This window comes from Netta rufina (assembly GCF_964035555.1).
Source record: "Netta rufina genome assembly, chromosome: 10".
Taxonomy (NCBI): domain Eukaryota; kingdom Metazoa; phylum Chordata; class Aves; order Anseriformes; family Anatidae; genus Netta; species Netta rufina.
In genome coordinates this window covers 4,458,185-4,602,363 of record NC_140133.1, presented here as the reverse complement: position 1 = coordinate 4,602,363, position 144,179 = coordinate 4,458,185, and the positions used below count along the sequence as shown (strand labels likewise).

Here is a 144,179-nt window from a genome sequence, read left to right as displayed (position 1 = left end):
GCTTGCTGACATCCTCAAACCAAAATCCTGATGCTTAATGGCCACTCTCTTCCCAATTCAGTTGTGAAACAAACTTGCTTTTTTTTTGATGATAAATGTCTCTTATAGGGAGGATAGATAGGCTTTGGTTAAACACCACCTCCAAGTACAAGTCTGCTGAAGCCACCTCAAAGGAGTCATTTTAATTTGGATCTTATCTCCCTCATCTCAGCGATCTCTGCCAACCTCTTCTTTCAGTCCTTGCAAAAATTGCTGTTTTGGCTCTGAACTTGCTAATAATTGAGAGAATCTGAGATATGATGGAAACATTGCCCACATTCAAGGTATTATCTTAGCTGTTGTGAAGATGATGAATCCCTAGCCTGTGCCCAGGAAGAGGAAAGCGAGCACAGGCAGCAGAGGAGAGCTGCCCTCTGAATTATTCACAGCTCTTCAGTGCCCACCTGAGGCCTCAGGATAAGATAGATCCTTGTGTACATTTACCTTTTCTGTTTGGTTTTGGCTTTTATCCGAGGAGAAGACTGAACTATTCAAACAGAAACGTGGGCTTAATGACGTCATAAGAGTTTATCAAATACAGGGTAATGCCCGCAGCTGATTATTTGTCCCTCCTGGATTGATTTCTTTTGCTGTTGTTATTCATGATTAAGGGACTGAATTTACAGATATGCTTGTCTTTGAGGAATGGCTGAAATTCAGAAACACGTTTGTTGCTTGTGTCCTACAAAGGGTGGTGTGTGTTTGGGCAAGAGCAGTCACTGGGCCCTGTGTCCCTTCGTTATTTCTTTGCCTCATGCCCAGCCTGGTCTGGCCTCAGCTGGGCCTCATGTTAGTAGGCCGATGTGGGGAGGTGAGGGCAGGCTAGGGCTGGACACTAGAGAAGAAGACAGAGATCTCAGCCTCCTCCTGGGGGTCATGGAGGAGCCCTGCTGCTGGGGCTGCCATGGGCGGCATGTCCCCATGTCCCCCAACACCTGCACTGTGTTGCTCGCCCCTGTGGGATAATCCTGCAGGCTACTCTCGCAGTCTCAGGTGACAGAGACCTGCACAGTGCAGAAAGAAGATAAAGTTCATCTGGAGGCTTTGTGGAATGGAGACTTCTACTTTTTTTTTGCCTTTTTTGTTTGTTTGTTTGTTTGTTTTTGTTTTACATAATTTTACCTCAAATTGGTTCAAGGAGCGGTTCTAATATGAGTGGTTCTTGAAAGGATTACTTAAAATGGAGTCATAGACCAGATCTAAAGGGCTTTACTAGTACCTTTATTAGTTAGAAAAATGAATCAAATGCAACTGCAGAGAAACAGTTTTTTAAAAAAAAGAGAAAAGAAGAAAAAAATAGGGGGTTGTGGGTTTGATAAGAAAAACAAAACAACAATCCACCAACAAACCCTCAAGGTGGAAGCATTTAGTTACAATCCATGCAAGAGAAATGCTGGGAGATGTCTTCTGATGTTTCCATCTGGTCTTGCAACTGAAAAGCTCCAAACCCCCGCATGTGGCTTCCAGCAGAGCTGTGCACTCGCTGCCATGCAGCTACTGGGACAGGGCTTCATGCCTGATCCTGGGGCTTGTGCGTGCCCCTTGTCTGCATGTGCTTGTGGTAGGAATCAGTGCCTGTAAACTATCTCCTTGTGGTGATGATGATCTAGGTACAATTCTGTATGTGCAAGACTCTTTTTCAGCTCAGCACCTACATGTTGAGCTGTGTACATATTTTACTTTTGTATTCCTGGCTTGAATTTTGCTTTCTGTGGTGTTTTCTGAGACCTGATGCTGCAGACCTTGCTCAAACTGATAATTTTGAGTAGGACGCATGATGGGTATGGATATGGGACTTGTAAATAGAATTTTCTGTATGGCAGGGCAATCGTTTTAAATGTTTATTTAAAAAAAAAAAAAAAAAGTTGTCTGTGGTGTGCATTAAAAATGCAAGGATTTAAAGGGTTTTAGCACATCACATCACAATTTGATCTAGGTAGCAGGCATTTTTGTATCGTACTGCTTCTGGAAACCACATTGAACATCATTTGTTTGTGGTAAATACATCCATGTTGGACACGCGGAGCTGAGCCATGCTGGTGCAGCCCCTTTGCTGCAGGCACAGCCTCCTGTTCCCGGGGAACTGGCTTTGTTTGTGTTACATAGGTAGCATTTCTTATGCTTCATGTTGATAGAGTTGTCTTGGTCTCCCACCACACAAGGTCCTGAGCATCCTCCTCTGCCTTTTCCAGGTCTCCTCTAGGGCTTAGCCAAGGGGAAAGCGACTTGTTGGAGTAACAGCAGGGAAATGCAATACAGGGAATGTTGCAGCTCCGGGAGGGAAGAGCTGAGCGTGCTCCCAGAGCCACAGCAGCCCCCCTCTGCAGCCATCAATGAGGGGGTAATTTAATCAGTTTTCTGAGGGGCATTAAGCTTTAGCTCAGAGTTTCAGGTTTTTTCAAGGAAATCTCTCTCCCTGTGAGAGTGACCCTGAGGTCAGCTTCCTGTTAGCACAAAGAGTAATAGGAAAATGACTTCCAGTGTTCACCTTCTATGGTTATGATAAATTAAGTGATGAAATCCAAGAAAAGCACCTATAAAAGATGTTGTCCTGCACTTTGAGAAAGAAATGCTGAAACAAATTCCTGAACTTATTAATTGGTTGTAGGGCTGAGGGAGGAGACGTGTGGATGGATGTGGAGGATGTGCATGCAAGTGGAGGAGACATCAAGGTATCTTTAGAATGACCGGGAATAAATGTTACTTCTATGAAAAACTTTCTTTATACTGAAATTAGATATATTAATATCCCCAACGGTTTGAAGCAAGTAAATGACTCACTGCATTGGAGGGTATTTACTCACTAAGTTTCTTTAGATAAATCCCTCTGATGCCTACGTTATCTGACACTTTTTATTTTTCTATATTTAACAGGAACCAAAGTACAAGCCTTTACTCTGGGAACCATTGCCAAGGAGATGATTATTCATTAACTATGGGTAAGGAAAAATGGGCTTATAAACATTTCAGATCTCTGGGGGGAGTCTCTATGTTAATTTCCTGTCAAATTCCTCTTGGTATTCTGTGTAAGCGTTACTCCAAATTAATAATGCAAAATAACTAGAAAGTAGCAGAAACCCCAAGGAGAACATTGCATTATTTTAAGCCAGAATGGGTTTAATTGATATTGTTTGATGCATCCATTGCCCCTGAAATCTTCTGAACAATTCCTGGCGCAGGTACCTGAGAAATTGTTTCACTGCAATTTATATAGAAACTATAACTAAAGGACATTTTATCTCTCAATTAGAATTGGTAGAATAGTAATTGCTAATAGGGTGTTTGATTAATTTTCACCATCATCATTGAATATGTTTCTTATGAATAAATGCCTTCATTAATAAATCAGTTTTGTAGAAAATAAATTATTTGGGATCCTTCCCTCCATCAGTCACGGAATTAATTGTTCTTAAATATTGCTATTCATTAAGCCAGCTGCATTCTATTAAGAAAAAGATATGAACCATAGTTCAGGGAAAGACTCTATTTATTGTTTTTATTTTTTTTTAATCCACAGGGAAGGCTTCTCTATATCAAAGTGGTTTTTTATTATTATTATTTTTTTTTTTTTAATAGATGTCTTTCAACCTGGAAGCCCTGCACTATGAGTGCAGTTTGTGGAAACCAGCAGGGCTCTGGGGATGAACAAGTGTGTGTGTCTGGAGCCCAGCACTGCAGCGCGCTGGGTCTCGTCCCCAGTGGGAGGGAGGTGAGGGATGTTGACACCAGCCAGGGCTTTGCATTGGCTTAGTGGTCTAAAATAAGCGCTTTGCTCTACGGGGACATTTTAAAGTGCCTTCAAGAGCAGCAGAACTTGGACACATCCTTTTCTGTGGGAGGATCGTGGGAACTTGGGCTATTCAGAAATATGGGAGGGCTGATGCTGTGTCCTTGTCCATCCTGGGGCTAGATTTCATCTTCCTCTTATATTTCAAATTCCTGATAGTAACTGTACAAATTAGTGACTATTTAGCAATAAGGGTCAAAAGCAATTCCCCCTCATTGCTTAAAATCTTGGAAGAATGACTCGTACTAGCAGTAGGTTGACAGTATCTGCCAAGGACTGAGACGCATTGTAATTTTTTTTCCCCACAGTTAAGCAGGTTCACATTTGAATATTTCACAGTCTCCTCTAAATTTTGCACCTAACCTCTTAAAAAGAAGTCAATGTCATTTTTTTTAACTGTAGTAATTCTCTTTTCATTTCAAGAATCTGTTCCTTCATTTTTATTCCTGTGACTAATTGTTCATCCATTTCTTGTTAATAAATGCCAGTTAGTGTGGTTGGTGGGAGGAATTAATGGAAACTATGAATTGTGTCACATCTGTTGATTCTTCACTTTGCAGTCCATCTGGTAGACAAAATTCCTTGGTGCAATGTTTCAAGAGATGGGAATGTCCCCATTCCAGACAGCACCATGACCACTTCAAAGGTATGCAAAGGGTGAGCAGGACTTACTGCCCTGAGCTGCTGCAATACACCGCGGGAGAGCACCAGGGCTCACCAGCAGTGTAGGCAGGATGTGGTGATGAGGTCAGGTAAGAAAAGGGACAGATACCATTCATGAAGGCAAATGCTTTTGGTTTACTGCAATCTACATTCAGTTCAGTTAGGTAACTTAGGCAGAGGTGATTGAAAAGAAGTAATAGCCTAACTAAAGAACAAAACCTTGTATCTTATACCTAGGATGGTCCCTTAATTAGCAGGGGTGGGGATGAGTTGAGCTTCGTCCCTGAGTTGTGTTTCTGTGTGCACTGACTGGTTGCTGCAGCAGTTCCCTGGCAGCTCCGAGTGTCCCTGCAGCCAAAACAGGGAATCCTGTCTTGGTCTTCTAATGTTCATTAAAATGCTGCTACAGCTCCCTGGGCACTGGCAAAATAAGTTCTTGCTGATGCCCCCTGTTTCTGTGGGAGCTGCTGGGAATGAACCTTGCCTTCCAGTCTGTCTTCATAAGCCTAACTGACAGTTAGAAACAATCTGGCTGTGGATTAGTTTTTTAAGACGGGTGGTTGTTCAGGCTCTAAACGCTTTCCCTTGTGCTCCCTTGCAAAAGTAGGGAGTGCTGCTGCAGCTGAGGAGCAGCACCCAGCAGTCAGGTCTCTGGAGGGTGCAGGGTTGTGTGGCTGGAGGAGGTAAAAGAAATTAAAAGTAAAGAAAGGCCCAAACGACTCTTGTCTATGAAAAGCTGTCTTGGGATCTCTAACACCACTCACAGCTATACGGGATGCTGGCTGCATGGACTTCCAGCTTTGTAGCACAAAATTGAAGTAGAGGCCTTGAGGGCATTTCATGAACTACTAACTCAAAAGGAAGTATATAACTTTTTTTAATCATCAAGGTTTTTCCCTTACATGTTTCTCATCCCCTAGGTACAATATGTTTAATATAAAACTAGACAGGAACATGGAGTGTTGCCCAAAGGTGGTAGTTAGTGATGACCACGGTCCTGTGCTCTGGCAGGTGTCTTTTTGTCCCCAGGGATTTGGAGGTTAGGCTGGTACACGTGTACACAATAGGCTCTTACAAACTGTCCTGCTGTGGTATTAGAACATGAAGTATCACTAGCCGTGCGTTAAATTTTTAATGTACTTTCTACACAATTACATTCTATGAAGTATTTTTGTTATCTCTCATTTGGATTGCTGTAATCATTCAATGAACATACTGAGGAAATTCTATTTATAATGCCCTTAAAAATTTAGGGAGACTACACTTTCTAGTGGATCCTAACATAACATTACATATGAGAGACATGAATCCCATCATTATGTCACTGTTACTGATCAGTAACAAAATCAACGGGACTATTTTTTTTATTAAAAAAAAAAGAAAAAAGTCTATGTTGCATCTGTGTCTCAGGAATATCATTTCATAATACATTCAAATAACATTTCATAAACAGACAGTTTTATTTATGTGTTTATCTTATGTTTATCACTGCTGTTTTGTGACCTTTATTTGAATTGACATATCAGTGGAAAGAGCAATCAGCCATGCTGAAAGAGCTGATAGTTCTCTTTACCTGCCTACCTTAGAGAGGACACAGTTATTAGGTGCTTCATGAGGAGCTTAGGATATGTGATTATTATTTTCTTCACTCAGTTTTTTATAAGTGAAAAGGGGAGTGTTTCTCCCAAGTTTAACAAATCAGAATCAAAATTTTGATGCTGGGAGAAAGGAAGGAAACCCCATTCTGTCATCTCTGAAGGTGTTCGCTGTGCAAAGAGCGCTGTAATCCAGGGACAACTTGTGAATGTGGGAGAGAAAGCAACCACCCAACTATGAATATGTAGTTGGCTGGCATGAAATTTCTTTGAGGACTGGAAGATGTTAAGAAAAAAGTATCTGCTGAATAAAAAGAAATCAATTAAAAACAAAGCCCTTCAGTTGTATAGAATGCAGTGAAACTGCATTGCCCTCACTTTTTGAGGGTAGGGAGGTTTAGGAGGCATCGCTTCTGCGGCATCCAAACTGTACAGCATGCTTCGATTTGTGTCTTCTAGAAGAAGATGTGGGAGGAAAAGAAAGAAGTCTGCAAGATACTGTGGGTTATGCTGTCCTGAGAACTGCTGTAACAATAGTGTGACACAGACCTTCACCACCACTCCTGCTTCCCTCCTCTGCAAGTGAACACATCCGTTCCCTTGTGGACTCGGCATGACCTCTGCTCCTTAGAAGCTGGGAGGCTGAATTTCAGACAAGTGCTGTCGGTCTGCTGCAGTCTTCTTTTTTGGGTAATGCCTAAAAAAGGACCTTGCTGACATGTTAATTTGATGAAAACTCTTAGACGAGTTTCCCAGGCAACAAGGAAATGGTTGTGCTGATTTCCAGTCACTGAAGACAAACCAGATATTTAATGGATGACTAAAACCGAACAAATATTTAAAATTCGTAAATACCACCGAGAAGAAAATAATTATGTAAAGTAAAAAGGCAAATTAGCATAAAATTAAGGAAAGAGGAAATTTACATTTCGTATCAGAAACATATTCACAGACTGACATATTGGGCTGTGACTAAAACTGATCAAAAGTCAGCACTTCCACTGCAGGGGAGGCAGCACAGCTCGAAATTCTTTTTTAGCGCAATTAACAGTTTTTTTTCTATTTCTGCATAGGCAGGAAAATACCAGAGACACCCAAAACATTCCATTTTGAAAACTGTGAAGGAAGACAGTACTTGTTGGGACCAGGACAGAGCTCTCATTGAAATACAGTACTGATGCTTCTCAGTCGAGGGTTCCTGCTTGCCCTGACCTGTCCGTGGGAATTAGGGCTCAGAAGTGATGGAGGACTGAAGCTGGCGGTGCAGGAGGCTGCAGCAGCCACAGCTCAGGATCAGTCCATAACACACGGCTGCCCCACAGCCCAGGGAGCTGGGAAGTCACAGATGCAAATGCGTCTGTGTAGCAAAGCTGTCTTGAGGAGCGAGAAAAGCCTGAGGTCCCTCCCACCCAGCTTCATAGGTGAACTGATGGCAGAATGGATTTCTGGCTGCAGTTTATCCAGACAGGTAATTTTTTTACAAAGTGGATTGGTTTGGACAGAGAAGTCACTTTTGGACTAAAAAAGAAAAACGAGATAAAGAATTTGTTGGGGAATCTCTGTCAGGTCCTTGCCCATGGTCCTGCCGAAGACAACAGGGGAGGCTGAGGGTTCAGATCAGCAGCACAGGGAGCGTGCTGACTGAGGAGAGAACTGTGGACTCATACCGAGATACTGCAGCAATCCTTCAGAGGCAGAGGCATACGCCTTTCACTGAGCCCTGCTCTGAGGGGACTTCAGGAAGCTGGCTATTTGAATTGCCCACGTGGCTGAGCACCAAGAGCTGCTTTCCTGCAGGAAGAAGATGGGTTTGATGGCTTTTCCTCACCAAACTTTGTCACACCTGGGTGTGCAGCTCTCTTTGAGGCTTGCTGCTGGTTTTGACTGACGGCTAAGCTTTGTTGAAACAGCATCTTAAAAATATAGCTGTCTCAGATTTCAAGTAGATGATATGCTGGATTAGTTGTTACGTGCCAACATTTGATAGCTGCTAGTATGGGAACTTGGAAGAGAAGCTAGAGATATACCCTCAGCCCCATTGTAGTGTTGCATTAAATGGACTCTTGATAATTTTTTCAGAGTGAATAAAAGTGGGAGGAAAACTGGCTTGCCAAGAGGAATAGTTGGCAATTAATGAAAAATAGCTTTGCTCTTTGTAGACTTCACAGATGCGGGGATGGGACAAACATTTTTTTGGTCCTGATTCAGCAGGTTCATGGGGGTCACGCAATTCACAGCGCACAGCATCAGCCTGACCTGCAGAGCACCATCCACTTGAGAGCCACGGAGCCGCAGGAAAGCCTTTGATCTCTGTGTGCTCCTGCCAGTTGGCCACTGCTGTGTCAGAAATGCCTCTGTTGTTAGTGGGGAATGGGAATGTGAGGGAGAATTTCAGAGTATGCTGAATGCAAAGCCTCAGCTGTCTCCTGCCTCCAGAAGCCGATGTGGCTCCAGAACCAGCTGTATGGTAAAATCTTTTTGTAGCCACCTCGTTCCCCCAGACGTCACCCTCCTCCTAGATCCTCTTTCCAATATACCACATGAAAAAATAAGCAGAAACAAACCCAAAGACCTCAGTCAAGTTGTGTTAAACCTTTTGCAGCCACAAAACATTTCCTCTGGCTGCCTGAACCCCAAGGGGACACTTGTAATTTGTATGGCTGGGCTGGTGGCTTCACCACCAGCAGTGACAGTGGCGAGTGTGTCCTCCTAGTGCTGCCCAGGATGGAGGCTGGCTTGCAAGGATGGCCCTCAAGCAATCAACCTGCAACAAGAAAAACACAAGAAGGTGCCTGAGATTTGCCAGGAGGTGTAGGGCCAAGCGCCACATGTGCCCAAAGCACGTCTGAGAGGGGCTTGCTCGCAGTATTTCTGACGGGGGCCCCTCAGAAAGCCAGGAGCACTGCTGGCAGCTGAGCACTGTCCCATGGCGTGCCAGGGAAGGTCTGGTCCCAAGAGAGCGGTGAGGAAAGGGAAGTGCAAAGCACAGCTCATGAGGCTGCAGATCTGATGAGGTCCCAGCACCCCACGCGGGATGGAAGCCTGAAGGCAAAAGAAGGAGCTCAAAGGGACCGGCTGTGCTGCAGAGAGCTGGTTGCTTCGAAATGGGAGCTAGATCTGCTGGCCCTGGCCTTTTCTGAAGCTGTGAGTATTCTGGTCAAATGCAACTGCTAATAAATACCTTTAATAAGGAGGAATGGCAAATGTCTTTTTTTTTAATCTGAGTTGTTATTTGCTAAACCAACTTCAATGCTAAATTGGTCTTTTGACGCTCTGTGACTGGCTGGACAAAAGGGTTGACAAGAGAGCCACTGCTGCCACTTGTGAAAATAACATTGGTATTTACAGTAACGTAGAAAATATTCTTACAGTAGTGTGGGTGAGAGGGGGGTTGTGCCTTTGAACCTCACCCCAGCAGGAGCTGCACAGCCCTGCAGGTGCAGGAGATTTCCACACTGACACCAGAAGAAGATGTGAATGGCTGGATGGGCTTACCTGCAAAGTGGAGCACCCATGGCTAAAATTTTTGCCTATGGAGAGCAGCTTTGTAGCACAGCCACCCGTGTCTCCATGCTGAGTTCCTGCTTAACAAATCTCCTGGTGTCCAAGCAAAAGGTGTGTGTCTTGGGTGATGCAACAAGTACCACATCTTTCATCTTTCCTATGCAAAGGTCTTTAGCCTGTCAAGCCATCAGGGTTTTGGGTACCAGCAAAGACTTTTTTTTTTTTTTTTTTTTTTTTCAATAAGGTTGGCATTAACCATGAAGCCTAAAGAAAAAAAATATATATATATATCCAATTCTAGGTTTACGGTTGACTGAAATTTCTTTCTATTGCACAGTAGTATGGTGAGCTGCACTGGGATAGAGATGGAGCAATTTTTCATTTAGCTCTCTAGGAGCAGAATAAGCAACATATATTTTTCACATCACATAAGGTTTTATGTGAAATGTTGATGTGGTTATGTCTGTCTGTCAAGATTACAACAGCAGCTTCAGCATTTTTTGGACACACCAACTTAAAATACAACTGTTTACTGATTTGTCATTTTTGCCTTAGCACAAGGGATGGGTAATTTTGTTTCCCACATCAGGAATCTATGCAACTAATCTCCCCGTTTATGAATACACTGAGGTATGATTTTCATACATATATACTCAAAACCACCATCATATCAAGTGGTCATCATCTTATGGGAGCAATATCATCAGCTGATATACTGAATTCATATTTTTATGTTTTTTATAGTAATTTTTATTCTGTACAAGGTACAAAAAACCTGAACTTACTTTCCTGTATACTTTCTATTGTGTTACAGAAAGGAACTTATTGCTCTGGACTTTAAATTCAGTTTACAAAACTCTTCCTATTTCAGCCAGCACTGCCAAGCAAAATATTTGCTGATGTACTGCTCTGACAGCCTGGCAGTTGGAGCAGAGTAGGTGCTAGCAGAGCTGCAGCATTTACCTTTGTAAAGGGTAAAGGGTTTGGCACAGGATTGCATGTACAAAATGTCTTGCAGTCAGGTGGAGGCAGACCAGAGGGTCGAGAAGAGAGGGCTGAAGATCAGGGCAGTAAATGGCCAAGAGACTTGCTGCAGTTAACTTGGTTAGTAATAGAGAAAGGAAAAATCAAAATGCAGGTCAGCATGCCACAGATACAATCCCAGGGGAGTGGGGCAAAGGCTGTATGGCTGGGACCAAAGCAGGGACACAAGGGAACTGAATGAAGCCTCTGGTTTTGCTCTGTTAAAACTTCTCCCTTTTACCCAGTTCAAATAACAGCGGAGAATCTAACAGTGACTCGGCAAATCTACTAATATCATCTGAACTGTGCCTAGAAACAGTTGATAGTTCTTCCTTGCTGAAAAACCCGTGTTAAAAAATATTTAGGATTACTTAAAACGCTGCCTAGTTTTCAAAGGTGGAAATTGAGCGAAGGCCCAGGTTCAGTCAGTGCTGCTTGCCCTGCCCTCTCCTCTCGTCCCTCCGAGCTGTTGAGCACAAAGAGCTTCAGGAGGCAGAGCTCTGCATGGTTTTCATTAGGCAGAAGGGTTAAGTGAGTTTTTTCTGCAATTTTTACTGCTAGAGTTTGACAAGGAAGGAGTCCAGCTTGCCTTTCAGATCCCAGATTTGGTTTTGTAGTCTTAGCAATAAATTTAAAAGAAAAAAAAAAAAAAAAAAAGAAAAAAAAATCACCCTGTGAACTGTGCACACATTATCATTTCCCATGGATTTCCAGATCATTATGAAACCCCACCAGGCCAGCCTCCCACCATCAAGCTGCAGAGTGGAATTACACTGGAAAAATGAGGTCGGGCAGGCGAGCACCGCACTGCGGAGCAGCACTGAGGGCTGGTGGCTGGTCCTGCCCCAACCTGGGGCTCCTCAGCCAGCTTGTGTGGCCATCACCACCAGTTCTGCCACTGAGCAGTGTCAGATAGACCAGCCTAAAGAACTGCAAGAAAAAAAAATACATAGAACATTGCTAATACCTTTCAAAAGGCCCAAATCTGTCCATTCTTCTTGAAAATATGCGTGCAAGTTCATGCAGACACTGCTGCTGTCCTCACCGCAAAATTTAGCAACTGTCAGTGATGGCTGTGAGGGGAAAGAGGCTTGCAGCTGAACTGGAGGGTGATCGGTTAGTGGCTGTCTCTGCGGTAAATTGTGCTAAGTAATATTTCTCTTTTTTTCCTGGTTTCTACAACAAAGAAAACATGTCAGGCTTCTGAAGCATCTTCTGCTGTTCTCTTGGTAAGAGACTTCAGGTTTTACAGAATTTGCATGTGTTGTTACCACAACCACATTAATGTTCTGGTGAGAGGCACTGCACAGCTGACAAACTCTATTGAGTGAGGCAGCCTAATGAAAATTATCTTAAAAAAATCAACCAGCAGAAGCAAGACAAAACATGCAATTCATTAAGTAACACCATATGATCGTCTGAGTTCCAAAAGCTCTCCAACTCCAAAAAAGTGCAGATTAGGAGGAGGCTGTTAGTTAAAAGAAATCCTGTGGCTGACAAGACAAGAAAGCAGGGCTGCAAGCTGTCAGGCAGCGCGGGGAGAGCCTGGAGGCACCGCTGCAGAAGTGGTGCGAGCAGGCTGGCGCGCACCTTCCCGTTGGGCTGTGTGGGGAAAAGCTCCTATGCAAATTCAGAATTAATGCAAAGGGCTTGTTCAAGTGTGTTTCAGAAACCCCACAACCTCTAGCAAGGTGCCTGTTATGGGTGCGTCCTCCACGTTGCCTCCCCTGCACCTCCGGAGAGGCCGGGAGGGCTGGGGGTGGCCGCTGCTTCCAGGCGGGCAGCTGCCTCCAAGGGCTACCAGTCGCTTCCAGCACTCTGTGGGTAGTTAGGGAAATTAGGTGCTTGGAAAAACTCGATAATATGAAAGTATACTGGAACATTTCTTGGATCGGCCTGCTGCATTACTCATGCATCATTAATTCTCAAAATATTAAGGGAACATTTCTTAGTATTGGGCCCTAGTCCGTTAAAGAGACACCAAGCAGCTTGGGCTAAGCCACGATGCCGCGTGTGCCCACGGGAGGGCAGGTAGGAAACCAAGGCTGGGGTAGGCAAGACTTGTTGGACTTGAACTCAGGGAGAGCTTTGGGTTTTCTGGTATGCGCTGTGGCGTGTACATGTTTTATTAGTCCAGGACTGCAAGATCTCATTGTTAATGCTCGTATTGCTTAACTTTTATGTAGCCTTTTCTGTTGTCACAGCAGACCCATTTCAGCTCTGTTCGGCATTCCTTGAATAACTAAAACCACTGCTAACTTTGCCTGCGAGTCTGAGTTTGAAGAGAATGCAGCCTCAGTGCTCGTGGTATTGGGACTGCAGCTGCATTCATTAGCTCCATTTTTTAGTTTCTGCCATTCCAGCAGATCCTCCTCTTTTCCAGGCTTAAAGCTGCCCTGGCATTTTCTCTGCATTCATTACCGCCGTGCCAGCAGCACAAACAACGTTTTGAGCGAGCCTTGTTTCCCCTCTGCTCTCCGCTGGCATACAATTGCCGTACCTGCTGCCTGACACTATCCCCCATGCTTTAAGGTCACCTGTTCAGATGGAGCATGCAGGTGGCAGGAAGGATGATGGGCGCAGGCAGCGGCTGCTCTGAGCTCAGTGAGGCTGCCGAGGCGGCAGCACCCCGTGCCCAGCAGCTCTTGGTGTTTCAGCACAGTCCAAGCTGTGGGAATACCAACTGGAGGCTGCAGCTTCCCTTCTAGTGCTTTCCAACCCTCCATTCTGCTACTCCTGAGCTCCACGGGGTGACTTGGCTGTCAGGGTGACACTTGTGCCACAAACTGACTTACTGCAGCTAGCTCCCACAGCATTTCTGTGTATGAGCAGTGTACTGTTCGTGGCTTTCTCCAGGAATGACTCTTACGGATGGTTTGTGGGTAGCGAGACCCCATTTGAAACTACAGCTCAAGATGTACGCGGAAGGCTACAAGAATGGCAAGGGCTATATCCAGCTAGAGGATACGGATGGTGCCGAACAACGCAATGCCCAGGATGGAGGAGACCTGCGGTGTGTGTCCTGCTGCGCCCCTGTGAAGGGTGGGTCGCTTCTGCCCCTTTGGATGTGACCATTGATTTATGCAAACCCCAAAGCCCTCTAAAGAAATGCTCAGATTTCTGCTTTATCTTCCAGAGCTAAATAGAAATTGCTCTCTCAGCATCCCCCTAATTTCCATGGGACTGCTCAGCAGGGGTCGGACACAAACTTCTAACGCAAACTCCCCGAGCTCTGATGGGGCCTCTGCGTTGGAAGAGGCAGAAGCAGGAGGGAGCATGGAGCAGGATGGATAAACCAGGCAATCCCTGGGCCCCAGGGACATTCATTCTGCTGCAGAGTGAATTTCCCTCTAAGAGTTTATCAGCTTCACTTTCTCTTGCATACAGAGGGGTTTATCTTGGAAAGGTTGTTTTTTGTTTATTTATTTATTTATTTATTTTTGGGTGGAATTATTATAAATATTCATGCTGGCTATACCCAGAGATTTGAAATGAGACGTATTTGCTTTTGGAAGCTGATTATTCTTTGTCACGGATCTGACTTCTTGAAACAAAAACATTTTCCTATTTAATCCTTCTCATATTATTTCTCTTTCTGCAGCATGCAAAGTAGTTCTGCACAGAAATTAGGCTCTTGTGTACAATGCAAAAGGTAGATTTTAAATAAGAATATATTTTTTGCGTGGCCATGAGATGGAATTTGGTAAGGCGAGCTGTGGGATGTGTTGGGAAGCACAATGAGCACAGGTGAAGAGGGTGGCTGATGTTCAGCAAGCCCTAACATCAGGGGCCTTACGGGAGCTTCAGAACAAGCCCCCTGTCCCCACAACCTCCTCGGTCTTTAAGGCTTGTCAATCTTGATGGAGCAATGGAAAGATAAAGCGAGGGACTTTTAAATGAAATTTGAAGAGGGGAACGCTGTTCCATAACACTTGACAAGCTGGAAATTCAATTGCGGTCTTTTTCAACAATTTTCTCATCTCTGGCATGCCAGGTGGGTGTTAATACTTTCATGTTGCTACCACCGCTGGGAGTCGGGATGAAGAAAAACCTCAGCATGGCGCCGGGCTCTGCCAGCAGCCCGCAGGTGTGAGGGACTGCAGGCACCGTGCGGTGCAGGACCCTGGCTGGCAGGGATCCCGTGGTCCCACACCAGCGCATGTCAGTCAGTCACCCCTGGTGGGAGAACACAGGGAAGAGAAACACGAACAGCACGGGAAGCACTAATGTAAGTGTTTTACAAGGGAGGTAAAAAACTGCTTCGTTATTTTTATCAATTAGATGGGAGTGAAAAATAAGATGTACTCAGGGTGTTTTTGCAAGAATCTAGCAGGTCTGAGGTTGTGAACTGCTGGGCTTGATACTGCACTAATACATGGAAAGTGATAAATTTCCTAGACGTGTGATCTCAGCTAGGAGTGTTAACTAGCTGCTGTACTATTTCCTTAGCACAGACAGCTACTCCCTTTTTCTAGGTAGCTTTTCCATGCAGCGCTCCATTTCCCACCTTCTCTCTGAGGGGCTCAGAGGCTGTTGAACATCTCCAAGCACATGTTTCTTTTCAGTGTCCCAGGAGTTGGGCCTCAGTTCTTTAATAATTTTAAATAAATATATATAAATTATATATATGTATATATTTTTCCTTCAGAGATGAGAAAAGGTAAAAGATGTCATATTTTGACACTGTACAGGGTTAGAGGGAAGTTCCCAATGAACTCAGCCAGGGGATTAAGAGACTTGCACAGATTTCTAAGGAAAATTGTGAGGGATCTGAAATGCAAGCTAGAGGTGGCCATCGGTCCTACATAACTGCCCCAGCTGTCAGGCTAAGGACTCCCAGCACTGATGGTGGGTGCTTCTCCCCTCTGGCATTTTGCCTGGTCACTCAAGCAGGGCACATGGTCTCACTGTCCGGTTGCAGAAAGAATTCTTCATATGCTTGTAACTGTGTGGGTCTGTATGGACCCAAGACAGCCCACGTGAACCACAGATGCTTGGAGACTACGAGTTCCTCAGTCAGTCTCATGAAATATTTCCAGCTGTCCCTGTTGGCCTTCCCTCTCCAAAGCCTCTGCTTAGCAGAAAGATACCACCACACCTTACCTGAAAAGGGAAAAGTCAAGGTGAATGTCATTCATGAAGGTATTTAGCTAGGATCAGGGAATTAGTAATCAGGTTAGCCATGACATGGAAAAATTTGAATATAAACATAGTTCACCTAGCCCCCTGCTGCAGTTAAAAGCTAAAAAAGTGCCAGCAAGTGGATGAAGAATAAATAAGCTCACCATTAAGCTAATGAGACCCATATGCTTTTATAGTCAAATAAAAATGAGCTAAATGTACTGAAGAGCCAAGAAGCAGATGAATGAACCACAACAGACATCCTAAAATCATATTTAAAATGCAAATATTGATATTTCTCACACACTTCTTTCGTTTATGTAAATCACACCTAAATAAGGCATCTGATAGAAGAAAACATATTTTTGCCTTTGAGCTCGTACTTGAATGAATGCAGGAAGCTCAATTTGAGAGAATACCTACAGGCTGCTACAGTTACTGAAGACTGCAGACAGTTGGGAGTCACAAATGAGATTTGCCATCTTGTTGGAAGCTGAGCCTGAAAGTAATTTATATCCAAATCTACACAAATTCATCTGAGAATCTTTTCCTTAAAAATGCAAACCACACACTTTTTTTTTTTTTTTTTTTCCTGGTATGAAACTGCAAATGAAGGGTTTGAGGAATCCAGAAATAGTTTTAGTCAGAAAGCACTTTAACACCAGAGAAATTATCCTCTTCCTTTTCTTTTGTTTCCAGGCACTTACACAGAAGAAGAAAAAATAAAAGAAAAGAGAAGTCAAACCCCAGTTTTATGAGCTTGATGTTACTTCTACTGAAAAGCTGTATCTCCAGGGAAAATTGTGGTTCCCTTGCTAAAGGTTTGGGCTGCTTACTGCTGCACTGTTGCTGGTCTAGCTGCTGCTGTCACCAGCAGTTATTGCTTTGCAGGTCTGACAGATTAGCACATCTTTCTCCATCAGTGATGTCATTTAATTGGGCACGTTACATCTTATAAATACTGCTGGCTGAAGGCTATGTGTTTCAGGCTTCTCTCCAGGGAAAATGGTGCCCAAATTCCTCTCCTCCCTTTTGAAGGTGCCGCTTTGAATCAATGAAGATACCAACTTGATTTGTGAGGGATAGACCAGCCTTCCTGCCTCTTACCCCAGATCAGACTTCTCACCTTACCACAACAGGCTGTTCTGGCTGAGATGTGAGGACAGAGCTCGTGGTTATGCTGAGTTTGGTTATTATAGCCTGTGCTCCTGCGTGACAGTGGTTACTATTTGGAGCAAAATGACTGAATGGTGAATTTGGGTCCATTCCAAAAGGAGACAGGGGAAGAAGCTCTGTGTGGTGGTGGCTGTGTGGGCTGAGGGAAAGGGCTCTTGGTGAATGCGATAGTCATGGACTTGTGTAATGGATGTCATCTTCCCTAGTGATACTGCTGATTGGTCTGGGAATTAGCATTAATCTAGTGTCAGATAGTTTTCTTGTGACACCCACAGATACCATGATGGACATGTAATGCACCAGGCACGTATCGCATGCCTGGGTCATACACACAAGTATGTGACACTAAATAATTCTTGGCTGAATGACTGTCAGATGTACTTTCTTATCTGCTTTTCTTTTCATATATATTTCTTGCCTTTTTCTGATACTCTTATTATTCTGACATCTCTTTTAGGGAAGAGAAAGAAAAAATACACATTTCCTGTGTTTACCTGCCTTCTCTGATTTTCCCCTCCTTGGATAGTATGGATTTCAATAACTAATCAGGATAATGCTCTGTTTTGCATGTCTGGGTTAGCGCAAATATTCCTTACCCAGCTGCAGCAAAGCATTGAGCTGCAGCACTGAGTCAATATGTTGAAACTGCCCATGCAGTTTCATGTAAGGCACTTAAAAATGCCTAAGAATTGCCTTGGAAAATGTTCTGTCGCAAGAACTTCACTTTCCTTATCACTGTCACGGTAATTCTCATTAGGCTGACTTCCTTTTAAACTGTCTTCCCAAAAGCCAGAAAGCTATGTATGTTCATCACTTTTACTTTAATTAATATTGAACCCTGAAGTGGAAGGCTTAAATAACCAGCAGGTGCCTTCCCATCAGAAACATACACTATACCAGTCCAAGCAGTGTGTCCATATTTGATGCACAGAGGCAAAAGATGACACTTGAGGGTTCTAACCAAGGATAGATTTTCACAAAACACAGTTTTAAACTTGTAGCTCAAAATTTTCAGTCTTTTTTTTCTGTACCTTGAAGTATGAACCTTTGAACTATGAACATTGAACTATGAAATAACAAGAACTAAGCCCAGAAAAGAGATAGTGAGTGGTGATGTACTGAGCTAGACTAGTTAATGCCAGCTGAGGATTTGGCTTTCAGCTTCTATGTATTATCTGCTTACACAAGTGGTTGTTGTTTTATAGCTGGTCTGGGTTATTTTTGTTTGTTTGTTTCTTAACATTTGTTACAGGATGAAACTGCATGGCAACATCTTCAACTAGAAGCCTGTCAGAGCCTGTTGACAAAGGTTTGGTTGTGGTCCACGTTACGCCTATAACATCACTGAAACATAACCTAACATTTGTGACGGGGGAGAGTGCCCTGAGTGTAACACAAGGGCTGATTACGTGACACTCCTCCTCTAGCTGAAGCATGGCACTGTCATGTGCTGACATCAGCTGCCAGACTGTTACAAGCCACTAATGACAACTTCCCTTATACCTGACTGTAAATGCATCAGTAGATCCAAACTCTAGCTCTTGTCTTGCTCACCAGATGAAAGGAAGTCATTCTCCTCCAGATTGACGGAGTTAAAATGGGAATGCCATTCCTGATTCACCATGACTAAAGCAAAGCCTTATTTTATGATTCAACCTCAAGGAGAATATCTGTATTTTCCTGTTTCTTTGCAGTAACCAAAAAGGTTCAGTTTGGGAGATCACACTAGCCATCCTCATGAGGTGTACCATATGCTTTAGTCTTTTTTAATTACTGTAGCCTTTACGATCTCAGATAAATGTCCTACTTAGTGCTTTGCTTTACAATTAAGTCTTTCCTGCAGGGAGATCTAAAAAATCTCTTTCTCTCGTCATATGTGAAGTGTAAAGGAGAATTGCAAATTTACATTATTATGGGCAAACAACAGCTCTGTTTAGAAAACAAACTCTAAACTACTATTATATCAAGATGCTTTTCAGTAACGCTGTGTTGACGCCACATAACAACAAATGCAGGAGATAAGACATTCTTTTTATAGCAGTGCCTCACGAAGAAAAAGCACTGGTTTATTTCTTGAAGGTAGAGGTCTACTTAAATTAAAAACAAAGACAACATAAACTCAGGTCTCCATGCATTTTTAAGATATCTGTATTAAGGTCTAAACATGAATTTACATCTCAGGCAGACTTTCGGTAACCAGTGAAGAACTTGAATCTATTCACAGTTTTCTCCCACTTCTCAAACCCACACGCACTTTGCACAGAGTGCTTTGCGCACAGATCTCTTGCATTAAAATAAATAATAAAAAAAAAAAGTAAATAACATCTTGCAAGCTTAAATTTAGCCCTGCCAAGCTGCTTGCGGAGACAGTTGAAGTTCTGCTGGAAAACTTCTAATTGCGAGGCAGCACCTCGGTGCAGGGACAGAAGCGTGACCTCCTGCACCACAGGGCCTGGTGCTGAAGGGTCTCCAAGCGGTTCCCAGGCCCTAGTGAAACATCGCAGCTCCCTGTGAGAAGCAGAAGGGATCATCACCTCGGGGTGAAATTCAACAGCAGTGTGCTGAGAGGCAAGCTGCAAGCGCCTGTGGCTGGAGGCTCATGGCTGCCTCGCAGCAGGCCGTGCTCCCGCTGCTCCGGTTATTTTACAGAGCTGGAGCTGTAAGTGCAGCTCATTTATCTTGGGAGACATCATCTTCCCAGTCATCTTCCCAGTCTGAAACTTCCCCCCGTACCTGGAGGCTGGCAGCTTCTGGCAGATGCTCCTCTCCTCAGGCAGCCCTACGATGCCTTCCCTTCCTTCATTTTCTTTTCATTAATTAGTTCCCTGTTCTCCTACTCCAACTTGAGGTACTTCACAGTGGGCACCTCGCTCCCGTCACCCCACAGAAACCAGAGTGAATCTCAGGTTCCCATCTTTGCCTGGGGCAGCCACCCAGGGTCACGTCTCCTCATCCACAGCATTGAAACTGGGGGAGAACCAGATCCTTCTCCTTGCGCTGGTGGCAGAAGCTGACACAGGCTGGGCTCCAAGGTGGACTCCAGGTTTTTCGCTCTCCTCTCCAATTGACAGATCTCATCTTAAACTTACATATACACACATATGAGTGTATACATATACATATATTCCCTCCGTGATCTTTTCCCATTCCTGTGAAGGTGCATGGCTTACTCTGGAGACCACCGGAGCAGGTTCTGCGGACAGCTGGGGATCTGCCTGCTGCTGCCTGAAAACTTCTTCAGAGCAGCACTTCCCAGAAACCACAGTATGCTGAGGAGACAGACCCGTCTGGTGCAGGTCACAACATCACCGTAGGTTTTTTCTTTTTTTTTTTTTTTTCCCAATGGCTGTAAAACTAACGGGCCGCATTTCATTCTCTCTGGCATTGTTAAGGAGAAACAGGGATATCCCTAAATAGTTTACATCTGTGTTCTGAATCCTGAAGAAAGCACACAGCCAAATTTCAGGAGAAAAACTGGAGACAGCTGTGAAGGGGGCGTTGCTGCTGTCTGTTTTATGGGGTCATCTATTCCCTTCCGTGGTAACAGAAGAACCATGTCCAGAGCAATCATGAGTTGGTCTTTGGGTACAAATTAACCAGGGCCTCATAGTATTAGGGCCTTGTTACTTCCCTACCCAACAGTATTCATAAATTCAGGAAAGAAATATGTTCTGTAAAAGGAATGCATGTTGTATGGACCCAGCTCCAAAGCTGCAGTTTCAGCTAAGGTGGAAAAAAAAAAAAGGAAAGAGCTCAGCTGGATTTTCCAGAGCAGGTAACATTGGGACTACTTTTTAACTTTTAACTGAGATGATTTTGTTTGAACTAGGTGTATTTGTGCAGGATGACATCTCCAAATAGTCCCCATGGGTCTCATGAGATCGTTTTGCTAAGAACTTGGCTAGCTGTGTGTCTGCGCTGCCCAACAACAGGGATGTTTTGCCTCAGTAGATGATAACTTTCACATGTTGTTAGAGATCCATCATGGTAGAAGTCAGTACTAACCGGCTCACATGGCCCTCAGCTTTCCAAGATTTAATCATCGGGTCTCTAGGCTGATTCAAGTTTTTATTAGCTCCACACCTTATCCAATTTGGGAAGCCTCTAATACAAGGCCTTGTTCCTGGCTGGAGGAGGAGAGTGGTCTGCCAGCACTCGGTGACAGTTGCCTGTGTCCACACAGAAGTCACAACATGATTTTACTTGTTGCTTTGGATCATTTGCATATTAAAACAAGGGAGAAAAGCAGAAGTTACAATTGTATGCTTAAATAACAGCAGGTTAGTTCCTAACCCAAATAGTTGATTTTAATATAACACTAATTTTCTGAGGAGAAGGTGTCGAAAACCAGAGGCTGATGGTTTTTCTAGAGAATAGCCTTGGGGGAAAAAAAAAAAAAAAAAAAAAAAAAAAAAAGGAAAAAAAAAAACAGACGAGTACTCTGGTGATGCCTACAGCAGCCTGGCGGGGTCATGAGGCAGCAGTAAAACCAGCAGGCTATGCCACATCTGCTGCTGTATTTGTGTGCTGCCGGCGGGCAGAGCCAGGTGCTGTGGCACGGCTCTGCCAGCGTCATGGCTGTACTCACACCTGAGCTAGGGCGGTCTCTCAGCTGCTTTAATGGTAATGGCTTGAAATAGCCACTGAAACGTGTTATAGCAAGGAATTGTCTATCATGCTCCTTCAGGATAGCAGTGCAAACAGCAAGTGGTGCCCAGGGTAATGCTGAGGGAACAGCCATCTGGGCAGTTTATTTGTATAGCAAGTATACAAGTCCTTAGGAATCCAGGATGGTATTAACGTGAAGAGCCTGGTTTCTTCATCAGCATACAAATGTTTGTATTGGATTTAGACACCAGAGGAAAACCATGATCTTTGTGAACTTATAAGGATTTACATGCTTCTTTATCAGAGAGGACCATGGAGTCTCTCACAATCGCAGAGGCTCCTCCTGCTCACACAGGCAGTAGCCTTGGCCTGTGTGAGCAGGAGGAGCCTCTGCGATTGTGATTACGATCACAGGCAGTAGCCTTGGCCTGTGTGGGCTGAGCTGCGGCCCCTGTGAGGTGTGGGGTCTCTGCCTTGTCCTGGTGGGCCTCTGTAACTGGGGTTATGCCAAAATCCTCACAAAAACTCGGGTGCTGGTTAGGACAGGCTCCTGTGTGCAACTCGTATGGGAGGGCTGAGCAAGGCCTGCTGTGTGGAGCAGCTGAGACAAAGCAACAGCTCCAGTTAACAATGTGAAGTGACGCAAAGTGCTGCTGGGATTTGAGATCGTAATGGAGGCTTGAACAGCATTTGCTTCTTTATTTGTGAGCGCTAAAGATGAGACAGAGGTACTTTTGTCTGTGATTCTGCCTGGTTTTGAAGGCCTGTGTGTTTCTGAAAGTTTTCTGATAGCTCAGGGCGAGGAAAAAGTTGGGGGGCAACTCCAAATAGCAAAGCAGAAAGTTGTGAAACAATAAAATGGTACTTCACGTGCAGTGAAACACAGAAATATCAGATGGAAGTACTGCCTTGTCTCAGGGATGAGGACACAATCTTCCCATGGTTGTTAATGGAGAGAGTGATTGGGACCTAGCTGGCAATGTTCAGGCATACAATTAAATATCAACAAAATTCATTTATAATTTGGAAAGGAAAGAAGGGGATCCTGCATAGGCTGGTGCATATAAAAACCATGCAGATAACTAATGTTGTGGAGATGGGAGTGAACCCCAAATTTTACAAGAGCAGAAATACGAATGTATGAGAACATGCCTGCAGGGCTGTGTGTGCCATAGCATATGCTGGTTTTGGAAAAATTTTGTCTTGTGGGCATTGTACATATGGGCAAAGACACTTGACTCCAGCAGCAGCAGCTCCTTCTGATGGTGGCAGGAGATAGATATGTGCCCACCTTGGCAAATGGAAGAACTGTTAATTTGAAGGTGGTTGTGCAAATGTCAGTCAGCAAGCTGCTGGGAGCAGAAATATTAGTGTGAAGGGAAAAGCTCCTGGTAGTAGAAGATGAACAGGTAAAATTCAACAATTGGGAAGTAAGTAAACTAAACATGTAAGTAAAGGAATGACAGAAGATGCAATTTACTAAAAGCCTGGCAAGTCCTCACTTGCACTAAAGGGCAGGGGATTGGAAAAAAGCTCACACAGTGTTGAGGGAGAGCTAAAAGCTAGCTGCGCTGTCTGCCTGGGGCTGACTGCGTGCCCCTGCAGCCTCTCCAATTTCATCCCTTCTCCTCCGCTGGAAGGTGGGGGTGCATCCCCCCAGCTCGGGCTGTTGCCCTTCCTCCTGGCTTCACAGTGGCTGCTGAGGGCACGGAGATGGGGCAGACTCCTCCCTCAGGAGAGCTCTGCCCTGAGCTCAGGTCTTGGCTGGACCACGAGAGGCGATGGTCCCAGGCAGCCCAACGGGCACTTTGCTGCCTGTGTTTCCTTTGCCCTCAGTCCCTCATCTGGGGTTACTGCCTGCCAGTTGCTCATTTGGTGCTTTTTGGAAGTTACCTGATGTTTAATTCCTCCTGTGCTCTGAATTGCTCTTGACTGTGCGACCTATTTGCCCTGTTAGTAAGTGCTCCCAAGTAAATGACCATCTTGCAATATTAATTTGTTCCGCACACCAACATGGGACAAAACTATAAGGGGACTCCTGGCTTTGAAAAACGAAGTGGCTCTACAAGAAAAGCAATTCAGAGCATGTACAGCCTCAGAGGGTATTTTGGCCCTGCTCACTATTCAGCTGCTGGACTTCTCCACAGTTGCTTTCTTCTTCCAACCTGTAGCCACCCGGGCTTTCACACTGGCTGCCCTCCTGCATCCTACCTAGTGCTATATCCAGCAAGGCTGGGTGCAGTGCTGACAGATCTCTGCACCCACGGAGAGACCCGCTGACGCTAGCAGAGTTGGATGTGGGTGCAGAAACCCACATAAAAGGAGCCCACACAGAAAGAGCCCACAGGCTCTGGGTCCTAGTTGGCAACCTTCAATATTTGTAATGTTCTGCTGACATTTCAGTGCTGTTATCCCTTCTAAATTAAGAGCATGCTGCAGAATCCAAATACGAAGCACCACTCGGAGGGTAACATCACACAATGCAACATGCTGGTGGTCATTCTTATCATGGGTTTTGTTTAGTTTACAGCCTGCATGTAATTTGCTGCAGCAAATCCGAAGTAGATCTTAACAGTCTGCATTAGTCAGTTCATCCACCACCAAAAGAGATAAAGCTGCATCTGTTTTCCACAAACTTTCAAGGTCATTACTGACACACTTTCAAAAAAGAAAACAGCAAAGAGGAGTTCATTGTTTCAATTGCATCCTCGACTTCCTCACTGTCAAAATGTTCAGGTACAGAAAACCCTATGAGAGGAACTGGGATTGCCAGAAGGAAATGGGAGAGGCCAGCATGAGTGAGCAGGGAAAATGAAACTCTGCCTGCTCTCTGCACACATGTATGAGTGTCAGATTTGAGCCAGTACTGCATAATCAGAAATCAGTCCAAACTGACCTGTGTTGGACATGCTGAGCTGGGGCTTCTCAGGAACTTTATCACACGTGATGACAATGAAGGTAACAACCCCTGGAAGGGGCCATGCCATTCCTGCCTATGGAATGAAGGAAGAGGCTGACCTTGGCAGAGGATTTGTCCCGGTAACATCCGTGGTCCAAAAGCTAATTAATTAGGTGACATTTGCTGGTGTCAGAGTGCTGACTTTGGACAGGGGCTCTGCACCCTGCGGAGCAGTAACTGCAGACATGCTTTCTTCTGAAAGGGTGCTAGCAGGACAAGCAGTCATGTCTGCCATGAGATCCATGCTTTCTTTTATTTATTTATTGATGGTGAAGTCTGAGAACAAGGAGTAGTTTCAAGACAGGTTCCAAGATAAAGATTGTTTTCCTACCATTTGTCTTGAAGAGCCTTTTTTTATTTGGTTTGGGTACAACTCTCAGATACTTGCATTAATCTGAAAGAATGCCTCATTGAATGCTGCTTATAAGTGCTCGTGGTTTGTCAGTACATTAAATTAACAGCAAGTCACTGTAGGGCACAGTTGCTCTTCATTTGAAGAATTATGCTCTACAGTTTCACATGTGCAACTTTATTTCCTCCAAGGGCACTGAATGGGTATAGCAGAGTAGTGAATTTGGCCAAATACCTGCAGAAAAACTGGCTGATGATAAAGAAAGGGGGATGCTGTTTTCCTCTTTGGGTAGCTTATGCTCACATCACATCTTCTAGTAAACTGTTTCTTCAGCATTCCCCTGCTAGGAGTTCAACCATACAACCATGGAGAATCTTTGTGAGCCCTGGCGATCAGAAATCCCCAGAACAGCATGAGCTTTTCTCCTCTGGGATGGTAGAGCAGAAGCACATTGTAATTGATTTGTTTGGATTGTGATGGTTTTAAATTGTGCAATTTTCCTCTCCTTTGAAATGTGTTAGAATATTGACACTCTGGTATTTCAAAGCAGCCACGTCCATTAAAAGCTATTTCTTTGTGACCTGCATGTTTCGTGTGCTTCCCAGCTGTACACTGCAATAACAGGCATGCTGCTGGATGGCCTTACTTTGGTCAAGAAGGCATTGTTTTCTGTTGCTTTGTGACATCTTCCCAAATTCTGAAAAAAACGTGGTTGGATGAGAACATGTGAGAAAATATTTCAGTCTGGGTCTGCCCACACTTGACAATTGTTCAGCTCTGTTCTGTGGTTATTCAGCCAAAGTAGTAATGCTTTAAAGTGGGAATGCTACAGCCACGTGGAAGAGATAGTCACGGAGCAGATGTGGGGAAAACAGTTCCTACAATCTGCAGTGGCAGGAAGAAAGGGGCAGAGGATGCTGGTGATGTGGTTCCCACCGGTCTGTAATTAGGAAATCATTGCTTAGGCCTTTTTTTTTTTTTTTGTCTGGGATTCAGTAATGCCACACCTTCTTTCCCCTGATTTGATTCCTCTTCTCTGGGGCTTTCATTTGGGAAAGCTCCCGCTGCTTGTTAGCGGGTCAAGCTCTGTAGGCTCAGCGACAGCATACAGAGAGACTTCCCTGGGGGCCTGGGTTTCCTGCCCGTCTCGTGGAGGAGAGACTGCAACACCAGCTCTCTGCCCTGCGGTGCCCCGTGCAGGGCTCAGAGTTAGAGGATTGCTGAAGATGTGAAAAATGGGTGAATGCAAGTCCAAAAGGACATTTTTCCGCCCTGAGTCAGACTTCCAAAGCGTGAGTTTAGCTTTCCAAAGCTAGTCCCTGGGTGGGTATGTGCAAATCCCCCCAATGAGGGCCGCTCTGTATCCTGTGTGGATTCACACGGCCTGCCTTACCCTTTCAGTCCCCTAACAATGTTTTTTGTCAGCTTTGTTTCATTCAGAAATGATGGATATTTCCTTTTAGCTTCACTTTATAAACTCCTGGATGCATTATTTCTTCACTGTCACTTGGAGTCAAAGCAAAACATTTTAAGTGATCTTACAACATTAGAAAAAAAAATTGCTCTGTTTCTGAGCCACGACTTGGGAAGACAAAGTGAAGGCACTGCCTGAGGACAGGCCACCAACATAGGACTCCATCTTTCAGTTTGGGTTTAAGACTTCCCAACTTTATCCAGGTGAGTGGTGTTGTGGCAAGGCATAGCAGAGCTGAGCTGATGGGTTCATAGTGACCATTTCGCTCTGCTCTGCTGAGGAGATTCTGCCCTCCCTCTGGGGCTACGGGGCATCTGTTATTGCTGGTTTACACCCATGTGTACAGGGATGAAGTGACTTGACCCAGAACTATGCCCTGCTCTGCCTGTGATTTCCTGACAGAGTCTGGTCCTTCTGTCGTGGTTCTCTGCCCTGACAGTGGGTGTAAACTTCTGGCTACAAGCCTGAGACCTTGTGCACAGCTTCCATGCACCCTTCCTTGCCTGAAGGTGCACCAGTGAACGCTGTGTCCGTGCAACCCCTGCAGCTACTCACTCATCTCTGGACACAGTGAGGGCACTGGGAATGCTGTTGTACAGGTGTTAAGGAAGACATTTAGCTTCCATCTAAATGGGTTTGGCCATTGGGATCTCCTGGTGCTGCTGCCTGTGTTGGCAGAGCACAAGTGGAGGTAATGGTCCTTGGGTATTTTGGGGAGGGGAAATCTGAAAGATTTGACAGAGCCAGGGGTGCCCCTCTTAGACATGACAGACGATCTCTGCTCCTGGCTGCTTGTTGAGTGTCCTCCATGGGCGTGAATCACTCTGATGGAAGACATTAGCCCTACAGACCTGCTGAAGCTATCACAGCTGTTAACAGCAAAAACTGCTGCTGTGATTTCGGGAGTCCCCTGTACCTCCTGTTTCAAATTATCCCAGCTGTAGGGTGGACTCCAGCGGACTCTCCTGGTGTTTCCCAAAGCAGTGCGATGCAGGGCCTGGGGCGCAGAGCCAGCAGATGGGCGCTTGCGCCCAGCTCAGCCGCAAACTGAATGTGCAAAGCCCCGATGAAACGCTGCTGCTGGCTCTGCTGCTTCCCATCTGCTCGTGGCGCAGCTGGGTGGCAGCAAGTGGCACTCATGGACTGTCACCAGATGATTTAAGGGGGCAGTAAATGCCACCATCAGAGCAGCAGTGCTCACATCACATCTTTGCTGAGGTGGAGAGAGATCCAAGTCCCCCGGCCTGTTATTCCCCTATTCTTTCTGTGCTTTCCTTTCTCCTTGGGATGAAATTCAGGACTGTGTAAGATCATTTTTGGAGGGTTGATTGTTTCCTCACAAAGTAAATAGCATTTTTTCCTCTTTGGCTAGAGTTACACAATAATTTTGTATAGTTGCAATCGCTTGAGGGTGTCCAGCAGCGACTGGCAGCGCCCCCGTCCCCACGCACGTTGCCACATTGCACAATAAGACAGTCCCACTTTCCCAAGCTTTGGCCGTGTCAGAGACAGGATACCACATTATTCAGAAATGGAAATTCTTACACTGCTACTTTTCCGTAATTGTGCACACATTTTGCCTGTGCAGATTTCAAACTTGCCTGTGAATGGGAGCTGCTGAGGGCCGGAGGCAGCGCGCAGTTTCTGCGGGTGCCAGGTAATGCTGCGTTCTTCCTCTCACAGGCTGCGGGCTGGGCGGCGACTGCAGGGAGGAGGAGAGGAGAGGGCAGGAGGAGGAGAAGGAGGGCGCAGAGGGACCTCTCCCCTGCCATGGCAGCGATGGGAGGAGGTGACCAGGTGCTGCTGGGAGCCACCAGCTCTGAGCACGCAGTAGCTGCTGCTTCATCTCTTGGTCCCTGGGAAGGCGAAGCCAGCAGCCAGGCGGTGGATGCTCAGCCCTCTGCGCTGGGTGGCTGTCCCCACTGCCTGTGCCTGGGCATGGTTTGTGCCACCCCGGGGGCAGCTGGGCCCAGTGTCCCCATCAGGGTGGGATGGGTGCCCAGGTGTGGGAGACAGCTGTGCCTGAGAGCCTGCCGAGGGGGAAGGCACCTGGGGTTATTCTTACAGCCCTCTGAGGGGTGTTTTCCCGATGACACAGTGCTGTGCGGAATGTGTTCTTCCCAAAGACTTCTTCCCAAATAATTCTTCCCAAATCAGAGACTTCCCAAAGTCTCCGATTTATACCAGGACGGGTGTCAGTAAACAGTCCGTGTGGTCACGTAAATACGCCAGCTGGGCCCTGCTGATGTAAAGAGTGGGACTGCAGCCCCCGGGGCTGCCGCCAGGTAAGCGTGGGGCAGCTTCCACCCGGCAAGCAGCCGCGGGACAAAGGGAATCCCAAACCCTCCTTCGCCCGCCGTCGAAGCCCCTTCGGCTGGCCTGAGCGGGCTTCACCGGGGCAAACCGGGGGGGCTGGGTTAGCAGCGGGGGCTGTACCCCCGCTCTTTGCTCACCGTTTCAGCTGGGCGCCGAGCCTGCCCCCGCAGGTGAGCGCCGCGCACGGGGCGCTGCCCGCCTCCCGGCCCGGCCCGGTGCCGGTGCTCGGCGGCCCCCCCGGGCAGCCCCACCGCAGCTTTCCGGCCCCTCCCTCTGCCTCCCGGGGTCCCCTCGCCCCTTCCCGAGCGGAGCGGAGCCGTGCGGTAAGTGCGGAGCCCCGGGCGCGGAGTCCCTGTCGCGACAGAGCAGCGCGGCGACAGCTCGCGGGGAGCCCGGCGGTGCCGGGCGGCGGGGAGTCCCCCAGCCCCTCGGAGCGGGGGACGCGCTCCAGAGCCGTTTCCAGGCTACCGGGATAAATAGGCAAATATTTCCTTCCACTGCTTCTCTTCTCTCTGCCTCTCTTTGTTGTTGTTGTTGTTCTGAAAGTGGCAAATTGTCAAGGAAAAAAAAAAAAAAGCAAGAAAAAAGTTGCTGTAGATGTTTCGGGGCTGTTGCTTTATTGAAAACAACTCCCTGGGTGGAGGCGAGAGCAGCCTGCGGTTCGGTGGGAGTGTTTGCAAATCAAATGTCACTTGGAGGTGGGGGAAATCTGGCAGAACCGTTCCGTAAGAGCCTTCTCCAAGTTGTGCAGGCTCTCTGGCCTCATGTGAGCTTAACGAAAACCAACGGGAAGTTTGAAAGGAAAGGGAGAAGATGGATGGGAAAGCAAAGGAAAGTGCTTGCTGCCTGCTTCTGCCGGCGTGCTTGGGTTCCTGGAAAGAGCGGTGCTGGGCATGAACTGGCTGCCCCCTTGGGACAGCGGGGCAGGGTCCGTGATGGGGACATTCGGGGGACCAGGCTGGGAGGTGGGCACAGCAATGCAGCCCCCAGCAGCAGAATTGCTCATGGCATGGGCAGGGCTTGAGTGAGCCCCAGCCTGATCCGTGCCCCTGTGCCTCCCCTCACCGCATCGCTTTCTCTCATCAATCCAAGCCCGTCGGTCTCCGGAGCCCAGGCACCCGCGGGAGTGAGCACGGAGGTGGCTGGGTTGGGCACACGGTCTGTGCCCCTCCACAAGGCCCTGGGGGCTTACGGGTGTCATGCAGCGCTGGATTTCTCTTGGGACTTTTGGTACCACAGGAAAAGGTGCTGTCATTGCAGAGCTGTAGCAGTGCTGAGCCTCGCTGTTGCTTTGCACCCAGAGGTGATGAGCGGAGAGGTGGTGCTTGGGAGTGTGTCTGGTCTTCTGACTGTCTAATGGACCCCCTGCAGCCACATCCTCCCCTTCACTGCTCTTCCGCATAGAAGTCTGTGTTTTGGGCATCCTTGCCCTTCTGCTAGCAGCACAGGCTGTGGGCACAGCCCACGTGCAGCCACACACAGCTTTACGGGTAGTTTGGTCAGGATGTGTTTTAATGACAACAACAACTGGTATATGGCTAATAGGTACCCAGTTATTTGAGAAAGATGCAGCTCTGTAGTTAGAAAATACTAACTACAGTAGTGGAGTGGATGAAACTATTTTTAAAATGAAAGATTTTTCCCCGAGTGGCAGAATGGGGCCTATAGAGGCCAAAAAAGTGTTGTTTTTTTTTTTTGTTTGTTTGTTTTTGTTTTTTAAAAAACATGACTGCTTAGGTTCCCAAGGTGTATCAGCTGGACCTGTGGAATTGCTTTGAAGACACAGCTAAACCAGCATTAATAGGGCTGGTGTTGGCATAAAAATGTCATACAAAAATCACACCCTTAATTGGCATTAGTGTGTTGGCAAACCTTTTCCAGTGCTGCTTTGTCTTTCAACAGCCATATTATTGTAACCGTTTCATGTATTTTGTCTCGTGGCAAAGGCTCAGAGCAGGATTTGTTGAATTCAGTGCGGCGGCTGGAATCACAGAATGGCTTGGGTTGGGGGACCTTAAAGACCATCTAGTGCTAACCTTTTACCTTCTCCAGTGAAGACAAGAAACCAGTGGCAAAGCAGTTGAGGCTTTCAGTCCTGGTGCCACCTCTGTGATTCCTTGTCTGTGGGCCCACTGCAGTAAGCTGCTTCGCAGGCTATGCTGGGACAAGGAGGAGGTAAATGCTTGCTTTAAATTAATCTTTTAATTCAAATCAGTTTCCATGATTGTAAAGATCCTTTACTCTTCTCCTTCCTTCTGTCCATTGACCTCTCTGTCCACTTTAAAACATTTTCAGTTGCATCAGGTCATTGTGTGGCATTATAGACTTCTAAATTCATCTGACCTACGTGCAGCTGGAAGAAGCTCCCTTTACTTGGATTTGTGCACTGAGTGGTAGGTAGCCTTCCAAGGGTGATGGTGGGCAGTGGGACGGACATTTCAGTGTCATCAATACCCTCTGTCCCACTCAGCTGTGCAGCATGGAAGAGCACATTTAGTTTTGCTGGACAGTTCCCCAACAAGAGAAGGGCCCCACTGGGGCATTTCCATGTGGCCAGAACTGCCCAAGCCCTTGTTTTACATCCCTTGTGAAGCAAACCAAGCTTTCTTTTCACAGCTGCCTTCTCTCCTTTATTCTGGGAGGTGACAAATATTTACCATGTCAGTCTCTTTAAAAGTGCTCTTTGGGAATTTTCTCATGCCTTGGAGTTTCTTCACCTGGTCTGTGGGTAAGAGCTGGCGTTTATCTGCTCCTGGCAAAACCAGAAGTGTCCCTTAAAATATTCAGAGACTTTTTGGTTGGTGAAAGGCTTGAATGGGTATGTGCTTTCCTACAGCTGCCTTCAGGCTTTCCAGTGTCATACCCTGAAGAAACCAGAGTGCCACTAGCTGGCCCATCAGTGCCTTGGGACTGCTTTCCTCCTTCCTGAGTCAGCAGCCCTCAGTCCCTGGCCGTGCTGTGTTTGTTCTGGAGGCAGCCCTTGTTTCAGGGCTGTAAGCTGCCCCAGGAGATGGCAGTGCCGTGCCTGCTGGGGCTCCCCTTCCTCCTCTGTCCTGAGGCTGGGCTCCATTGATGTGTTACTGGTCTGTATGCAGATCCCAAGTGGCACAAAGAACCTTGACCCTTAATGACTCTGCCTCTTATCTCTTCTTAGAGGCACCGACAGCCCCTGTGTTTAGGATAAGGCTCTGATATAGTGATACGGTCCCATGCATTCACTTTTGTGTGGCTTTTCCCCTTATTCACTTGCATTAGAAATTTGGATTTCCTGCCAGCTCATTGGCATAATATTAACCTTTCTTTGCTGGATGTGACATGTTGCCTTTAATAACAGGGGCTTGGGTTTAATATCCCAGGAGGTCTTTCTCAGTTCTATGTTCGTGTAGTTCAGGAGCTAAAAGAAAGAGTCTTCTGAAAGGGGCTTTCCAAAGGCTGGTTTGTTTTCTCCTGGTTACATTGCTGTGGTCTTCTCTTAAGAAATAAAACAGTTGAAACAAACACATATCCCACCTAGATATGAAGAAATTGCAGCTTATTTGTGGCCTGGATCAGCTCCTTCTTCTGAACATGATTAGAGCAAGATCAGACCCTTTGTGTTACCCTTTCATTCTGGCATGTTACAAACCTAATATATTGTTCATGAAAATTAAGTTGTGCTAATTACATCTCCTGGTCTGCTTTAAGAGTCATACATTCCTGTCTGACTTGCTTGCTAATGAACTCTGTGGATCGAATCCAAACTCGAGGAGAATCTAAAGCACCGTCAATGATCTGAGCACGCAGCTCACCCGGGCTTAGTTGTCCAGATGTGACCCCCAGCCCAGGGGCAGCTGCAGAAACAAATGTTAGACCGGGAGATGCTGCTGACATTCACTGCTGGGTGCTCTAGATCCTGTGGCTCTCATCAGCACTGTCTCCTTTCTGTGAATGAAGGCAGGCAGCGACAGCCGGGCTGGCCGAGCTGGTGCTTGAGGGCAAGTCATGAAGGAGGGTAAGCCATGCTCCTCATCAAAGTGAAGCTTTAAAAGTTGTCCCTCCTCACTCCAGAGGCTTCTGTCCTGCCAGTTTCGGTGGGAGTTTCTTTGTTAGAATTAAACTTTGGTTCAGTTCTTTTTTTTACTTGCCTCTGTTTGGTGAACAAACCTTGGAGACAAGGAGCTCATTTCTTCCTGTATCAGCAAAATGTTTTAGTGACTGCTAACCCCTTACACCTGTACATGGCTAGTCAAAGAAGGGTCCTAACCTGGTTTTGTCTAGACTGGCGATGCAGAGAGAGAGAGAGAAAGCAATTCCTGGGGCTCAGATACATGACTTTTTGGAAACAGAAACTGTAACCAGCAAAGGCTGTATCCCCAACAGAGCTGCAGAAGGGGTCTTGTGGGTGTTCTTAATCTACCTCACTGCAAAGCCAGCCAGGTTAGCTCAAACCACCTTTGTTTTGACTTAAATTAGCTGAGTCTGCAGTACGGCAGTGAATGTTCGCTCTGTCCCTCCTGCCAGACGTGCGGCGGGGGACTACCAGCTGGCTGCTGGTCCTCAGCCAGCTCCTGCTGCAGCCTCTCCAGGAGAGGCTGTCTGGGCGTCCCCTGGGCTTCTCTGAAACGAGAGCCGAGCCCTTTGTCCAGCATCAATTTAAACGTGTTTGTCAGACGGGATCGGTTTAAGATGTGCCCCACACACTTGTGTTTGTGCTGTCCTTAATTTCAGCTTGACTCCTATTCCCCCTGCTCCTGGTTCGGGTCCTGTTAACAGTTCCTTCTGGGAAATTTCACAAGTCACCGGTGCCCTGCAGCAGCCACCAGGTCTGGGACCAGCTGGGCTCCTTAAGGGTGTCTCTGTGGTGCAGACAGAATAGCTCAGACTTTAATTTGCTATTATACCCATGAAAGGACAGGCCTGCTTAGTTACCTGAGGGTTTGTGAACCGTTTAAGATGATACTGGATATGCATGCATAGGAAGAGATTTTGACGATGCCTATGAGGTTTTTATTCCCTTTTAAATTAAAATGCAATTTGTTGTCCATGTTTCTGTGACAGTCCCATCCTAAGTGTTTTATAGAAACAACTTCCAGGACTTTTGCTTTTCTTTACTATGCACTGGACTTTGGAGACCAGATTACTTACCAGAAGAAGAGATGGGAGCTGGAAAAATACTGTTTTGTTGGTGTCATAAATACTCTAGATACAAAGAAGACAGAATACCTTTAAAACTCTGCAGTGTTGCAGAGCCTGAAACCTTTTCATGGGAGAATGCTACTTTAAATATATGTCTGGAGAAAAAAAAGAAAAAAGAAAAAAAAAATCAACAAAAAAACAAACGCACAACTTCTGCAAACGATGTGTTTTCTTAAGGAATTAAAAACAACTGTTTGGAAATGATTAATTATTGTAACATGTGAGCACTGTAACGTTCCGTCCGTTCGCAGTAGTATTTCAAATGATTTAAAGTTGTTTGCTCAAGGTTTGCTTTTACCATGTCATTAAACATTGTGGATTTTTTCCAGCTGTCCTCCACAAATGTATCACCCGTGATGGATTTTGCATGAGAACGGGCTGCCAGATTTTAATTTTGATACCAATTTTGTTTTACTTTTGATACAGTTTTGCTTTGCAGAACATACTGCTGGCTGGGATGATGCTAGCAGCAATGGTCGGGCTGAGCTTCGGGGCCTTGTTTGCACCTTCTGAAAGCCCCGAGGATGAGGTCAGGCATGGGCAATTACCTGTCCCCTCTGACTGCCGCCAGATCTCCCCTGGCAGTGGTTGTGGCCTCCAGCAGGAGGTGGCAGCTCTCCTATCTGCTGCCTGCATACTCTGAGCACTTCCTAAATTGCTTTGGGCAAAATCGAGTGGATTATCTCAAGCCACTGCTTAGACTATTGAAGATAATCCTACTGGCTTTGGGCTTTGTCTTTTTCCTTCTTGAGGTGAGTTAGGGAGGACAGGAGGAACTGCTGTGGGGTGCAAGGCTGCTGGCAGGGGTCTGCTCTGCAGCACAGCTGGGAGGCAGGAGAGGCACGGCGGGTTTGCTAGTGGCTTGATGAAGTCATTCATCAGAAGAGATCTTTCTTGTTGAGCTGCTGAGGCTTGCCAGGGACTCTTCCAGGCCCGTTGAGTTTTTTTGTTTTGTTTTGTTTTTTTAACCCCCATACTCAGTTTTTGTTGCCAGAACATTTACGTTTGGTCACGTTTTTCCAATTCTAAACTAATCCGCCTCAAGTGTGGAGCTCCATCAAATAATCAATGTAATCTAACATCCGATTATCTTGAAAGACTGGGTATGATTAGTGCATAAACCTTGGACGGCCACTCGGAAAAGATATAACCTGATACTGCAGAGAGCAGATTGATTTGGGGGATTACCTCTCAGCCCTGAATGGGTAAATAGCATAAATGGAGCCACTCGCTAAGAGGAACTGCTGCGTGCCCTGAAACATCACAGCGTGCCTTCAGAGCAAACCAGAGCTGCAGCCTGCTCCCTGACGTGCTGTTTGGTTTCTGGCACAGCTGCTTGCTTTGAGCCAGAAGGGTATGCCCTGTGGAAAGTGTCTGAAATCATTCGTGGGCCTTGGTAAAATGCAGACGTTAACAGCAAGAGTGTGAATAAGCAATCTCTCTCTCTCTCTCTCTCTCTCTCTCTCTCTCTTTTTATTAAGACTTTTGCATTCTTTTCAAAGTGTTGACATAGTACACTATGCCCTGGGGTGTTGCAAGTGTCTGAATATTTAGGATGTGTAAAAGACCATGATCATGCAGTAACATCTCTTCAGTCTGGGCAAACAGGTTCATTTGAGTGCTTCACTTTTGTTCTTAAACTTAAACAAAATGAACTAAGATGCTAGTAAGCAAAAAGGAAACTCACTGGTATATACTTACTTTATTAACATCTATCCTGTTAACAGTGGAAAAAAAAAATGAGCACTTTATGATGATAATCCTGAAGCTGAAGCATACCTCTAGACTAGACAGTGTCACATTTGATTATAATTCTTGGTTACACTGCTCTAGTCCCTGTCTGTCTGTCTCTGAGGCCAGAAATGCCTTTTTGTTACGTGACTGTGCAGGGCTGGGCACTGAGATACCCACTGTGCAGCTAGGCTCCAGGTGCTGCCGTGGGTGAGGTATGTCTCTGCACTGGAAAAAGGATTTTAATAGGCAGCGAAGTGTGTGTCAGGCAAGCATGTGTGTGTTTTAAATAAAGCAGTCTCCACTGGGTTTAAAATGAAATGTTTCCATTTCTTTTTAAGCCTGCTTTTCTAAAACTCATTTAAAGAGACTCAATAACATCTGCCATCAGTGACATCCTTATGTTTGGGCTCTAGCCCTGCGAGCACCAAGCCCATTTGTATAAGTCACTGGGATGGGACACGTGGTTAGGTGTTCGCAGGCAAGCGTTCGGGCAGCAGTAGAGCCCGTAATTGTGCAACAAGGCCAGTAACTTCTTCGAGCTGTTGTTCAATGGCATTTTTCCTGATGGGCAAGTTAAGTAGGTCTTGTTTCCTCACGAAAAGAAAAACTAAGTTAAAGGAGAGAAATGCTCTCTGCAAATCACATCCTGTTTCTATCCTTCAATTAGCACAGATTTGGGGTTGCAGCCTGACTGCAGTCCATCTGACCTGCTTCCCCTCCCCTCCTTATTGACACTGATATTAGAACTATGGGAAAACTTAGACTGCTGGCAAAATGGGTGGAAAATCAAATGTTTAATGTTTTGCTTGAACATTTTGTGGTTTCTCCTGAAATTCTTTGTCTGAAACAAAGGATGTTCTTTGTTCTTTTTCGGGGGGTTGTTTTTTTATTTGAAAAAATCTGCAGTGTCATTGTAGATTGCTGAAGTTTCTACAGAAATGGTATCAGTTCTCCACATCTTATTTTTCTTTTATTTTTGTTTTAAATACCTGAAACAAGGAAGGACAGTTAGAAAAGATGAAAAAAAAAATTGTCTGATTTGACAATGAAAGATTGTTCGTTGGCAGATTCTTACAAATGCATTCAGAATCAAAATGTTAGTGATTTGGAAAAATCTTGAAATACAGTAATTTCACATGACCTCCCTCTTGGAAGCTTCTATGGTTTTGCATTCTTTGCTCCAGCACTATTCCCACTGAAGAAATGCTTTAAAAAATAAAGAAAAAAAATAAGAAAAAAAAATGTATTCTTTAAAAACCATCATTCCTTGCTTCTTTGGTACCGCATTAAGTTGTGTTTATATAGCTTAATCTTATCCTGATTTATATGATCAGAATTAAGCTTTTATGGATTTGTTTGGAGTCTGGAGAAGATATGAACTGAAGCACAAGACAGTCACAGTCCCACGGAGCCGGCGGGCAGTGGCTGCCTGGGGACACGCTGACCCCTGGCCATGCAGCACTGCAAGCGCTCCCAGCTCCTCCTTGCCGCTTGCAGGCCTGAGGAGCAGCGATGGGCACAGGGACAGGCTGGAGGCAGCAGCTGGAGCCCTCTTCAGAGCTGCAGCTGGGATGGGGATGTCTGCAGCCCCAGGGTGCAGTGAAAAAGAGCGAAGCCCTGGGTGCCAGCAGGGGCAGGGCTGCGGGGGCTGCCCTGCCCCTATGCCTGGTACGCTCCATGCCTGCACAGTGCTCAGAACAGGGTTTTGTAGCCCTAAGGGGCTCTCTGAGGCAGGAGAAAAATGGTGGCTTGGTGACAATGTGGGTGAAGGGACCTCCTGGTCGCATCTTCTGCCCTTTCAGTCAGACTTGATTTTACCATGACGCTAGTCGGAGCTGTTAAGTAGCTATTAGTTATCACTCAGGCAGCATCCTTTTGTTATTTCAGAATTACTGAGGTACTTAATTAGCTGTTCATTAACTGGCTTAGACAAAAATAAGATCTGATTAATCATCATTTCAGCAAATTATAGCCTGTTCTGCAGGCTACTGAAATTAAGCACTGAAGGGCTGGCTTCCTGCAGCGAGCTGTGACCTGCCCCGGCTGCGCAGCCCTCGCTGCCTGTCACTGACCCAGAGGGCTTGAGGTCCATGGAAATCGGTGGGGTCACCACCTGGGGGGCATGGATCCATGTGTGAATGGGGTGAGGACCATGGAGCACTGCCTGTGACACAGCGGAGATGGTGCCAGTGCTTGGCAGAGGGCCGTGCTCTGAGTGCACGCCCAGCCAGCCAGCAAGAGAGATGTCTGGTGGCCACCATTCCTAACCTTTGGGATCACTTCCTTTTGCTTACTTTTTTTGTAAGCAATATCCATTGTAACTGATCAAGATCAAACTTCCAAGCTGATTGAGATCTTGAATGCATAATCGAAGACTATAGTTTTCTTTAAAGTAGTCCTATAGGGTATGTTATTTCTTGTTTTATCTCACATGCATTCTGATTTCAAACATAACTGATTTTAGTTAATTATTCACCAGGGAAGATGGAACTGGCACCTTTTGTTTAGAATAAACTTGCTTATCCAATGGCCTAGAGTTTGAAGAAAGGAAAATTTCAGAAGCATCATGGGATCATTAAAATCCCACACAAGGTATTTGCAGGTATTACAAAGCCAAGCCTATAAAAAGCAGGTTCCTTACAAGAAATTGCTTTGCATTCTTCTGGACAAGAATTAAAGCTCCCCCAGAACTTTCCTGTTATTGGCCATCTTTGTGTCTTAGATTCTTCCTTTTCCAAGATCCCTGACTGTTGCTCCCCTTTAATCTCTCCTAAGGGCTCCTTCTCAGCCTTTTGAAAGCAGCTCTAGCTGTTCCCTCCCGCTGCCCAGGCTTGTCCAAGACCGTAAATAGAAATCACCCATTTCTTTAGTAAGCCCTTGCCAAGTGGGGCTGGATGCCCCTTCAGCCTTCCTGTGTAATTTGATTTAGGAGCATTTGAAACACTGACAGTATTGACACTGGGATTACATGTAGATTGCATTCAAGGAAGTTGGGAAATAACACAACCATTGACTGCTTGGGCTTTTCCCTTTCCAAGGCCTAAAAATTGAGGAGAAAGTTGCGCCAGGTCAGTACTGGTTGTAAATCACCCGGGTTTTGGTGTGCTGTACTCAGGACCTGATGGTGTGGTTGGGACTGGATGAGCGGGAGTGACAGGGCTCAAAGACTGCTCTGTCTTCTGTGACCATGCTGCTCTATGTGTGTTTGGCAGCTTCACTGCTGGTTTAACTCTTCCCAGTGCAGACTTTGGGAAGGAGAGGCATTTCCTCCCCCTCTGCAGTGCAGACTTCTCATCATTAAGCATGGAGTGCCCATTTCTGGGCTCTTCTCTACAAGATGGACATGGAGCTCCTGAAACGAGTCCAGCAGAAGGCTATGAGGATGATGAGGGGACAGGGGCATATCCTATGAGGAGAGGCTGAGAGAGCTGGGCCTGGTTAGCCTGGAGAAGAGACGGCTGGGCAGGGATCTTATCAGTGTATATTGAACTGGGTGGTCCCCAGAGGTCCCTTCCAACCTCAGTCACTGTGATTCTGTGATATGACTGCAAATACCAAACAAAAGTAGACCGGTGAAAATAGAAGAATCTTAACAGAATAATTAACAGAAATAAGTTTTGTGGCTGTGTGTGGAGAGCTTTCTTTTGTTAACAGAAGAAGCTGAGAGGGTTTCTCACTGAGCTGATGGCAGCACCGGAGAGGAGTGGTTGGGAGTCTTGCAGCATGCCCCATTTAACGTCTTCATTGCCAGAGGTCCCAGACCCAGATGCCCGAGCTTCACTGGGGCTCACTGGGCCTTGCCAGAGTTGTCTCTATGAAGGGCCCTGTATTGGTCCCGGGGACAGTGGTGCCCCCAGCACAGTGGTGGTGGCCCTGGGCAATGGGACTGGCTCCCTTCAATGTGGGGCATTGTGCCCCACTGTGTGCCAAGCACCCCAGGAAGGGGAACCATGGTCATCAGTGGCTGGGTGCAGCCCCTGTCCTGGGATTTGCAATTTGGGAATGAGCTCTTTAACAGCCCCATGCATGTGCAGGAGGCAGCCCCGGTGCTGCCCCGGCCATACCTGGGTCAGACGGTCGCAGGCAGAGCTTTGAAATGCGAGGCAGCTTCCTTAGGCATCGCGGGGGGGTAAAAAGTGAATTAACCATATCATAGGCACATGGTACTTCCCTGCTCAGATTACACTACAAAATCTGGGCAGTTCCTAAGATAGAGCTGGAAAAGGGGATTTGGGAGTGTGAGCAGCACTTGGAGCAGAGCACAGCTGACATGGCTGGGAACAAAAGGTGATAGGAAAACTCACTGCATCTACAGTGCTGCACATCCACAGGTCAGCAGAAATCTTTCCTAACTGGACATTTGTTGCAAATTTGTTGGGAGAAGTGTAAAATAACTTTGTTTGAGTGCTGGCTTTGCTTTGTGCCTTATTTTCTGCTAGTTGCAAAGATTTTATCTGGCTGTGTTTACTCTTTGATTTTGTACTCTGTTTTCGAGATTTACTTTCTAACTCTTCGTGATACTCTGAAACTTTTGCTAAATATCTTCGGTTTAATTCAATTTAAAAACTTAAGTAGGTAGAGGCGGGTTTGCTTTGTTAGGTAAGACTGCATCTGCTCTGCGTATGGACAAAGCTTTTTGCAGTACGGTTTTCTGCGAAATACTCCATAAGCAACACATGTGTGCTAGTGCTGTTAGGCAGAACTTCACCGAGCTTTTTTTTACTTCTCGTCAGAAGTGAGCTTCTTACAAAAGCAATTATTTTTAATGCCGCTTCTGGCCTTTTGACTGTGGATTCGGGGAGCATTTTACCTCACATACTGAAGCAAAAGTTAGGTTTGTTTTTGTTAATGCAAGTCAAGAAGTAGCAATGATTCGGTGTGACAGGCTGAATGTGAGCCATATGAGCTGAGCTGCACAAGCATAAAGGATGATTGTGCTGCAAAATATCTCCAAGTAATTTGGATTTTGACACACTTACCACTTCTCAGGTTGCATTTCCCCCTCCCCGCCACTCCTGCCCTTCCCCCACCGCCAAGGACCTGATGGGATGGAAACGTCTCTGCATTGTCTCTGGGAACTGTAATGCTTGGGCTGGAAGTGCGCTGCTTCTGCAAATTTCATTGTAGCAATGTGAGAGCTTCACAAAGAGATGGTAGTAATTGTATAAGCTTACGGATGTAGTCTTAAGTAACAACTCCACAGACACAGCTCAAGCTTTAGACACTAATTCTTACCACTTTTAGAGTTTCAGGGTCGGTGGTTTCTCCGGTTCCCCAACAAGTCCTGAAGCACGCTGCCATATAGCACTTTTCTGATTTAAGAAGTGCAACTTGTGCACTGGGACGGAGAAGCACAGCTCACACGCAGCTCCCAGCGTGTGTGACGAGAGTTGCATGTTAGGGAGGACTGCTTGTCCCCAGGCAGCCCGGAGCACCGGGCATGGTGCCACTCAGCCCCTCTCTTGGGCGGAGGATTTTGCAGTGCCATTTTTTTCCAATTAAGCACTATTGATTTCTTTTGCGTGCTCCATTTTTTTTTTTGTTTGTTTTTTGTTTTTTTTTTGTAGACTTCTATTTAATTGCGGTTTCTCTGTATGGATGGCAAAATAAGGCTGTTTTCATGTTAAATGATACATAGCCATAGTAGGATTTTATGCCCAACCCTTTTATTGATTAAACTTCTGCATTTTGAAGTAGAAAGGAATAACAAGTAACAGTTCATTTCTGGCTAGGGTTTCTTACCAATAAGTGAAGTGGTGTGTGTGTGTGTAAGTGCAACATATGTCATATTTTATAGATGTTGCATTAATATTTTAATGGCTCTTAAACTTAAAGCTTGACTTCTATTCTCTTAGGACGTTTGTCATGCAGATGCAACAAATGCAAACCAGGGTAAATGAGAACAGAATCTGTTTTTTCAGTGAATCTGTTCTAACCCGTTGGACCAGTGCAACCCCCCTGAGGTCATTAGAAAGGATCCTGCTGACCCTGATGGAAGTGGGGATAAAGTCAAGCATTAGGATGGTCCTGGTTGTGACATGCCTTTGCTGCTTAATGTAGTATGTGATGTTTTTAAGGAAGCAAACCAAAAATAATACATTGGATACTATTTATAAGGCAAAATCCCAGCAAAATATCTGTCATCAGGTTCCAAATTATTCCTTGCTTCCCTTTAACAATGAGCTATCCATTATATGGTCTTAATTTATGGAATGTTAAACAGTTTTTGGCGTTACTGTGCCCCTGTAGGAAGAACAGATGGTACTCTGAATGAGTTTTGCTATGGGATAAAATGTTCCAGGTCTTCAACGGATCATATCCATCTGTAAGAAAGGAATAGCATTTGTGTAAAATAAACAGGGTATAGTCAAACAACTTGAAATCCTCTGCTGAAGGAAAAACAGCATCTGTAGGCTGAAGTGGTAGTATGCATCGGAAGGTAACATGGAAAGCTATTGCTTAACATTGCTTTAAAGGTGAACTTTTACTTTACTTAAATATCCCAAAGGGAAAATCATATTTCTGAGGATTTGGAAGGCAGTGGTGAGTATATAACATGGTCAATATATACTGACAGCAGTCTCTGCATAAAAAGAACATGTTACATTTATAATCAGATAGATGGGCAATGTCTTCATCTTGTCTCCATGCAATGCAATTCTGCCTTATCTGATTTGTAGAGCTTTGGCTCTCTGAGAATAGTGTGGAAGTGATGAAGACTCAAATCATGACAGTCATCACACCAGTGTGTAATATAGCTAAACTTACAGAACTGAGCAGAACATCTCCATCATGATCCACATCTTGCACCCCCCATAAAAGCTAGTCATACAGGTCAAACAGTGGATTGTGAGAATTGCCAGAAGTTGCACCAATTTCATTCTCCATTCTTCTAAATGACAGGATCTCTTAGGATGATGAACCTCCATCATTTTTCAGAGCTCTACTGAGATTCTGGCAGCTAGCATTTTGGGGAATGATGGCTTTCTTCTCACTGGCCTATGCACTTCGGTGGCCCAGGTCTGGTGAATGAATTTCACTTTCCCTTTATGTCTCTCTCTCAATTCTATAAACTTTGGTCTTGTTCCTTGTAAAGTTTTCCTTTGCAGATTGAAAAATCACAGGCTCCTCAGCTTTATCTACTCAAAAATAAGGTAATTAATTGTCTAAGGTCCTCATAAAGTGAATAAAGACAAGCACATTTCTAAGGGGCAATCCACACATCTTAAAATGGACTATTAGTAATACTAATTGCCCTCCAAAGTTTTACCCACCTCTTCACTGACTGTAGAAGAAGCTTCATCAGTTGAGGTAACTTCTAGAAAACTGAATTTAAACTAAAGCCTTGTTCTTTAGAGAATTTAGATTCATGGACCCCTCTGTTCTTGTTCTTTGCACTTTGAGTAGCTAAGATCACTGTACCAGCAGCTTCCATTTAGAAATGATTCTGCAAAAGTTCTAGTACCCTTGTAACGATTGGGTATCTGATGAAAATCCTCCCTCTCCCAGTCTCCCAAATCAGTCAGATGGTTGTGAACGTCTGACTGGGCTGCCAGAGTGTTTAAAATCATCCTGGGGAGAGGTGAGGTCGTGCCACAGGAAGGCTCTCTGCAGGTGCCTTTTTCTGCTGGATGGCTGCTTGTTACTGCAGGCTCGGAGGCTGTGTTTGTGGCAGCACTAGCAGAGGAGTCTGAGGGAAGGCTGGACAGCTGGAATAGCTCTGCTCTCACTGTGAAGAATATGTTGTAGTCCTAATCACTTGTGTTTACTTTTTTTTTTCTTCTTTTTAACCAAATGTCATGTGATTTTTAGGAGACTTTGTTTTATCTTTTGCATATTAGTGACTTCGTCATCTTAATTTTTCTTGCCAGCCTTGTGCTGGACTGTGGAGAAGGGAGTGATTATCAGCTCATTCTTCATCCTTTGTGTTAATGGTTTCTTTCCCCATGCATAAATCATCTTAGAGTTGTAGATTTTCTTTAGCTGGAAAATAAAATAGCTTCCTTCCTTCCCTTACAGGAGAAACACTGACCAGAGTACATATATAAATTTTAATGTACCAAGAACAGCAACAACAACAAATATGTTGTCAAAGGGAATGAAATATTCTTGTTACTTAAATGATATGCACCTCTACAAGGTAACATACAGAAAATTATTCAGACTGTATTTTATGTTAGTGGGAGCAGCTGTACGCACATAATTTAATGCAAAAGTAGACCTCTAAGCAGTAGATTGCTCTGGATTCTCTCTCCAGCATAGGAGAAATACCTGGATGTCACCTGGCATGAAAAGCAAAGTTTACATCAATGTTTACATCATTTCCTCAGAATCCTATACGAGGAGATGGAGATAGGTTACCTTTTCATATACTTGAAAGGATCTGACTTTTTCTCATAAATACTGGAGAAAGTCTGGTTTGTTCCTTCAAAGGATGTTTGTTCCATCAAGTGATGAGACTTGTTTTCTTCAGGGCAGCAGTTAAAATAAAATTTCATTTTTGCTAAATAATCTTATAAAAACATAGCATGTTTCCTACTAGAACAAACCCAAATTTTGTAGTATCAGCATTTCTGGATTGCTGAAATTTTTAGTTTTTATGTTCTGCCTTTATTTGCAAGTTGTTATAGGCTAACTTGTATTTGTTGATCATCAATAACTTGAAATATTCTGGAGTATTGGTTGCATACTTACACAGGAAACCATACTAGTTTCCTCTGGTAATAGAAAATGTAATGTATAACTTACAAAGTAAACAAAACTTGCTCTTCTAATATCATTCTGGTTCATAGGGTAAATATTGTACAGAACCACAAATCATTATGACCACAAGAAGAACTGCATACGTGCATCTGAGAGCAGAAGTTGAGTAAACGTATTTAGATGCAGAGCAAACTGTTTGTCATCTGAGTGTGTCAGTGTGAGATTCTGTACAGACTACCAAAAATAGACCCCAAAACAGTGCTCTTAGCTTCAGGAAATTATCCTCCTGTGCCACAGGAGTACAAGAAATACATGCCTTTATATGTTCATATGTATGTGTGTATGTTGAGCATGAAATAATACTAGATACTTTGCTTTCATGAGTTTCAGAGTACGAGTCAGTGCTTTCTTTTTATGATGAACCCTAAATAGCTTTAAATCTGTTTGGGGTTGGTTATAAATGAATTCTAATGAGGCTGCCTCACCCAGAATGCTTCTCTAGGTTTAGCCTTCAGTAAATGAGGTAGTATTTATTACTGGCCTTAGCATCTCTTGAAGGGTAAGCAGGGCCCAGGGCAGTTTCCATCCAGATGCTCTCTGGCAGGTCTGCCTGTAAGACATGTTCCTGGTCAGCATCAAGTTCAGTTCCTATGGCTGAGTGCTACAGCAGGTATGATAAAAGCTCTCAGGCAGCTGCACATGTGTTCTGGGTGCCTGTGACATGGGTTGCTTGTCACGTTGCCTCAAGGGCTCCCCGGCCCCGCAGGAGCAAAGCTTTCCCTGCCCTCGTGCTGAGGCAGGGGATTAGGGGACAGATTGCTGCCCAAAAGCAGGAGTCAGGCAGCAACTCCCAGCTTCTTTTACACAACTCTTCAGTCTTGGAGGATCAGTGAAGAATAACACAGGGTGGAAGATGGGAGGTATTGTGAGGGTAACTTCTATTAGTTACATCTGGCATTATTGTTGTCTCTGAATGGGGGGCTCCAAGATGAAATAACAGAGCAGGCATCTTTTCACGTTTCAGTATCCAGCAAACCAAATTAATTCCATTATCTTTTATGGAAAGTTTGCACAGGAACGATTTTGATTGATGGATTACATCTGTGGCTGCTGACTGATTAGCAGCATGATAGATGTAGGCTTCATTTACAGGGATTTGCTTTCATTCATGAGGAAAAATTGAAGGTTTCTTTCAAGCACGTTTTTTGCATTAAAACTTTTCAAAGTGCTCAACAAATGGTAGGCTTTGATTTCCGTTTGCTTAATGCCTGTGGTAATTAACATTTCTGTGAGAACATTTTAACCAAATGTTCTAGTTTTTTCTCCATTAAAATAATATTTTTTTTTTTGCTCTAGCTAAAGAATTTAATTGGTATGTATAATGACTCTTATTTGGGATTTCTTTTGTCACCATATGAGGAATCTGTTCCTGTAGGATTGATCGTTGTTTCTTTTTCTGGACTTTATTACTTTCTGGTTGGCAGTGTGCCTCGTGGTGCGTTTAGTCCACTCGGTACAGATGTGCTCTGTCTGCTGTCCGGTGTCTCGTGGCATGGGTGGGGAGAGGGCATGTATGTGAGTGCCGAAATAAACCCAAATTCGTCTTCCTACCAAAAGATGTCTGGGCACATGCTCTACCAGATTCAATAGCTGAACAGTTTTCAGTGGAAAGTTATAAGTCCTTAGCCCAGCCTGTCTTTGGGGTTGATTGCTAAACTCTGTGTCCTCCTTCATGGCTTGTAGAAACCCAAAGGACAGGGAAATCACAAAATGGGGCTGAGCAGAGGCAGGAAAAAGGAGATGACTGTTTAGCGATACTGGTACCAGTTTCTGTTGGGAGATGCGTCCACCTTGTCTTTTATGTCTCCATTTCATCCTGTATCCATGGTCCTTGCGTGCTGGTCTGGGCACAGACTGGCATCTGGCAGCAGAGGCCCTGTGCACCCTGCCCTGCATTGAAGATCTTGGTTCATACCAGATAACTCCTGACAAGCCTTTGAGACAGAAGTGGTGGTCAGGGCAGGTGTTTCTTCTCGTGATACTGATTCTTGTCCCTTCTTTCTGACAGAAAGACTCTCTGCTCACATTAGAGCACAGAAAACTCACAGGATACTCACAGGAGTAATGCTTCCAAAACCTGAAAAGGATCACAAGCTACAGCATACTTGCTATGGGTAAATTTGAGCTAGCATTTCATCTGCTCCTTATTCCAGTTCCCCCTCCCCTCCCCAGCCTTTATCCAGAGGAATAGGGCAGGATAATGCCCTCTGTGTATGGAACAAAGGCAGCGATGGCCTTGTGTGCTGCCTTGAAGTGTTATTTGAAAGCTGGAGCACAGGCAGCACAGGGTGTGCTGAAGTTCACCTACTGGCACGCAAGTCTCAGCTAGGTGCGCTCTGCAGCTGGGGGAGCAGAAGATATATTTTCTCAGCTGTGGAGCGGAGCATAGCTCATGAAAGGAGTTGGTTTGTTGCTACAGTTGGTTACTGAGAGCATGTTTGCTCTCTTGAGGGACAGATTTGGATCCTGTTGAGTCATAAAAGAAAGGAGTTTGATCTCAGACCCTTCTGGGGGATTTCACTACAATGTGAAAAACCATTGTGCATTTTGAGGCGAAAATGTCACAAGTCACAGCCTACTCCTAGGGAAATCCTGACTGGAGACAGCAGCTATGTGTGTGATGGACCTAAAGAGCTACGTTGACAGAGTGCTGTATAAATGTTGTGGAGGAACTGTGAACCAAAAATAGTAAGAGACTATAAAATGGTCACCGCACAGTAAGGGTTATTTTCACCATGGCAGATAGAGATCCACTATTCATCATGACAATGTCAAGGCCAAGACACGTTCACTGAAAAATTATTTACTACAAAATTACTGCATTGACGTTTTGTTGTGACTCTCATTTGAAATTAATTGGTGGACTGAAGCAACCCCCCTGAGCTACTCCAGAGAGTTTCCAGTCAAGGTCCTCAGTTCTGAGGCTGAAGTTCAGGCAGTAGAAGAGCTGCCATCCCGGCGGGGGAGCAGTTTTGCCTTGCAGGTATACTGCGGAAAACAGTGTTGCAGTTCCGTCAGTCTTCCCTCAATGAAAGCAGTTGTTAGTTATTTCCGAGGTGGCACATGGCAGTAGGCAGGTCAGAAACTGCCACTTGCTAAGCTGTCAGTTAAAAAGTGGGCTTTCTTTTGCCTAATTTCTATTTTAGGGTGGGGGAAACCTTTTTTTGTATCCTATGGTTAGGGAAACAATGTGTTGTGAGGTGCAGAGTGCTGGCTGGTCCCCTGTGCAGTGGAAGATTAAGAAAACAACTGGATTGAGAAAACAGACAAATAAATGCGAAGCTTGAATCTGTTACTTAAAGAAAGTTGTAAGCAGCATCGTAGGCACTTCACTGAAGAAAGAAGAAATGGTGAAAGGGGGTTGGGGAGTGACTGGAAACAAGATGCTCAGATCTTGCATGCTGCTGTCCTTGAGACTGCAGCTATTTTGTGCCTTGGTGAGAGGAGCAGCAACCCTGCAGATACGTGAGCTCTGGGGGACAGAAACTGGATTATCCGGGAGGAAGTTAGGGAAAGACAGGGGAGAGAGAAGTGTAATCCAGGACCTGAAAGGATACTTTTTGAGGAGCAGGGTTATGAGACCAAATGCAGGAGCAGGTTCTGCTTTGGTTGCTTACGGTGTTCACCAAAAAGTACTAAATAACAGGGAGTACTATGGGAAGCAGGGATTTATTTATCCTGAGTGGGAAGTGAGGAGTGCAACTCTTAAGGCAAATGAGAACAATTTATTTCCTTCGCTCATCAGTGCAGAGTATTTACAACGTTCACCTGAGCCTGGAGCACTGAACTGTGCTGGTGTCATCCCCAGGGGCACGGCTGTGCTGGAGCTGTGCTGCCGCCTCCCCTGGGGCTGTCTCCGCATGTGTGCGGCTGCTTGAGGTGCCGTGGGACCCAGGGACACGCTTTGCCTGTATGCTGCCAAAAGAGCTCTCTCTTTGCAAATTAGTTCATAACTTATGTGCTTTGACAAGTTTTTGTTGGCTGCGCCTTGGGAAATGTTTTTGAATGGCTGTCGCTGACTTTGCTTTAATCTTTTCCCAGATTTTTTTGGCTGTCGTGGAAGTAGCTGGATTAGTTTATTGTGTTTTGGAGGTGCATATACAGTCACCTGAAACTTGGTGATGTTAAAAACGTGTGTATATATATATATTTATTATTTTTTCACTAAAAAGAAATACTTAGGTTTCTGTTGCTGCAGAGCTGCATGACCCTGGCCTGGCTGCAACTGTGTGCTGAGCCTCCTGTGCGTGGATGCTGCATTTGCATCATCCTGAGGGAAGCCACATCTTCCCTGCTCTGACAGTCTCAGGTCTCTTGTGCTTGTTCCAGCTGCTCCAGTCCCTGACCACGCACAGCCCCTTTGCTGAGCCATCAGCATGTCAGAGCTGGGATGGGGACCAGCTCCTCCACGTGCATGGGGCGGGATGGTGTTCCTGTTCCCCTCCTTTCCCCCATGTGAGTCGTTTCTCCCTCGCTCCCTGCAGCTGCCATCCTCCCACTGAGTCACTTTGGATCTGCTGCAGTGGCGCCTCCCAATGACACAGAATTTCGCTGCTCAGTGAGCCAAATACCTGCCCTGGTATTTTGGGCTGGGCTGGGGCGAGGGGGAGCACTGACAGTACACCCAAGACACAACTCTCCCCTCCGCAGCTTTCTTTGCCCCGCCATTCACTTGGAACAAGGCTGCCTTTACTCCCCAGTTCTTCAAAGATGGATTAAAAAAGCTGCACTTTCTGGAGGACCGTGTCCCAGAGCTGCCCAGTCACTGTTGCTAATGCTTGGCTACTGCAGCTGAAATGCCTTGGGTGATGCTTTTCCATTACTGCGGCGTGCCGGGTTCCTGTTCGGCTTTGATGTGGGGAACGTCCTGGAGAGTGTCGGGAGCATCTCTGCCTGGGGTGCGTGTGCGGGGAAGGGAGGTCTTGTCGGAGCTGCTCTTGGGAAACTGCGTGAGTTTTGATCTCTTCTGCTTGCTCCTGGTCTGTCCCGCTCTTGAGTTCTCTGTTGAATTAAGTAATGATCCTCCAGGCTCCCAAATGTCCATTTTTAAGCTTTTCCATGAAAAGGGGGTTTACGGTAACTGATTTCTTATTGAAAATAAAGCTGAGGGAAACCGTCTGCAAAAGCTATGACTTCTGAAAATTGGCTGATTTTGCCAAGAACTGGAGCGTTGACAACACTGAAGTGACTAAGCATCTTGTGCTCTACTTTCGATAAGAAAAGGCAGCTTATTGGATTTGGATTTGCACTGGGGTTTATCCTACCCCTCTTTTCCTTCCCCCCAACCCAGGTGCCCCGAGCGAGAAGGCTGGCTTCAGCTCATCTCAAGTTTCATTAATTAGCAGGCAGAAAGGTCTGGCTCTGCGCACTGCATATTGCATAAGAGCAGCAAAGGAAATCTCTCCGCTTTTCATTCATCCGTCTGGTGAATAGCACTTCAGTTACCTCTGCTAGCGAGATGGGCTGGAAGCAGCCAGCAGCAATCCATTCCAGTGCTTGGTGAGATCACAAGTTTCCGGATTGAGAGGGTGTGAAAGGAAGAGCTAATCCACTGGCTGGCACAGCCGAGCCAGGAGTTACTGAGCTTAGTTTTTTGTTTTTTTTTTTTTTTTCTTCTGTTTTTCATACAAGAACAGTCTCTCACAAATTTCCATTTTTCTCTTGCATTTAAAAGGGATTGTTTTAAAATTGATGTTTCCTTCCGTCCCCTCCCTCCTTCCTCCCTGAGTCTCAGCTATGACCGCAGCCATTTAAGAGCTGCTGGCAGCTGCAGCAGACCAGAGAGGTCTGGCTGAGGAGAGGTGCTAAAATACACGGACAGACGAAACGCGTTAGCCCTGTAGTGTGCCTGTGCACATGCGCTTCAGCTTCCCACTGTGCTTTTTGGAATGCTTTTACTGACGTGATAGAGATTCAGCATCACAGACCAGGGCTGTGGTTGGTCCCTCAGGTTGCACCTGGGAGCCAGTTTGGACTGGGTAGCACTGGGAGACTGGGAGGGTTGGCATCTCTGTGTGCTGGTGCTTTGTGCACTGGTGGTGAGTGCCACTACTGCATTCCTCATTTGCTGCCAGCCATGCTAGTGCACGGGCAGGCTTCTTTCTCTGAGTGCATGAAACCTGGGTGTAGGTGAGTGGCCAAATGGAGTGGCCAAACCCCCCAGCTCCACCCTGCATGGGGCTCAGGAGGGATGGTGCAGCTGTCTGCCACCTTCTGCTTTCACAGCAGGCTTGCATCTGGCCCTGCACATTGTTCAAAAGGAGATGGATATCAGAACAGCCTTTCTGTTTTTACTATTGTAGCAAAGGGCAATTTAGTGGGGAATTGCGAAGAATAGTTCCACCGAAGCCTGTTAGCAAGGATCTACAACTGGTTAAATCACAGATACTTCTTCAAAGCTGGACATCAGTGGGATCTCATGCAGTGGGATGTTCTCTGCAGTGGGCTGAATTTATTCTGTTTATTGGTTTTTGCTTAGAAACGTCTGCCTCTCTTTCTTCACTGAACATTTGATCCTGCAGTATCTCTTTCACACATGCACGCCTTCTGCAGTTCTGCCATCTCTGGGACAGCCTTCCCAAGGAAAGGTGATGTTCATCTGAAGTCTTTGAAGGAAAGTGCCTCTTGTCACCTCTCCTTACCTAGAATAAGCTTTCTGGTTTAGTGTTGAAATGAAACCATCTGGAAAAAAAAATCTCCCAATAAAATACTCCTCATAATTTAAAGATGTGGCGCATTTAAAATGTCTGGATCTTTTGTGGGAACACACTGGTTTCATCAGCATTTTCAAGTAATACTGAACTGTTTTAATCAAGTCAACATTCTTCATTTTGACTTTATGTTAAGGCTTTGATTCAAGTAAATCACTTTCTGAGTATATTGTTTTGCAAAAATCTCTGAATTTATAACTTTCTGTCCCCAAATTGAATCAAAGTAAGCATTTTGAAATCTTATTTTGTTCTACCCACTTCCCCCCCCTCAGGAGAAAGGAATTGATGGTTGCTGTCATTAGCCTTTGATGCCCTGTCACACAGATACTGGTTTCATCTGCAATGTGAAGCATTCTCATTTCCTTTTCCATGAAGACATGTGTCTATGCTTCATGTCTTACTTTTTTTTTTTTTTTTTTTTTTGAGCTGGTTCGCTATGAAGTGTATTTGTCTTGTTTCTCCTAGGAATTGATTTTAAAGAAGGGACTGACGAGAAAGGAATGCCGTTGTGGTCTGACCATCCTCTTCAAGCTCGCAGTTTTACCTCTGTTGGCTTTGAGGATCTTAATGCCATCCAGAGCATTGGCCCTCTGTTGTGTGGGCACACGTGCTTTCTCGGGATGCTCTGTGTGCAGGGGGTTGGTAACAGCTGCTTTAACAGGGGCCGAGGGGTAGCTAAAGCCAACACCAAAGCCAACAGGGGTAGCACTTGAACCAAAGCAGAGCAGGATGTGCAGCCCAGCAGGTTAGGAAATTCCATGAAGGACACAAATCGAAGCCTGCTGGATCATGAAGCAATGCGTGAGGACTCGGGTGACATTGGGTTATCTTGCTTTAGTGCTCTGTAAAACCGCCAACACAGACTTTGGGAAAACCTTTGTGTTTGGTGTGTGGGGTTTCATTTGTTGTGACATCCCACCAACACAGCAGCAGCAAAAGCCAGTGAAATTACTAAGAGTGGGTGGAGGACAGAGCTGGGAATAAAAAGACCAGCCTGTTGTTCAGATGAAGCCCTTTCTTATCGTCCCAGTTACGTAAAAGGACATTGAAAAAAGCATTAAAATAGTTAACGGAAAGAAATTTCTGCATTAATATCTCCTGGTATTAAAACTCCTCTATCCTCTAGAGATGGTGCATTTTTTTCCCTCTTGGAACAGACACCTTCATTTCGCAGCTCCAGCTCTTGCTGCCATTACCAAGTAATTAGCTGCTCTCCCCAGGGCCCGCTCGCAGCAGCGGGACGGGCGCAGATCCAGAGGCAGTCCCACATCACTGCGTGGGCTGGGCAGGGCACGCATGCTCCACTCGGAGCTTGTTCTCAGTGGGGCTCAATGTCTGCGAGCTCTGCTCAAAGCTGCCTTTCTCTGTGCCTGGAGTAGGGAATCTTTCTTTGATATGCAAGTTTATGGGTTGGTGGTGGGGGGGAGCCATGGGTGTGGGGAGCAGATGGAGAAAGCAGAGGGAAAATGCGGTGCTTTAAAGGAATAAGAAAAGATAGTTTTGTTGGGATCATTACACCAGAAACAAGGAGCCTCTGATGGAAGAAAGCAAGCCTGAGGATAGGCAAAACTGTGGTGTTATCAACGGAAAAAGGGTTTATAAGGATTTTGGCCTTATCAGTTTGGGGTCGGCAGCATGAAAGCTGGATGTTCAGGGATGTGGAAACAATCAAACAAGGAAGGATACAGGAGGCTGACTGAGGCATCGAGCAGCAGGCGTGACAGGAGGAGCAGGGACAGGGCTCACTGCGGGACAGGGCCCCGAAATCTCTGGGCCTCCCTGTGGGCAAGAGGAAAGGGAGCAAGGAGAAGAAGGGAGGAAAACTGGAGGCACGTGGGACAAGCATGCAAACCCTTGGGCAGAAAGGAGGCGGCAGTAACTATGCCAGGGAGGGTGGTCAAGTAGCACCCTCCAGGAAGACAGGGCTGTGCTTGTGAGGTGCTAGGAGGAATGCAGAAGGGGAAGGAGCCCTGCTGCGGCCGGGTCCTGTGGTAAACCTGCAGCTGGATATAACTGTCGGTGGCTCAGAACAGGAGCTAGTTTGGGGGCTTCTTGTTTGGAGTTCAAGTTTCTGCCTGAGAAGAAGGTGTTTGTTTTGGGAAGCCTGAGTATACAAGCAGGGCGGGCAAACACCACCCACAGGAGCATCCTGCTCCATTTACCTGAAGGGCTGCTCTGCGCCAGGACAGCATAGTTGGCTGTGAGCAGGTGCTGTCAGGATATGAAGTGAATGAGGTGCTTGTCCCTTACATGAGGCGGTGCTGTGCCCTACCTTCGTGCACACAGAGGCTGGCCATGCATGGGGCTACGATGCCCAAACTGCCTCCATCAGTGTCCTGGGGCTGGGGGAGCCTGGGGAGCATCCCAGGGGAGAAGAGCTGTGCCCAGCTGCCCCAGCAGCGCTCCAGCAAGCAGAGTTTGACCAAAGGACTTAATGTGCTGAAGCGCTGCATCCATAAGGTACCGCTGGGAGTGGATGGTGACAGCACGCCGCTCTGGGATCCTTACAGATGGAGCTTATGTTTAATTGTCCTTCTGTTCATTATTCCCCTGCTACCAAGATGTAATAATTACAAATTTGGATTACCTGGAAAAGCTGCTGAAAGTAGGATAAATTATTAATTCCCAGGCTGGACTCTGAAGAATTAATTTCAGCACCACATATTGAAAAATTCACCTTTGTACAGAATATCCTAGTTTGGGGAGCAGTTCTGAAAAAGTGAGATTCTTCCAAGCCATTCGCATACTTTCTGGTACTTTTATTTTTCATTCAGGCAGTATTCTTCAGCATACTGAACTAATATACTCAAATTAGTAGTAAAAAAAAAAAAAAAAACACCCTAAGTTTATAAGGCTTGTATCTTTGTACAACGTACTGAAGTAATTCAAATTCCAGGACAGAACTGTGGAAATTCTTAGCACAGTTTGTCCGTATCTTATCAGAACAGGCACGCTTTTCCCACGGCCTGGCCGCTTTCCAGCAGTGCCTAAGCAGACTTGCTGGAAGCCCAGTTTGAATGGGAGAAGTAATCTTTCTGAATGGATTTTCTGGCAAGATTCCTGTTGCGTGTGTGGCTTATTGTTCTTGGTGATATGTCTACGTTTAACCCCCTAGATAAAAGATGTAGGGCCTTTATTTGTATTTTTTTTTAATGATGGGAGGGGTTCTGGAAAAATAATCAGGTCACAAATTCTATAAAATTCTATACACAAACTTTTTTTTTCTGTATTATCTACTTTTCCTTGTTATTTGTATATGTTTTTGAGCATGCTTTTGATGTAAAGTACAACGGCTGATTTCCTTTAACTGTTAAACTTTTCTATGGTCAAAGGATTTAGTAATTAAAAAGCAAACAGCTTTCTTTTCCTCAGCACAATTTAATGAATTTTTGTTATGCCAATTCATTTAATTTTTATAGGGAGATATTCTGTTCACAGCATAGCAATTCTCCGTAAAGCAAAGTTGTACTTGTGCTGTGAGAAATAAAAGAAGTGGTTGCCACCGGTGGCGTATCCTCAGTTGGTGTAAATGTCTGTTGTGTATTTACTGTAACTACAGTATGCTCACCCGATTCCCCAGTGCACTACAGGCCTGCTGTGGAGCTGAGCCAACTTCTGTGAGCTGAGGATCCGGCCTCTAATATGTATTACAGGATAGCTAATACGACGTTTAACCACACAGTAACCGCAACATACAAAGAAGTTCTATTTTAGCACTGTTGGGGCAAGAAAAATAACTGTTAATGCTGAAGGCTGAAGTGCAAATGATTGCTAAATGAAGGAAGGAGGCAGAAGAAAACTCTTATTTTGAGTTAACATGTGTAGAGACAAATTCTTAAGTCTCAAGGCTAAATTTTGGCATGAAAGATCTTTAAGATTTGGGTCTTTGTAACTATAACATGAAGATTAAATATCTTAAATTTGCATCTACAGAGGAGGAAGTAGGCATTTGTTTATTATCTGCAAAAAAATCTCTCTTTTTTTTTTTTTAAGCTAGAAAGAATGAAAGAATGATTTAATGAAGACATTGAAGTATAAAGGCCTTCTTTTTATTTTAACATATATATGTATTGTGAGCAGATTAAAAATAGAACAATAACAGCCTTTTTTTTTCTTTTCTTTTTAAAAAGGGAGGGTGGGGGTGAGCATGCAACTCCAAGCTTTGTGCCTACAATGCTTGGAAGGCTTTATGATTAATTTCATACTTAGGTTTCCAGATGTTGGATTTCGTCCCAACTTTTAAAGACCTCTAATGTTTAACAGGATATGTGCTGAATATAGTCTTTAACAGAGTTTTCTTTCATAACTCTAGGATCTATGAGAAAAGGTAACTCGGGAAAAGACTGCAGATTTGGAGCTGAGTCTACAGCCTTCTAGGAAGAAAACGAACAGCTCTGAAATGTGCAAGTTCGGGCTGCAGCTGTATTCGTTTGGGAAGACTATGGGTAGGTACCAGGGCTGGCAGCTGAGCTGTTTGAACGCCATCCTTCTCATGCTGCTGTGCAGCAGCATTTCCCATGCACAGAGGGACTGCACGGGTGCCGAGTGCCAGCCCCTGGACAACTGCATCGAGGACGTGCTGGAGCCCGGCGAGTGCTGTGCCACGTGCCTGCAGCACGGCTGCACGTGCGAAGGCTACCAGTACTACGACTGTGTCAACGTGGGCTTTATCAACGGCAAAGTACCCGAAGGGCAGTCTTACTTCGTGGACTTTGGAAGCACCGAGTGTTCGTGCCCCAAGGGAGGAGGCAAGATCAGCTGCCAGTTCATGCTGTGCCCGGAGCTGCCTCCAAACTGCATTGATGCGGTGGTGCCAGCGGACGGATGCCCTCAGTGTGGAAGAATAGGTTGTCTCCACGAGGGCCAGAAGTACGTAGCAGGGCACACCTTCCACATGCCCCCGTGCAAGGTTTGCCATTGCCCAAATGCTGGCGGTGAGCTGATGTGCTACCAGCTTCCAGACTGTAACACATTCGCCTTAAATACTGTGAGTCCCATGGACACTGAAGACAACGAACCAGAGAGGCACTACGATGATCCGTACAGCTACGACCAGGAGGCTCCAGAAGGAGACAATACCCAGGTGGAATCTCCAAAAAAATACAGGAGCTACTCTTCCCATCTTGAGCAAGAGAGCATCAGCCAAGAGCAAAGCGAGGATTATGACTACTTACCAGCCAGCATTGCTCCTTCAGTTTCAGCTCTGGCTGATAGATATGCCGAGGAAACGACCGTACCACTCACCACACCAGCACCTAAGCTGCCTTCTGAATTTCGCAGTGCCACAGAAAGAATTGAGCGAAAGAGAGTGCCCCGCACCACTGCAGCATCCCCCCAGCAAGTGACGCATAAGGAAGCACCAGCAACCACCAGTACTCCTCCAGAGCACACCACGGCCACCACTGAGACCCCTAAGCACCTGGGGGAGCCAGAGAGGAGACCCAAGGGGAAGCAAGGGGACAAAGAGAGGAACGAGCAAGAAAGAGCCCCACACTCTAAAATGAAAAAGCATGCCAGAAAAGAAGAACCAGGGAACAGTATTCATCTAGGCTTGAAAGAAGTGAATTTAACAGAGCCAAGTCCAGCAAAATCTTTCCATGAAACACAAGAGGGAAATGCTTTCCCCAAGGTAAAGTTCAGTGCCACAACCTCTCCCCCCGTTGCTCTAAAGGAAGATCGTAGTCAGTCATCCCAAAAGCAGTCACAGACACTTTATCGTTACCATCCCGAGGAAGATGGGGACCCCAACTCTATTCATGCCAACCCTAGGTTACCAGAAGGTAAGAACTACTTCTAGTGTAGATGTCTACATAACATATACGCATAATAATGTTGGTGCATATTCATTATTCTTTTCTTCTTTCTGCTCCACATGGACAAGAAATCAAGCAAATCTCCAGTTACTTTTTTCTCTTTCCAAAGATGGTTTGTGTTTCGTCTGACATCGTAGCTACTGTTTAGCTATTGCCTGCTTTGTTTTGATTTCACAGACTAGAGGGTATTTTCTGATGTTTTAGCTTTATTTCAGGTGATGAATTGTTAAAATCTGACCTTTTCCTTTCATTGCTTGCTCTTCTTCATTTCCAATGTGATGTTAGGAAAACATTTTACTGTATAGAAAAGGAATTGGATTTAATTAGTTATCTGCTTGGATCCTCCAGCTTCCAGCTGAATGTAATCATATTTGTAGCTTTTGTCTTTTACTGGGGGAAGGAGTGAAACAGTTGTGCTTCTAGGAGACAACGTGCATGCTACAAAAATATTTACAGCATTTGTTGCAATATTTATCCTATGGCTGAAAGACTGTCTAAGCTCGTTAGTGCAAGAATTTGATAGATACATTCAAACACAACTGGGGACCAGTAGGGAGAAAAAGGACTGCCTCTTGCTTTGTCTTTTTTGGGGGCTGGAAGTTTATGATGTTTATGATCAACTGTGGCAAGTGTATGTATTTCCTCTCTGCCTCTGGATTCTTCTTGACATCTGCAGTGAATGCTGATTATACGCTTTATGCAATGCTCATTACTGTAATGAATGCAAACTTCATCGCTATAAATTAGCACATATACAGCTCCTATTTCCAATTCATTTTTCATCAAATCAAGAGTAATATCTCCTTTTTCAAGACATAGCACAAAATGTTCTCATGAGAACTCAGACTGTGAGTAAAGAACTCAAACTATAAAGAATACTGATTGCTCTCTAGACAGGGATATTTCTTCCTGTGTTATCTAGGTAGCCCTTACACATCTTGAGCTGCCTAGTCTATCTACTTGAGAAGTTTAAGGGAGATAGGAGGTGGGCAGATTTGGAGAAGAAGGAGCTGAGGTTCTAGGTCCCCACACAAACAGCACGCTGTGTAAATTAAATAAAAGATATACAGGATCCATGAAAGGAGATGGTAGCCTCTTTGCCTTCTACTTCCAGTTGTGTTTTTATTGTAAATGTCAACTTCACAAGTCAGCTTGAAAAGAGCTTCAGCTCTAGAAATCAGTCCTACCTGAAGAACCTCACTGCATTACAGCAGTGTGCCAGGCAGCCTCACAGAAAGCAGGGTTTGAACCCAATGCCTTGAAATGAGAAACATGAGGTGAGCACACGTACCATCTAGAGGGATGTTGTTAGCAGATATAAACTGCTGAAAGTGATTCAATGAATAGTTAATGTGTTCCAAGCCTTACCTCTGGGCTACCTTCTCTTCATGGATACCCATTTTATTTCACATTTAGATATTTTCACTTTGTGAGTGATGAACCTAACAGGATTGGCTAGCTAATAATGCAAGGGGGGAAGTGAGCTGATTCCAACCTTCAAGTTGGTGTAACCTGAATAAAATGATCTGTTTATAACACCTGTGTCTGTGATAATGTAAATGGCAAAAAGCACCTGCCGAAATTGTGCACTGAGTTCAGCTGCAGTCAGTATTACCTAGCAGATTGTGTTTAAAGCTCTTTCCTTATATTTGTTGCAGCCTAAGGCAATATCTGATCCGAGCTGTGCATCAAGACTTTGCATTATACTTAGGTCTGAGTTGGGACTAATGAAATTTAAACCCAATCTACTTAAAATTAAATTGCCTCCCCCCTCCCTTTCCTCTCAAAAATGAGGGATTGGTGGAATGTCCTTAAATTTTCAATAAGGGGGTTTAAGAAAGCCTTTTTGAGGTGAAAGTGCTTGGTTGAAGAGCTAGCTGATACATTTTGGAGTCTCCTCAGTCTGTCATCCACAGGAACTTCTTGGCTGATAGAGGACTGGCTGTGGTCTAGATTAGGTCGTGATTCTTATTGGACAGTGATAAAATATGATGGATGTCTTGTCAGGTGCGAATCATCTAGCCTAGAGAAACAGGTTTGAAAACCATCAGATGTCATTTTTGCCTTAGTTGATATATATATATATATACATACATAAAGAATATTTAACAATATTCCTTAAATATTATTAAAAATAAATAAATAAATAAATAGCTCTTAGTGGCACAGCATGCTGTTTAGCTGTAGGTGGTGCAGCTGTAAGGGTGCTGGTGCTCTGGACCACCCCAGCCAGGTAGCTCCAACCTTCTTGAGGGAATAGCTGGTGGGAGCAGGTCTGCCAAGCATTGTAAGGGAATTGCAGGACCTTTCCCAAAACCAGGAGTCTCCTTTGACATGGCTAGCTCCAACACTCCTGCCTAGGGACTGCTGTATTTTCACTTGTTTTGTTGTTGTTGTTTTAATTGATGTGGCCGTGACTCATGTGAGTAGATCCATATGTTTCACGTAATAAAAAACATACATCTTCTGTCTCTTTGGTGACTCCTGGGCTGGTGATAGAGGGTGAATGATGATATTAGTCGGACTGGAAAGAAAAATTAATTTTGCCTGCAGGTGTAGAATGAAAGCATAAATTTTGTGTATGTATTCTAACTATATAGTGGCATAATCTGCCAGAATTGCCAAATACATTATTTTCTCATCTTTAAAAACCATGCAGCTGTATTGCTGTTTTCTGCAAGGACTGCCAACCTCGCAATGAAGCTGTATCACACCTCTGGGGGCCCTTGGGCATATCCTTGTCCTCAGAGGCTGCATGCAGGCAGCCCCAAGATGGGTTTGGGTCCTGCCCAGCTATCTGGGGTGCAGCGTGAGCTGGCCCCCATTGCTTCCAGCTCTGGGAGGGTGTTTAGGACGCTGTGAACAGAGCATGACTCCAGAGGGCCCGCAGTGTGCAGGGGTGATGCAGGCAGCCCAAGGGGCTGGAAGTGGCTGCACCTGTCCAGCAGTGGCTGCCTTGGAGAGGAGGGTTGGCTTAGGGGATTGTTTGGGGTCTTTTTGCACTTAATTGTATTTTCCTTCTTTTCTCATCAGTCTGCATTTGGGGGGATGAACTTTATTTTAGGTTTTCATTCCTTCAAACCATCAATACCTTTATTAAAATTTCATCTTAAATGCTTTCCCTCCCCCTTCCCCAAAACACAAATTTCTTTTGTTCCCGAGTCCCTGAGAGATACATTTTTGTGGGTCTAGGGATGTTCTACATATCTTATTATTTATTTTAGTATTTCTTTTTCTCTGGAGTTCAGAAAAGTATAAGAGGCTCCACAGAAACATTTGTTGCCACTAAAAATTCATCCTGAGGTAGATGGCTATTGCATTTGTTCTTCCTATTAGCTGTGTCCTGGCACCAGAATTCAGCTGTGGTTGGATCCCTGATGCCTTTGGTTTAAGTCTTGGCTTCTTTATGTATATTTTATGTATCTCACTTTGGTTTTATATGTAGTTGAGCTTTCATCTCCCAAGTCTCTGCTGCCTCATATGTAATCTAATGGTAGAAACGATGTGGAGTCCTTTGGTGCTCAGGAAAGGTAAATTTTGCATTCTGATGCTCCTTCTCCTTTTGTGCCTCACTTCTGTCTGTGTTTCGCTGTGAGGCTGGCATGTGCCTTCCCTCCTTGCTGAGGCACAGGCTGGGCCCCGGGAGGGGGGCAGACCCTGGCAGGGCTGCTGGGAGGCCTGTGCCGGCCTGTGCCTGGCCAGGGATGGGAATAACTGTGTTCAAAGGCTGCCGTTGTTGTCAGATGCAAGTGTATACAATGAGGTGTACTACTGAGCCAGCAGTTTGCCTGATTATCTGGGTGTTGTGTGAGGCCGGGCCTGCGCCATGGCTCTCTGGGGCAGCAGCGCTCGTGGCCCCAAGGGAGGACATGGGCACCACCACAGTCACAGTGACAGACCCCACAGCAAGCCCACAAGTAAACTGGTGACTCTGGGGAGCTGGCTTCTCCATGTGCCAGGCAGGAGGGGTGGAGGCAGCGCTGCAAGGCTGTGTGAGCCCAGCGGGCGCTTTCCAGCCTGTGACGGGGTGATGTTGGCTGCTGCTGCTGCCCAGGGGGGTCCGCCACCCTCAGCTCTGTGCCAGCCTGCACTGCTTTCTGCTGAGGAAACTTTCCGCTCTCCGTCTGTGCACTTGTCATAGATCCTGCTCGTAGACTAAAGAGCAACATTATTCAGCAATGTACAGGCCTATGGAAGTTTCTGTGGCAAATGCTAATTAATCCATTGCTAAAGGAACAGTAACTGTAAAGTAGAGGTGATTACTCAGCTGAGAAAGTGTAAATTAAATACTGTTACCAAGGGAAGGGATGAGATTTACGGAGACTATTGTCTTCATACGGTCTCTTTCCAAACATTGATCTTATCCTGTCATTTACTGCAAGAGCAACAAACGGAGAGAGTTTTAATTTCTCTATTTCCTCATCCTTAAAATTCCCTGTACAAGGGAGAGTTGAATAAAAACATCTTTAAAGATCTTACTGTAAAAAATTATTATTATTTTCCTACTCCTTTCCATTTTGCTATGCACTGCCAGTAGAGTGCTGTTTCTTGGATAAATGTAACTCAGGTAGCAAACAGTCTCGTTATGAATGTTTTATGATTTGCATTCTGGTTCTGGCAGGCCAAATAGCAATTTGCGTCTAGCTAGAACCATTGTGTTTCAGAATAGAGGTATTTTTCCACTTAAAGAAATCACCAGTTCTGGATGAGTTTATCATGGTCATTTTTAGAGATAAGGATAATTGCTCTCCAACTGAAGTAAATTGCACCAAGTAAATATTTGTGAGACGAGATCAGTGGATTGGAAAATAGCATTCATTGCATGTGAATCCTGATCAGGTAGGAGGTACTGGGAGGCTCTCGTGTAACTCCTCAGGATATAGCTGTGATTTCAGCCGTCTCATCTACTATGTTTGCTGAGGTATTGAGGCTGATGAAGAAAGATGTCTTTTACTTTCCTAACTAAGGACAGATGAGGAAAAAGAGATCCGTGAAGCAGGCCTGCAGTGAGGGTTTCTGAGGCTTTCCCAGAGCACACCAACACTTTGTCCTTCCTACCACTGCTGTAAAATGCACCAGAGGTGCGAGAATGCTGTGGATGGAGCTTTGGAAACATGAAGTCTAATTTCTGTGTGGGTTTTTTTTTTGTTTGTTTGTTTGTTTTTTTTGACATTAGGTAAAGTGTTCTTTCACGTTTATTTGAACTACCTCAAACTTAATCCTGTATTATATGCTCAGTCCCAGTTCTTTCTGCAATAGGAAAAAATAAGCTTTGAGCCCTGAAACTAGGATAACTGAAGAGTAAAAATAAACCTCGTGAGAGCAGGCTGAGGGGAGAAAAAGCCTCTGGGCCAGCAAGTATGAATCAGCATGAACTACAGCCCTGGGCAGCAGTGTTCAGTTGTCTCTTTGGTAATCATTGTTTTGAAATGGTAAGATTATAGAGTGAGATAGCATGAACGGGGTATAAGGCAGGATGAGATACTTACAGAAAGAGGGCTGAAATACTGTAAAATAGAGGAGCATTTTAAGAGAAAACCGCAAAATAGATCTAGTTGTTCTGCCAAAGATAGCATTCTTACCTTATTAAGTATCTGGACACAGTTTAGTGGGAAAAAGAGAAAATCAGGATTTTCTTTCCCTAATAAAAAAAAATACCATGTATGTGGGGGCTTCTAGTGCTGCTTTGCAGACCCCTTCCCTCGCTTATGTCGGTGGTGTGACCCCAGTGCCTGCGGCCGAGCGCTGCCACCTGACCCTCGCCAGCCCGGTGGCAGCGGGAGCCGTGAGCGGTGTGGGGACCGTGCACAGCCCAGCCGGCAGATCTGGGGAGGCCTCGCACCTCCACATTGTGCTCAGGCAGGGCACAGGGGCATGAAACATGGCTGGGGCTGCCCCACTGCCTGCGAGGTTTTAAGGAAACCTGTCCAAGGTGCAGTATTTACCACAGTCGTCTTTCCCTGTCCTTTCCTTTTATTTGTCTTCCTTCCCGTATCTAACAGCACAAGTAGGCCTGGATAGCCCTGCCTGTGAGAGCAGGATGAAGGGAACCACTGGTGCTGGGCTGAGGCCCCTTTGGCACTTTGCATTTTAATGAGACCAGTAATTTCAAGTGTGTGCGCGCTAAACACTGCTTGTGGCATGAGCCTGTGAACACGGGGTGCAAGGGTAAACCAAGCCCTGCCCCAGCAACATAAAGGAGTGCATTCAGCCTAATTGTTTGCAGACTCTGAAATAAGCAGTAGCCAAAGGTATCAAATCTCCAGGCTCTGGACTGCCAGATGTGGCCTGGGTTTTTCCAAAGCTCTTGTTTTCAGTGGATGCAACATTAGGCCCATATGAAGTGTTTTGAATTGTCTCTGTTAAGGAATTTGAACATGGATCTGGAGGGCTGATCCAACCTGCCAGCCCAGGCTTGTAGGTAGCAGCTCAGTATTGAGTATCCAGACTTGCCCTGCTTAGGGACATACTTTTTGGGTCAGTGTTAATTTTTTGTGTGTGTGTGCTTGTGCCTAGATGATCTCTCTAGACAAGTTTCTGCATGACTGCTGCCTGCTTGTTTGTGTTTTGGGAACTGCTACAGGCCAAGCCACTGCTAGCTTTCCAGCTGGCCAGGCTTCAGCGTGCTTCTCAAAGTCTGGTGCATTACTCTTTGTTGTTGTTGTCTTGTTTTTGCAAGAATTCCCCTAGTGAGCTCAAGCCCAAGCACTCATCGCCTTGTTCCATTCATCGCGTCATGTCCCTGAGTCCCCTTGTTGAAGTGGAGATACTAACCAAAGGACGTGAGATCCTGGAGAACAGCACTTCTGTGTGGCAGGCTTTTATGGTCTTTTATGGTGCAGGAGCTCATGATCTTTAGTTAGAGAAAACAGTTTAGAGAATTTTTTTCTTAAAGATGTGAAGGCCTGTGAAGTGGTGAAAGCATGATCATTGTATGCAGAATACCAAAGTTCTGCTCTATGCTTTGCTAAATACTTTGTTGTAGTCAGATGTATGCAAATTTTTAAGAAGCTAAGCAACTTACAGAAATGCTCAGGGCACAGGTCTTTTCTTTTTAAACCCCAATACCTGCCAATCTAGAAACTAGAGATGTTTGTGAAGGTGGTTTTCTGTCTTCTTGTGTTACCCATAAAATGAAGATGGCAGCTTCTCACTTTGGTGTGATCTTATGAATAAGGATGTGAATTACTATGGATGATGGCTGGCAGGTATGATGTGCAGTACAAGGTGGGACAAACACGCATGTTCCTTCAGATCTTGCTAGTCTTGCCTTCGTTAGATACACCCTGAAGAGCAGGATCTATTTCACAGCATCTGGTGCAATGATGTGGTATACTCAGAGTTTTCATCCACTAATAGCGCATCTTCTACAGCAAGTTGTTTTCCCTGCAGCACAAGAGCTATTATTCATTCAGTTGGCTGGAGCATTCATTTTATAAGGAAATGCACTGTGGTAAGTGTTGGCACCAAGGGGAGTCTCAGAGTGTTTCAAGAAAAAGTGAAACAGGATGAAGGTTTCGCACCCAGCTGGGGAGTGTATGTCGGCACTACTGGCACAAGCACAAAAAGCAGTGTTTGCCTGTGACAGGTCTTCCATGGTGATAGTGGACACAGTCAAGGATTTTCAGACATGAAAACTTAATGGGATTTAGGTACAAAGACAGTTTAAATCCTGAATGTTGAATTAATGAATCCATCTGGGGTTGGGCATCTATCCTATGATGACATGTAATAACCTAACCTAAAAATCCCTAGACTTCAAAATATTTTTGAAAACCCATGCTGTGTACCTATTTTGTAGAGCTAAGCATCATCCATCTTTTGTGATGTTAGTTTCATACATGTTTTGAAGAACATTTAATCTCAATTCTGAAATTAAAACATGCTGGAGACAAACTATAGAAGTAAGATGGGGGTCTTCTTATATAAATTAATTAAGCACTTGAAAAGACAAGGTTGTTGGGCTCATCAGGTTTCTCAGAGGTGTGATGTTTGTTGTTTATTTATAGTATATACCTGAGAGTATTTTCTGTATGCATGTTTGATACTTCTTAAGAAAACAGAATTTAAATGAGACTTCTTTGCAGTAGTGTTTGTAGTGTTATAATCGATCACTAAGGAATTAAAAATGACACAGAGTATAGCTCCTTGTTAGAGAAGCAAATAGAAGTAGTTAGTAATTTCTGATCCAGATTTTTTGAGACAATAACCTTTTGAACAGTTTCAAATATGTAGGCCAAATAAATGTAGCTTTCTAGCATATGCTTACTCATGAAAGGATTTGTAATTTCATTACCCTGGGCCTCACAGCAAGCAATATCTCTTACCTCTCAGGGATTCTTAGGTAACAAGCCAGCAGTAATTGGAATTTTATAAAGATCTCCTTATGTGCAAGCAGGTTTTATGTTTTATTGACTATTCCCAGTCTATCCGTGCTGTGCCTGAGATGACCAATTCTCTTCCAAAGTCACCAAAAATCCTAAAACACCAGCCCAAAGAACTGGTGTTGTTGACAGCAAGCCAAAGTCTGAGTGAGAGACGGGGCAGGGAGTAATTGTGCTATGGTTAGGCTCAGCAAACCTCCACTGCCTCCTTTTCTGCCTTTTCTTGGGGGACCAGGGAGCTCCCGCTGGGGCCACTTGTGTTTGCTGTGCCACTCTGTGCCTGTGACTCCAACAAGCACATAGCGGCGAACGAATTTGCAAGCAGTGACGTTACAGAGCCTTGGGGTCTGCAATTGTTCACTGCCTGGTGGAATGACTGGGTTTTACTCTATCACTGGGACCGCTGATGATGATGGAGTACCTAATTAAGTGGTAGACAGTTGCTAACGCGGGTGCTCTGGGGCATTACAGGGAGGCAGCTGCCTGATGCAGGCAGCTCGGGGACCAAGGGCTCTCAGGCTCACGGGGGTGTGTGGGTGGCGTGCTGAGGCTACGCGTGCCCAGCTGCCTCGCCTGCCCCTTGGCAGCCTGGTCATGCTGGGCACAGTTCTGACTGAGACTCATTCAACCCCTTTATACACCAAAAAAGGAGCGATTTAGAAAAAATGTGAACCAATAATTCCTTCTCCCTCCTTGTTATTGAGTGCTTGCTGTTTTGTGAGCCATAGGGATGCCAATTGTATTCACAAGTGCTCAGAGGTATTTGATTGTAGTTTTGAATTACCGAGTACTAAAATAAATGTTTATGGCTCCAACAACTCTGGGTTTAAAACCTATTAACAGTATAAACAGTTGCAAGAAAGGGGAGGACTTGCTTCAGTAACTTTTAAAAGATGTTATGAAAGTTGATGCTCTTGTGAACTGTTGCTCTGTGCGTGTATAATATAATCTTAAAAATAAAGAAAATCATCACACAAAACCTTGTAGCCTTTACTGTAATCAGTCATGTGCAAGTTATTGCTTACACCTCCGGTGACCTGTGCTGTGCAAGAAATAGGTTTGCATACAGTGCTAAACGCCTTTCCACTAAGGTAGTTGGTGAATATGTCTCAAGGGTACATAAGGTATGTGTTTAGGATGAACTTTATTCTGTATGAGGTTGCTATGTAAAAATTTTATTTCAAAAAGAAGAATTTGCATCTTCTCCCTTGTGTTACCTTCCCTGCTCTTGGCTGTCACAGAACACTATAAGGGATTTACCCCCTCCACCTGTGCTGCCTGTTGCCCCCTTCCCTTTCCCCTTCGGTGTATTTTTTATTTTTATTTTTTTGAGTAAGAAGCTCAGTAACACAGTCTGAGGTCTACAGTCTGATGTGGAGCTCTCACATTTTCCATATATTCACTGTGAGCAACAACTTCAGCAGTGTTTGGGTCCGAGGAGCTGGGAGTCTGACTGGAACTGGCTCATACACAGGGAACAGAATTGAGAAGAAAATGAATGAGTTCTTGCAAAAAAAAAAAAAAAAACATCTGGGTGTACTTCAGTTTCCTTTTCTTCTTACCTCTCACTATTTGTATGTTACCTTCTGTTTGACTTTTGATATATATCGGTACTCACTGGAATCATTTTCTGAGCACAAGTTAAATTGGTTAACATTATAGGGTTATACATCTTGTATGAAGTGAAGTATCAGTTTCTGATTGAGGCACCCCAAAAGGGTCTCAGGAAACTATTTTATTTTGCTGCCAGTAGTTTGTAACAGAATTTGTTGTACTTAATACCAAACCTACTGTGAGATGATAGCACATGACACATGCAAAAGAAATTCCAGACACACAAACCTCACTTCAGTTGGGAATAGAATTTCCTGAAAAGCAAAGACTGAAATGAAGAGCATGACATCTTCTCCAGTGAGCTTGGTGGCAAAAATGGATGGCCTAGTGAGCCTGATACAGATGTTGGTTTGGACAGATTTTCTAGAAGACTCCTGTTCAGGCTTGTCTTGTTTGTCATTAAAAAAATTAAGTTCATTACTGAAAATGTGTCTTTTTAATCAAATGGTGATTACGATATAAAACAGACAATTCTTACAAGTTTTTCCATAAGGTTAAGGTGCTGTTTTGTGTTGAAAAGCAGAATGAGAAACTCTCTGTTTGTTTAATGAAGTTTAGAGTGGTCTTTTTTTTTTTATTTTTTTAATAACAATTCTGAGAAATTACTAGAAAGAGGACTTTCAGATAAGAGCATTAAGTCGATGCATTTTGTGTTTGGTGGCATGGAAAGCCTTACACCTGCTGAGCAGCTCTGCCAAATGCATGAGTAACTAGCAAGTTGATGGCTATTTCTCTCCTGTGTTCGAGCAGGAATTGCAAGTCTACAGATACCTCTATAAAACTTCTTGTTTATGGCCTATAAGCTCCTGAAGATTAGTATATTTTTCCCTCTTTTCCAAGATTTTTTCCTCTGCAATTTGCAATAATTTTCCTTGTGTTGGAATTGCCTTGCATGAAACCAGTAATTTTCAGTTCCAAATTCAAAACTACAGTATTCTAGCCAACTGATTTTGTAAGATATTTACTCTGAGTAACTGTTTTTATTGAAGATAACATACACTTAAGTAATGTCTCATGTGTTAATGATAAAAACTTGTACTTTTACTGGTTCTGAATCAAAGCTGATAAGCATTGTCTTAACTCATGGCATTGAAATCAAAAGAGAAGTATAGTAAACATCAGCGATGTCTGAGTTTTACATTAGAGGGTTACATAAATGTTTAATTTCAATCAGTTTGGATTGAATGCAGTCACAAGCAAGTTCCATTTCTGTGTGTATCTTTTAGTGAGATTGGATATAAATGCATAGACTTTCCAAAACACAAGTCTTGTAAGTTTGCATTGTTGCATTAAACTAATGAATGTGCTTTAAATATGTTCATGAAACACAGACTTTTGCCTTTCCTAGCATTTGGCCCTGGGCAGCAATGATTTCAGTGTTGCATGTTCTCCTTTCCCTTTGTGCTCATCCCCAGGGACAGGAGCTGGTTTGTACTGTGGCATGCCCAAAAATCCATTGCAGGACAGGCGGAGACTCTCACTGCCTTGGTTTCAGGTGAAAGCTAATCACTCTGGGTGGAAAAAAAAAAAAAAAAAAGTTATACTGTTGGTTTCCTTACTGTTTTTGTTGGATTTAACCAACCAGTTCAAGTGAATAGAAGCTTTTGGAGTCAACCAGTACTTATATTCACCTCTCAGTGTGAATAAACTGCTATCCTGAAAAATTCTGGTACATGGCAAGGGAAGCCAGTTTAGGTTTACTATTTATTCTCTCACTTGTATACTAAGGTTAAATAAGTTATACACTTCAGTGCTGAAATGAACCTTCCTTTAAACTTCAGTCCTGAAACCCTGTTCTCTCCTTGGTGAGTGCTGACCTTGCAGCATGCCCAAACAGCCTGGCAGAGCAAGCAGCTGGTCTGTAAGGTAATGGCAGTGGTCTCAAAGGTGGAATGCTTCACCAGCACTGTTGTTTGCACTCCTACAGACTGGGATCTGACCTTTATTAGGTCTTGAAACCTGACCCTGATATTTCAGAGAGTTTACTCACTATTATTCAACTTCTAAATGGAGTCAGTAACATTTCTTGAAATAAGACTTACAAGGTCAAATCCTGTCCTGTCAATTGTGATATTAGCTCCATTAGTTCCAGTAAGCTATACGCTCTTTTTAGGAATATTACTGTACAATAGTAAAGGGCAACCGTTAGCCATTAGAAATCCTAGAAGTAAAAAGCTATCTTTAAAGAAGATCTCCTTATGTTCTACAGTGTGTATTGATGAAGTGAGTTGGTCTCACTTCACAAGGTTTTCCTTGCAGAGAAAAAAATAAAAAAGCTTGTTTCTGTCTGTTATGTTTTCCTGTCAGACTCAAATTCCTCTCCCAGATTTTACAGTTAATTTACAGTAAGTGAATACCTCATAAAATGTATGATCACTATACAAATATATTATTATAGCCATTTGTCTTCTTGTTTGTAAATTCCACCACTTGGGTGTCTGGGTACTGGATGTTTATGGGGATGCAGTTGATAGCGCCGACTGAGCACATGGTGCAATGTGGCACTGACAGCCAGGAATGAGCTCTTCCTGTGACAGGCACGAAGGGCTCAATGCCTTCCAGTCCAGCATTTCAAGCCAAGCTGTGTTTCTTTAGGAAAGAAAGAGCTGGTGTTGATCGATGAATATGCTTCTCCCATTCCTGCCAGTACAGCAGAACTGATGTTCACACTTCTGTGTTTTGAATCTCAGGTAGAAAAGTCCCCAGAGTTGATCATGCGCCTGACCACAAGCATATGGATTGAGGTCAGTTTTTCAGACGACTGTAGCTCTACTTTTTCAGACAGTAGAGAGATACCCATCAATGATTCCACCATTCTGCAAGCCTAGTGTAACTGCGTTATCTCATAAATACGTTAGTCCTTGTGTATTGCCACCATCCTAGGTCAGAATACTGTTGTTCCAGGAGCAAAACTTGCCTTATGTTAGTGCAATTGCAATGCAGGTAGGTCTTCATACGAGTGAAGAAATATTTACAGCACTTTCATATTTTATATTCTTTAATGCTGAGAAATTAAAATACATATATGCTGCAAGATGAAGGAATTAGTCCATATCCTGGAAGGCCAAAGGGTCACACTGCTGAAGCAGTTCTATTCTCAGCGATGAACTAGAGAGGTTTTCTAAACCTGTCTTGTTTGTTTTGGCTGGCTGTTTGCTGCCACCTTGCTGAGATTTTCTTTTGCTGCTTGAATCTGCTCCAGACTTCAGAACCTGGAAACTACCAGAGCTGATGACAAATGTGCAGTGAGAGTTGCTGCAGTGCAAGGAAAATACAATTTAGCAATGCTGTTAAGAGGACCGATATCTCTGTCATCATAGCCATAGCACGCTCAGTACCGTGGGGCTGTGTTGCCATTCTCCCAGGAATGGAAACCAAGTTATCTGGTTTCATAACGTGCCTCTCCTTCTCTGCTAGAGCCAGTACTACAGAGCAGGATTGTTCAGCAGTACTTCACATGGGACCGAAAGGGTAATGTTCAGGCATTATCTATGCCCTATCTTAATCTAGTTAAAGACCACATGCAGGCTCCTGCAGACCAGTTTTAGGGCTGCTCTGTGTGTGCAGCTGGTGAAACAGCTGTACCTGCATGCATAGGTGTGCGGGCTGAGCTAGAGTCTGAAATTTGAAGTTGGTGTTATTTTATATTTCTGTTAAATTACAGAATTATGGAGAGCATGCAGAATGAATGTGTAAATACAGCTAACACTGGTATATGGATTGTGCGTGCCTCTGTTGGGTGTCAAATGCCTTTAAAAAGTGCAAAGTAACTTCCAGCTGTGTGCTGGGGAGCTGTGATCAGACTGGAAAATGCTGTTGTCTTGATTCCCTCCTGGTTTCATATTCCTTGGTAGAAAGACTTTGTTTCTGACTTTGAAACTGCTGAGCAACTTTCAGCTACTTGTATATACATAACAAAACACAAACAAACAAACAAAACCCCTCTGTCTGACACTAAAATACTTCCTAATGTGTTCTCTGAGTCAGTCTGTCAAGAATGGGGCGTTTGGCTCTGCACCAGTGATGGCCACTGCCACCATCTACGTAACTGCAAATAGATTTATAAGCAGGAGTCTTTAACTGGCAAAATTACTCCTCAGATTTGCATAGTGCCACAGGAGTGTGCACAGGAATGTTTAGACTTGCTAGCTCCGTGTAAAGACTTAAGATATAAAAAGATGGAAAATTTAATCGTGTTCTTTGAAAGTGTAGGGTTGCAGAGATCCCCATAGGTTTGGCTGTTGGAGGTCCACTGTATCATAAGGTATCCCTGGGGACACAGGAAGCCTTTGATTTGGTAACTGAATTGAGCCCAAAGACTCAGAAAATCCTCAAAGTAATGCAAAGTAGCTCCTGGTTTGCAAAACCAACAACACATGGGGTTCTGCATTTCTAATTGCAGCTTGATAATGAGAGTGAATGTGTAAACAGGCTTCACCTGGCTTCGCGTTTAGCTGTGACATTTCTCACAGCTCAGACTTGCCTGCATTTTTCTTCTGTAACTACCAGTCATGCAAACTGTTTAATTTGACAAATTTCTGCCTTTTGCAGCAAGTATTTTTCAGAACAAGGACACAGTGAAAATCCAGCGTGGCAAAGTTGCTCATCAAGCATTGTGCCACACATGCTTGCAAAGGAGGCGAATTAAAACCATCTTGTACTCCAGCATAGGCATGTATGCCTTGGATGTCAACTACAAAATGAAGGGAGGCATGTCGGATGTTAAAATTTATTTCAGATAATCTGACATGGGAGGTGATTTGTAAAGATTTCATCCCCTGGAGTCATATAGCTGCCCAAAAATGCCACTGTTGCAAAGAGCACCTGAAGAGGAGTAAGGCAAATTTGGAGTGTGAAAGACAAATTAAGGCATTTATCTTGTTCAGACCCACGGAAATCACTGAAGAGGGAAAACAGAGTATTGTTGAAATTTTTAGTATGGGAAGGTAAATCAGCTGACAGGTATGCCCTGCTTTGTCACACGCTGTGAGCTGTTAGAGGAGTGGGTGATAGGGTGGGCTTGGTATTTTTTCTATTTCACTTTCAACCTGGAGGCGGCTAAATAGGAATGGTTTAAAATAGTACCAGAGTTGCCATGGATACTTGTCTAAATTGAAAATAGAGGTCTGGACCAAGCTTTCAGTCTGTCCGCCAAAGCAAAACTTGGACCTGAGTGATGAAACCTGAGTGGGTTTGAGGAGTCACGCCGAAGCTCGCGCTGCCGCGGTCGGTGATTCAGCCGCGCCGCAGAGGCAGAGGATGCGGGTGTGCTTGTCGTCACTGGGCGGCTCCAGCAGGGCTTCATGCGGGCCTGGAGACTCTGGGAAGGGAAAAAATCCTTCAAGCTTCATAAGTTTTCCTCTTTTATGTCCCAGGGGGTCCATAAAGCTCAAAAAATGCCATAGAGTGCTGCTTTCCTGGGACTGAGCTTGATTTTTGTTTTGTAGATGTTACTGTGCAACAAAACAGGAGCAAATTTAAAGTAGTTCAGCTGGATAAAAGCATTCTATTAAGGTAAATTCAGTTTATTTGTCCCAGGAATGTGTGGCAAATGTGTGTCTAATTATAGATAAGGCTGCTAAACCTTTCATCTTCTTTCAGTGAAAAAGAATCTGCAAATAAAGTGGAAACATGAAAATGTTTTGGTGAGAGGAGATGAAGGTCTTTTCAAGGATTTGGCTATTGCAAATGAGTCCCACTTAAGGGAATTGGAAATGCTTCACCCTATCCTTCTGCTTTGTGGGTGGCATTGGATGTATCAGGACAATTTCAGTTGACACTGGGAATCTTTTTACTTTGAGATAAAAATCTGTGGTTTTTGCCTTTGGAGATTCCTGTTTTCATCTGTTCATTTTTACAGGGGAGGGCAAATCAGTACTGGTCCAACGAAGACGGTGGAGATGGACAGAATACATCAGTTGAGCCTGGCCTGAAAAGTGCATACTTAGCATTGTGTCATGTTTCCTCTCCAATTTCTTGCTCAGTAGGTGGTAGAGAATTAGTGCTTAATTACTTGCAGGCTGCGGACAACAACCAACCCCCTTAAACTGTTTACATTTCTGGATAAGGCTGGAGCTGAATGTTCTTTGTGGTTTGGTCTTTCTCAAACTCTATGGAAGGCTTTATAGTGCTTGTTTATCTTTTATACCATATATTGGGATTAATGTTTGCTTCTAAAGAACTTTTATTTATCTATCTATCTACAAAAAAAGCCTCTCTTCCATGTCTATATCACACTGTGTATGATAAATCCAATTTATAGTGTTCAGCTTCCCAGCCTGTGAAGAAGCAGCGTGTGTTGTTTGTGAGGCTTGGGTAACTCTGGGAGATCATAACTGAGCCGAAAATCAGATCCAAGTCTTAAAGGTGGAGCTGGAGTTCTAGACTTGCTTGGATACAAGGAATTACATCTAGCAAACATCACTTGAATAAAACATTAATTTCCCATTAAACAACATTATGTTGCTGTGATAATTGTTCCTGTTTTGAGTGATCCTCGTTTCCTGCATATCTCTGGTGACTCATCACAGCAGAGATCTTGTCCATTCTGCTTTGCAGATGCTCTCAAGCTGTCTATTTCTGATCTGACTCAGCTTCTTTATCATCAGCATCTTCTCTTGATGCTATTGTGCTGTGAAAATGTATGCCTTGCTGAGGACTTCATTCTCCCTTCAGTGTAAAAATGACTGGCAGCGCTAGCTACACTTTTAAATTTAAATCAAGTTTTAAGAAAGTTGTAGGTTAAAAATTCATATTTCATGTTGGTGTAAGTTAAAAATTCACAATTCATGTTTTCAGGTTGTCTCGGATCTTGAATGTGCAGCTCAGAAGCTCAGATTGCAAAACCATAAACTCTTTGAGTCCTTATCGCCTTCTGTAATAGGAACAAAACTTTCTTCTTTCCAGATTTTCTGTGAGCAGTTGGCCAGTGTAATAAATTCCCAGAGTGATCTGTGCATCCTATTTCAATTCAATTGTACTCTGAAGGGTTAAAAGCGATGGGAGTGGGTCTGTATGGAGCCTGCATGTGTCAGCTATTGCCTCTGTAACAATGTCTGAGATTGTTACTGACATTTATAGGTAAATAGAAAGTTTTGAGAAAGCTGACTGGTGGGCAAAGCACTGAGGAACAAAACCACAGGATTCAGAGTGCTCCTTGTTGACTACGTGGGTTTGAAGGTTGCACTTCCCAGGTGTGTTACATGCCTTCATGCAGGATGCCCCAGTGTGGCTGCATCCAGAGCCCTCGGGGCAGAGGCAGGGCTGCAGACAGGTCTCACTGACGTGGGCATTGCTAACACAACGCATTTGTCCATGCTGGGTGTGCAGCACAACCTCTCTCTTTGCTTCCTCAGTGATGCACTCCGAATCAGCACTCTGGTTGTACTCCTTGGAGTTACGCTCCAGGATGACTCCCGGGGTATATATTTATGTGATATGTGATACAAGATCTTTGGTTTTAATTGACTTTCCTATTCCTTATGTTACTGGCAGTTATTTAAGCTTCTTAGATCATATTTGGGTAGAAGTTTTCTTTCCATACTGACAAAAGGTTCAAGTATTACAAGTTGCACACTGATAACAGGTTACTCTCAATGAACAATGATAGAGAGAGGAGTTTTGGTATAGTGCCATGCTTCATACATGGCTTTAGATATATCTGTCATTTGAGGTGGTTACCTCAGCTGTCAGTCTGGTAAAATTACGTAAAGTTTTTAAATTATCTCCTCTTTGTATGGCCAAAAAATGATTCAGCCCTATTGCTTATTGTATTACCTCAAGCCCATGGTATTTATTACACATCCAATCAAGAAATTAAGAGTCGGAGGTTTGTGAGATTTATTTAGTGGCATTTAAAAACTATGTTTGCTAGAAATTCAGTTCGACAAGATGAGAAATTTATTTCTGAAGTGCCTTTTAATAGCAGATAAGCAGGTTTCTCTGTCACTTTAAAACTTCAGTTTGTCACTTTGTGTCTGTGTTTTTACAAATGTAATGAAGATGTTATCTCTTGGATAGGTAGCTGTGGTAGTTTCACAGGTTTTAAAGGAGTTTGATCTTGAATACCCTTGTTAAATAACAGAAGAGTAAGAAACTTTTACTGTATGTTTGATACTTGGTGGAACTGGAATAGCTAGAAGGAACTGTTAGATGATTCCCAGCTGTATGAGTACCCATACATTATTTTTGTCATTGTTTTGGCTGTTTGCAGAAGCAGTCATGTAAGAAGATGCAAGAATATATTTATTTTTGAAGGAGTTACGTTATGATAACAGTTTTGAACTTGTTCAAAAAGAAACACACACACACAAAAAAAAAGTGGCCACAGAAAGCCTGCTGCACAGCACAGTGCAGTGCATATCCACTCAGTCCTTTGTCATCACTGGTGAAATGTCACCGTGCTGTGATCAAAAAGAACACCTGAAGGTGTGTCGAGAGAAATATGTATATAAATAGAGAGAAATATGTTATGTATACATAAGTATGTAAACATAATGCTGCTTCATTAAGCAAACCCCGTGATGTGAGAGCTTGGTGCCTGTGCCACATCTGTGCCCAGGTAGAGAAGGGCTTGCACGGGCTCAGCTCTGCGGACCTGGAGGGTGGGAAGCCCTCTGCCCAGGGCTGCTTCCAGGCTGAAGGAAGTTTGATACAAAATCCTCCCACTGGGAGGGGGTGAGAGGATGGCTCCTGGCATTGTAAAGCCTGATTTTGGGAGGGCCAAGGCAGACAGAGTTATTTCCTATGTGGTCAGGTATTTCCTGTGATTGAAACAGGGTGAGCAATGTTGTGTGTCTGTGTGGAAAATGAACATAGCTTTAGTTAACTAATGAACTTACACGGTTCGTTGTGGAAACAGTTCATATTTGCAGCTATGGAAACGGTTGATATTTGCAGCTGAAGTTTTCTGAAAGGAAGGACAGGAACTGAAATGAGCTGCATGGGGAAGAGACGGTGTGTGGGTGCTCAGCACCTGGGCTCTCCCGGCAGCGGGTTGGTGCCAGCCATGTGCAGGTCGTGCTGCAGGGCTGGGAACAGCGGCCTGCCCATCTCAGATGAACCAGTTCAGGGCGAGCACTCCTTCCTTCAGGGCTCAGAAGGGGTCTCAAAGGAGGGAGAGAGGGGTATCTCAAAGTCTAGCAAATCTGTTTTTCCTCTCCCAGTCTCTGAACTGAAAAAACTTTGTGTGCGTGAAGATGTGGATCTACTGGTTTTAAAAACACCAAAACCTACTTTGCACTTAAATAAGGGTGTTAGTTGTCCTAAATACTGGCTGTGCAGGCAGAGTTATGAGAGGGTAGATATTTCAAAAATATACATATGTGTATTACAGGGAAGGGTTTGTGTGTCTGTAGCATGGCCGTGCCTGGCATCCCCTGGTCCTCCCAGGGGCACTGTGGTTGACTGCCTCTGCCCTCTTAGCATTGCCAGGAGCTTGGAGCCCCAGCTATCTCTGTCTTTCTGCCAGCTTCCTCCAGAAATCTGCCTAACAACTTAGAAAATGTCTAAGATTGGAAACTGTGAGGAAGCCATGTAATGAGGAGTCTGGGGGGCATTTCTTTTTGGCATGAGGTATGAAAGTGGGAAAAAGCCAAAAGAACGGAGGAGAATCTGCACGCTGTTCCAGTGGGGGCCCTAACAGCATTTAGTGTTGCTTGTTTTTTAATCAGGAATTTAAGATTAACTCAGTGGTGAGTGTCACAAGGAGGCCAGCACAGGACCATCTGGATTGCTTGCATGTTAGTACAGCCAGAGGTAAGGTCATCATCCATCAAGGCTCTTCAGGCAGGAGGAAAAGGGAGAAAGTTATCTTTGTCTTCTTACTGTCTGGCAAAGCAAACAGCTTACAGCAAACATTCTGACAAAGCAAAAGTACAGGGCTTAAAGCTGCTATGAGGCTTGCAGAATAGAGATTGGGGTGACTGGAGAGGTATTCATAATCCCTGCTTTGTCTGTCATGGTATTTATTCATCACAGGTTTAAGGCTGGTCTTCCTATTAATAATCAATGGACAGAAAAGTGACTTACCTTACACACTGTATTATGATAAGCAGCATCAGTCCGTCCAGGTAAAGATCCCATTTATGTCATTTGCAGTTTGTGAAATCCTATGAAAAAAAAAAAAAAAAAAAGAATAATACAAAAGTGTATTTTGTCAAGGTAACAGAAATAGGTAAGTAATTGTTCCATCATCTCCATTTTTGCAGGCATTGGTATATTTAGCACTGAAAATTCTCGGGCATTTATAAAGAAACATAAAATAGCAAGGAAAATGTGGAAGGTTTTTGAAGTTTTTATCCATTTTTAAGGAATTCAGAAAGAACTTAGTAGTACATGTAGTTCTTGCATTGACTTATGTCCTGGAAACCCTGGAAAGCACTTTTTTTTTTTTTTTTTTTTAATCCTGTGTCCTTCAGTTTGCTCCAATTATGGCTTATTTACAGTTATAATCCTTGGCAATGTCATTCAAAAGACATGCACTAAAAGACAAGGCAGATCTATGCCCTTTTCATTTTTCTTGATGTCAGATTAAGCTGTGCAAAGTGCAGTACTCTAGATCTAATGAGACATATGGCTTTTTATCTTTTTTTTCTTTTTCTTTTTCTTTTTCTTTTTTTTTTTCCCGCTGAAATAAACTTGTAACTATGCAAGATGTTTCTTTTGTGTGGAAGTAAATCATGGCTAACACAATTCTCATACCTGTGAGCTGGAGCTAGTCAAGCCAAGTCTCCTAGGGGGAGGTGGGAATGCCTTGCACAGTGGTAGTAAATCAAGAGAACAATGCACACAGTTTGTGTGAATCCCTCAGGGTTAGCAGAGGTGGGATCACTCAAAGGATAACTTTTGCCTTGAGCAGCTGATCTGTTGGCTCCTTCCCTGGTGGAAGGGAGAGGTGAGGGCTGCTCTAGAGCAGAGTCAGCCGGTGGCCCTGGAGCCTCCCGTGGATCCCCCCTCAGCCTGGGGTCCTGGCCCTCAGGGACAGCATGTGGGGCTCCCGCTTGGTGTCAGGGGGACATCCCGGGCCCCAGGGGTGCTGCTCTGCCCCTGAAGCTCGAGGAGTCTGCTGGCACCTCCCATGCAGGAGCCATCCTGCGGCCTCCCCTCCCTTTGGCATCTGTGCAAGCTTTGACATGAGGGTCAGCAGCCCTCTCTTGAGAGTGATGGGGAGTGGGAATTCAGCCTTGCCTCCTTGTCTAGAGGAAGTCTTTCCCAAGCTGCTGTCAGAATGGGGGGACGTTAGCCCCACATTTTTATCTTCTGTCATTATCCCTATAAGTTAGTTTCCACAAATCCTGCTGGTTACAAAAAGAAAATGAATGTTTTTTCATAAATTGTGAACACTTACATAATCTCTTTTATGAGGGAAGGAGGAATGGAGAGGGGATTTGTACTGCCCCAGCTCTGATAGTCAAGACTGCCACTTTTAAGGGAAAAATACTTTGCTAATATGTTAAAAACAGAACAACAGAAAAAGTTGCATGTTAGCTTGGATCCTACTTTTAAAAAAGCAGTCCATAAAGATGATGTGCGATGTTTCACTTGTTTCACTGAGGTGACAAAGGAAAGAGTCATAGGACCAGAAGATCTGTATGAAATGGAGATGACATCAACCATGCTGCATATAACTTCATGAATGGGAACAGTACCTTATTCTAGCAGCCAAAACAGTTCTTAAGGCGTTGGGAAGATTTTCAAGATATGCATGAAGAGAGATTATAGTGAGTTAGACTGCTGGGATTCAAATTTATGGGAAGGGAAAGTCTCTTCTGCTTGAAGTCATTCTAATTAGTGTCAGTCAGTCTGTCCTTAGAATTTAAAGAAACAAAAGCAGAAAATGGACACACAAGAGAGGTTAAGCACTTGCTGGGCTCTGACTGTGGTTATAATCAATAATCATATTTTTTTTAATTGCTGATTGTAGGCATATCTTTGTCAAATTTCAGTTCACTTACATTCCTTCAACAGTTGAATGGATAGTGCTGGGTATATGGTGTGTAAGTTCAACTCGTAACTTGTTTTCTTATACTGGTCTGGATTGTGAAAATATTACCTCAAGGGTTAAAAATGTTAAGTCTTTCTTTTCAGCAAGTATCACTGGATGTCAAGCCAATATCAAATGTAATTGATTTCTTAAAAATATGAAGCATTTTGGAACTATTCCATGGAAATAGCATTTAGAAAATCTTACCTGTCAGTGCTCTTTCCGTTCAAGTTGGATCTGTCTGTTGCTGGCAGAAAACGGGGCAGTTTGGGCTCTTGCTCATCTTGGACTGAGGTTGTTTGAAGTAAGATGTCAGCTCCTGGGAATTAATGTAATCTTCTGTGTTTAAATGCCAATGCATTTTCCTTGCTTGCAGTTGCTTTTTATGTATTAACCCCGGTTTAAAGATGTTTGTGAAAACTTTTTTCTCATTGATTCTCAGTGATGTTATTAGACTTTTTATATACATTGACAAAAAACGTTGAAACGTTGCAAGACAAAACAGTTTCCTGACTCTAGGCAATTAAGCAACTATAACATGGGATTTTTGTTTTTAGAGAGGAGGAGAGGATGGAAAGCAAAATTATATTCAGAAGGCTTCTCCTCACTTCTGTTGGTATTTAATATTACTTCCTCCGTAGATCACTGTAATCTACAGATGTGAAGTGAATAGAATTGCACTAATTATTACTGCAGTTTTGCTTTGTACTTCATGTGTTGCAAAGGTAAGTCACAATATTACTATGAATACATGAAACTGTTAACTTAATTTTCTATGTTCTTTCAACTTCTTGAAATGCTATTCATTCAGTTGTAGTGCTAGTCCATTTGTGTGCAGACAGTGGAGATTAAAAGTCATATGAAGATCAATGAACCACTGCACCTGAATAAAATCTTTTCCAATTGCATGAATTCAATGCAAGCATTGTATTACTTTGGTTTCATCCATTGGCTTGAGGCAGTTGCAAATGGGAATTGTGCAGTGGGGGTGGTTCAGGGCAGACACAGGGTGTGCTGGTGCTGCCAGCAGTGTGATGGATCTCCTCTTCCAGACCATTAATACCTGCTGAACATGAGGGGAGGGCTAACAGCACTTTTAGGAGCACTTTGAATACTCTGAGCACTAGGAGCCCTGATGGAAATCAGCAGCTTTGCTCAGTCAGGGAGAAAATACACAAAAAGGTGTGAGTTTAAGACTGATAAAGGGCTGAGGGAGGATGTGGACCAGGTAGGCGGTGCAGTGCCCAGTAACTGTAATGTCAGTAATTGTGGGCTAGCTGGATGCTTGTTTGGTTCCTGTCCTGACGTAGAGGGGAAGGGTTTTTATTTTCATTTATTTATTTATTTATTTATTTATTTATTTATTTATTTTCTGTTGGAGAGTTTCCAAAAAGACATGGGAAAAATGAAAGCATTTTCAGGGAGATAAGGAAAAAGTATGAAGTAAAATGGGAGGAATGTGTACAGGTAGCAAAGGGAGAAGACTAAGGAACTCAGAGACAACAACTGGAAGTGAAATGTAGAAACTTGCCAGGGTAAGAGCTGCAGGAAACCAGCTGGGCTCAGATGGCATCACTTAGTGGTGCAGGGAGCTGTTGCTGCTGTAGTTACTTCTGTCTGCCCCTGTCAGCTGGGCTACTGATGCTTTCCTCAGTGTGGTACAGAGCCACGTGAACAGCAGACATGAGTCATGGTCACAGCTGCCTTTGCCCGGTGTAATTTGGGTCATACAAAAAGGTTGGAGAGAACGGTCCTAAACCTGAAACGTGGATGGTGCTTCTGTGTTTCAAAAGCTGAATATTCACATTTTATATGAGAGCTTTTGTAACAAATTGCCTAGAAAGCTTGTGATCCCAAGAGGTTTCTTATTGCCTTTTGCCAGATAGCCAATCTTTCATTATAATGTGGTTGCAGTGCATTTAACTTGAATTTAAAAACAAACAACGCCTCCCTAAAAGCAGCCTTGCCAATAAACTCTGTTGGTGGTCCTAACACTTGCTGAAGGGCGTGCGGCTCGGGGCGGGTGCTTCTCCCAGCGGCTTTGGAGCTCCTCCTGGCATGGCAGCTTTAACCTCTGGTTGGGCTGCCCTTGCAGAAAATTCTTCTCCTGTGCCCTCATACCGAGCATCAGAGTACTAGGCATGGTGTTACACCTCAAAAGGTTTCTGTCTCATCTGCAGCAAGGACCAGAAAATCCCTCAGAGCAGGTACCTGCAGCTTGGGCTAGTTGGCTAGGTGACCTCCCGGTGCACTCTTTTGGAAACAGGTACATTTGTCTTCAGTTTTTCTAAGACTCACCTGTCTGAGGCAATAATGATTTCTGGCTTTCATTCTAGTTTGCAGACACTGTGGAGATGTGTGCTTATACTCAGACACAGTCATATACATGTATACTTCATCTTCCCTCCACACCTCTTCCTTTTCATGGCAGGCTTACAGACGTTGGTGAAGCCCCCACCAGAAGTCAGATTTTGACCCCATATTTCCAACTGTATGGAAGAGGGGAGCAATTCACCACCTCTCACCCCTGCTTGGCCCTTGTACTGTGTGAAAGATGATGTCTCACAGTGATTAGGAAACAGCTGGCAGCTAACAAAGAGCGCTTGTCGGCTGGGAGAAGCAGCAAGTTCAAAGTTGAACCTCTCCCTTGATGAAGAAAGATGCATTCCTTACTGGGGGAGGGATCCGGCTGGTGCCCAGGCACTGCCAAGAACGTGCTGTACCGTCCTGTGCCGTGCCGCATGTTTTTCCCTGTCTCCTTCCCACTGAGGCCTGCACCAGCTTGGCAGTGGTGGGTGCAATGTGGGGCACGAGGTGCAGCAGCAGCTTCTGGACCTTGTGGAAATGTGGCTGGTGCAAGATGAGGAGTTCTCATCTCATAGCTGTTGTCAGGCAGAAAGCAGCATATTCTGGAGTTCGTGTCTTCAGATGTCATCTCTGAAGTCTTAGAACACTTGAGATTTAGCTCTGTGTTAGAGATGATTTCTGCGTACACAAGTCAGGCAGTTATTGGTGTTACTGGTTTATGAGGGTTAAATGTGGCCTGGGCCTGCTGGAGGTGAGGGGTGTCCTTGCCACAGGAACTTTCTTCCTTTCCTGCCTCCAGGGATCCCTTTTGGGATGTGCAGGGTGTGCTACTTGGTTTGTCAGAGGCCTTTCTGAGGAAGAGAAGATTCTTTGGAAGTTAATGGGAAGCTGCATCTGTTGAGGAAAATCAGGGGGAGAACACAAGGGGATGCTGCTGGTACCTTACTGAGCTCTGTGGATTTCCTTTGGATATTCTCTAGTGCTGTATTCTGCTTTTAAGATTGATTTCACATCCATTTTAGATTGCCGATACGGCATAGAAAGGTGTAATTGGCAAATGCAAGTAAAAGCAGATTAGTCCTTAGAGAGAAGCCATCATTGTAAAAGTGCTGGACAAGCCAGCTATTATGTGTAAAGTCCTGCTTCTGGGGGATAGTTTATAAAAGAGCTATTTTGTGCTGATCACCTTCATGTACGTAACTAACAAAATAAATTAGGTTGTCAGCTACAAAATTAGAAATCTACATTATAGGCCCTTATACAGAACGATGTCAGTGTGTATAAATAGTACAGCCAATATGCCTAGACAGCATATGACAACTCAGCACTAAGATGTTTCTCTTCTTGACCTGAATCTATTAAAAAAATAGGAGGGGGTGAGCTTACCATCACTGGTCTTCTCAATGCTCTGACCTTATTTAAGGAATCTGTTTTTCATGAGGTGCATTGATGCAGAAAGAAAAAAGCAGTGACAAAAATACTTGCCTAGTGATTTTGGTCTCCGTGCAGGATATAAATACATCCCTCTGATTTCAGGGCTGGTAGTGCAGCTGGGTTATTGAAACACAGTCAAGGTGGTAACCACACACTTCAGACTGAGTTCAGGCTGAACACAAAGTACGTAACCATGCTTTTAATGATGTCAGTAGTTACCAGGATTGTGCTTGTGTTTGTAGCTCCTCAGCATACAAGGAGCTCTGTATGAAGTAATTACTGGGACTACACGAAGATATAATTTATGCTTTACTGGGCTGTGAGTGTAATTTTTCCTTCCTTCAGAAAAAAAAATGGGCAGATCCCTTCTAAGTGAAGTTGTGAGGATTGTGCTCATTTTCCTTGGAAATTAATTGGCCACTGAGAACTCTATAGAGGTGAGAGAAAAAAATTTATTTTAAACACATGCAAACATTGAAAAGGTTGACTCTGCATCAACATCTTGCAGCCCAAGACTATAAACAATGTCTCATTTGAAGCTATTGACCGACTCAGCTAATGGAGCACAGTTGTTAAGCTAAAATCTAAAATCCAGAGAACATTGTAAAAGACCCAGGCCTTTTTCAGCATTGCGTTTGTCTTTGTGGGCCTGTACAATTTGGTGGTGCTCCAAAACCTCTCAGTCACCAAAAGCCTGGTGTTTCAACCACTTGGATCCCAACATCTCGGGTTATGACTCAGCAAGTTATTTTCCGTTTGCAGCTATGGCCAGATTTTTCTGGCTTTCAGTATACAGACGCTTAGTTCCTTTCCTATGTGCTCCCCCAAGAGGTTTCTATCACCATGAAGTGCTTTGTACAGATCATTAAATTAACAGCCTCTGGCATAGAACTAAGTCTGTATACCTATTGCTAGCTACTGACAGGCTGAATTGAACTAGAAACATGGATAAGAAATTTCAAAATTGAACCATCCTGATGCTTTGATCATTCAACAGTAATTTGATCTTTAAGCAGAGCACAAAACCCACTTTCCTGCCCTGGTTTCAGTTACTTCTGTTCTTCATCATCTCCTCCCTTATCTAGCTTTACTTATTTGTGTACAAGTAATAAAACCTGTATTTTGGAAAAGTATTGCCGAAGCAATATATAAAGTTCCGACTTTTTTAGAATTCTTTTCTCTGTTTCGGATGTCTCTCACAGTAACTGTAAAGAGCCTTTGTGGGAGAGATGAAGACTCCTCCACCCTTCGTTAGAATTTGCCATCTTATCCCAAATGCTCCAAAACACATTTAAATCACAGTCAGAGCTTTTCACAAGTCAGTCTCTTTTCTCTCTCTTCATCTCTGGTTCCAAAGTAAAATATGTTCAGGAATGTAAATTCCTTTAAAATTGGCTGCAGTCTGTAGTTTCCAAGTAGGAAGTGTAGCCAGAGCCCATTGCAGCAGATTGAATTCCAGCTGAGATTTAACTTGCGACTGTCTCAGGTGCTGCATGTGGGGTGCTGGAGCCCTCCCCAGTGCCGCTGTGGCACACAGTCCTCCTCTGGCTGCTTGGCATCAGAAAGAGAAATTTCCTTGGTGCTATATTGAGTGGATGCCCAAGCTCTTCCTTTCCAGTTGTGTTTGTGCTTATTTCAAGCAGCGTACATATAGGATCTTGAAAAGTATTGTGACTATCTCTCCAGCTTAGAAAACGCTGAGACTGCTGAAGAAATAGTTTCTGGAGAGACAGATACAAGCTGTCAGCTAATGAAATGCTAATCAAGTCACAACATTCTTATGATTATTTCATACTTTGTAGGAGACAGATGTTACTTGTTGAATGTTTCCTGTAGGAAGCACTGTCATACTTGTTCCCACTGTGCCTCATGAAGGACTTGAGTCAGCAAAGGGCTTCAGCAAGTGGGTAAGTTTCATCAATGCCACTGAACTATGAACTTGCTCTAATACAAGTATGCTTGTGGTCATTCTACGTGTCCAAGGGCTTTGTGCTCTCCTTTTAGTAAAGGAGCAGATTGGACATGTAGGCTATCATGCGTACAGGTTCAAAATCCAGAGAGTTAAAAGAAAATATGCACTTCTGACATAGTTTGCAATAACAGTGACCAGTTCTGAAGGTGATTTCAGTAACAGTGCTTGCAAGTATTCAATAGTATCTTTTGTCTTGATGAACATGTGGAAGTGCAACTTCCTCATTTTAATTAGGAACATGGAGGTGAAACAAAACATACAACTTAGTTGTGCGATATGAGTGGTGCTGATCTTTGACAGGGAGGAATTAAGGAATTAAACCCTTCATGTCATTGTATTTCTCTTGGTATATGATGGCCAAAGGCTCCAGTGGAGGTGCACTGAGCTACACCATGGGAGAGCCGGTAGCTTGAGCTGGAGATAAAGTCTGAGGTCGAGATGAGCAAAATGAGTTGCTCAGTACGTTCTGCGTGAAACCACAGTAACAGTATCAAATGAGGTGCTTCATTTAGTAGTTGAAAACACAGTTTTCTTCATTTTCATCCCAAATAATTTACTACTTAGGGAATTTTAAAATCTTGTTTCTAACCAGATCTGGTTCTGATGCAGACTGCATGGCAAAAGAGAGATTTCCAGCTGCGCTTCCTGTTAGCAGCTGCTGAATTTCCCTGAAACACTCCAAACGTCATTATCCTCCCATCCAAGTTAATATTTCCTCCTACATTAACAAGGGATAAAATGAAGTTTGTTTTGTTCTTGTTGACTGAAGTATCCCACTGAATTTCCATCGCAATAACCGCTCGGGCACTGGGTGCTTCCTGGAGAACTGAAACCTCCTTGGGGTTAATGGATCAAGGCAGAACCATGGGCCATCAACTCTTCCAGCCTATCATTAATCCAGGAAATGCCCTGGGCAGCAATCATTATTACTGAAATTCTTGCACAAACACTGATAGCAGAACTTCATAAAGAAAAGCCAGAGGAAATGAGAGAGCTCTTCAGAACACCATAAAATAAATAAACAATGCAATTTATAATTATAGCCCTGACAAGGACTAGGAAGGAGTATAGAATGCCTAAAGAAGGAAGGCTGGAGTCCTACAACAGCTCTTCTGCTCAGTTTAAGCATCCCTACACACTAATTAGAAACTCAATGGTTTCCTTCCTTTTATGTTCAGAATGTTTTGGTCAGCAGCCCTCAGTCTTGCCCAAGCAGAGCTGGAGGGTGTGTATTTGAACACAGCCTGGCAGGCTCATGGAGCATGCAATCTCACCTTTTCTTACCTTTTCAAGGTGTGCAAGACTGCTTGGCTGGGCCTGCCACTTCTGTTAACATACTTTATTAAGCTATTTTGAAATCTGTATTGAAAAATGCAGCAGAGAAAATGAGCTGACACCAGCAGCTGGGGAATGAGTCAGTGAGTCAATCTTCCCAGTTTGTTTCAGTAATGTCCTTAATAGAGATGAGCATTCACTTTGCAGTGAATGACTTCTCTGATGAATTTCACTTTTTTTTTCTTCTGTGTATGAATTGGTCATGAAGAGAAAGAAAATCTTGGCCTTGGCCATCTTTTCCCCAAAATGATCCAAGAGGGATTTTTTTTTGTGAGCGATTTCTTCATGAGCCTCTCCTGCAGGGCAGCTTGGTGCGTATTCCTAGTCGGTGCTGCGTGCAGTTGTACTGATCAAAGCAGATCAAAGCTATCTAGTTGTGGGTTTTTTTGGTTGTTGGTGTTTTGTTTTGTTTTGGTTTGGTTTGATTTGTTTTTTTTTTTTTCCAACTCTCGGAGTTTCAAAACTCAAATACCTAACAGCTTACACCTGCAACCCAAAAGAATAGTGAATGTGTTGTTGGCTTCATGTGGCTATTCCTAACCAGTTTGTGGTGTGTTAGCTCTGGCAGCATGCGTGCAACATCTGGGCCTGTAACTGTGCCCCGGTGAAGATGCAACTCAGATACAAATGTAAAATCTCCATTGTTACTTTCAACAAAAGTACATTTTCTGCAGTGATTGGTATTAGATTAAATTATGTCTTTTTATGGGTTTCATTATTAAGGTGTGCCTGGCATTGTTACGTAATTGAACTCCAAAATGGCATGATGGCTTGACTTGTCAACTCCCAGTCCAAAACAAAGACTTTTTTCACTGCTTCACTCCTAAAATTTCAAGCAGCGACATGTTTTGATGGATGGCTGTCCCTAGTATTGCAGACATTGCAATAGCTCAGTGTAACTATTCAGCTAACACTGAATAGTTATGTGGTGAAACAAATGACTTTTTTGTGCCTGTATATGTATATATATATTTTTTTTTTTTTTTTTGGTGTAGATAAACACACAAGTAGTGGGAGTACATAAACTGAAATTAAAGCCTAAGACAAACATCTATTTGGTGCTTTATTTTTATTTGCTTTTTTTTTTTTTTTTTATTAAAAGGAACATTTTTTCTGTAACTTATTTACCATTACAACCTTAGCTTGATATGTAACTGAGAACACATTTGAAAGTGCTTTTGTTACTAAATGCTTGAGTTGCAGCAGATTCAGTGACCCTAGCTAAACTTCTCAAGTGCTTTGACAGTCAGTCCCTGACTACATCCCCTGATCAATGCTACACCTCTTAATTTTAACTTTAAGTATAAACAGAGCTGGTGGAAATGTGGGTTTTGAAGAAAGGAGCCTACCTAGCCACAAAAAGCAGCATGCAAAGAGCATGCTGTACCCCAAGATAAAATTCTTTAGACAGGAACTGCGAGGGTAATCAGAACCAGGCTTTCCAAAGCTCCAGCTCTTTTGAAAGTTAATAGACAGTATAAATATACTCTGTGCAATATCTGGGCAAGGAAAGTTGAGGAGATAAATACAGCCAAGACTATGCTGAAGGGCAAGAAACATTATGCCTACGTTGAGTTATTATAGCAGCTAATAGAAAGACAATTGTGTATGAACTGTTTCAGCTTAAACTCAGTGACAGAAGGGTTGATCCAAATGAGCCAAATGTTTAAAAGGCAGAAAGAGAAATTGTTTTGGTTCTTAGCTGGTGAAAAAGGTTAAAGAATGTATTTAGTTGTTTTTTTGGTCCCCCTCCCCTTTTTCAACCTGGAGCTAATAAAGGGTGCTGTCATGGAAACTTTAAAGACCAAACATAGTCTAAATTATCTGACCTCTGGCACAGGTAATACAAGTTTTGACTTACAAGGATTATCCAGAACTAACGCCAGAGGGAATATAAGGTTGCTATTCATTCACACTTCGAACAAATTCTGCCAAACAATCCTGGCTGAGGTTATGTTGATGTATGTCTCTATTGTACAGTGCATAGTAAAATGAGAACATTCAGTTTGTTTTATCCAGTTTTTCATTGTGCCTTTGGGCAGACACAACACTTTATATTTTGCCAAGCGAGCCAGCATAAGGAATTTATGAAAAAAAGAATAATGTAGGAAACAGAGCGTTTTCAGGTTGAAATGGAAAGCAGATGCCTCCCAAGGAGTGAAGGCAATATAACAGGAACATGGGTGGATAGTGGGATGGATTTCTAAAGAGACACAGGTGACTTTAGAGGAAGTAGGAGAGAGCAGAAAAACAATTTGCTGTATGAAGTTTAAAATGAAGGCAGGTTGCTGCAAGTGTGATGGACTTCACTTACATTACTGTGGTGATGGCATGGCAAATTGACTCCAGTATCGATGGAAGAGTATAATGGAAAAGAAGATAGAAAGATTAGGTACTGGACTGAAGCCATGAGATGTGTGTTGAACTCTGGGCTCAGCCTATATTTCTCCTGCAATCTGCTTTATTCGTTATTTCCAATAAAGGAACCTAAAAGTCTAATGAGCGCAGGTGGGTTAAACCTCTTCCCCAGCAATGAGCTAACTGAGGATTTGATCATGGAAACACTCAAGCACAACTTTCATTTCAGTAAGATTTAGGGTCAAATATGCTCTTGAACACTGAGCCACTTTGAGGAGCCTGCAGTAACCTGCACAGGATAAACCATGCACTAATTTATCTGGGAACAGGTCCTGAGGAAAGCTTAACCAGTCCTCATGACGTAAGTGATAGCTCAGTTTCAAGTGAAAGCAGCTGGTTTCAGGGCTCTGTTGTCACTCTCCCTTACCTCCCCTCCACTGTTTTTGCCAAGATAAATGTTCTTGTCCACTTTACCTTTAGTCATTAAAACATCTTCCTAGCTGTCTCAGGTAAATCAAGTTAAGAACAGGTTACACTGCATAACCAAACGGTGAAATTCAATGAGGGAATTTAATAAAGACTCTCAAACTATTTATAAGAAATGAAAACCTGCTAAAGGGTAAAGCTCCAGTACATTTTTATTATCATTATTTATTAAAGCTTTGAATGAGGAAGAGATTGGGCAGATAAAATACCACTAGAAACAGGTATTTTTCACTATTTGAAGAACTACTTCAAGTTAATCATTATCTGAAGTTCTTCTTCACTCTTTGCCATAATGTGTGGTTTTGTGTTCTCAGACAGCTATTTGATAAGGAAGTCCAATACCTTATTTCTACATTGCAAGAAAATAATTCTTGTGAAATGTATGTGCTAGGTCTACAGCAGGTCTAAAGATATCCTTTCCTTTAAAAGAGAAGGTAGATATATATATAATTTTTTAACTTTTTTATTATTTATTTAATTTTTTAATAAGGGAGCGGGAAACAAGTCATGAGCATTGGTTAGACAACGCTCTGCTTCAATCCCTTCCTTGACCATGTGTGCTCATGGAAGGGTGATGGAAACTGTTCCTGTTCTGCTCTGGTAGCATTTCTGTTCTTTCTTCAGTCTTTTCTGGTGGATGAAGATGATTGCATCAAGTTATGCCAATCTATCCAACCAGATGAGCTGTTACACCAAATAATAGCTTTCTTTTAGGATGTGAAAAAAAGCTAGCTTATTCCAGTGACTCAGGAGTCAGCCTTCATGCTTTGCTACTTAGGAACTCTTTATCTGCCATGAGTGTCAGTGGGAAGACTCATTAACTGCTCTCAGAGGCTGGTTCATCAGCCTGGTGTGTTGCAGGCTGCTGTACAGGTTATGTTGAGCCATGACACTGCTCCACCAAGCTCTGGAGGGTGGCTGATTTATACCCTCCCAGGATTTGGGCAGTTTGTGAAGATGCTTTTTCAAAATAACATTACAGCTTGAGAGTCACGTCTCTCAGCTTCTTGTGTGGATGAGCAATGAGATCCTTCAAAATGGAGACATGTTTTAATGGAGTGCCATAATTCTAGAAGGGTCTGCATCAGAATTAATCTTAGTGAACAAACTGTTTTCCTTACAAGATCCTTTGTTGTTTTGTTTCTGTTATTGTTTATGGTAGGCTTGTTGTTGTTGTTGTCTTTCCCCTCAAAAGAGTAAGTACTATAATTGTAGGGAAGATAATTTTCCTCTGGTATAGCAACTGAATAACGTGCTTCATCATAAGAACATGAGCTCGGCTCAGTTATGGGAGCTATGAACATTTCCTCTTTCACATGTTGAGTGCCTGAGTGACAATCCAGCAATTAACAGCATAAATTAAAGCCAGTAGTGGAGAAACAGCCTTGGGTCAGGGCTCAGCACATTACTCTGCCTCTGAAATGCTGCTCATCCCACTGATTTGTGCTTCAGCTGGAACGTGGTACAGTGGTTTTCCCTGGCTAATAGGTAATTTTATTTGTGAATGATGTTAGTATTGAAATTTATATGTGTCTTGGATCAAATGGATATACTGAAGCCCCTTGCACTGTCTGCTGTGCCTCTCTGTGGATGAAAATGCCTAAGACTCTTTAATGTGTTATTGCTCACATAGTTATTTTTAGTAGGAAGAGAAATCATTGTTTATTTTAACTAAATGAAATCTTGATATTAGTACAGTTAATAGCCAAGATTTAACCCGTCAGTTGCTGCTCTTGGGTGGAAAGGTTGGATGAATTAGTGTGACTGGTCACTGCTCACATCACGTGATGAAATGCTGAAGTCCTGAGGTTCATCTGCCTGTGTTCTGGGTAGACAAAAAAAAAAAAAAAAAAAAAAAATGAAGAAGAGAATGGTGGATAAGAATGTTCTAAAAGCTTAACCAGTTAGTATTTGCGTTACCTCAAAGAATGGATGTTTGCACGACAGGGGGTTAGTCCATTGTTGCAAGTGTTCTGCAAAATTAAAGTGAGAATGGAAGTAATGGAATCAGAGGTGTTAAACAGCATTCATTTTCTGAGTGACAATTTAGGTGCAACTTAAATCAGTGAAATTTTAATTTTATGTAAAAAAAAAAAAAAAATCTGGCCAAAAAAAAAAAAAAAAGACCTGAAATATTCTATCCCTCCTTGACCAGTCATACAGCTGGCTGATGTTTTACCATTCTTGAAACACACTGGGGAATGAAAAGATGGTAGGCAGGGTCCCTCAAAAATCCCTTTTGTCTACTTTACTGTTCTTACAAGCTTATTGTTCATGGTGTGGGATAAAAATAATCTAGGAACCTTTAATTTTGTTTTCCTCAGTGTAATGTTTGAGGTTCAGTGAAACTTTCTAAAAACCACACACTTGCCAAATTTTTCTAGAGGAAAGATGGATGTCCTGGGTTGCAGCACATAAATGCTGTGTGTATATGGATGTGTGACCCCAAGTCAATAGGAGGCCTTCCCACTGCTAATCAGGCTTGGATCGTGCTCTGGGACAGCATGACATTTTCAGGCACTGTGAAGGATGAGTTAAAATTCTCTGGAGGGAGAAATGTTTCTTTAAATATTTGCATTAAATTTGAAATGTCACTAAAAAACAATACACAAAGTTTTGAGATTAGGCCAAAATGTGCTTTAGTTCATATCTTCAGAGTGATGTAGAATGATAACTGTAGGAGATAAGTTAGTAAATTGAAAACAAGTGAGGAGACATGATGCCATATTATAGTACAGTCTGAAATAAATTACTTTTTTCTTCCAGAGAGGAAATTCATAAAGAGTAATTTATCTGTTAATAGGTGTCTTTTTAAATGGCTCTATGAAGTATTAAAGATGCACACATTACAGCAAATATTCAGGATTATGCTTTTCTCAAATGAAATGGTTTTGCATTCCATGAGAGATGCAAATCTAAATCTGCTAATATTGTGAAAGCCTCAAATGAACAAAGCTCTGCTTGAATGCTTAAGTATTTCAAAGTCCTTATACACAGAGCTTATAGTTTCCAACCAGCATGGAAACTATGTGTTCTTCAGTCTTGGGCATGTATCTAGTTGTATATATTTGTTCTTGCTAATGTCTAATCAAAATCTCATAAATCCACACTAATGACTGCAAGACCTGTTATTAATTATTCAGTTTTTCTAATTCCTGATTAAGATAAAATGTAATAGTTTGTTCATTTTATTATAACTGCATTCTAGCTTTAATTATTCATAAGATCGTAACAAAAGACAGTGTATTTTGTAAATATAAGTGCTTAATAGTATGGCACTTCAGTAAAGCAATCTGATACTGAATCTTTAGTGAGGAATGAGTAGCTCATTTTTATTTGAACAATAAATCATGTAGATTACTGCAATATAGATTTGTAAATTCTGCCATATTCTTGTGTTTTAAAATTAGTAATACCAGAGCTATGGATGTGTTTCAGCACTAGGTAAAATGAATGGAATTTCCACCAGAGACTGAATTAAAACTGTGTTGAAAAACTCTTTTATAGTAATATTTTGCAATTATCTGGTACCAGCTGTATTTCCTGCCTAGTTTAACTGCAGATATCATCCCTTCCATGTCATAAAGCAACTCTTACACATAATACAGCTTTCAAGACTTTCCAGCATGTTAATATGGTGCATAAAAGGAAACCATTGCACAGACTGAAGTCCGGTTGCAGTTTGTTAAGGTGCTGTGTACTCGTGCATGGGGGCCTGAGCATGGCGATGTGGGAGGTTAGAAATGGTTCCAGGCATCAAAACCCCTCCCCAGCGGTGCTCCACTGGGTGAGGGTGCCATGAGGATGGCATTGGGACTGTTTTGGGTTGTCTTTCTCCTAAGCCTTCAGAAAAACAAAGGAAAATTTACAGAAACATGAAGGGCAGCCCCTTTTTCCCCTCAGGGCTGAGGGCTGAAATGAAGCTGTCTGTAGTGGGACACAGTCAGCTGGCCATACCTTGCATGGGATCTTTCTGAGGCATTCGCTCACCATAACACCTCTCAGAAGTGTTGGAAGCAAAGCTCTGCATTTCTGCTGATAGCAGGGCACAAGGCCCTCGCCTCCACGAGCAGCTCAGGCTCAGCCCCAAGGTCAAAGTGGGGCTGTCCTCCCCATCCTTGGTACCATGGCTCAGCCACGTGGCGAGACCATCCCCAAGCTGTGTTACTACAGGCAGCCAGAGTGCGCGATGCTGCTCAGCCCTGTCACGCTCAGGTCTGCTAAGGCACAGCCATACCATGTGTGAAATGAGCCCTACGGGGGGGTCAAAGCACACCGAAGGAAAGGAAATGTGGTTGTTTTCCTCCCATGAGATCTCAGTAATGCAATGTGTATTCTTTCTTTCTCCCCATCTTTTTTCCTTCTGTTAAATAACGTTTCTTAAGGTGTGGTTTTCTCATGAGCAGACGTGTCATGATAGCGAGCACTGTATTTTGAATGTGCATTTAGTTTTCTTATTTGCTTTTCTAAAGCAAGTCATGCTGGTGAGGAGAATATACAGTTTCCAAAATGTAGTATTATCTCCTAAATTAACTGCAGCAAGTACAAAGGAATAGTCTTCCATTGAGGAGGTTTCTATTATTTGCAAAAGTGCCTTTTTTTTTTTTTTACATTGAAGATAGCACTACATTTCATTTAAACATCTTAATCTTGCTATCTAATGACTACTTAGCTCGATAAGGTTATATATAAGGTTCTACTATTGTTTGAAACAGAATAACTGCTATAAGTATGTGACCGTAGAAATGTTCTGGTAATGTAGGCTGTCTCCGTTCCTTGTGAATTGTGCACCATGGATACCCAGATGTTTTGAATTGTAGTCATTTCTGCAAATGTCTCACTTAACTGTAAGTGTTAGAGTTTTGAAAACAAAACAATAACAACAGAAAAATTCTATGAATTTGCACCATATACCAAATGCAGATGAAAGGATTCTGCTAACTTTTTCAAGAAATCTGGCTTATTGAAGGGGCTGCCATTTAACACTGTTGTCAATGTGCTGGAGGAAGGGGTCCTCATTTAAAGTGGATGGCTGCAAAGGCATTCCTATGGTCTGGTAGAGACTGTTTTTCCACATATTTAGTTTTGTTGCTGAGTTAATCGGAGGGCCGTGCATCTTCAGCAGTGCCATTCTGCAGCAGTGGCATTTTTCCTAAAACTCTTGTAGAGAAAGAGGTCTTCCCCTCCCACTATAGGCAGGACTGATATAGGAGGAATTTACCTAAAACCTGGCTGAGAGATAACCTTGCAAGTACATGGAGGGATGACCTTGAAAATACTCAGAGTGGGTTGCTGGATGTTGGTCAGGGAGTGCTCAGATGTGGAGCTACTCAAGGTCCATTGCACCCACACATCTACATCTCAGCCTTAGGTTAAGCTTTGAGGTGGTTTTGTCTGGTTTTCTCATAATGGTAACAACAAACCATGCCAGAGACAGGCCTGGAAGGATTAATAAAATGCACAAAATGCTCCTTATCTCCATATAAATGAATTTAAAAGAAAATGGAGCACTTCAAATGGAAGAGAGCAGGCACTGCTCCAACTCCTCACTGCTGTGCCACTGCCTCTGACTCTGAAATGTCTTTATTATGTGTACTGACATGTATAGCACTACTGTGAAATCACAGCCCCAAAGCATTTATAACTTATCTTCTGTCCTTCTAAAAAGCATCACTTCATCATATTTGTACCCTGTTAGCTGGTGAGGGGGAGGCCGTCTGCTTTGTGCAACAGAGCCCAGCAGCTGCAAGAGAGGTCAGGGGAGAGATCTTGCTGGCAACATGGTGCTGTCCTTGCCAGCTGCGGCCGTAGGGAAGGCTCCTTGCACTTCAGCATCAGTTCAGTTGGCTTATGATAGTGTTTGGTTGGTGTTTGCGCCCCAGTAGCGTGGCAGATGTCCCATCACAAGTTAAACGTCTGTAAAGATTCCAAAAAATACTGTTTCTGACAAGTCTGATGTGGCTTGGCTCAGTTCTATACAGCAGGTACCCAGTGTACTGCAAATCCTCTAGTTTGTACTCTTTCACTGCAACCTGAACGTTTACATCTAAAATTGATAGTCATGGGGAAAAACGTACAAAACAGTGTAGCACTTCATATGCCCATCTCTTTTACTCCATCTTAGTGCCTGCACGTGTATGTGAATGTGTTAGAATCAGGCCTATGTCTCTCAAGCCCTTTCTCTGATGGTTTAAACCAGATGAAGCCTCAAATTCAGCCCTAGGACACTCTAGGTGTATGTTGTTCTCTAGGCAATTCCTAGGAGTGAAATTTCTTAATCTAACTGATGGAAACAATTTCTTAACACTACATGTACCAAACCTACTAAAAATATGCTTGCTAAGTACTGAGAACTTTAAGGGACTGTGATAAGGAATGTGTTTCCATTTGTTGTCACTCGTATGTGGATTTCCATAATTATAACTGAGTATAAGAGAGCTGCTGAGGCTTGTGTATGCTATATGCCTATTTGTGCATGCTCCGTGTGCTGTAATTCATTTATTGTGAACTGTGAGCTAATGATAATGAAGGCCTTGCCACAGCAGTCTAGTGATTTACTAAATTAACCTGCATCGACTGGCCAGATGTGATTTTTCAGTTTATTTTTTTTTTCTGAGGTGTCAAAGACAGGGTTGTTTTCAAACCAGTTATACCTTTTTTTTTTTTTTTTCTATTTAAAACTCTAACTTATTTCTGCAATGCCTCACTAAAAGACATTACCAGGTGGTCATGTAAGTCAAGGTACTGCAGGCATCAATGCTGCCTCTGTCAGTCATTTGTTTTGTTTCTGTAACCTGGAGCTGAGAACTGGTGGTTCTACATGTCACTAGTAGAATGAGGTTACAAAGTATGATACATAAGTAAGTACAGAGCATACTGCTAAAATATCACTTGTAGTAGTATAGAAGTCATTCTGGCATGTTAAGAATTATGTCATTGTACTGACACTTTGCTAAATGATTTTTCTGTGCTATATTATTCTTCTGCAGTTAGAAAATTTACACCATTGTAAAACTGAGAGATTAAAATCCTGTCCAGTGAATTTAAATGTAAATAGTGTTAAAGATGCATTTCCATGTAAATTGTATTCAATTTTTTTCTGTTTTAAATAACCTGGATTTTGGCCTTCTAAGGACATAGCTGAGTACAGTCTGATATGAGCTTTGATACTTGAAGACTGAAATTCTATTGATTCTAATGGAATCAATGAACCAAGGGCCACTTGTTGAGAACCCTCTCCCTTTCCTTCCCCCAGTAACATCGTATCATTCTTTGATGTTGGAAAATTAAATTATTTTGCATGTAATGAAATAAAATATGTAAAAATCCCAAACTATCATTATTTTAAATATCTTTTCAATTAAGAAAACAAAGTCACACATAACAGATTTTACACAAAATAATTGCTGTGTATGTTTTATACAGGTTCTACAAAGGAATTGATTGAGAGCTGCTGTGGAGCTGGACAGCAGTGGGCTATCGATAATGGGGAGTGTACAGAAATTCCTGTAAGTGGAGTGGATGGTGATATTTGCAGGTACGTATATCAAAACCAAGCATCTAGCATTAACACAGAGAACAGTCCTTTAGAATGTATCAGATAATCGTTCTATTTTTGGAATGTCCAGGAGACTGGGAACTCTTTCATTTTGCTGTGTAAATTATTGGTAGACTGGCAATATGCCGTGACAAAATAGGAAGAAAGATCTCCCCCTCCCTTGCCTCAAAATCCAGTCTAAGCAGAACCCTTTTAAGATTTCTTCTTCCTCTCGCATGAGCAGAACATGAATTTTTGTTTCTCAGTTTTATGCGCATCTGTGGAGTTGCAGATAAATAGAAGGGCAGAGTAGCTAAGTGTGTTTGTATTCCATTTGGCAAGTGCTAAATGCAGCAATTATCTGTATCATTAAATGATGTGTTTATTGTCCTATGTGAATGGCTGCTGGTTCTGATGTCTGTGTTCAGCTGGAGGGTACCATACGCCTTGATAATGCTGCTGGTATCAGTAGCATCTGGTCTGAGCAAGGATGCCAGGTTCGAACTCATCAAGAAAAGGAGGATGGGTGCAAAGTGACATGGATGATGTATCGCTCTAGCTGCAATTCATCCCATCTCTCTGTCCTCCCACCGAGTCTGATACAGGCCTTAGGGAGGGCTGATGGCAAAGTTATCCAAGACTCCAAAGATGCAACAGAAGTAGAGTGATTCCAAAGCTTTCAGCATTAAAGAAGCTTGACATAATCAGCTTTATTCAAGTTTGTATTGTTGCACCTTTGCGAAGTTACTGGGTGATTAAGATCCCCCACTGAGAACTGGTGTGACATTGCTGACCCATACCAACTGTCCATGAAATAAAGACAGATTAAAAAATTCCAGCCATACCCTAAGTAGGTGCAAATCCAATACATTAATGAGTTGCACCTGCACATCTGAGGCTGGGTTTAGATGAAAAATTAAGATCCATTATGTTCCAGTCCCTGTGAATCCCCTTGGGATTTAACAGAATATGAGATTTGGAGTTCACTTGTTTTACTTTCAAAATTTCAGTTGTGTCCCCAGTTTAAAGATTTAAGAAACACCTGTAAATATTCTGTGTAAAGCTACATTTCTTGTTGAGAAATGTTTGGAAAAACTTGAAAGGATGGACAAAAACTTACTGCTCTCATTAGGAGATGTGCCAGTGTGCAGAGCTTGTCACCATGCACATACCTATGTGCTGACTGCGCTATTTCGTGAGCCAGAATGCCCACAAGTACTGCAAGCTCCTGAGAACCTGCTGCTAATTTGACTCGGGATCTGAAGATTTTAAAAAGCAGAAGATAGATACTAATTGCACGAATTAGTCACTGTTCTGCCAGAATAGTTGACTGTCAATACCTGGGCTTTATAGGTAACCTCAGTGCCCTGAAGGATCAATTTTTCTGCCGAGGCAAAGGATTGAAGCTCCCACTGTTTTTGTAGAGGCTGTAGGTTTCTTATAGAGGCTGCAGATTAAGGGATCTGTTGTTGCCATTTTTGAGTCTTCAAGCGGCAAAAACTTAAATGTTAAAGCTACTTTTTGAGGTAGTTTGATGTCTCTCGACATTTTCTATTTATGTGCTGAATTAGCCTATCTCTGTAAAACACTAACTACAAGATGGGAAATGTATTAATTGGAATGATCAAGGTCTGGGTGAGCCTATAGTTATACAGGTTGAGGTTAGCATAGAGCTTGGAGGCAGGCAGGCAGGCAGTGTAAAATGTGATGTGTAAAATCTGATGCCCCACTTTGAGCAGAAGAATGTAATTTCTTCCTCAGCCGTGGACATACTGATGATCTTTTGATCTGCAAAAGGGTTTTATGCAAAACCCCATCACACAGTGGTATGAATTTTCTGATCTTTCCCATTTCCCTAGGACTCTTAAAATGCCATGCAGTAAAACAAATGTTTTTTATCTGAAGTCCTCTTTTTAGATGTGATTTGTCTATTTCCATGGTCGGTACAGACACATCGGTGCTGTTGTACAGCTGGAAGAAATTACTTCAGAATGACTTCTACACCAGAGAAGTTTGCTGTAACTGGGACTACCAGAAAGAGCTCATCTGTAGCAACTAGATGAATGAACTTAAAATAAAGATAGTTACAGGAAATCCTTAGATAGTCAACTGATAGCCAGATGTAAAAATATTCCCAGAGCATGCACCACTGGCTGTTTCAAAGACAGGATGTTAGGCTGGGTGAAATGTCATCAGACCCAGTTTAGTTGTTTTTATCTCTTGAAATGTGTTTTATCAAACAGAGCAGTGTTTATCTGGGTGGCACTTACATCAGCTGTACAAGTATGAATCCTGCTTTTTGCTGAGCCTCTTCATCCCAGTTAGAGACTCGTATCAGTTTAGTAAATTGACATCACTGCTCTGCTCTTAACTCATGAACCCTTTCCTAATGCAGAAATATTCTGCATCTTCTCTGAACATACAACTTGTTTGTATGGCCTGCTGTCAATAGGTTTGTGAAAAAGAAATGCTATTTCCAATTCATTTACCAGTAATACAGTAGCTAAAACTGAGTTGTGCTGATACAATTTAAAAAAATACTAAAATATAAAATGGCCAGTGATACTCCAAGTAATACTGTTTCTATTATGCATTTCATACTGGAATGGAATTTCTCATGGACAAATGTCACATTTCAGAAAAATGTGAATGTATAGAGATTTCAGTTTATTAATAACTTTGCACATATAAAAACACTTCTAGCAGCATTTTCCCAATTCTAGAAATGATAATCACTTTTTTTTTTTTTTACAAAAGTTTCCATGTCTTATGTAATCAACAACAGTTACTGGTTCTTGAATATATTTGGGTAATAACCATTCATAGCTCAAAAATATATATATATATTTCTGTAGTTGGCAATTCATACTGGATTAGAAAGGTAACTTTCTTGAAACAAAGGACATGATGGTGGTAATCCGCTTCCTGTAATCAAATTCAAACTACCACTTACTGGTTAGGCTTCTCTCATGCTGTCCAGAATAAAAATATTAATTTACAGCTGATGAAACAGGTCACTTGCATTGTGAAAGTGGCCAAGTAGCTGTCACTAGCTGTTTCCTACTAGAATAAAAGACATCTTTTTTTTCTTTTTTTTTTTTTTCTTTTTTAATTGAGACATTAGAATGAAAACTTGGAAATACTTTATTTTCAGAAAATAAAAGCTTTTGTTTCCCAGGACAACTGTGTTTGGTAGGATTAATAATAGTATTTAATAGACAAAAATTGTGTGCTTTCTAATATTTCTCTTGCAGGGGAGTTGCTTTGCTATGAGGCACTGGCTGTTAAAATGCGTCAACCTTTCATTCATCACTATGAGGGCACCCCATAAGGCAGTGTGCTTTGCGACACTGCATCGGCAAAAGATTGTTAGACATCAAGGCTATTCTAGGGAAAAGAACAACTTTGCCCAATTCCTTCACACCACCAAATCTTCCCCAAACAGAAGTTTGTCTTTACTTGTGATCATAATACATATTTCAGCTGAGGTTTGACAAGTTCCTCAGTGTAGAAGTATTCCCTACTTAGTAGGTGAACCCTAGTTCACCTACTCAATATAATCCATCCAGAAGGCTCCCTGTGGCATGCAACCCTCAGTCCTCACCCTTCCCCACCATAGGTCCTTTGCTATCGTGGGACCAGATGTACGTCCCCCCACCCCAAGGTGTTGCTAGTCTCCGTGCTGCATGCATCTGTGCACAGGTTCATGGAGCAAAGCCAAAGGGATTGGCAGATCATTTTGCCTTCCCTTTTGTGTATGAATGAAAGAAGCAGATATCTCTTTGAAGGGGGTTGGAAAATCCACTGTACAATTTAAAATAGTCAGTAGGCAACAAACTTCTATTACATATCATTTGGGAACTTGCTGTTTATGATTTGAATGTTTCATTTCAACCTTCAGTGAATCTCATTAAAATGCTTGATTAAAAAGCCATTTATAGGAAATGGATGTTCCAAAAGTACTCCATATAGTGATCAGGTCAACCGTTCTCCGAAGTCAGATGAAAGCTTAAATTCCAGGTTACAATCTGCAGGGGTTATAAAGAGTTTAAAGGTGTTTTGTGATGTGACGCTGTCCTTAAGTACTCTCCAGAGCATCAGGCCTTTGGCTGGGGAAGAAGTAAGTTGTGTATGAGAGCATTTTCATTTCCTCACTTTTTAGGGAAAAGGTTTGTCTATTTCTGAAACCTTCTGATGGCTTCTGAGAAGCAAAGTGTAGGGATGAAGGACTTTAATGCAAGTATAGATGAGCTGTAAGGGATATTGCTGACCAGACTTTGAGAGACAGTGACCCCAACACTTGATTTCCTGAGCCTTTATCAGTGCATCTTTTCATGAAAAATGAGAAAAAAAAATAATTATCCTGCAAATGGCATTGGTACAAACTGTATTATATTAGTATTGGGACACGTTAAAGAGAGCTCAAATGTATGGGATGTACTGTGAATCTGGCAGCCTTGGGGTTTTTTGTATTGCATCCTGATGTCCTCTGAATGTCAGTGAACACTTGACCTCCTTGATCCTTTGCAGAATTGCTCAGAAGCAGTGTTGCATCTCCACCATCAAGGAGAACAGCTGCCTGGCTGGCATGATTGCAGCAAAGGAGGGAGATGTGTGTGGCCCAGAGGAAAGCGATACCTGTGGAGGATCATCATATAAGGTAAATTGGGATGCTTCTGTAGTCTTTGTTCTGAATATGAGTTGTCTTCATTTCATGCATTTAGCAGTCATTTCTTCGTGCATTATTACGGAGCTTGGTAAATTATAAAGCTGCAGGAGTGAGGCCAGGAAATTACGCAGTTACAGATTTTTGCTTTTAGTGTTTAGGTTTAAATTGCCTGGAGGTGCAGCCCCTCTTAGAACTTCACAGTAATGATGATTTGAATGATTTCCATCTCCATTTGTAAGATTTAACTCACTGTATTACTTTTGCCTTCTCACTTTGGAAGTAGCTGAAAAGACCATTTTAGTTTTTGTATCTGTGCAGTAGAAGACTTTAGGAAATGCTAGGGCAAAACTCAATCAAAGACATAATGGGAAAATTTACTACCAAACAGTTTGCTTGGATACAGTATTGAATTGCAGCCTCATTCCTCAGTTAAACAAAACGATGGACTAGAGGAACAAGTGTTTTAGATGATGATGGAAGCTTTTGTTCATAAGTAACGGCAGACCATTAACCAGCGGTACAAATCACAAGGCACAGCCTCAGCTCGTGTAAATGAAATTTGCTTTATGAGAATCAGTGGAGCCAAACCAATTTAAACTAGTTTGAAGATTCAGCATCTTGCTTGTTGTATTGTTTTTACCAGAAGAGTGCATTTCAGAATTCATTTCACTCTGATAATAATTTACATAGCTATATCTAAGCTTAACTGCAGCTTCTGTTGTCTCAGCAGGAAACTCATTAGTTCTGTCTGTTCTTATACATTGGCAATTCTTGTGGATAACTGTTCGCTGGAAAAGCAAAGTGTGTGGATGTCTACTCTGGAGTTTAAATTTTAATTAGCTATGCCAATTTGTCATTTTCAGAACTGCTGTCTACTTGGGTCTAGAGTCTACCACTAGCATACAAAGAGAATCTGTGTTTGGAAATGCAAAATATTTCTGAAGTATGACACAATTATTGTTCTTAAATTTTCACCAAGGGTCTTTGGCATGCCACGTAGAGCATGAGACACAGAGTAAATCTTGTCATACATGCCATTCCTTGGAAGTGGAGAAAGAAAACTTCATCATTCTTGTCTTAGCTGAAACAAGTTGCAAAATATTCTGATGGAGTGGTTCCTTGTGCTGGTCCCAGTGTAACGTTTTCCTTTCCAGAGGATTTACTTGCTGGTAACAAATGTGCATATGTCCTCTGCAGGCATTTCAGCGGTGGGGTCCTTACTTTTGCTTCAAGGTAAACGTAGCAGTGCCATTTCTTAAAATCCAGGTATTCATCTTGTGATCAATGCAAATTAATCTTAGGCTGATTGTACCTGCTATTTAACACAAAAAGCACATGCTTAAGGAACATTTTACTTGTGCATGGAGGCACCAAAATGCTGTCCAGTTGTACAGGGTTCTAGGAATGATTTCTTTCGAGAGGAGCATAGAACACAGTGAATGAAACAGTGATTTTCAAGGTATGATTCTCAATGTCAATGTAAAAATAGTCATATTTGTTGTTAAATGATTTATGGAATTCTGGTGAAATTCAAAAGGTGGCTAGCAGAAGATCAGAACCGCTCAAGTTTTTTTTGCATTTTAGAAAGAAGTTTTTGGTGAATATTTTTTTTTCCTGGAAAATGAGACGCTTATATTAATCTGGAAAATATGTGAACCCAAGTGTGTGACTGATTTAATACCCTCTGTGATGCCTGCACAAAGGATAAACTATGAATCAAAACCATGACTGAAAAAAGCCATATTTCTGGTGGCAAAAATTCCAACATTTTACAGCACTTTGGTAAAAACATATTATATTTAACATTTTTTGAATATTGAAACTGAAAAAAATTGTACCAGAACTAAAAAATATTTACAGAAAGTAGAATTTTCAGTTGATGAAATTGAATTAGGGAATTCTGGATTTGGGAGGATGATAACAGGATTTTTCTTATTTCTAGCATGACCATAGTTTATTATAATTAGATTTTTATTTTTTTTTTTTTTTAATAATTAGTTTAAACATATGGCTTTGTCCCTTTAATATCAAAAATAATTCAGCATCTTCAGGAGCTGTATTCTAGACTGGTCACAAACATATTTGGGTGCTGATGTCAGGCTGTTTTGGGGGGAAAAAAGCTAAATCTTTGTGCGTGCATATTTGCAAATGTGAACAGTGCATAACTTCTATCTGTGATGTTTGGGGACCTTTCAGATTAGAAATTACAGACAGAAAATGAGCTATTATCAAAGGACATGTGTGAAAAGCCCAAGAAACCCTAAACCTACAGTGTTTGTCTCTGGAAGTGACTCAGCGAAAGCGTTTCTGCAGCCTGGGCTGCTAGCAAACAAGTTTTCATATCTCCCTAGTGGAGACAGGCTTTGTTTTAATGTGAACACCAATCTAGGATTGCTACTTATGAAACATGATTCTTTCACAGTTCCATACCGCGTCCAGCCCTTACAACACCTCTGCTCTTGTTTGCTCTCCTCAAGTCAGAGTTCTCTCGGGAAGTGAGAGCCTAGTTCATGTTACTTCTGTTCAGTCCTTGGACTTTGTGTTGACATAGCTAACTGGTGCCAGGTTGAATTATGACCTGCATTTTATGCATCCGACGCTTGTCCATTCACAGACTGAAGATCTGAATGGGTTGAAATCGCTTTTCTGGGTTCAGAGAGGCTCTGTGAGGCTCTGCAAGCTGTAAGTGGGTGCTGCTGAGCTGGACGTCTTGATTAGCACAGGACTTGCAGAGGGGAAGGGACTGCATTTTATAACTCTTCAGTCAGAGGGAAGGCATCTTAAATATATGTATTAAGGATGCCAGGACACTCGTATTTAAATCCAGACAGGCATTGTCAATTTACATATGACCTCTGTGTGTCTCTGAAGCAGACACAACTCCTCAGCTGCCTTGCTTGATTAGATATCCACTGTCCATACACAGTATGGACTTTTTGAAGTGTGTTTGGGGTTTGATATAACTTATCTAATACCTTTGTGGCCTAAGTGTGCAATAGATTTTATGTGACTGAGTAAAGCACAAGACTGTTTTTGTCTGCAGCCTGCAGCAGAGGAAACTGCATGAGAGACTGCCTTTAAGGGTTGCCCCATTGCATCGACTTAACAGTGAAGCTGATACCTTAGATTCACTCAGGAAAGAAAAGGAAGGCAAAAAGCTCACAAAATACAAGCTGGCCTTTCTCTAGGCACTGTCTAGGCAGGTGTCCAGGACAGTCAGGTAATTAAAGGTCACAGTAGGTTTGCAGGGCAGTGGTGCGTAGAGGAAATGGTCTTTACTGGCATACTGACAGCTCGGGGGCTGCTGCCGATCCTTGTTTATATGCAAGGTATTTGCAATTCCTTTCACGTTGCTTCAAGCAACTAGCTGTTTTTCAAGCTCTGTGTAACACAGCAACATGCAGATCTGTGTTGTTTTTGCTTGTACGAAAAACAATGTAGTGGCTGGGTGCAAGAGCTGGAGGGAGGTGATCTGCAGCACTACTGCATCCCTCCATGTGAAGCCACTGAAGTTGGTGTCACAGTGAGACTTTTGCTTATCCTCATTGTGATCGACCCATTTGTGCAGGAATGGCAAAAACTAGCACAAGTAAAGCTTTGATGTTTGCAACTGTCTAAACCTTAAGCACTTTTCCAGATGTTCCACTGCTAAGGAAAGTGGAGATCAGTTCCAGGTGTGTGTGTGGGCTCATCCTTGAACCAGACTTTATGAAATCCTTGTTACTAATGGTCTCTTTCTTTTGCAGCAATGCTGTGATTGCTGTAATCTGGGCCTGCGATTGAGGAGTGAGGGGAAAACCTGTGAGTCCAACATAAATCTGGGCTACCCCTGCAGTCATGTGATGCTGTCCTGCTGTGAAGGGGGAGATCACTTCATCCAGCCAGAAATAAAAAAGCATCCCGAACCTTTGCCAACAGTGACACCTGAGAAGGGTTAGTGTCCATTTTTAATTTGAAGACATTGCAGATACAGTCTCTGTCTCACACTGATCCCCAGAACATACCTTTCCTGTAGTGTTTGCATTCCCCACCCCTCTTCCACTCCCTTGATTGCATAGTGCAGGGACCTGCCAGATAACAAACAGAAGTGCTGCTGCTTCTGGATGATATGCAGAGTATGCCGTGAAGACCAGCTAGATGAGAGATGAGACCTACCTGTCAGTTTCTTCTTCTTTTTTTTTTTTTTTTTAAACAAACAAACAAAAACCTTAAAGACCTTTTTAGACCACTGGTGGGCACGAAGCCACAACCCTTTGTAAGAAGCAAAGCTGAAGCTGTTGATTTTCTTTTAGCAGTCCTGAAAGATTTTGTGTGAAACGAGCCATGAGTTTTTTCCAGACAAAGTAGGCCCATGCTTTATGTTAGCAATGAAACCTCCAGGAATTAGATTTCCTGTTGTACTCCTGAACATTGCAGGACCTTTCCCACAGTATACACTGGAGAAGCCCCAGAGCATTGCAATTTAGGTTTTATTCTTCCAACATATGAGTTGGAACATATCTTCCAACATATCTCCAACATGGTGATGCTGAAGAGCTAGGTCAAATCCCTGCTGTAAAAGAGGCATGACAAAGGGAGCATGACAAATCTGGAGCTTGGACAGCTATGCTTCCCTCAGCCCAAGGCCATGCTCCTTCCAGCATCATTCTGTAGCCACCTGTCACGCATGAATTGCTCGGTAACCTCCTGGATATGCTAGGGTTCAGATTTTGTCCATTCTCCTCTCGTGAATGAAATGTGTATTTTCTGTTGCCAAAAAGAGTAAGGATTTATTTCAACCTAGCTGAGACTACACTGACCGAGGAAGTTTACATATATGTGTTTAAGAAAAGCTGACTGAGAAACTTACCGAACAATTCATTTAATATCACAGAAAATCTTGTCAAACTTGGTCAAGAACTGAAAAGAAGGATAGTGCTTTTGCCAGTGTTCAAAAGCAGTAAACGGGATAGCCATGTCAGTATGGAGTGGGTCCTGGAATATTTGTTATGCTATTAATATTTGCTATATTGTTAGCTGCAGAAGTAGCTAACCAGTTAATAGTGGTTAGTTGAAGAGTCTTCAAACTAACTGGTTAACTTTTTCTTCTGAAATTTAAAAATTGAATGTGGTGTTGCAGTGGGGACAGTTTCAGATGAAACTTCAGTGTGATACCTTGGTACAAATAACAGCAATGGTGTTAGTGAGCATGAAAGTTGAGCTTGTGACCTCTCAAGGTCTTTTCCTCCATGGCTCCTGTGAAATGTCTGTCCATCCAGCCTTACAGAAATAGGCAGTGGATGTGTCCAGCACAGTGGTCTTATCTTCAGGATGGATGGATTTTCTCTTGTCCTTGAAGTAACTGTTTTGGGTAGATTTTACTGTATCTGGAGTTTGTGTGAGCAAATGCTCCATCCTTACAGAGCTAATGCCAAAGTGCCTGTTAGAGAACCAGCATGTTTTGTTCTCTGTTAGTTTCAGAGACGGAAGATCACAATGAAGCTTTGTCCATCAGCAATGAAGCTGAGCTGTCAAATAACCTGCCTGGAGATGACCTGGATGAATGTCTTCTCTACGGTGGGGAACTCTGTCAGCATTTGTGTATAAACACTGTGGGGTCCTACAAGTGCTCTTGTTTCCCGGAATTCACTTTGCAAGAAGATGGGACCAGCTGCTCTCCAGGTGAGGAAAACAGGGAGAAAATCCATGACTGATGGTGTCTTTCTGCCACCTTTACTGATCTATCAAGCATTTCTTCAATTTTTCTGTAGTTTCTGTGAAATTTTTTGGTGGGTAATGATGCATGGATGTTTTCCCTGGAAATTGGACAGGTTAATAATGTAAAGGAAAACAACCCCTCAGGAAACTTAGATTATGCTTAATTTTTGTATATCTATAGCATGATATTACGGTGGGTATTAAATTTATTCAAATCAAGACCATTTTAACTTTTCAGAAGAGGATTTGTAAAATTGTTAATGGAATACCTTTCCTTTTTAGAGTAATTTTCTATTTTGCAGTTAGCTTTCCTTTAGATAAACTTTATTCAGTTCAGACACAGTAGTGCTTCCTGAACTTCAATTTTTATGTAAAATCATTAACATCTTTCAGTGATGTAAAATTCAAATACATAGTGTTGTGGAAGTCTTGAAAAGAATGTCTATTGTGTAATAGTTGTATCGATGTCTGTAGTTCTCCAATGGCAAGATTTCAGATCAGATAATCTGAAAAGTTGAAACCTTAGATTAGTTACAAGTGCTTTCAATCATTTAACAAGCACATGAAGCATTGCCATCCCATGACAAAATTCCTCAGACTTCAAATACCTCCTGCCCAAGCCAAATAATGAATATTCATTATGTCACTTTTCTCAACATGGTATTACGGTACACAATAATGTGTTTGACTGTTTCTGCAGCAGCTGATGCTCTGTTTATATTAAAATTCTGGGGAAAGAGCCTAATCCAAAAGTGTTAAAGAAAATGGTTCTTATTTTAGCTCTGCAAAGTTTGGCTTGATCACTCACCTGGAGCATAGCAGTGTTTTTTGTTTTCCTTTGCTTTGCTTCTCCCATTACTAACTCTGTTGAAGTGCAGATTTGGGTTAATACATCTTGTATCTGAGTAGTCAGTATTCTTGGCAGTCCTGCAAGGCTGCTGTGCCAAGAGGTGTTGGGGGTTACAAAGCTCGGTTGAGGCAAGGGTTGAGACTGGATTGAGGCATCTGAGGCACATAGGAAGAGTGAGGCAAAGCAGGGCTGCTACTGTCATTCTGGAGTCCTAGGTCACATTATGGGCTGGACGAGAGAGATGGTGGAGCAGGGCACTTCCCTCACTGTTCATGGCTAACTGCTCTGCCTAGCAGTGTGGCATTCTAGCCTGTTGTTCCTTGGTTTTCCTCCGCGTACATGCACGTCTCTGTCCTGTGTTCTGTGCATGGAGGCCCACACCAGACAGTTTTAAATCTCACACTGCTGGTAATTCTTACTCCTATGATTAGACATAATACTTTATGTTTCTACCTGTCCTAGAGCATTTCCTGCTCTGTGCAGAACCCTGAATGTTTTTGTATTTAACTTTTGCATTCTAAAAGGTGTCACACTTTTCCACAAGGCTTAGAAGTGATGTTGTTGCAGCTGCTCTGTGAGGCAAGGAGAATGTGCACGTTGCTGAAACATCAGCTTCTCACTTCTCTGCTCTTTGGGGAAATCATTTTAGATATACCACAATAAAGAGTCTTGCATTGACCTTTCCGGTGTTATAGTCCACTGTATGTCTATGGTTTGTTTTATTTAAAATGAAATCACTCTTCCCTATACTCCAAACCTATATAGCAATTGCAGTTAGTCATTTACTGTTGCCATTTTTTGGTGTCTCATGCTTTGCTCCAGGTGATGCTTGAACTCAAATGAATGAAAGAATTTAGCCTTATGGATTTAGATTTCCATTCTAATGATATTTAGAAACTAGATTATTCTTATTGATATAATAGAGCTTCTCTTTAAAAACAAACAAACAAAACACTATTCACATACCTTTAAAGTTACTGTTTGTTGGAAATCTTAACAGCAGCTGTCATGTTTACCTCTTGGCTTTGTAAAAGTCATTCCAGAGTATCCTGTGCTTGTAAAGGTGAGTGTCTGCTTTTCATCTGTGTTGAGATAAGATAGACAGAATGAGTTTGTTGAACTTGTTTAGAGTTCTGCTTTTTTTCCCTCCCGTGCACCAAAAAAAAAAAAGACACCCACTGTCTTTACAATATAACAGCATTATAAAAATTTAAATTAACACTTGGTTTGACTTATTAGATGTTGACATATTTTACTCTATGGAAGCTATTTCCAACCCAGCTCCCTACTCTATCCATGACACGTGAGCATCTCCACTAACTTGCAGCACTCTGCGTACATGCGTGCATACTGTCACAGTTGTTCTCATCAAACACGTGGCATCTTGCAAAACCAGCTGTTCGGCTCCATGCACAGACAGTTGTCCACATGACCAAAATGTTCCTTACTACAGACCCGGATGGAATGGGACGATTAGGACCAGGGCTCTTACCATGGGGTGCCTGGTGGGTGTGATGCTGCCCCTAATCCATCTCTGCCCACCCTGCCTTACAGACCCTGATGGAGGACAGGTGACAAGGCTGGAAGTAGAACCCACTGCCCCTCCAGCAGCCTCTCCTGCTCAGCCTCTTCTCATCGTGTCCTTACAGGAAGAGCAGGATAAGTGCAAAGGTATGTCAGAGGGGAAAACTGCAGATGCAAATGGGTGAGGAATGTTTGGTGTCAGAATAAAATTCCACATCCCTTCACCGATGTGATTGCAGTGCATATCCTTAACTTGTTACTGCTGGCATGAGCCTGAGAAGTTGTCAGGGGAAAACCAAGGAGGTAATTTGAGGCTGTACTCTGATTTCAGGGTTATTACACACCTGCTATTTAGTTTAAGGTAACCAGCACAGCTGTGCAGTGTAAAGTGCCCAATAGAGGTGGGATTGGCACAGGTGTGTTTCTGTGTGATTGGAGGGTTGCAAGCAGTGATTAGGGCTGCCTGGACAGATTATTTACAAACTGCACTCCCCATTGCCTGAGATGGGAGTGTATTTGGATGACCTAGAGTTTTGTAACTTCAGCTAATCTGTGTTGTGAATGCTAACGTATTTTGCAATTTTGCTTGGTATAGATAACGGTCCCTGCAAGCACATCTGCAATGTTGTGGAAGAAAATGTTGTATGCTCGTGTTTGTCTGGATATACTATCATGGCTGATGGGATTTCTTGTGAAGGTAAGTGGTTATGGTTCACCACAGAGATGTGACTAAAACATTATTACGTAGACCTCACTGATTGCAGACCCCAAGGTGTTTTCTTAAGGGTTCTTTATTTTCAGTATTGTGCATTGCAAATGGCAGTACAGAGACAAAACTGCTGCCTCTGAGACCTTTTGGCAGAAGGAATAGCAGGTCTCCTTTATAGGTGACTCGTGCAACACTTCTATCCAGTCTACCTATTACCTGGGTGAGGGCAAGCCCGGTTTTGTGCTTATTTCCTCTGATGTCCCAGACTTTTCTTCGGCCCTCTGAGTATCTGCTCCCACTGCTGCTTCTCCCAGAGTCTCACTGTTCAGCTATGGACTTGCAGCCTCTCTTCCTGAGAATGGAAGTAGCTGGCAGGACCTGTCTGCTGCCTTGGGGAGCCATCTCAGAGCTACAGATCTGCCCAGTGACCTGTTTTTTGTTGGTGGGGGGTTATTATTTTATTTCTGCTGCCTTGAAAATGTGAGGTTTCACTGGTATGAAGAATGTGCCACTGTGGGTGGGTACGGCTCCATGTGTTTCACTTGACACTGAAGTTCAGGTCTGCACCATGACAAACAGCGAATTTCAAAGCTGAATTTATGATCCTTCACATTCTATACATTTTAAATGGACATGTTTGGTTGGTCACAAAGGATATCTTTGCACAGCAAAGATTTTGGGGGTGAGAAGCAATGCCTTGTGACATACCTTTTTTAGAAATTTGTAGGTATGGGAGCAGCAGCCAGCAGTGAAATGCGAATAGAAGTTCCTGATGCTCAGAATTGCTCACAAGTGATCCACATCCCTCTTAATCTCAGAACTTATTGAATAACAAATCATTTTGATGGAATTCCAGATAGCCTGTGAAGAAAATGGGAATTTAATATCACCAGATAAATATTCGCTGTGCAATGCTTACTCAAGTGTGGTGGATGCTAATTTGATTAATGTTGGAATCAAAAGGGGCATTTCAAGGCATTCACTTTACTGCAGGAGGTGAAGAAATTCAGAAGTGTCACTGGAAGTAATGAGTTTAAATTGTAGCAAGATACATTTATAATCTGTGTTAAAATAGTTATTTGATGGTAAGGGTGGTTATGCACTGGGACAGATTTCCTGGGAAGAGTGTGTGTTGCACCTGCATCACTGCCCATTTTTAAGAATAGCTCCTTCTGGAATGACAACGGTGCAGGGGTGTGAGCAAGGACTAGATGATCTCTGAGGGTTTATTCCAGCCATATTTTCAGTGTAACACTGTATTTATTATAGCACATGCTGATGTGGTAGCTCCAAGACACTTCATTTAGAGATCTCCAGCGTGAAAGAAATGTTGTTTCATTTCAGAAATCATTCTAATAGCATTCTATTTTTCCCTTTTGGTTGCAACATGTTGATATAGATTTGGATGAGTGCCTCACAGGTGCTCACGCTTGTTCCAGAGGACAATTATGTGTGAACACATTGGGATCATTCTACTGTGTCAACCACAGAGTGATCTGTGCAGAGGGCTTTATACTCAACAGGCATAGAAAATGTGTTGGTAAGATGATAGGTATAAGCCATTCACCACAGCATCGTAATTCTTCATGCTCTGCAATGCATTTAAACCATTTGTACTAAAAGGTTCTCTAGCCATCTTTGCATATGACATTTCAATACAAGTTAGTAAAAACACATGTTCACCATTTGCTCAGCCACTTAACATCATGAGTTGTATGCTATTTGGCTTTTTCCCTAGCAATACATTCTCAGGATACAAATAACTGCTTGAAAGTCATAAAAGTTCATATGTATGATGACCACAGCAGTTCTCATGACTGTTAAACTGAACTGACTATTACAGCAGTTGATCTCTCTGGACAGTGTCAATGCTGCCAAATCCCCAGACATCACAAAACAGCAAAGTTCATAAGAAATCTGCCTATGTCGAGGCAGTGGAAAAGATCTGTTAAAAAAATAATGAAATGTTAAAATTCAGATCAGTCCTTTGATTCTGGCACAAATTTCTTTGTATAAAAGTCAAAGATGCATCATAATTTTACTGTATCATCCCTGCTGTTTAACTTCTTGTAAGAAACTGATCTATTTTTACAAACGTATTTGTGAGGATTTCATTTGCTTTAAGCAGCTAGTGCCTGAGCTTATGAAAAAGTTTCTATTTGGAGTACTTTTCTACAGGCCAGTCTGGAAGGCACTTGAGCTGCAGTAGTGTTGTGTGATAATGCTTGGAAAAACCAAGCACCTGAAGACCTCCAGCTGCTAATGAAAGCAGTGGTGCTGGGGCTATAATGTCATGGGTGAACACATTTACCTTCTTCCATTCCTGAACTTCTCCTGGTGTTTTTAACATTATTTTTCTCACTGTCACAATCTCGCAGTATCAGAGCTTTAGTTTTATTCCTGTCTTTGAAAGCCCTATGATCTCATTGTAGTGATGAGAATGTATGGCATTGGGGCATAGTGAAATTTGTAGAATGTCATAGTTTAGAGCAGAAGTTTGGTTTACTGTCTTCCGGGTGTTCCCTAAATTGTCAAAATTGGATTATTATTTTTTAATCAGAGATACTGATGAGCGTGCAAAATAATGAAGTTATTTAGTTTAAATGAAATGGCTGAGAGAACAACATTGGAAGGAAGGAAGCCTCTACAGCTAAAATACCAGACTGTGAGATGGACTGTAGTATTTACACTTGGCCACAGTTTGGGTGGTGCCTTTCATGGCTTTCACAGAGCCCCCAGCACGTACTACACTTCTGAACATACCGTCTGGCAAGTAAGCAGCTGAAGGAGCTGCCTCACCTTGCTTTCTTCTTCTGGAAAATCTTGCCATTAATCCCTTGCTGTTTTTTTCTGCACTATGCAGTAGGGATTTATCTGTCCTTTTCTGCATCCCTCAGCAGTGTTTTGAAACTAAGTTAATGCATGTTTGTAAGCAACTTTGGCAGAAGGTGCAGTAGAAGATTCCAAGTGCTTCCTTTTATTCACTTTCTACCTCTCCTGTCCTCTACCCCATGACATTATTTTTATAGTTTTATTGTGATTGATGAAAGATACACCTAAGGCATTGCTAATAAAATGGAAGATACAACTCTCATTTGTAAAGCCAAAAGATCCTCTTCTTCCTCACTAAAAAATAAAGCTCTAGATTTATCTAATATATTTTTTTAAACAGGTATCCTTTTTAAACAGTCTAGAATACTTCGATATTTCTCCTTCTGTTGGTTAGAATAGTAGGGAGAATACATCCTGTGTTCTCCCTACTTGTATACAGCCCTGCTCTGTGCATGGTGCCTGGAGAACATTTGCTGTATTTGACATTTTTGCTATGTTTCTAGTCGAAGGGGAAAGCCACAAGCATACTGTGGTTTCTGATTTGTGCAACTGCCTCATTTGCAGCCATATTTGCCTAAGTTATCCTTTTCCAGCTTAACTGCTTTTGTGTTCTATCTCAAACACCATAAGGAAAGCTTTGGTAATTTGTTTGCTAACTATTGTTGTTTTAATTATGTTGCTATTTGCATATTTTAGGGATGGGAGGAACAACCCTTGCACAGCAACAAAACAGCTGATAACCTTTTATCTGTTGAATTTCCTTTAGTCAAACTGTGGAAGATTATAATTCCAGGTGCATCCAAGAGCAGATACCCAGAATTCCTGAAAGCCAACCACGCACAATGAAGAGTCACCAGCTGTTTAAACAGCTCGCACACTCTAGCTTTGTGTAACTGTGAACAGATATTAAAATGTCTTTAGGGCTGAAAGCTTCATGTTCTCCAGAGATAAGAGCCAGGTTGGGTCTTTTTTAACTTGGATTGTTTTTCCTGGTGACTTTCAGGCAAAGTCATTACCACCACCCACGTGCATGCTGATGGGAGACTACGGTTTTATTTTCTTTGCTGTTCTCATCTAAACTTTTCCTCCTGCCAGAGTGACCAGTAACTGGTCATTTTATTGTTGAACCATAGGGACTGTGCATCAGCAAAGCCACTAAGAAACAGGATAGATGGTGGCAAAATAGCGACAGGTCTAAATAAAACAGATGTATTCCATAAAATAAATTGACATGAAGTGATTTGAAAAGAGAGAATTCATGAGAAACTACAGATGCAGAACCAAAAAAGGTCTGCATTTCACATTTGTGTAAAAAAAAAAAAAAAAAAAAGGGGAAAAAAGTGCAAAACTATTACTTGTATGTAGAAGTATGTGTTGAAAAAATGGCACTAGGTAGATGTTGATATTGCTTTGCAGAAATGTCAGTTTCTTACATACAACAGATATACTCAGGGTTCATGCATATGTTTGCAACAACAATTCCAGGAAAAATGAAGTGTTATGTGATTAAATTTCATTCTGGTTTTTACTGACACAAAGTATGGAATGTTGTTGCTACAAAAGTAGCCCTCATATTTCTCCAAAATTAACTTTTGGACTTGTTTTTAATATATTATTAAATTATTTTTCCTTCTTTCCTGTTTTTATAAATAAAATCTCACCCTACCTCAGTTTTAACTGTGTTGGGTGAAGACAGCAGTTGGTCCAAGGTTGAGTATTAACTTTGCTTTAAACTGGAAATATAACTTTTTGTTTTCCGTAGTGTTCTGTCCATCATCTGATTGACTTGTTGAGTTGGTTTCCAGTACTGAAGGCAGACAGGTTATGGACACTCTTGATTTTATGAGTAATCAGTAGGAAGGACAAAAGGCCTTAAGAAAATGTATTCTGTCCTTGCTCCCCTCTATCTTGTGCCATGATGGTAGAGCAAAATAACACTAGGAGCATCCTGGGCTGAATGGAGCCACTTCAGGTGCTCGTGTACCTGCCCCAGCGCAAACTGTGGCTGTAATCGCCAGGGATGCCTTTTCCTACCGTGATGCTGAGGGATGCAGTTTTGTGATAGGCATTGATGATAACAGCAGCAGCGTGGGCTGACAGGAACACATGGGAAAGGTGCTGCAGTTCTTCTGAGATCCCCTTTTGTGGCATAACCATTTGGGAAGCTACTCAAAAAAAGGGGGGGAGGGGGAGAACACCAAAAATCGGCATGTATGTTTAATGAAAATGAAGCAGTGGTGGGCTGGTGATCAGTCCAATATCAGAAATGGAGGTTCATGCCCTAACATTGGGCAGGGCAGGGCCAAGCCTTGCATCTCAGCCGGTGTCACAAACATTAGGTGCTAGCAATTGTCAGTGTATCACTTGTGCACAAACCTTTCATTGAAAGCAAAGATCTGGTATGCAATCTTCTAGTTTCTATAACTTTAATTTCCTAAAATGCTTTCTGGCCAGCTGCACTTATTTTTTCAAGTACTTAGAATTTTGAAAATTGAATAAAAAAATACAACCAAAACCCTTAAATTACATGTATTTTTTTCCTGCGAAGTCTTAATCCTCTTTTTACCTCTCTGCACTTTCTATTCAGGTGGAATACTTCCTATAGTACTTAAGTACTTAAGTATTGCAGACATATATACTTTCCTCCTAGTGGCTTTTTTGATATAGTAAAGTGACTTAAGTTCATAAGATGCAGTGTAGTGCTGACAATTTGTTTATATGAGAAGGCCCTTTGTGGTTTGCAAGAAAAGATAATAATTGCAGATCTGTTGTATAGCCTCTTAAATCATTGGAAAGACTTGCGCTAATTTGTATCCTGTTAAGTGGCTATTCACAGCCATTTTTTGTCTTTTTTTTTTTTTTTTTTTTTTTAAGTATCTCAATTTTATTTAAGAACTAGATCTAGTTAGGTGAGAGAGATTCCCAGCAGCTCATATTCTTCTCCCAGCACGTGAGGTTTTTTGATTTTGTTTTTTCCCCCCAAGGCCAGTTAGAAGAGTACTGGTGTCCATGCTTCACACTAATGTGTAGCAACTGGGAGGCTGGATGCGCATTAGGAAGACATAACCCTGCAAAAGCTTTAGAAGGGGGCAGTACCTGCCTCTCCGTGGAAGTGTACAAACACCCTGTGGGACAGGCGGAAAGCTATCCAGCTGACAGCAGTGACCCTGCCATGGATCGATTAGGTGACTTTGGAAACCAAGTGCCCAGCACGTGAAGAATAGCAGTAGCTAACAAAACCAAAAACTGAATTGACACAGAACCAAAAATCAACCCAACAGATGAAAAGTGAATGGGCACCAAGTTGGCATGCTGGCCTTACAAAACTCCTTGAATGTCACCAGTTAGATGACTTCAGCAGGAACAGAAATATCTTGGTGCTCTTCTTCATCTGTTTGGCAGAGAAAAAGCTGACACATTATTGAAGAAGAAAAGCTTTTAAAGGGGCTTTTCCTGTTTTCATACTCTGCAGGGGGAAGTAATATCTCTGATGTGCTTATCTGGGAATTATGTTCTATGGCCAAAACAAGAATCTTATTTAAACAACGCTTGCTTTATTGTGTGATCTGAAAACAGCTTCATGTGCAGAGAAGCCAGATATTGGTAGTGGTTATGGTCACATGTGGCTTTTGTTTGTTTGAGAAATACATGTCAGCTTTATCCAGATCTGTGGAAGTGTCAGATTTTGTGTGGAATAGAAAGAAAATTTCTCTTCCCAAGCTCTACTTATTTTTGTTGTTTGTACTTGCTTATCATGTCATCCCTTGCTTTCATTATTAAGCAAAATCTGAATTTGAAATGATTTTATCTGAGCCTATGTATGGCTTTTTTTCTTTCTTTTTTTTTTTTTTTCCCAGATTGTGTCCTACATTCCATGATCTGGTATTAAAGTGTGTTTTTTTAAATAACTTTTTCAGTGCTCTTCCTGCTGAAATTAGATCTCTTAAAAGATGTAAATATAAATTTACAAACTTGACTGAGCCTTCAAGGTTTCTCTCTCCCTATTTTCTTGCGTACCCAGTTGTAATGCTGTTATTCCTTAGGAAATAAGTATAGTCCGTGGCTCCACCTGCAGTGAGGCAGGCAGTTTCAGTACCTATCTCTTCCAGCAGTTTCACACCGGCGGCTCCCGTCTATCTGGCACGAAGCAGCAGGACTGATACGTAGCCCAAGCTAGGAAAACCTGGTAACGAGCAATGAGCATGAATCATTTTCTCACTCAGTTATCCAGGAGGTTTCTATCTGGTAAATGGGAAGCCGATTATCATCCCTCTGCCCACTGCTGCATTTCATCAGTTCTGTCCGTCCCTTGTCCTGCACCATGCACTGCACATTTGGGGAGGGGTGGGGGGAGGAGGAAATCTCTTTGTGATTTGTATCTCTCGAGTCACTTTGCATTAACAAAAGGTGCTGAAATAAAACATCTTTCATCTGAACACTAGCAAAGTCTGTATCAAATATCTTTTGGAAGAAATGGTTTCAATTGAGCTTTTGACTCCTTCCAAAAGAGAGCAAGAAGAGGCAGACTTCTTCATAAATATGAGGCACTGAATTGTTTAACTGTTTCTTGTAGACATTAATGAATGCGTAACAGATACGCACACCTGCCAGCGGAGGGAACACTGCGTCAACACGATGGGATCATTTAAATGTCTCCAGGAATTGAGCTGTCAGCCAGGTTATGAACTTAAGGATGGAGAATGTGTTGGTAAGACAAGTGTTTTTCGGCTGATGCAATTGCTGTTATCAGGAAGGAAAGGAAAGGGATTACAAAACATTCTATTCTTGCTGGTCTGTGATAATGAGGATTGAACTAAAAAAGACTGAACATTGTGGAAACATTTGGCTTCATAAGCCCCTTCAGTACATTCATTTATTTGAAATAATTTCCAAAAATAACTATAAATAATTTAGACAACATATGAAACCTTGTGAATTAGGATATGCCCTGTTTTTAAGGGGGTAGGGTAAGATCTTGCTGATGGAGGAATTCCTGTTATGCTGGCCTGGGCAGCTCTGCTTTCCTCTGAAGGGGCTGATCCTGTATGCTGCTGGAGACTGAAACACAGCCTGCATGGATCAGGGGGCTGACTCAGACCGGTCCTTCCTGTGTTTAGGATGTCTGTCTGCATTTATTTACATTTGGAATGGTCACGGGGTTAAGAAGCTATTCGTCACCTCCCCCTCCTTGGTCTGTGTAGGGCTCTGGTAGAGGAGTGAGCCCCAGCAGTGGCAGCTTAGCAGACGCTCCTCTGCAGTGTGTGTGCATGCAACAGACGCGTGCCCTGCCTTTCAGGGCAAAAGCCAGAGCTATTTGCTGCTAAATCTTATACTAAAAAGAGCTTCCTGGAGTAAGAGATGCCGAAGAAAGAGCTCTTGACATGTAGCATAAGGTTATAAAATAGAAATAACCTGAAATCTTGCTTTCCATACAGATATTTACTCATTACTCTGTCATGAGTAAACCTTGGGTTACTTAAAGAGGCTGTCTGTGAAAGTCATCTTCTGTTTGATTCTCTGGCATTTCTAACATTTATTAGCAATCTAAATGGCTTTCTAATCTTAGAGTTAAGTTAGATTATAAAATTCACATATTTTTTAAGTAGCCTTAGAATTAATGGCATACAAGACTAAATGTTCATGATATCATTGGACATGTTCATAGCTGATGTCTGATCTTAGGTGGGGCTTCTTCAATTGGGAAATTGAAGCAAAGCCTCAATAGCAGCTGATCTGTGCAGTTACTCGGGACAGATCAGTTGGGTATAGATTTGTAAGTATGAAACTAAATTTATAACTTAGAAGCTTTATGAGTTTGAAGCCTCTTCCGTAAAAAAGGAAGTGTGTTCAGTGTACCTAGGTAGTAGCCATTACGTTGGTGACCATGATTGCAGAAGTTCATATACATAACAAAAATGAGAAAGCTGTCTTGAGCTCTGGCTGCAGTGCAAGGAAGAAAAGTGAAATTTGTTACTAATAGTGCTACCTTGCATTCTTTTTTTTTTTTTTTTTTTCCCCAAAAATACTTTTCTGAATTGGATAGTGTTTGTTCTGTGTACTTAAGTACATATAGTATACATGTATTGCTATGCACAAAGTGAAATCCCAGCCCCGCCCAAGCGAGGTTCCCTTTTATTATCAACTTTAGAGGAGGCCAGTTTATACCTAGAATTCTTGTGGTACATAAGGTACAAGAGATTATTTTGCTTTTGAAATAGTCTAGTATACATTTTGTGCACCTTTATTCCTTGTTTCCATTTGTGCCTTTAGGATTTTAAAACCGCAGATGTTTCAGGATCTGTGGTTGCAGGAGATGCTGTGAGCACAGCAGGAGGGCTCAGACTTGTGGCAGGACAACCTGCCACGTTCTGAAGCCTGTGCTGAAGTGGGTGCTCAAGAGAAAATACATCCAAACCTCAGATTTCCTAAAGGCAATTTTGGGTTCTCATTTAAGTGATGCTTGTTTCTGAGAAAAGAAGTTCTAAACTAGTCAGTATGGCTACTGGCAGTGACAGTTTAACTAGTCACAAGTTGGTATTTTGATGTGATTAACAGATATTGATGAATGCGAGAGAGGAACTCACAGTTGTAAAGTGAACTTCGTTTGTCAGAATACAGAAGGATCATTTTACTGTGAGTCAAAGCAACGTTGCATGGATGGATTTTTACAAGACCCTGAGGGAAACTGTGTTGGTAAGTGTGACCGGCAATATGTTTGTAATATGTGCAGCAGTACTGGCCAACACCTGTTTCTTTTAGACTGTCCAAGGCTAAAATTGCATTGACCACATGTAATTTTCCTTAAATCCTGCTGCAAACTTAATTTAAACATTGCTGTTCTTTTAAAGATGTGTGTAATGAATTTGAAACTGGTACCATGGCAGACCTTCATCAGCATTTATCTTTGGATTAATGATAGATTAAAATGAAGAAAAAGAAGCAAGAGCTGAAAACAGACCAGAAGGGTTAAATAGCTTCTCTCACTATTCTAATTCATTTCTTTTCACTAGATATTAATGAATGCACATCTCTCCCTGAGCCATGTAAACCAGGATTCAACTGCATCAATACTGTTGGATCTTACACCTGCCAAAGGAACACACTGACATGCAGCAGAGGCTACCACTCCAATGAGGATGGAACACGATGCATCGGTAAACTCAGGTTTCAGTCTCTGCTAGGGTGTCTTCCTAGAGGAAAAAGTACATTTCAGTTCTAAAATAACTGTTTTGAATTACCTCCAGCTTCATAAAGTTAGTTGAGGAATGGGAATTTGCTGTCCAAGCAGTTCAATGATTTGTTTGCACTCTAGGATGCTTCACTGCTGCAAGGAGTTCCTCTGGGTACACTGGGTGACATTGCTTTTGACTGCATATGGGATTTACTGGCTTCCCTTCTGGAGTGAATATAATTTAGTTACTTTTTAATCTCATGCTGTCAGTCAAAATCATGATCCTTTGCTGTTTTGTACAGTATCTCACTGTAAGCAATATGATCTGAATCTGTGGGAGGCAGCAAATTGGAAACACTGAATTTGTGGACTCACAGGGGTAGCAATAAATGGATGTTCTTTGGAGCACTATAAATGGTGTTTCCCTTTCACATCCAGTTGTGCACATTTAGGATAAACTCTCATTTGTTTTTGAAAAGAATCTTGAAATAGTCACATAGGCTGGCATGTGTCTCAATACTGGTTTGTATTTGTTCCAATGTATATATGGAGTTACTGACTCAAAATAGCAGATTTCATGTCTTATTAACATTTGTTCCATGAACGAGCCCAGTAGGCACAAGGGAACTGAAAGCTTGATTCTTGGTAAGGCTGGCTATGTACTTTTGAATTCCCTATGTCCTGTGTTACATGGGGTAGGAAATCATAAAGTGAGAGCTGAAAAAATAAAGACACGGAAAATCAGCACTTCTGCTAGTGATGATATCCTAAAGATTTTTATTTAAGTTCCCATTGAATAAAAGGAAGGGTAGAAAATAAAAAATATGCTTTTGTGATGGTGGAAGAAGCTATGTTTGAGGCTGTCTATTAATTTGATCACAGCTATTGACCTGCAGACAAAACTAGTGGTGTAGACAGAAGACTCCAGTCAAAAAAGCTTCCACTTTCTGCTTTTTGCTCTTTGCTGCCCATCATGATTTTTCTCCCAGGGCTCTCCAGGCTATCCTTTGCCAGTGAGAAAGTGAGGAAGATTTGGAAGCAGCAGAAGACAGGGACAGTTCGCATGTAGCTGAAGAAATTGAGAAACCTTCCTAATATAGTTCCAGGGGGTTGTTTCCTAAACTTAGGACATAGTAGTGCAGTCTCATTTGCTGTCTTATATAGCAGCCTGAAATATTATGGCTGTTACAAAAGGAAGGTCCAAAATAAGTGTCTGTCTCAGCTGTTGTATAGAGACATTTCTTAAGCTGACTTTAATCAGGCCTGTTTCAGCAAAATCAAAAGGACAAGGTAAATTTGCACCACTAAGCCTGGTGAGCCTGAAGTTTTTAGGGTTACCACCATTCCAGCATCCAGTGTAATTTAGTGTAATCCTGATGAGATAATATCTGAGAACTAATTAAAGGCTGAAAGCAATGGAATATATAATTTTGGACAAACTCATGAAATGGTTGCAGTATGAATTAATTGCAAATAAAACAATTTACAGATGTTTATTTGCATTTTAAAACTTCCTTGGTCCGATGCTACCTTTGCTCTTAGAAAAAAATGAGAGGACAGTGTGTCAGCAGAAATCTGTGAGCCTGTCAGGAATCCCTTGCTGGGCAAGTGGTATCCCTGCCATCGCTAACCCCAGTGCCAGCAGGGACCGCATTGGTAGGAATTTCAGCCAAAGTATGGAAGAAAATATTTGTCTGCGCCTCTCACCAGGGTTGATAGTCCTCACTTCCCCAAATCCAAGTGTCTGTGATAAGTAACTTGTTTCCATTTCTCTGCCATTTACTCAGCATATGACTGCTTTCCTGAGCATTCTCCAAGGCTGTTGCTTGATGTGGAGCCACCCAGGAACCCTTTGAAATGAAATAGAATTTGAATTTATGGCTTCAAACAGGGCAGCGACTGAAAGCACTGCTGAAAGGAGAACCCCCCAGCTTTAGACTGCCATCCTAATTAATTGGACATGAACAGGGGCTTGGATTGTCAAAGTAGTTGAAGATGTGTATAATTGGAAGGAAGCAGGATCTGGTGACTTAGGAAATGGCAGCACTCAGGGCTCGAAGAAATAACAGTTTCTGTGGGTTAATCAGATTTTTTGATGCTTGTTACAGATGGTAACAGGGATTTGTTAAATACTGATGAGCTATTTAGTCATGTTGCAAGTCCTGTAAATCAGCCTGTATTGAAAGCTCTCATCTTTATCTGAGGATTTGTAAAATGAGGTTGGAAGTGGTGCATGTGAGTGGAGGAGCAACTAATTTGTTTGTATTGCATTTCAGATGAGAGACCATGAGGAATATAAAAATGTGAGTTGATTGAGAAAAGAAAAAAGATCAACAGTGGGAAAGAGCAAAAGGTAGACAGCAGAAGCAGCATTGAAAGGGCAGCTGGAGATGAAAATAGCAATTGCTTTAGTTCAAGGGATGAGCAGAATTTCTGGCTAGTTCTTGTTTTGCTTTAAAAGGCTTGAAGTGACTCACACAATGGCAGAACATCAGAATAGGATGTTTAAATGTCATGGTTTGATCAGAATCAAAATGTGTTTACATTGAAATGCAGAATATGCTGGAAAGCTCCACTGCATTTCAAGTTGTCATTTTGACTTTAAAATAATTTATTGCTTTTCAGAAGTTTAACTCAGAGATATGTAAAGCTGACTCAGAATAGCAGAGTGAGAAAAACTGATATTCTGTCTGCTTTGTCCAATGGACGACCCTAACAGTTTCTGTTCCTGTTACTGAGTTATTTATTTATTTTTAAAAACAGCATTTAAACTAATTGCTCCCTCTGGTTCTGCAGATGTGGACGAATGTCAAACTGGTGTGCACCGTTGTGGTGAAGGACAGATTTGTCATAATCTTCCTGGGGCTTATCGCTGTGACTGCAAGATGGGCTATCAGTATGATGCATTCAGCAGAACCTGCGTTGGTATGTAAGGCACAAGATCAGATGAAACAACTGATTGATTGAGCCTTGGACCTCAAGGCAGTATTTAGCACTATTGTAGTGTGCAGTTATTAGTTCTGCAATGCAGTGTCTCAGAAGATAATGGAATCACCTCCAAAAAGCTGTTGTTCAGTCAACCAGCCACTTAGAGCTCTGCCACTCTGTGCTATGGGTATGGACCAAGTGTCCTTGGGTTTAGTTTGGCTGCAGGTTATCGATTAAAGTCGACTGCAAAATATTTTCCTATAGGTTACGTTTCTCCTGCTGTGTAAATTTATCTTTCTGAAGTCTTAACAACTTTCTTCATAAGAGACCATGATACAGCATTTTGTATTTTATCACTACTGTACACCAATTAGAGCACAAAGGCAGACAGCATAAAACCTGGGGTTGCAGCTTTTCATGCTCTGCAAATCAATCTCTGACACTTTTTAAAAACACCCTCCTGCATCTCCTTTGATGCTTTTGTTTATAAGGTGATTCGTTTGTTATCCTGGCAGATATAAATGAGTGCTGGAATTACCCTGGACGACTGTGTCAGCACACGTGTGAGAACACCCCTGGGTCCTACCATTGCACTTGTTCTTCTGGTTTCCGCCTGTCTTACGATGGGAAGCACTGTGAAGGTACAAGACATGTTTTCCATGAAGTATTTGTGCTGTAAACTAAGGAACTCTAGAGAAGTTGAGGTGAAATGCAAATAAAGTAAGCCTGTGATGTATGCGTGCTGAAATTTGTAGGTGCTGAATTAAACATTCAGACTGTCAGATAAGAGTTGTCAGATCCTAGTGCCTTGCACTCACCCAGTCAGCAATGCGCCTGAAAGGCTTCCCCATTGCTCCCACACAAGCAGTGTGTGTGCCCCAAGTGGTGGGCAAAGCTGCTGGGTCCACATAGCTGATTAAGTGTTGGTACATTATTACAAGTTTAAGACACAAAGATTCATTCTGGGCACTGTTTCTTTCTCCCTGTTTTCTTTTTACTGTCGACTTATTTATAGCAGTAGTCTCTAGCTTCCATGTTTTCTCAATAAAATGGCTAAATGATTGGCTGTTAATGTTCGACCTCTGCTTTTGTGCCTTCCCCAGCACAGTCACCATTTAGAAGCTATGTCAGATGGTTTGTTTAGGTAATTGGACTTTGGAAAGTACTGAAGTATAAAGAGCAGAAGGCATTGTGGTTTTAGTGAATGCTGAGACACTCTTCTGCAGTTAAAGAGCATCTCTTATGAGAAGCCTTCCAATATATGTGGTTTGGATGTTTACAATGTTTACAAATTAATCAGCTCTCACTGCAATGAAAATCTCTCTTAGTCTTACTTTATTTTCTTTTATCAAAATTTTGAAGCTGATGTAAATTATTGTTTTTAAAATATATAGAGTGTGCAGCAATCAAAATATTATAGTGGCACATATTTTCTTCTGCAGTCACTTTTGCTGTGATTTAAACACCCAAAAATTCTCTAGGAGCTTTTGGATTTAATTTAAAATATTTCATCTAGAACGAAGCTTTCATTATTTCATCTTTTGCTTCTCCACTTTCTTCCTTTCACTCGTATACTTTTTCCTTTCCTTCCAGATGAGAGAAAAAGAATATAATACAGTTGAAATAGGAGACTTTTCATTCAAATTTTATTAAAAATGAATCTTAGTAGTGACAAAACTTGAAAGAAAAAGTAGATTTTGAATTGAATGGAATTTTCTGAAGCTTTACATGATTTCTTAGGCAATGGTTACAGATTTTTAATTAACTGTAACAGATAAAGTCTGAAACAAATGTTTATATGCATATATATGTTTACATTGGCATATATAGAAATGAAATTTAGGTGGAATTCACATCCTTATGCTTCTTGGCATCCTGTCTAGGGAGCAGACACATCTTTGGGGGGCAAATTCAAATTTGGGGGACATCCTTATCCACAACGTCCAGAAGGATCTAATAGCTGATCTTAGGGGCAAGAAATAGTGAAAGATTCTGTTCTGAACTGTTGTAGCAATTTCTGTACCTTTGTTTTTGGATACAGATGTGAATGAATGCGAAGCAAGTCCCTGCAGTCAGGAGTGTGCCAATGTTTATGGTTCCTACCAGTGTTACTGCAGGCAAGGTTTCCAGCTAGCAGAAGATGGTCATTCTTGTAAAGGTAAGGCTGCTGCTTGGTCAGGCCAAATTAAGTACGTGCACACTCTTTAACAGCAAGTGCTGTCCAAATTTCCACAACATCTAGTGCTGCACAGGTGATGCCTGAGGATGATTGTGAGTTACACCCCGCTGTAGAGAAAGCAAAAGAGAACTCCAGCTATTGGAAAATTCAGTTCATTTTCATGCCTACTTGGGGCTGGAAGATGTCTGTGTGACCATATAACCAGTGACACTACTGATTCATGGGCTACAGCTAATGACTGAAAAAGTTAGGAGGGAAGAGATATTTATTTATACTGCACAGGCTAAAACATTTTGCCGAGGCTGGGTGAGGGCTTGCTCTGCTGGTGGTGGGTTGCAGAGTGATCAGAATGGAGGCAGGAAGGGTTTCACCTTTTCCTCTTAAAGCTACCAATACTGACACATGCTTTGGAGAGTCTCTGTTCAAGAAATGCTGAAGAAACCCATGTTCTTCCAAGCACAAGGCAGCTCCCCAAGCAATCCTACAGGAAGAATTTCAGAGGTACTGCGATGAGATTTTCATACCCAGATGTGCCAAGACTTACTGTGCTCTTCCGTGAGTCCATGAAGCACTCATGTTCAACATTTCAGAAAGCACAATCATCTGTCCAAGACCAATATCAAACCTTCATGGTTACATTTTTTAAGAATATTTTATAAATGTTTAAGTTTATTTTATAAATTTGCCATATAAGAACTTCCTGGTGTTCTACAGCCTCACTTTTGAGGTGACTGTTCTTTCTTTTTTTTTTTTTTAATGTGTTTGTAATTTTGGTGTTTTTTGTTGTTGTTGTTTGTTTGTTTTCCAGATATCGATGAGTGCACGCAAAGCGCAGGCATTCTTTGTACTTTCCGCTGTGTGAATGTTCCTGGTAGTTATCAGTGTGCTTGTCCTGAGCAGGGATATACCATGGCAGCAAATGGAAGAACCTGTCGAGGTAATGAGGAGCTTGATGAACTGAAAGCATTATGTCATGAAGGTTTAATCCTTGGAATGATCTAAGACATTACAATTACTCAATCAAATCTCCATTTTGGATATTAGTCATTGTTAAAAAGCCAGTATTTGACAAAATTGGCAGATATTGGTATCTACAATGTCTTTTTTTTTTTTTTTTTTTTTTTTCCCGTGCTATAAACAAGTAGTGAGGCAGCTATAGATGTGAGCTGGTTAAGTGCATTCCTAAGGGAGCTCCCTTCATCATCCAAACAGGGGCATCTGATTGCTTGCACAGGCAGTATGTACACCTTGGCTCATCAGATCTGTTTATTTAGAGGTGCCAGATGTTCAAATCTGTGGCTTCATTAAAAGTTGCAGTTTCCTGCCCCAGAAAACTAGGAAAGAGAATGCAGGAGCTGTAATGGGGATTGGAACATTCAGGAGTCTGCCACATAGGCTTAAATACGTTGGTATTCGGAGATGTTAGTGTAAATGACATGTATCCTCCTCCCACACACCCCTTTTCTTCAGGATTATAGAAACATATTCTGGGTGCCTCGTGTTTTTCATCTGGTATGCAGCTGTCTGGTTTTGAAGTAAAAATCCCCCATTTCCAGAGGATGCACTGACTGTGTAATGATGATTGAAGATCTGATTACCTTTATGTACTCTACATGCATTCCTGCAGTCAGTTACGCTAACTACCAGGCATTTCCTGCTTTTAGTTTTTCAGGAACCCTTCACAGAACTTTTGGTTAGGTATCTCCTATTCTCCTGTGCTTAATTTCTCTTCTTAGTGGTAACTGTAGTGAATTTGCGCTGTGTAAATCATGAATGGCATAAGCATACTTGATCCTGCCTTTGGAGCAGAGAATTAAACTAAATGACAAAGAGAATCTTTCCAAGCTTTTTTTTTTTTTTTAATATGTTTTTGAGTATGCCTTCAGAACCCAACTTCAGATGTATCCAGGTGCATTTAAATCCTTATGTAAAAGTCACCTTTAGAAAACCTGCAGCTATAACTTTCCTGTTTTTTTTTTTTTTTTTTTTTTTTTCTGTTAATTTTCAGTGCTGGCAGGTTAGTTGCCACTTCTGCCAGCACTGAGATTTGAGACGAGGATGTCTTCCAGAGTTAACAGTGTGAGTCACTGCATTAATCTGCCAGCACAGCTCTCCTGAGCTGGAGGTACCCAGGGTGCTCCAAGTACTAGAGGTGAAAGAAAAATGTTTGCCATATGGACCTAGGGATTGCAATTGCATTGTCTGTCATGTGAAATCCTCACTGCATGCTCATCCTTTGTGCAAATGGCTTCTATTGTATAGACTAGCCCTGCTAAGAGTTATATGTTAATGCTTGCAAAAACTTTTCAAAGATCCTATACCATCCGGGACATGCACCCTTCTTAGAGGGTGAAGTCTACTTGCAAAACTTAGCAGATGTGTAGCAGCTCTGTGGATGGCTGGGTAAGCTGGCATTTGGTCAGGCCTTGGAAATAACCCCTTGGGTATGTGGCCCCCCTCTTTTTTTCTTTCTCTCTCTCTCTCTTTTTTTTTTTTTTTTTTTTTTTTTTTTTTTTTTTATGCAGTCATGCAAAAAAGCCAGTGCATGACTTGTGAGCTTTTAGAGCTCACAGACAGCAGTGCAGACTTGTGAGCTCTACAAGCATGTAGTTACAGGTTTGGGCAGGCTTATGCACTGAGGTCTTCTGAACACATGCTCAGAGAAACAGTCTGTGAGCTGATGTCAGCTGGACTAAACTCAAGAAGATTATACTGGTTTCCACCAGGTGAGGATTTGGCCTCACTTGCTCATCATCTGACCGGTTCTGAGGAGTTACGGGTGGTATGTTCTTTGTACCCTTTTTCAGATGAACGAGCTGAATCTCATATAACAATCTCAACATATGGATCTTTTTGGAGAAACTGTGTATGGTATTTTGCAGCAGAGCCAAACTGGTGAAGTGAGTGTTTTCATGACAATGACTGCAATATGGAAGAAATTTTCTTTTCACCTAGGGGCACTTCTGAGAACCAGCAAGGGATTTAATTTACTTTGATTCTCTCTTACTTCCTATTGTATACTTTTCTTTGCAAGACTTTCAAACCAGTCAGTGCAGTGAATGAGATCAGTTCTCATCCCAGGGGAATGGAGGCAGAGGGAAGTTATAGTTTTCCTCCAAAGAGTCTGTCTCCTCTGTGACAACTGGCAGAATTGTGGAGTCCTGCACAGTTCACATGGTTTGTCTGTTAGCATTTATTTAATTTTAAAGCCTCCGTGCGTAGTCTAGACATTTGGGAGTACACAATGTGACTGTGAGGTCTTTGCCAATATTTTCTGCTCAAGCTGGATTCTTGTTATTGCATCTGGTTTTCAGCATTTTAAGGTCCATGGCTTGGGCTTGTACGTATGTGTTATTTAGGTAACCACACTTATGCTCCAGGCCCCATTAAGTGTCTTTGAGCTTTAAATGTTCTCCGTTGCCTTCTGCAACTTTACTTATAATGGGGAGATATTTCTATATACATACATACATATATATATATATATATATATATATATATATATATAAATGTGACTCTTGTTCTAACGTTGTTCTTAAGTTCCCATATTTTGTAATAGTCAGGCTGGTGGAGCTTAGGTCTCCTGGATTACGTAGCTGTACAGCAGTGGTTACTTTGATTTGTATTTGACCCCTACTTCAATCCAGAGCAACCTCCGTGCATGGATAAATCCTTCTGCTGACATAGCCCAGCTTCATGAACTCTCAAAAGGCAGTGAGAAACCCCAGTTTGCTTTTAACAGCAGTCAGTTATGTCCTGATGGCATTTGTTTATTCCTGAGGGATAACTTTTTACTTATAACTTAGCCGAACAATAGGATGTGAATGACAAACGTGTAGGCAGGCATAGGGTGTCCCTCCCCAGTCTGTTTTATGGGATCCCTTTGGGGAGGGGTGTCCCCTCCTGCAGGCTGGGTAACCTGGGGGATGCTCATTGGAGTGGGGTGTGCGGGTGTTTTACAACCTCCTCCATGAAGGAGGATCCATTACAGTCACACACACTAGGCAGTGTGTGAGGGGGTTTATAGCAGTGCCCTTTCATTGAGGACTGTCCTTGGTGCTCACACACAGTGCCTGCAGTGTGCACAGGTCCATGCAGAGCTCTGCCATGTGAGACCACTTAGCTGCTTTCCCAGCTACTGACTTACTGCACGTGCACTGTGCTCATGCTGAACAGCATATGAGCGTTGTTTAGAAACACCTTGCAAGACATAGCCCTAGGCAAGGAACTGTGGTTCAGGGACTCCCACTGACCTGTGAAGCTGGTAAAGTTGGCCCATCACTTTCAGGAAACTGTTTAAAAACTATCTTCCTTCGGAACTGCTGAGGAAATCTTACACAGCAGCTGGGGGGTGAACAGCAGCTGCGGGGTGGTCTGAGGAGTTTGGGTTTCCTCTGTCTCAGACTGCCTCTATCTGGTTATTATTCTGTTCCCTTTCAGCCTAGCTTATAATATTCCTAATGACAGATCTCTGACACATCAGGAGCAAGAGAGAAAATAACAACACAGACAGTTCGACAGTTCTGTCTAGATGTTCGTGTTTGTTTTGAACCTTCAATGTTTTGTTTTATTGCAGAAGGAAGCTGCAAGACAGGAGGATCTTGAGTTTTAAGAACTTTTATCCTTCTGATGCTTATTCTCCACTGAAAGTTAAACCCTGTGTTGCGTCAGAAGTGTCTGGAATGAGAATAGCTAGGTTGTAAGGAGTGTGGAAATGTTTGCAAAGCACATGTAAAGAAGCAAACCTCCCCTGTGGCAGAAGGCCAGCCCTGGCCATGCCATGGGTGGTTGCAGCTGGCCACGGCCTCTGCTATGCAAGGGAAGGTCTCTGTCCCAAAGCATGGAAAGGATCACATGCTGCTCACAAAGAAGAGCGGGCTCCCTTGTTTATTGCATACAACACTGAATGGTACTGTCAACTTCTATTAACTGATAATGTCAAGGAAGGAATTTTTTTTTCCACGGAAGACATATTGCAGCCAAGTTGTGATTACTTACCCTATCTTTTCCCTTGGATTTCTTCTTAGATATCGATGAATGTGCAATAGGAACCCATAACTGTTCAGCTGCAGAGTCTTGCTATAATATCCAGGGCAGCTTCCGCTGCCTGTCCTTCGAGTGCCCTTCCAACTACAGAAAAGTGTCTGACATGTAAGTACCGGGGTGCAGCAAACTGAGCAGCCTTGTCCCCTGGCTGTGGACTGTTACGTAGTGCTTTACCTTGGGGGTGGTTGTACATGGTTAGAGCTGGAGCAACAAGACTTTCCAAATACAGAGTTTCTGTCCATTTTTCCCTCTTCTTCCAAACCCTAGGGCCTCTCTGCTCTCCAGCTGCTGTAACAGCAGTCACTGGAGCTTCAGTCATGCTTTCCCATGCTTGCCACATCTCTAAAAGGACTCTGTTTGCATTTAAGTTTAAGAAAATACTCCCTGTTGCTTATATTATTGCAGTAACTGCTAGGCTGCTCAGTGCACCACTTTCATAGTGGTTTTAGGGTTCCCTGTTTAATATAAAAATTGCATTTCCTCAGGGGTGGTTGAAATGTTGAAGGGGGGCAGGATAAGAAGCTTGACAGGTTCCAGAAACATTGTAACTAGTAGCACCGGGTTCCTAAACCACTGAGAGGTCTCGGGTCCCCAAAATCTTCCTGTCTCAATGGCTGCCAGCACTTTAGAAAGCCAGAGGAAAGACAGAAATATGGAGGAGCATGGAGAGAATCTCCTTCCTTGAAAAGTGCAAAGCCATATTCACCGTAGGAAATCACAGTTGCTTTATGACTTAAAACATACTTTTCCTGCCTTATAGAATTAGAAGCTTTGCTTGAGGAGCTTGCTTTCCATTCCCTTGTTTTGGTTTTCTTGGAGCACTGTCCCAAGCTTGTGCTGTCAATGATGTATCACAGACAAGCTCTGTGCTGCTTGCAGCATGACTCTGGCTCTTGCCGTGGAGCTTCCCAACACATCTGTTCCTGCCCATGATCATTGTCTTCCACTGTTGTACTCTGACAATTATATCATTTGCCAATGCTTTATGGGCACTGTAAAAGCAGAACAAGCAAATAGTAATTACACAGCTGAAGTTTGGTGCTCCTCTTTGTTTAGCACAGGATGAAGACTTTGTTGACTTTGCACTTCTCTGAAATGCATATATTTTTACCTGCTATTACAAGGACACTGATTTTTATTTTTTTTTCATCTTGCTTCTCTTAGGAGGTGTGAACGAATCAGTTGCTTTAATTATCTGGACTGCCAAAATACCCCAGTGCGCATTACCTACTACCAGCTGAACTTCCAAACTAATATCATGGTCCCAGCTCATATTTTCCGTATTGGACCATCGCCTGCCTATGCCGGAGACAACATAATCCTCACTATCAACAAAGGAAATGAAGAAAACTACTTCAGCACTCGAAGGCTGAACTCATACACAGGCATTGTCTATCTTCAACGACAAGTGAAAGAGCCCAAAGACTTTTTGTTAGATGTTGAAATGAAACTGTGGCGTCAGGGAACATACACTACTTTTCTTGCCAAAATTTACATTTTCATCACAGCTCATGCATACTGAAGCATGTATTGACATTGGAATTTATTGGTGCTATGCTCTTTACCTGTTCTACCAAAGCTTAATACTGTTGAACTGGCATTTAATGTATCTAGCCTTTATATTATTTTTCTATCATTGCTTTAAACTTTTTTTTTTTTTACTGGTTGTGTAAATTAAGTTAATTTTTTTCTTTTTTTTTTTTTGTTTGTTATGTAATTCTTCACATCTTCATTTGACAATGAGTGAAAAAAGGGTTAGAAAGGCAGTACATACATTATGTTAAATGCTGGAACCTTTTCTTAGAAATTATTTTTAGGTTTAGTCACATCGGCAAGGTATTGCACTAGAGAGGAAAGTTGTTCACTTGGGAGCATTGCTGTTTGCCATTAAGTTGAAAAACCTTGAGCAATTTCTCTTTGCTACACAAACTTAGTTTGGCCCCTGAGGTTTCTCTGTGTTGAGATGCTGCGTCAAGAGCTATGTGCGTACATTGATGGTTAGCTCACCTCATATTACAGGTTTGTTTCCTCCTTCCGTCTTTTATAATATGTTGCCTAAAAATATATATAAATAAAAGAAAACTCCACGAGTGAACAAGCCTATGATTGAGCCTTGCTTTAGTAGGACTATTCATGTGCTAAGTTTTTGCAAGACCACGGCCTTCAGAGTGTATCATGCTTTAGGGTAAAAGCTTGCTTTGCCATTGCTAGTAGTTGTCATAGGTTCTTGAATTCCTCTCCACACAAACCCATTCTATTTAGGTTACTATAGGTGTAGATTAGATGCACTGTAATTCTTAAAGGAATGTTTTCCGAGAGAAAACAAAGAAATAATAAAATAATCAACTACTGTCCCTTATTTTAAATCTTGGGTGTACCACTGAGGAATTATTTGCAGTTTTAAATAAACAAAAGGGGAGTTGCTTCTGTTCTTCAGGAAAATTACTTCAGTTGTGTTACCAAATCACACAGAGGAAAATGGTAGTTAAATTGGCAGAATGTATTATGCCATTTAGAAATAGCACAACTTAAGTTTTGAGCTGGATTTCCTCTAGTTCCACAGGAAACTGGATGAAGTCCAAAGCTCTCAAGGCCAGATGTGGTAAAGCTTAGTATAATCAAAGTATTTGTTAGAATTTAGAAATGAACATCAGACCTTCTCTTTTTTTTCCAAAGAAGAAAAAAAGCTCCAGTGTTAAAATTTACTGAGCTTCCTTTGTTCCAGCTATAATTACTCTGTAAAATGTTTTAACGGAAAAACATAGCTACAATATAATGATGTTTACTACACTGCGGTTTAATAATCTATTATTTTCTACAGTCAATCTTGTTTTGAGCAGCATGCTCATTTAAAAAAAAAAAATCTATTCTTCTGGCTTTTTATGCCATGATCAACACTTTTATTATTTTTGTAAAATATTTGTTTGAAGTGCATCTTAAAATCTTGTGATCACTACCTGTAGGCTGAGAGGAAAGATGTACTGTATTCATTATATCCCAAGGCCAACTTCTAGCACTTCCAGTAAGTTACTTCTTTAATTTGGCCTCCCTCATCAATAATAAAGCAGAAATCTTTCTGTATCTAACATCACAAAAACCCATTACTAGAGAAAAATCATTCCTATTCACCAGTTGTAAAATATGGGATATCTGTAAGTTTGCATACATCAAGCTTTTCTCTTTTTTTTTTTTTCCTATAAAAATAATTTTGTAATAGTGTTCTTCCATCTATCTTTTGTTTTCCGTACTTAACAGTTTCATAAGCTTTTAGCAAGGAAGTGCCAACAGAGAAACATATTTATGCAATTTGTCATCTCAATTAATACATATCTTACAGCTACAGGCCTGGCAAGATGAAAAGGTGACTGCAAGAAGGAGTAGGAGAGCCTTCCAGATTCATTACACAGTATACATGTTAAGTGGTGAAACATTTCTCCATGCCCCAGTGGGGCACATCAAGAGTCACTGAAACCCAGAGTTTTCCATCAGCATTAGTATTTGATAGACTGTAAATGATATTCAAGCCTTGACAGTCTTTCTTCTCAGAGAACAAATGGACAAGCCATTTGTTACTTGGAGACCTTCTGCTGACTAAAAACAACCATAGTCAATCATATTAAAGATCTGGCAGTTTGTAGCACAGACTTTTCATTTTCTAGACAGGTAGTTGATGAAGAAAGTTTTAGGAAAGGCTTTGCATACGATTATAAGAGAAATGCTATGTTGTTTAAAAAAAAAAAAGTCTTCATCAGCACTGTGTGCAGCAGGCATTCAATATAAGTATAAATGGTTGCTTAGTGCAATGGGTCAAAGCAAAGGAAAGGCTTGTGGTAGATAATTGCACATGTTCCCAAAATTGGAAATGTGCTTTATGTGACCTTTCTGAACAATGCACGTTCTGTTTAATTTTTCAGGTTATTTATTCCCTATCTCTTTGAAATCTGACCTCTTTGTACTTGTCATTAGTATATCTTGGGAGATCCAATGATTCCAGAGACTGTGGAATTTCAAAAGTACCACTGGAAGGAAGAAGCAATGAAAACACGTGTGTGTCCTGGAGGCTTGAGTGGGTCAATTACAGATTGACACATGAGGTTTTCTTTTGACTGGAATATAGTTAACAAGTTGTTGAAATGCTATAAATAGCAGTAGATGTGTGAGAAAGATATTTGTAGCTAGTATTTGGAATTATTTCCTTTTTGCACCAGGGAGGAACTATTTTCCTATCTCTGTGTGTGTAAAAAATACATATATGTGGATTACTATAGGTGCTGACTAGTTGGGGCTAGCTTTCTTCTGTGAGCCTGTTATAGAGAAGAGGCAACAAAATGCTCAGCTTGTGCCCTGCTTGTTGTCCTCGCAGTGGAAGACAGAAGTATGGCTGTCCATCACGGAGAGCAAGCTGTAGACTTCAATGGTCCAAGCTTCTATGATTAGCTCTAAGATCCCACAAACAGAACTTTATTCACCTTTATTTCTCTCCTCCTTTATATCTGTTATTCCTTAATAATGATTTAGGACAGAAACATATTTCAGACTTTTGGATTTTATGGTTTGGATCATTCTTTGAGGCTAAAGCTGTAAAAGAGAATAAACTGCAATAAGTTTTAACATCAGAGCATGAGAGTCTCCTGCGCAAATGTCCCTTTGAAACACCTGTAGCAGCACAAGTGTAGGTATTCCAGAAAGCAGGGAAAAAAACAGAGCTTCCTTCTGATTATTCTGCTGTGAGGAGGATTTGGTCAGGGAGGCAGCTCCTTTGTGCACACACTTCACTGGAGGAGGCAGGACAGAAGTTCAAGAGCCTCCTAGTGATGGGAAGTACATGGTGCTTCTGTTCTTCTATAGGCTGCCTCCGCATGCTTGTCTCAGCTCTGGGAGCCTGTGTGTCATTATGAAGCTAGCAAATTGTCTCCTGTGTCACAGCCGTTAGGCTTTTGCTGATACTGACCATCTGCCAGCAATTGGCTTTTGGGTGGAGATGGCCACAGGTGAGGGCCATTTCCATTCTGTGCCCACTGCGGCACTGGTTGTGCTTGCATTCTTTTTCTGGTGTATGGTATCAGGGGCTGTAGTGCTCTGAAAAATGTTTTTCACAATTCAGCCAGAACTAAGAAAAAGCTGAAAACTGCATGCACAAGAGGAAAAGCAAAAAGGAGCAAGGTTTTTTTTTTTTTTAAAAAAAAGGTATGTTTTTACAGCTCTTTGGTACAGTGATAAAAAGGGTAATAAAGTTCATTTTCTATGTGGTCCTAAGTAAAGGTTTGTGTATGTGATTAAAACTGATGTCCTTTATGTGTGGGTAAGTTTTCTTTTTTCCCTCAGAACTTTGCAGGGTGAGAATTTGATTTCATCTAGCTTGGAGGATCTGTGGAATCTGTTGCAGATTCTTTGTCTCCCTCTTTATTCTCTATAGCTAATTTTATTTTCATTTTTTTCATCTTTACATTGTTCCCACCCAGGCTATGAGGAAGAGAAAGTTCCAGCTGGGGAGAATTAGAATTCTGGGGTAAAAATAGATTTTGAGGTTAAATAAAAAATATCTTCCCAATTTCAGTGTTCTCTGCATGATGGAGACATTCATTTTGAAGTGGCTATTGAAAACTAGGATTTAATTATATCCTGTTCCAGTGATGTGAAACTGAAGTCACAAACTTGAGCTTTTTGTCTTCTAAAACTTTTTTTTTTTTTTTTTGCATTTGCTCTCTGAATTGTAGTTTACGGGTAGGACCATTCCAGAACTTAGGAGCTCTTTAGATAGCTTTCATCCTTCAAGGGGTCCTGCTCAATGTAGCCTGGCATGTGCTGCCTGAGATGCTGGTTGGCAGCAGCGGGCCAGCCTGGTGTCAGACCTCATCCTGGAGCTGCTCTGTGGGCTCTTCTCATTGCTGTTTGCAGTATGGGAAGAACAGCTTCTTCCAGAGCAGGGTCTTCCTTGACCCAGGGGGCTTTCTTGGAAAGATGGTGACATTGGCTTCCCATAAGCCAAGGCTCCTGCTGTAGGAGTGTTAAATATATATATATATATATAAAATCTGTTAACATGTGTTGTGGATTTTCCTTTTTTAGCTGGGACTGGGGAGGGATAAGATGCCAATGTGGTGCCCTATATCCTGGGAAGGGAGGGATAGGAGGAGATCCTTTGTATAACAAGTCTTCTGAGTGGTAGCCAAGAACTGTCAACCACATAAATCCCCAGCAGGATGTTTTAACTGCTTGGAGCTTGGGGTGGGGTGATGATAACGGAGGCCTGGAAGAGTTTAAAAAAAAAATCATTTTACTTTGGATTAATGGCAAGACATGTGGAGTGACAAACTCTTCTATGTGCCACCATTTCTAGAAAGCAATTATGGAACGTGTTAGTAACAATAACTGACTCCACCTAAATTAAGGAAAATACATCCAAAATAGAGATGTAAACACCTTTGAAGAATGGGAGTGCGGAGATGCCTTTCTATGCCTTAATGAGGGTGACTTATCATAAGCTTTACCAGACTACATTCCAGAGAGGGCTTTTGGCTCATTGTGATTACGGAATAGTTGCTGCCAGATATGCCACAGAAGAAGGTGGACTCTCCCCAGTATCAACGGCTGGGGTCAGAGGGAAGAAGAACATGGAATACTTTCAGTATGGAACAAACACAATCATAGAATGAGGTACGTTTGAAGAGGAGCATTGCCGCTTTTGGAGTTTGAATGATTGATGTAAACAGCGATACAGGGTTGACAAACACATCTTTTAAAGGCAATGTACCATGACAAGAAGTTCACTTTTGTTAGTGCTAACAGAGCAAATGATCTAATCAAAGGATAAAGATCATAGTACTGAAAGGTCCTTGTTGTGACTTGGAGACTGGGCAGGCCACATCTGACTGGCTGGAATAGCAAATGGATGCAGCTTGCTACACCTTGAAAGTGAAGGAGGTGCTTGCTGACTTCATGGTGTTGGGACAGTCAAGCTCTACTCTCAAACTCATTTAAGGGTAGAGGAGAATATGTCTTTCCTTGGATGTATGGGAAACTTTGTGTCCTGTAGTTAAGATGGAGCGTTGTACTGCTGCAGACATTGAAGTGTAACATTATTTTTTTTTTCTTTTACAGACATTATTCACAGTAGGGTTATAAAAGAGTAATCCCAGTTAATTTAAGCTGTTGCAGAGGTCTATTATAATTAATCCTATTATCTTTCAGTTGCACCTTGGAGAAATAACTTTCACACTGACCAGGAATATTTCAGACAGCGCTTAAGTCTGACTGTCATAAGTGTATAATTGTGGAGTAACCATATAGTTTAGTCTAGAATACCTAGTAGGAGCAGGGAGAGGACTGTGCCTAGCCATTTGTATGATCATGGGCTACATGTCATATAAACTATACATTGTAGATATTTTTATAGTTTATACGTAGGCCAAATATGCAATATTTTACCAATACATTTTAACGCCTAACTTAACGCAAGTGAATATGAAGGTTCTTCATGGTGGTGTGGTTGAGAGTGAAATGTAGTCTTGTAATGACTTGGTATCACTGCAGTTGGGAGGGCACAAGCATGGAGCTTAGTCACGAGCCAGGCAGCATAACACTTGAATTGCATTTGCAGTTCAGGGGAGTCTATAACTGGACTTGCAGATATTTGTAAACTTTTCCATAGCAGACACTCTCCTCTATTTTCCCATATATTAAACAATGCTCTTATGAACTACAGCTTACGTGAGCAAGAGTCTGCATTTGTACAAAAGTAGAAGTTACTGATGATCCCACTAACTGGGAGTTAATGAGTACTGAGTACTCAGCTGGGACTTGGAAATCCTAGAGTCTGTTATGGGCTCTGTCCAGATGGGTAACTGGGTGCAAATCAATATATGTCATTACAACCTCTTCAAGTCTTTGCATTTGATGTTACATGTGTAATTTTGTTGTTACAAAGTAAACTCTCTTTCATTCTATAAAAGTAGTATCAGATGGGTGCTTTGTGGTCATATATCTGTTGTTACAAGGTTAGAGACTGGAATAAATCCTGCTGAATGCTTGTTCCTCATCCCACAGTTGTCTTGCGTACTAGATGCCAGAGATGGTGCTGGTAGGTAGAGGGGTTGAAACCAATTGGGTTCTTGGGTAGTGAAAGCAAAGTGTTGTTGTGGGCTGTGCCATGTACCACTAGGCATCTTCTGCTAATTCACCATCATGAATAAAAAAAAAAAAAAAAAAAAAAAAATCAAACCCACCAAACTCAACCTTGAAAGTAATAATTTCCTAAGAAAAATCATTTAAAAAAATTTACAGTGAATTAGGTTCTCAACAGCTGTTGATGCAGAGCTCCACTGAAGTAAAAGGGCTATGTTAAGTGAAGACACAGCTTTAATGATAACTTAATTTTCTGTCTGGGGAGAGGAAGACAGACACTCATATGACACGCTAGTCATTTTGCGTGAACCACGTCTGGATGATTCTGACGTATACAGTGATGAAGTCTGTTTAAGAATATGGTTATTCTATAAAGGTGCCTCTACTATTCTTTAAGTAATATCCTTTGCTTTGTAAATTGAGTGGTCAGAAGAGGAGAAAGGCCAAACCTTGAGTTCAGAAGGGTGCTAAGAAACTGATAGCTACTACTAGTCAGACAATGCAAGACCTCCACTTTCCTTCCATCAGTTTTTACCCTGTATGACAATGGTAAAAAAAAGACTGAAAAATGAAGTCCAAGACCAGCTGTTACCTGAAGTCACAATTTTCCCAAACCTTTCAGTTGACAATGATTTTTCTCATTGCACTAACTAGAATATCTTGTGAATTGCTATAGTTCCTTGTCCAGGTAGAGGTAGCCATTTTCAAATGCAAATCAAGATGCTTCATTATCTCCATTGTACTACAGCTTTCTCTTCAAAATCAATAATGTAAAGATTTGCAGGCAGGCTAATTTTATTCTAACACTGATCTAATTAATTAATAAAATAATAGTTTTTCCCTCTACCTCCTCCTACCTTTTTTCTCCTCATTTCTCATCTTAGCCACTGAAGAAATATTTTCTATGTTCTCATAGAAAATAATGCATTTAGACTTGCCACAGCAGTTCAAAAATAGCAGGAATATATTTTTATTCTGCTGATAATTGCTTTTCTTGGACCATTAGGTGATCAAAGTGGAGGAACTAGGTTAGGGGCAGTCAGACTAAATAATAGATGTCTGGAATAGACACTGCACTAGTTTGTTTTGTTGTTGTTTGTTTTCAAAATGCTAGATTATTCATTCTCTGTACATGGTTGTCATGTTGGTAAATACCTGTGTAGTAACTGTGAAGGTAGTAGGGTATTTCTCCATGGTGTAAAACAAGGCTGTGACACATCAACTTGTGCAGCTGTGCTGCCTTCTACCAAGTAATCCATGGACTGTGCTGTTTCTCCAAGATCTAAATCAAAGTTTTGACCTCGCTGCAATCTGACAAAGCATGTAGCTCTAACTCAGGTTTCCCTTGCAAACAAGTTGAACCATTTCTTCCAACTGTATTATAAATAATGAGTAGTAAAATCAAAAAGCTAACCTGTCCTGCAAACTACTCAGATTGTAATGAAATACTTGGGAGCAGAGTTTGGGTTTTATTTATTTATTTATTCTTTTTCTTTAAGATTAAAGCTTAAGATAATTCTTCTTTGTTTTCTGGCCCTGTCCTTGTTTGAAAATGTTGTATGGAACATGAAACTGAAACTTTGTGCATAAACATTTCATGATCTTTCATCAAATCTGTTACACTTGCTCTCCATGTATTTCATCATTGTAGCTCTATAATGAGATTTGCTGGTACTGGCTAGACAGACAGTCATAAGTTCACTCTTGCTTCATTTGGGCCTTTGTGGTTTTTGTTGGTGTTTTTTCTTTCTTCCCCTCCTGTGTCTGTCTTCGTGAGTTTTGGCGGGTTTGCTTGGCTCCAAGAGTGCCGAGACAAACCAGTTTCTAGATTTCTCCTTATTTGGAACAAGTGCACTTACTGCTCTTGCCAAGAATATCCCGCGTTGTGTGGCAAAGGTCCAGGAGCTCACCGCAATCACTTGGAGGTTTGAAGTTCCCAGAGAAAATTTGGGCAGGGATGATTAGTTCAGAAGTATAGCCTCTGACTGAAGGTGTTGGATAGTTTATATGTAGTTTGGATTATTTTCTTCCTTGTCAGTTCATAAACAGCAATTTTCACCGAAATGCTGGCAACTTTGATAATCCTCACATTTTAATTTGATGTTGTGATGAAAGATAATTTTCTACCTCAAACAAGGCTTAATTTTTTGGTAGAAATCTCTCTGTTTTCTTGTATGGCATCTCAAGATGTGAAATACATGTAAAGACTCCTGGAAATGTTGGAGATGCTCTGATTTCTTCATTGTTTCTTGGAATTGTCTTCCTAAAAAGACAGACTAAAAGAGGATTTTTGAGTTCCCTGGGGAAACTACTGTCCTCCCTTCTTGTTCTGAAGGGCCATCTTATAAACAATGAACAGCTACTCAACATGGAACAAAAAGCATAGAACATCCGAGAGGAGTAGCATATATTCACTGGAAAAGAAGGTGGCATAGAAATAGTATATTACTGATTAAGGATGACACTTTATCATCTTGCCAGAGAGAACCATAGTAAAGGAGTAAACTGAAAAGCCACATACAAAGAAAACAAATACAGGGTTGTCCACAAAAATAAATAAATAAAACAATTCCACAAAATTAAGTCTTTCTTTTAAGCACAATTGGTAAAAGCACTGACTGAGCTAGTTGCAGTTATCCCAGTCATATTGTTAGCTAATGATCGGCTAATAGGCACAATAAATGTTTAAAACTAGCATTAACAGCGTAAAATTTTAAGGACCCCAAAACAATAAACTGTATGGTTCATAACCTACTTTTAATTAGAGACATTTGGGGAAGTAGCCCACCTCCTGGCTGTTCCATTTGTTCTGCTGTGGCCATCTTATGGAGAGGAGGAACACGCAATAACAAAGCTATGGCTGATCTGTCCCCTGCATGGTGAGCCTTGGCTCAACATGCTGCCGTGTGAAGATCGGAGACTGAAAGCTGGGACAGGCACATTTTTGGAGACTTTCCACTATGTAGAATTGGAAAGCACCGTCTGGGGACATCACTGCAGGGAACTGCATCCATCAAACTGTAAGTGCTGAGGTTTGCCATGGTTCAGTGGATGCAGTTCAGTTCTGGGTTCTTGGCAAGATTAGCGTGTAGACTTCCATGAAGTCATCACAGTGTGGCATGTGGCTGGCTTAAAAAAAACGGAGCAAAGCAAAAGTCCCCCTTGCTGAAAGCTGGCAGGAACAGAAGGGAGGAATATTTTAGATTATGAGTGCAGGGCTTTGAGCGAGGAGCTAGCTGGCTTTGCTGGTTTATAGCAGACTGACATAATGTTGAAGAAAGGAGCCAGAAGAGTGGGTGGATTTCTTGCTGGCGCTCTGAACTACGTAAGCGTGGTTGGCATTTGTAATATGAGTGCACAGTGCAAGTGGGCTGCTAAAGATTGGGCTGCCCCAGGTAGCGGCTGTGGCCAAGAGACTGTGTATTTTCCATCTGTACCTAGGAGAAAGATAATGATCTTTCCTGGAGACGCAGGAGTAGTTTAACTTACCTGTGACCTTGTCCCCTTGTACTTGGATGGTGGCACTACCTGTATGCTGCTGAGATGGAGACTAGCCCAGACTGTGACAATTGAATTCTTGGGCTTCATTTTCTTTGATGTTGAGGCCACCATGCAGCATCTCAGCAGTGTGTAAATTACTTTCAGTGGATACAAATTGTGTCTGTATTCACTGTAAGACCACCTTACCCTGGCAAAATGATGCAAACTGGTTTGAGTGTAAATGAGGCTTTGTTAGACAAAGGCTTTTCCTCCCTCCTGCCCTTTGTAAAATCGTGGTGGGACTTTACCCAAGAGAGCTATTTTGGCTTTGTACCCTTGTGGGAATGCTCTGCCCAAAGGACAGGGACCAGATGTGGTATGGGAACCTCCTTGGGAAGAGACCAAGCCTTAATTCCCCGTGATGCTATGGACTTGATGTGACTGGGCAAATCAGCAAAGCTCCATCTACCTTGCTTCCCTCTAAAATTGGAAACATACAATTCCTTAACCCACACTGCATGAACACATGAAAGACTGATGTTCAGATCCAAAGAAAATAAATGCTACCTAAGCATCTGAAATGTGACGTTGGGGTATTTCCTGTTTGCTTTAATTTTTGTTTCTTTTGGCAAGAACTGAAACTAATTTCACTACACCCATCAAATATTACCTCTTAACTCTTTTTCTAGTAAAAGATTTTTCTGCAGGTTTTCTGACTGATTTTGCTATGCACATATTGCACAAAACTGATAACTTTTTCTTGTGCCTTCTTGGAGAGCTGGGTCCTATAAAAAGCTTTTCATATGGCAAGTGTGCAAAACCCATGCTCTGTGTTCTCTGTCACTAGTTTTGTGTATGGAAATGAGGTTCATGTTATTCTAGAAGTAATAAATTACTTGGAAACTATTATCTACAAAAGTGCCGTGAGAGAGGATGAGAAGCAGTGATAGGCAGCAGCTTCATCTCTGCAAACAGCTGGAAGGTGCAAAGCAGACATCTTTAAGAAGAGTTGACATTTTAAGCACTATAAAGTCTGCAGGGAGAGAGAACATCATTTTTGAGATTCACTGATATACCTGGGGAAAAAAACAACCTTTAGAGCACACGAACCGAAACAGCATTTTTGAGCCTGAATGCTTACTGCTTTTTAACATTGTATCCTTATGTGCAATAAAGATATTATCTCTCCCCTCAAAGCTTGTCTTGCTTGTATCCCAAGACCTTCATGACCAAAATTATACTAGTATGTTATGACTTTTTATCTTGCTTTCCCATGCTTGATGTGCTTGTCTACACTTACCCGCCTTTAAGGCACATTGTATTTCCTGGATGCCTTGGGGAGGATAAGCAGAGGATAAGAGTAGAGTTTATTTTGCTGTCCTCCTTGCTTTTGTTTCTGAATATTTATTTATCCATCAAATTGGAATAAATAGTCATTTGTACCAGATCTTAATTTAGATTAGGGATAACCTAAGTACCGAGTAATAATTTCATTGTTTGTTATTAGGTTTTAAGTAACAGACATGAGTAAATAAATAGGCCAATATAAGTATAAATCCACGTAATAATCTGAGTCTTTAGCACAAGTCAATAAAGCCAAATCATTTTAAAAAACAAAAATGTTTGAGTTACTAACATTGGAAAGGCTTTTGAAATAATTTATTAAGTTCACATGGGCAAAGTTCTGTATCTCCTCAGTACTGAGAGGTTTGTCTAAGGATGATAATGGTCTGTACTGTGATAAATGACAGCAGAAGGTGGTGATAAATGCAATGTGTTACTTATTAGGACAGGCACAGTTACAATAGTAAGTGGTGGAGGCTGATCTAATGATTTATTTGAAGATGAATTGAAAAACATTCAAGCCCTAAGTAAAATAGATGTCTTTAATGTTAGCTGAATGTTGGGATATTAAATGTTTTTGGAAAAAATGGACATTATGTCTGAGTACTTAGTGTCTTTTTTTTTTTTTCTTTCTAATGTAATTTTTTAAAAGCCTTAAGAATACTATTAGGCTTGCTGAAGCAACTGTGAGACTCACAGGATTTCACTGTTCAAGGTTCCCCCTAATGTTTTGGTTTTGTCTTCATGTCCTACCATGGCTGGTGACAGAACAGGTGTAGGGGCTTCACTGGGTAATACTGTGTTGCAAAGGGAGAAATTGGCATTATCGCATCTGTATCATAGAGCAACATAACACAAAGCTTAGGCATTGTTGTTCTTTGCATATATTATGTTCATCAGTTTCCTGATGGAAGACAGTCATCTAATTAGTAGAGGAAGGGGTCACACAAACTTTTCTGGGGCTCTAGGACTGTTTCTTACCCTTTGCCTTCCTTCAGTCTCTCCTGACTCCTGGGCTTTATCCGAATGAGCTCTCCAGGTGCTGGTACCAAGGAACATGAAGTGTGTGTATTTTCTTGGAGATTGTCTTGATTGTCTGTCCTGTGACAAACATACCGTGTCTTTTAAAAGAACTTGCTCTAAAGTAGGAACATAAATACAATCCATAATCACCTGTAAATACTGCTGTGCTGATACATTTACAGGGAGGGTTGCTGTGAAGTTGGCTGCTCCCAGCTGGGTGCACCATCCACCCTAACAAAGCTAGAGCAGCCACTGATCTCACCCCATAAGCTTTGGAGGAGCATAAGCTGAAACCAAAAATAAACTCGTGCTATCAAGGACCATTAGCAGCTTTCACGAGGTATTTCAAAACAGATGGGCAAAAAGACAGTGAGAGATACT

At 42.4% G+C, this 144,179-nt stretch overlaps 1 protein-coding gene across 2 annotated transcripts; it reads left to right on the top strand.

The window, feature by feature from the left end:
• The first annotated feature begins 28,465 nt into the window (after nucleotides 1–28,465).
• FBLN2 (fibulin 2) lies at nucleotides 28,466–131,914 on the top strand. 2 transcript variants are annotated; one of them, XM_084292803.1, is made up of 18 exons: nucleotides 28,466–28,586; nucleotides 55,312–56,779; nucleotides 96,111–96,222; nucleotides 100,753–100,882; nucleotides 104,638–104,824; nucleotides 106,346–106,552; nucleotides 108,993–109,109; nucleotides 109,558–109,659; nucleotides 111,071–111,211; nucleotides 117,077–117,211; nucleotides 119,059–119,196; nucleotides 119,514–119,657; nucleotides 122,471–122,599; nucleotides 123,118–123,243; nucleotides 124,644–124,760; nucleotides 125,590–125,718; nucleotides 129,809–129,932; nucleotides 130,992–131,914. In XM_084292803.1, the coding sequence occupies exons 2-18, from the start codon at nucleotides 55,399–55,401 to the stop codon at nucleotides 131,347–131,349; spliced, it is 3,777 nt and encodes a 1,258-aa protein (XP_084148929.1). In that variant the 5' UTR covers nucleotides 28,466–28,586; nucleotides 55,312–55,398; the 3' UTR covers nucleotides 131,350–131,914. The 2 variants fall into 2 exon arrangements, with proteins under 2 accessions (XP_084148929.1, XP_084148930.1); XM_084292804.1 differs by lacking the exon at nucleotides 111,071–111,211.
• Nucleotides 131,915–144,179: the final 12,265 nt, after the last annotated feature.

What these genes read in the sequence shown, in the direction of transcription:
- FBLN2 (XM_084292803.1), top strand. Translation starts at nt 55,399, where the DNA reads ATGTGCAAGTTCGGGCTGCAGCTGTATTCGTTTGGGAAGACTATGGGT. An exon ending in CAACCCTAGGTTACCAGAAG is followed by an intron (nt 56,780 to 96,110) that starts GTAAGAACTACT and finishes TGTTTTATACAG; the next exon opens with GTTCTACAAAGGAATTGATT. An exon ending in ATTCAGCAGAACCTGCGTTG is followed by an intron (nt 122,600 to 123,117) that starts GTATGTAAGGCA and finishes TTATCCTGGCAG; the next exon opens with ATATAAATGAGTGCTGGAAT.